This window comes from Kogia breviceps, chromosome 14 (genome assembly GCF_026419965.1).
Source record: "Kogia breviceps isolate mKogBre1 chromosome 14, mKogBre1 haplotype 1, whole genome shotgun sequence".
Taxonomy (NCBI): Eukaryota; Metazoa; Chordata; class Mammalia; order Artiodactyla; family Physeteridae; genus Kogia; species Kogia breviceps.
In genome coordinates, this window is record NC_081323.1 from 21,016,450 (window position 1) to 21,121,622 (window position 105,173).

At 47.4% G+C, this 105,173-nt stretch overlaps 1 protein-coding gene across 6 annotated transcripts; it reads left to right on the top strand.

The window, feature by feature from the left end:
• The first annotated feature begins 30,544 nt into the window (after positions 1-30,544).
• KIAA1755 (KIAA1755 ortholog) lies at positions 30,545-97,541 on the top strand. 6 transcript variants are annotated; one of them, XR_010836345.1, is made up of 15 exons: positions 30,558-30,806; positions 41,895-42,092; positions 45,980-47,318; positions 47,805-48,002; positions 55,677-55,800; positions 58,336-58,429; positions 59,344-59,430; positions 61,201-61,317; positions 63,038-63,136; positions 63,977-64,125; positions 66,836-66,974; positions 68,008-68,130; positions 68,781-68,999; positions 72,453-73,505; positions 97,510-97,541. XR_010836345.1 is itself a non-coding variant. In XM_067012252.1 (14 exons), the coding sequence occupies exons 1-14, from the start codon at positions 30,804-30,806 to the stop codon at positions 73,152-73,154; spliced, it is 3,576 nt and encodes a 1,191-aa protein (XP_066868353.1). In that variant the 5' UTR covers positions 30,545-30,803; the 3' UTR covers positions 73,155-75,455. The 6 variants fall into 6 exon arrangements, 5 of the variants coding, with proteins under 5 accessions (XP_066868353.1, XP_066868352.1, XP_066868355.1 ...); XM_067012252.1 differs by lacking the exon at positions 97,510-97,541 and having other exon boundaries at positions 30,545-30,806; positions 61,201-61,302; positions 72,453-75,455; XM_067012251.1 differs by lacking the exon at positions 97,510-97,541 and having other exon boundaries at positions 30,546-30,806; positions 72,453-75,455.
• The last annotated feature ends 7,632 nt before the right edge of the window (positions 97,542-105,173 follow it).

Consider the following 105,173-nt stretch of genomic DNA (forward strand, 5'->3'; position numbering starts at 1 on the left):
CCAAGCCTAAAAACAACCTGTGAGGGTGAGATGATTATTCTCCACTTTGGAGTTGAGGAAACTGAGTCACAGAGCAATTATGTCCCTATCAAGGTCACACTGCCTTTCATGGAGAGAAGAATTCTCCCCTCTACCTTTCCAAGAAGACTTGTCACCCCGGGTCCTCACCCTAGCTCTACCTTCCTGGGCCCCCAGACTCACATGTCTGTATCTGTACAAGGAAGATAGATGCCAAAACACATAGATCCATGACTTGTCAGAAAATTAGATGTTTGAAGAGTTACCTTACACAGTTTTGAACACCTGCAGCTCTAACTGCCCCCAATTCCTGAGTCCCCTGGGTCCAGGCAGATGTTGCATCTGTGAGGGTGTCAGACAGGAAAGAAGTATGTGAGAGGAAACTCACATGACGATGACTTACACTGCTACTACATCCGAATCTTAAAACGAACCGGCGAGTTTTTGAAGCAGCCAGCCCCACCAGCTTCCCTCTGATACTCATGTTCAGTCAAATCCAGATGAGTCCATCAGTGACCCTCTGGCCTCTTTTTCAGCTCTGCCACTGGCCACGGAGGTGTCCTACTGCTTCAGGCCTGACTCTCTACCCGGTATGAGTGACAAGGTCTTCAACCCAAGGAATGGAAATCCCCAGCTCACGTTGGCTTCAACAATAAACACATATAATATCTCAGAGACGAAGTCCAGAGAGAGGGCAGATTTGAGGTTCTGATTAATTCAACAGCTAACAGGACTTCCCAGAGGTCCAGTGGTTAAGACTCTGTGCTTCCACTGAAGGGGGTGTGGGTTTGATCCCTGGTTGGAGAACTAAGATCCCACATGCCGTGCAGCCAAGAAAAACAAAAACAAACAAATCTGCAATAAAAATGGGAATTAAAAAAAATTCAACAGCTAACAGACATTTACCATCTCTCCACACCTGTCTGCTCTGCCATCCTAGTGCCTCAGATTTACCCTCACACTGGCTTCTTTCATGGTTGTGTGAAATCAAATTCACATTTAATGGCAAGACAAGAAAATTTAAACGTAAAAAATTTTCTCTGCCCTTTGGCCTCCTCTCTCCCCTCTACTGCGCGTTGCATTAGGCATTGACCAAAAGTTCCCTGTTGGCAGAAATACCTGCTCAACCCTAAAGAGCAACATTCTCCTAGCATCACCAAGACAACTCCTTAAAGATAACATTCCTTCTTGATCTTGTAAGGGGATCACATGGCCCATCACCTTGTACTTGCATATCTGAATTGTGTAAAATGTCAATAATACGTCATCTAACGTACAGCCCTCTGTCTCAAAAAACTTATGTAACTGTGTTTTGACTTCTAATGGGTGGAACAGTTCTCAGAGCTTTCTGAGATGCTGTTCCTGGGGTTTATTTTTTCATTTCGTTTTGTTTTGTTTTAGATTGAAACAATACAAGCTTTATTCAGTGGCCAGGGAATGGAGAAGCAGTAACTAAGTTCACAGATTAACTTCTCCAGTTCCTGGGATATAATCCTCAACTTGGTGTGAATAAAATGTTTCATTTCTTTCTTAGATCTACTGATTAATTTTTCATTGACAGTTGCAAGATGGTTGCAGCTGCTCCAGCCATTGCATCTAAACAGGCTTCTTTCAATGTCTCCTCCTCCTTTTCCTCCTCTTCTTCTTCTTCCTCCTCTTTTTTGGTCTTTTTTACCATTATTGTAAAATACTTCAAACATATAGATAAGAATAGACTACTCAGGTTTATAAAATCTTAACATTATGCCATATTTACTTCTTATAGTTTCTTTTAGTTCTATGAATTGTAATGCATATACAGCTATGTGTATGTAATCAGGATCACAGTAAGAATATAGAAAAATTCTGTCATCCACTCAAATTCTCTCCTGCTATCCCAACTCAACATGGCTTAAATCATAGGAAAATATATTACCTCAGCAGGAGTTTAGAGGTGGGATGGGTCAAGAGTGGTTAATTCGGGGGCTGGTTCTGTCCATCTTTCTAATCCGTGCTCTTTAGGATGTCGAGTTTTTCCAGAGGAAAGTCCATTGGGCTTGGAGCCCTGGGTTCATAGTTCCAGCCAGGCTACCTGCTCTGGTCAAGTTATTTGACCCTTCTGAAATTTGGGTTCCTCACTTAAATATGGGGAAACAATGTCCATCATGGGGGTTGTTCTGAGGATTAAATGAGATAATAGGTGTGGATCAATTTGCATAGAGAAGGTGCTCAACGAATAGTCATGACTTAACCTTCATGGCTAGCTGGCTGGAGAGTCCTGGAGCCCCCAGGAAGACACACTAGGGGCACAACACACTGAGCGCTCGGTCCTCGGGTCTTTGGGTTTGGGCTGGACATGTGCAGAAGGAGAGGAATCCAGGGCTCCCATGGCCTCTGTGAGCCGCCACTCCTCAGCCAGGCGCTCTGGGGAGAAACCCCCACTCCCAGCACAGCAAGGCAGTTAGGAGCGGGAGCTGAAACCTCACTGATCTGGGTGCAAATTCCAGCTTGCCACTTACTCACTCTGTGAGTTTGACCTTGTCACTTAACCTTGCTGAACCTGTTTCTTCATTTGTCCCCACACTCCATCCTCAGGGGCAGCTCTTGGTCAGGCTTCGATGCTCAAGTGTTACCATGAGGTCATCCTTGCGGTCAGTGGAGGCCCCATAAACTTCTCCCTCCCCCTCAGCCCCTGATCCTCCAGCTCTTTTCCTCCTGGTCCCAACTTTGTGCGTCTGGCTTCTGATGTATGTTGTCAGTTATTTTCTGATCGTGGATTGGGGATGCGGGAACAGGAAGGGGCTCGTGGTGGGTCCGAGGGGTGGAGGGGAGGAGAAGAATAGGACCTCGTGGAGATCAGGCCTCAAGGTGTGTAGTATCTAAAAGGCAATCAGACTTTTTGTACCACGGAGAAAACCTCTTGAGAGGGTGTCTCCCCTACCTTGTTATGCTAAAAAAAATATGTCTCTTTCTGAGGCTTAAATCTCAGGAAAAGACCCCTTTGGGTACCCTGGTCTTGGACATGAGGGCAGGTCTTTCTCATGGTGCTGTTATTATTTTTTTAATTATTATTACTAGTGCAGTCCTGGAGTAGATCACAATGAATACAACAAACTAGTGAATATAATATAAAAGAAGCAGACTCATGAGAACAAACTAGTGGTTACCAGTGGGGGGTGGGGAGACAATATAGGGGTGGGGGAGTGGGAGGTACAAACTACTGGGTGTAATGTAGGCTCAAGGATGTACTGTACAGCACAGGGAATATAGCCAATATTTTATAATAATTGTAAATGGGAAGTAACCTTTACAATTTTATAAAAACTAAACATTTTAAAAAACCAATGAATAAATGAAAGAAGGGTCAGAACCCAGAGCATAAATTCCAGACAATAAATGTATGTAGACTGAGAAGGACAAGCTCAGCCTGACAATCCCCAGAGGCTTCCAGGAGGAGGTGAGAATTGACCTTGGCCCTGGGGTGGCAGCCTTGGGGTTGAGAGAAGGAGGGCCACTTCTGAGTCTGAAGGCATTAGCTTTGCAGGAAGGACTGTTTCTGAGGAGAGCTGAAGCCCGAGGGAAAGGGAAACAGAGAGCAATGTTGTTCTCCCAGGGAGCAGAGGGGAGAGAGAGTATCACTCTTGCTTCTCCATTCTCTCTGGAAGCTGAGTGTTGGCTCTAACGCCTAAAACTTCTACTGCCAGTTCCCCGCCACCTGGCCCCCACTACACCTGGGGAGCTGAACTCAGAGACTGTCAAGCTCAGAAACAAAGTACTGATTCATTGTCAGCTGGCCCAGTGGCCAGAGGCTTAGCCTGGCCAGGAGCACAGACGCCAGGGGGACAGGTCTCTTCCCATGGCTCATCCCGTCCCCTCCCAGCCTTTGACTGACAGCGTGGTGGAGAAATCCCAACAATGGCTAGGTTGCATGGAGAGAGAGGTGAGGGAGAAAGTCAGAGTGAGCTTGGGTTTGGCTTACTGGTCACAAGGCACAGAGCAAAAGAACAGACAAAGGGCACTTGGGTGTGTGGCCCTTTAGCCCCAGAGACTGCTGCCCACCAGCAAACAAGAACCCATCAGCGTCCTGGAATCCAGCCAATTGGAGTAGCAATTCCAAATTCCTAGGGGAGGGGGAAAGGTGTCGAGAGCAGGGAAGCAGGTGGGGTTAAGAGCATTTCTTACCCTCCTTGGGGATGTGAGCTGGCTTCCAGACAACGCTTCCTGACTATCTGGGTTCACAGATCCTTTGAAAGAATTCAGATCCTCCATCCCCACCTGCACCACAGCCGGAGGCCAGGACTACCTTGGTGACAGCAGGAGCCATTAAAGGATTTTGAGCAGAGGTGTAACATAAGATTAATCTTATCTTAGATAACAGTTATGGAGCACTAACTCTGTGAAAGGCACAATGATATGTGTGCCTCTCAATTCATTTTAATGACGTTCACTCTGCCTTCAGAGTAAAGGCCTGGAGATTCCTGTGATTCTGTGAAGCAAATTTTTATCCTTTCCATACATTGCTTTTCCTGCTCAAATCAGCCACAGTTGCCTTCTGTTGCTTGCAGTTAGGATCCCTGGTTAGAACAACATCCATAATTGCCTCGTGGGCAGACAAACATTAACAAAATGCTTCTGTGTACCACCTTTCATTGAATCCTCTCCACCCAAGAAGGGGTTAACATTTGTTTTTTTTGTTGTTTTTTGGTTTTTTTGCGGTACGCGAGCCTCTCACTGATGTGGCCCCTCCCGTTGTGGAGCGCAGGCTCCGGACGCGCAGGCTCAGCGGCCATGGCCCCACCGGCCCAGCCGCTCCGCGGCACGTGAGATCTTCCTGGACCGGGGCACGAACCCGCGTCCCCTGCATTGGCAGGCGGACTCTCAACCACTGCGCCACCAGGGAAGCCCAACATTTGTATTTTTTATAAAAGACACTGAGGGTCAGGAAGGTTGTCAAGGCTTCAGCACTACTAAGGGTGGAGCTGAGGACAAGTCCAAACCCTGGCCTCCTCCCACCGTACCCACTGTCTGTCGCCTGGAGCTCACAGGTGTATCTTGAGGACTAAACGTGTGGCAGACTGGCCAGGTGAGGTCTTCAAAAGGGGCAGAGTGCTCTGCCAGCGTGGGACGCTGTGATTTCTGTAAGTGCACAGAAAACCCTGGCTGGGCTGGTGAGTCCCACCCCCTGCCCCACACACCTCCCCAGCATATCAGTGGATTCTGACGAGGGCCATCCATGGCCTCTGAAAGAGATCTGTCCATGGGGTGCCCTATGGGGCCCAGTTGGCCACCAAGAGCCTACTGCGCGCCTTGCCTGCGGTGTACCTTCCCCGAGGAGTGAAGAACTGTGGGCTCTGTCCTGGAAGTCGCTGCCAGTCCAACTGGGGTTGAGATGACCGCTGTAAAATGAGGCCACCATGGCTAAGCCTTTCCTGTGTGCCCGGCCAGAGCTGGAAATCTCCGCCTGTAATGGACATGGCTGTTGATGACTGGAGGTGCCCAGGCTCTGCTGGAGCCCTGCCTGCTAAAGAGAGGCTGGCTCAGCTTCCTCCTGTCCTCCGCCCTCTGAAGAGGGAGCTGCAGGGATCTGGGGGTTCTGAGTGGCAAAATGATGAAGCAGGGGTGGGGGAAGAAAGAGGTGAAAGACCAGGTTCCAGGGCTAGCTCTGGGGGATGGCTCTGTAATCTACATATGGATAGAAGGATTCTTATCTCTTTTGCTCCTAAGTACCTCGACTGGCTTCTGGCACACAGTAGGTGCCTGTTGGCTGAATTAAGGGAGTTTGGAGAAGGGAGACCTCCAAAGAGATGATAGTGATGGTGGTGAGGGATGTGAACCGTTGAGGAGAGGGAAATATTAAGAAGTATCTCAGGAGATCGTGCCTATTCCTTTCTGGGTGCTCTAAATCTCAATGAGTGGTTTAAAAATTATTTGGGGGATATCAGGACAGTGACCCTGTGAGCACCACTTGCCCTGAGATGGGACCAGTAGGCTCATACATCTATCAGCGGGATTTTCACAGCAATCCTCCTAATCATTTGCCGAGCACTTAAATGGTGCCAGGCATCGTTCAAAACCCTTTGCACATGTGTGCGTGCTCATATACACATATGACATATGATGAAGGAGGCACCATCTTTATCCTCATGCTACAGAGGAGGACAGAGAAGTTGAGTTCCTGGCCCAGGGACACACAGTTGATAAGTGATTAATTGTGAGTCGATCCAGGGGGCACCAGAGCCCGCCCTCTTGACCTTATCCTCATGTACTAGAGCCCAGGGTGTAGGGCCCCTGCCTGGGAGACGGCCAGGCTGCCTCGTGGCAACTGAAGGGGGCTTCTGGGTCTGAAGTTCTGCCCCCCTGTCCCAGTCTCCTGCCTTGTCTGCTCAGGGAGGAAAAATAAACATTGACAGGACGGGGCTCAGGGTTCATGTGAGGGCTGCTGTTTTCCCAGCTGTGGAATGGCCGCATCCTCCCAGCCTCCTGGAGCCAGCCCTGGACTCCAGCGGTTCCAAGGAGCCAGGACAAAGCGTGGTCATCGTGGGAAAATCAGCAAAAAGAGGAGCCAAAGAGAATAAAGATCAGCTGTGACCCCTCCACTCGGAGAGACGTGGACACCATTTCTGGTGTTGAGCCAGCAGTGTGTCTTCCTACCAGTGTGTGCGTGTATGTGTGCATTTGTAAGTAATAGACTTTCATCTGCTTGTGTGTATACACATTTGTGTATACACACAAGCAGATGAAAGTCTATTACTTAGCCGTGTGCCATGGATATTCATTTGACAATGTTGCGAATGTTTTTCCATATCATTAAATGTTCTTACACAGCGTATTTTTTCTAGCTTTCACGTGGTTGGCTTGTTTTAATTTATAAAGGTATTATACGCATCACATTATACACATCACCTTTTATACTTAGCGTTTTTTAAATTGAGGTGTAATTTGCATACAGTAAGTCACCCTTTTTAGTGTTTATGTCTGAGTTTTGACAAACCTATCGTTGTCTAATCACCACATAATCAACATACAGAACAGTTCCTTCACCCCCAAAAGTTTCTTTGTACCTTTTTGCAGTCAGCCCCTCCCACCAGCCCTACCCTGGCAACCCCTGATATTTTCTTTTTCTATACATTTGCCTTTTCCCAAATGTCATAAATGGAGCGTATAACCTTTTGAGCCTCACTTCTTTTACAGAACGGCGCATGGAGGTATATCCATCCAATAGCAGTGTTTCGTTTTGTGTTTTAATTTCTGAGTAATATTCCATTGTATGGATGTATTATAGTTTGTCCATTCACCAGATGAAGGAACCTGTTTGTAGTTTTTCGTGATTATGAGTGGATCTGCTATAAACATTCACATACAGGCTTTTGTGTTTAAGTTTTTATTTCTCTTGGATAAGAACCTAGGAGTAGGATTTCTGGGTCCTACTAACATAGGGAACATTATTTTTTAACATAGGAAAAGCTAATTGTGTTATTTATGTTTGTCTGATAGAACTGTGAAAAACTCGAACAATACACATAAACTGCTGGTATTTTAACAGAAATTCTTCCCCTTCTTTGAAATGTATCTATGAACAGATTATGTAAAGAGAATTATACTATATATGTGGTTCTACAGTCTGCTTTTCTCAGTATTTCTTTCCATGTGTGAACGAAAAATGTCACCTGCAGTATCAGTGAACAAAGGAGGTTGTGGCCAGCAAGCCATCAGCCACTGCAGCGTCCCCAGCTTCGTATCCTGAGGGGCTTTAGGATGGAGAAAAACAGGATACTGGCCCTAGATAGTTAAGGTGCTATCAAAGGAATGATTTCAATGAACCCAGACTCTTGCATCTTCCCATACATTCAAAAGCACTAAATTCATTAAGTTGAGATGTTTGTTTTTTCTTTAATTAACAGTAATCTTTTGATGTTCTGACTACCTGTTTTTTGTTGCAAAATCTCCTACATATCCTGGCTTCTCCCTTACCTCTTCAGAGCAGTCCCTCAGAATTATCTGAGAGGCTGCCTCCCGGCCTTTAAGTCCTCAGCAAGTCTGCCAAATAAAACATAATTCTCAACTTTTAGGTGGTGCATTTTTTTTCAGTCAACATATGTCACCACATTAAAACCTACCACACCTTTTTAGATTACTATACAGTGTTCCAATGCACGGGTGTACCATAATATATTTAAACAATCCCCTCTTGTTGGATATGCAAGTAGATAGTTTTCTTTCTTTCTTTTCTTAGGTCTTATGAACAACATTCTTGAGCTAAGTGTTCTTTTGCATTTGTAGTTATTCCTTTAGGATAAATTCCTAGACATGGACTTGCTGGGACAAAGACTTGCATGCCACTTTATTTCATTCTACTTTTTCCTTAACACTTTTTTTCCCTCATGCATATATGAAAAGTTGGTATACAACACAACCTGCATTGCAAATGCAGAAGGAAATATTGGTCTTTCCAATAAAGTGCCAGAATAATTGGCTATTCGTAAGGAAGAAAATGAAAACGATTCCCTACCTCATGCCATATATTAAAAACCCATTCCAGATGAATTAAGAATTTAAATGTAAGTGGTAAAGCTTACAACTTTAGAATAAGATGTAGGAGGGCAACTTTATGGAAGATCCTTTAACGAAAGCTTTTTTAAAAAAAGATACAAAATGTTTAAACCGTAAAGGAAATATATGATAAGTTTGACTACATGAAAATTGGGAACCTCCATTCATCAAGAGACCCCATTAAGAGAATGAAAAGACAAGTCACAATCTGCTATATTTGCAACACACATAACTAACCAAAGAGTAGCAATTATAATATGTAAAAACACCTATGAATCAATAAGAAAGAGACTAATAAATAACACAATAGAAAATGAGCAAAAATATGAACAGAAATTTCAAAAAAGAAGCAGAAATTATTCATAAACATGAGAAAAGACACTCCACCTGTTTTGTGCTCATCTCAGTCTATCAATAAGCAATGTGGTTGGACTGGCCTTTGTGGTTCTTATTATGATTACAAGATATCCTTCACAAATACCATCAGGAAACTTTGAGAAAATAAAGGTTTATTACTTACCGGATCTGAAAGTACACAGCCACCTGGGGCCACACAGCAAGGCTGCAAGTAGCAAGAGAGAGGACACATGTGAGGGCCTGGGGTTCTGTTTTTATTGGGGTAGAGGGTGGGGGCTTCAGGTTTCCTGGGCGCTGTCTCTATTGGTGAATTTAAAACATAAGAGAGGGAATGTAAAGTGAAGGAAGAGAAAAAACAAGTGGCCCATATGATCAATTATTGAAATTAACAAGGATCTCTAAAACAAAGGAGCCTCAGTGGGGGATGTGGGCCTTGCTCTTTACCTAGTTGTTTATTCAAGATAGCCCCCTTTGAAGTGGATGCTTGGGCAATCACAGCTTAAGTCAGGCACTTCCATTACAAAAAGAAAAGCCATCTGTCAAGGTTTACACTACAATCAACCCTGTGATGTGGAGGCAACAGAGTCAACAGTGAGTCAACTAGGTGCCTGGATAGCTGGATGCCAAAAGTCAGGGGTAGGGCATGTTTCAACCCAGAAATTACACACCTAAATAGGATGATAGTAGCAAATTCTACAATAATTATACAGCCAATGGTCTGAAATCCAGTTCGTGGCCATTGTCTCGAACTTGAAGGGCCTCATGATGGAACTAAGTCAGTGATCTGGGAGTCCTAGCAATCTGTTCAAAGATTTGAGTAGTAGTATGAAATAGTTTAACATCTTGGGCCGTTTGGTATAAGCAGGTTTGAACCTGTCCTGATTTGGTCGATCGCTCCCTATCTAATTGAATCAGTCTCTTAGTCCTGACAATAGGTTGCTTCAGTTAAAGGGTTGTGTCTTCAGTTGGCTGTGATGCAGGTGAGTTCTCCAGGCTAGGCCAACATGGTGCAAGTACTTGCATAAGAGGAATTGCTATGGAAACAGAAGATTCTGAGTGTTGAAGGCAACCAGTTGAGACGATTTCTAGATGCTGAGCTTGAAGCATCTTCAGATGGAGTGAGGGCAGGCGGTGATGATATGACAGATTTTCCTGGTTTGCAGTTTAATGCCTCTGGTGATCTTTCTGAGGGGCCCACATAGCAACAGGCATAAAGATCATCCATATATGAGCTGGTGTGGTGATTTCTCTGAAGTTTATTTCAAGTTGTTCTACTTCAGCTTTTGCGACTTTGGGAAAGGGCAGTTTTAGTTCTCAGTGGTTCCAAGTCAGAAAGGGGGAGAAAAATTGGAAATATTAGTTTAGAGAGTTGGAGCCAGATATCAGAGGAAATGAAAAGGGTTCAGTATCCATTCCAGTTTACGGGTAGAAAGCAAAACCACAAAGACCACTAACAGAACTAGAATCTAGTATCCACAAGTGTGTATTATAGTTTCTACTGAAACATAATCTTTTTCTCCACGGTCACCCCTCTTTCTATCAGAGACAATCAAAGTGAGACAATTTGTTCACAAAAGAAATCTAGTCTCATTAAACTTGGCCTTATTATTCACATAAGTGCAGCAAGAATAGTGATTGACCATACAGACTCTTTTATGTCTGATTTGCTGGAACTTTTCATAAGGAATCTCAGATGGAACTTTTAAAGGCTAGGAAGCCAAGCCAAACATTTACCATCAGACTTTGCCTGCAACACCTATAGACTTAGATGAATTTCTCGCTTCTCGAGGTCTCCCAAATATCCTGAGGTTCCTGGGCCTGCCAGGAAGTGACCTTTCTTACCCACTTGGTAAGGCTGCCAGAAATCCTATAAGAAAGGTGCCAGGCTGGTTTTCCAATGGGCTGTTACTGGGCAAGGGCTCATGTGCCCCTGGTGCAGAAAGCCAAACTCTAACAGTGTTTTGAGTGTTTGCAACAAAATAAGGGTTTATTTGTCAGGCACCAAGCAAGGGAGTGGGAGACAAGTCTCAGATCCACTCCAACTTGGTCTTTGAGTTAGGGATGCATTAAAGGGGACGAACAAAGAAACTGGGATTAAACATCATGTTGGGACATTTCTGTGACATTTCTTAATCATAGTTTTGGAAGTCAGGATGTCTTTGGTTTACAATTCTCAGGTCAGGTGGTCCATGGCTTGGGGGTCTGTTAGTTCATCTTGCCCTGGAGAAACAAACTGAATTTGTATATTAATGATGATACTATAATGGCAATTTTAGTACATTAACGATGTTATTGACCACAGCAATCTTAGTCATCTGACTCTTGTTGATTAGTGTTTGGTTAGCACAGGATTGAAGTCAGAGGGCAGGAGAAAGGGATTGAGGTCAAAGGAGACAAGGAAGGGAATAAAATTTTGTATAGAGAGATTAATCAATACACTCAGTAAGGGCACTCAATTTTAGGGAGACTTGGTGTCAGGCTTTACAGGCTCAGTCTTAGTTCCTTAAACCTGGTCATGTGTATTTTTATGCACATTCTCAAATACGATGTTCCAGCCAAAGCCTTGGTAATATAACCAATGATTCAAATTGTATCCTGTCACAAGGAGAACAGATTCTTATTGAACTTATGCAAATAATTATACTGCTATGAATGTAAGAATACTCAATGAGAGTTTCTAAATTCTGGAGGGATCAGGTAGTGAGAAAAAAAAGCACGGTTGACCCTTGAACAAAACGGGTATGAATCCACTTATAATCTTAAATGACCTCTTAGGGTTTTAAATTTCAAAGACATGGGGAGATTTATATCTTCAAGAGACAGAGAAAGAATGTAAGTTTTCTTCTAGAAGTTTTAGTGTCCTTTGGGTGGTTTTGACAGTCCCAATAAAATGTAGTAGCATTGCCCTGCAATTAGGGAAAACCCCTGTAAAAATAATTCCCTGGATTTAAGGTCAAATGGGGCCTCTTCAGGGTTGGAAGCGAAGAGGGGGTCTTTGGGCCACAGTGGTCATGGAAATGATAAACCCATTGGACCAGGTCAACTTTGTGCACCAGGAGATAGGTCTCATCTTAATGTTTTTCATGCACTGTGAGCCTTAGCAGTGATCCTCACTGGAGGCCTCAATAACCCTGCCAGCTTTTCCCTTGGTGGCAGGGACTCCTAGTGAGGTGTGTTTTTTAGTTTTGCCCCATTCAAGGGAAAGCCGAGGGGACTTAGGATCTGTGGTATCTTGAAGACAATGAGCATGTAGCCCGGATGGATCTTTAAGAAAATTATGGAATTTAGCGTCCTCAGAGATTCAAACCAGTTGATGCATTTTGGCAGCCATGAATAATAATCCGGAGCCCGTTTCGGACAAACAAACAAATAAAAACCTACAATAGCCAATTAGTTCCTCTCTCTACTTTCTGCTGCATAAAATTTTTAGAAAGGTTTGAACTAGCCAATTAGTTCCCCTCTCTCCTTCTTGTTACATAAAATCTTTAAGAAAGGTTTGAATTTTGATTAAGGTACAGTTTCTGATCTCAGTTTCTACCTCTTGATTTCTCCTGTTACCTTAATCTTTTGTGTTGTTACTGGCAAATTTTGGATGACATCACTGTGAGCCCTCTTTCACTTCTTTTTCCCCCTAGGGTATCCCAAGAGACCTCTTAGGGATTAGCTTTTGCCAGCAACATCACACCAGGGATTGAATCCACAGTAAACTGAAGAGCAACAAAGAGCAACAGTTGTGAGTGAAGTGGTGACACAGAGGACCATAGGCCTCTGTTGTCTTTTCCCTCCGGGTTACCATTGGTTTCCGGTTGCAAGGCTATTTGACTCCTGGGGTAGGACATGTAGTCCAGGCACAACCCACTGACTCTGGTTGCAGGCTGAGGTCTCCCACCCTCTTTGTCCTCCTTACTTTTTCTTGGTGCCTTTAGCCCAGAGCCTCTTCCTGGGCAGTGACAATAGCCTTGTGATCCAATCCACGCTCCTTAGCTCCCCTTAGTCTTGAGACGTGGAGGACCCTTATGCACATTTATAGTCAATTAAAGCCTTTATAATTAGTTGTCTAATTGTCTCTTTAAACCATATGTCTTTGATCACGCTGCTCTGGGGAGATCTTTGGATTATTATGGCGGCCGTTACCTTTTGGGTTGGATACTGCAGGCAACACACCTCAGAGGCAATATGCAAAAGCACATAGCAGTGCAACAAGCCCAGCAAGCGGTGCCCTTTCCAGATGGAGTAAGCTCTATTCCTTAAATGGACTGGTGGGTTCAAGGGCATTATCATTATTCTCCAAACTGCACATATATGCCTTTGTATTTGTGGTATATTCCACAATAAAAATGAAAATATCCATAAGCATTTTTATTTATTATAAAAGTAACGCATCGTTGCACCAACATTAATTTCTTAGTGTTGATAAATGTACTATAGTGAGGTAGGATGGCAACCTTAGGGGAACCTAGAAAAAGGGTATGTTGGAATTCTTTATATTGTCTTTGCAAGTCTTCTGCAAACCTGAAATTACTTCAAAATGAAAAAGTTTTTAAAAAGTACTACAGAGGGACTTTCCTGGTGGTCCAGTGGTTAAGACTCTGCACTTTAGGGACTTCCCTGGTGGCGCAGTGGTTAAGAATCTGCCTGCCAATGCAGGGGACACAGGTTCGAGCCCTGGTCCGCAAAGATCCCACATGCTGCGGAGCAACTAAGCCCGTGCACCACAACTACTGAGCCTGCACTCTAGAGCCCACGTACCACAACTACTGAAGCCCCCGCACCACAACTACTGAAGCCTGCCCACCTAGAGCCTGTGCTCCATAACAAAAGAAGCCATCGCAATGAGTACCCCGCGCACCGCAATGAAGAGTAGCCCCTGCTCACCGCAAGTAGAGAAAGCCTGCGCGCAGCAATGAAAACCCAACACAGCCAAAAATAAATAAATAAAATAAATAAATTTTTTTTAAAAAGACTGGACTTCCGTTTCAGGGGACCCGGGTTCGATCCCTGGTCGTGGAATTAAGATCTTGCATGAGCGATGTGGAAAAAAAAAAAAAGTACTGAAGAAGCCAAACCATGCAGGGCCTTCCTTGGAGGCCACTCTGAAGTGTTGCTCAGAGGATCCTGTCCTCTGAGCAACAGGGCATCACTGGAGGGTTTTCAAAAGGTGGGGCAGAGTCCAATGGATGTGAAAAGACAAAACACAGCTTCTCATAAAAATTGAAGACAAAAAAAAAACCCAAAACAAACCACTGCACAGCTTCTTTTTTTTTAATAAGCAGATATGCATTTTTAATTATTATTTATTTATTTATGGCTGCATTGGGTCTTTGTTTCTGTGCGAGTACTTTCTCTAGTTGCGGCAAGCGGGGGCCACTCTTCACTGTGGTGCGCGAGCCTCTCACCGTCGCGGCCTCTCTTGTTGTGGAGCACGGGCTCCAGACATGCAGGCTCAGTCGTTGTGGCTCACGGGCCCAGTTGCTCCGCGGCATGTGGGATCTTACCAGACCAGGGCTCGAACCCGTGTCCCCTGCATTGGCAGGCAGATTCTCAGCCACTGCGCCACCAGGGGAGCCCCGCACAGCTTCTTAAGAATTTCTGAATTGTCATAATGTGGAAGCAGAGCTTCCCTGCCGCCAGATGGAGATGGCCTTGACTGACCCCGGGCCATGGGGTCCCTGTGACGGTGGACACATGGTGGGGGGAACGCCAGAGAGAACACAGCATCCATTGATGGAGTGGCCAGCGGTGGGGAGGGAGTGTCCCACAGCCGTGTCATCGGAGGGTCCTGGGGGAGATGGGGAAGAAATGGGAAGGACAGAGGCTGCCGGGGCTGGTGGGGGGTTGGGAGGGAAGCCTGTGGGCAGAGAGGGCTGGGGAGCCACCACCATCAAGCTTTCTGTGTACCTCAGCCAAGCCCTCGGCTTTTTCCTCATACCCACCCTGCAGCTCCATCGGCAAGTCTCCTGCTTCAGCTCCCTTCCTCCCCTCCCCGACACTCATGCTGATACACCCGCCTCTTCACTCCCTCCCTCCCTTCCTCATAGCTCCCAGAAGAGGCCCAGCTCTCCACCTGGGGTCTTGCCCCCCTTTCCTGAAGTTTTTTGAGTCTTCTCAGCTCATGAAATTCTTCCTTGTAAATTTAGATGAAACTTCCCTTTGATCCCAGGCCTCCCTCCAGCTATCCTCCTCCACCCCCTCCTCAGCCAAACCTCCACAAAGCCCCATTTGTCTCCTTGGCCCAGACTCCCACTTCCTGCCCTCAGCCACCCCTCCCCACTCAGCCCCAGGAACCTTCCATCCCACAGATAAGAGCCACACCTTTCCTTTGGCCTACTCATCCCCTAGTACTGCTGTCTCTCTCCCCATTACACCCCTCACCTCCTGAGGAATCATATGCTTATTGGCTCATCATCTGTTTCTCTCACTAGATCATAAGGTGGTGTTATGAGCTGAATAGTGTCCCCTCCAAATTCATACGTTGGAGTCCTGACTCCCAATACCTCACAATGTGGCCTTATTTGGAGATACAGTCTTTAGAGAGGTAATCACGTTAAAATAAGGTCATGAGAGGGGGCCCTAATCCAATATGATGGGTGTCCTTATAAAAAGGGGGAAATCTGGACCCACAGATACACAGGGAGAAGGCTTTGGAACATGAAGATGGCCATTCATAAACCAAGGAGAGAGGCCTGGAATGGATTCTTCTCTCAGAGCCCTTGGGAGGAACCAACCTTGCTGACACCTTGATTTTGGATGTCTAGCTTCCAGAGCTGTGAGAAAATAAATTTCTGTTTTTTTAGCTCTGCAGTCTGTATTATTTTGTTATGGTGGCCCTAGCAAATGAATCAGCTGACGACAGCAAGAACTTTGTTTTGCTCACTTCACTGTTTCTGGTGCCAAGAACAATGCCTGGCACACAATAGGAACTCAATACAAGTGTCTGTTGTTTGAAGGAATGAAAGAACTCCTTTCCAAAATCAATGGACACTTCTTCCAGTCACCTGATAATTATTGTTTAAAATATATTTATTAGAATAGGGGGAACATGTAAAAGATACAAAGGGATTAAACAGTGAAAAGCATATCTGCCCAGAGATGTTCTATGAAATAAGCATCACATGCTTATGTAGATGGGTGGCCTTTGAAAGACTTCCACAAATCATTGTGTACCAAACTTGCTGCTGGGCACTTGATGGTCTTACTGTCTTCACCTTGTGAAGCCAGCCTCCAAGACGACCTCCAGTGACCCCTGCCTTTATGTGGAGTCCCCTCCCACACTGAATAGGACTGACTATGATAGGAGAGTGTGGAAATAACAGTGTGTGACTTCTGAGGTGAGGTCATAAGATATTGTGGCTTCCACATGCTCTCTTGGATCACTTGCTAGGGGAGGAAGCCAGTCAACACGTTGTGAGGCTGCTCAAGCAGCCCTGTGGAGAGGCCTACTGGGTGAGGAACTGAGGCCTCCTGACAGTAGCCAGCACCAAATCATCAGCCATGTAAGTGCGCCATCTTGGAAGCAGGTCTGTCAGCCCCAGTCAAGCCTTCAGATAACTGTAGCCCTGGCCACCATCTTGACTGCAACCTCATGAGAGACTCTGAGCCAGAACAGGGCAGCTAAACCTTCCCAAATTCCTGATCCACAGCAACCGTGAGACACAATAAATGTTCACTGTTGCTTTAAGCTGCTGAGTTGTCAGTCATTTGTTACCCAGCAGTAGATAATGAATACAGTCTTGAAGACAGCTCCACATCAGCCCACTGAGAGCAGTGTCATTCTGTTGAATGCCTGACAAAGATCCCATGGGCATATTTTAGTCCCTGATTGAATGTGTCTCTGAGTGCCCTTAACACAGCCTGTCTTTCTCCCGTTGAAGCATCCCCTGGCTTCACCCAAAAGACTCTCTCCTCACTTCCTTGGGTCCCAGCTCCCTGGTTCTTATTCCCTTGTGGGTGTCTATTCCACCCCTTAAACGCTGGGGCTTCCTGGGGTTCTGTTCTGGGCCCCCTTTCCTTCCCATTCAACATTCATGAACCATCCCAAATTACCAATCTGCCCAGCCTCTCCCCAGCCCCTCATTATGCTGCCAACTCCCCAACCCCCCTCTCTGCATCAGTTCCCTCTAGAGCCCTAGATCATCCTCCCTCTGGACAGGGGCATCCCACAGGAACCCCAGGCTCAGGAGTTAAAACTTAAATGTATCTTTATCCGCAGTCCTGCTCATCCAGGTCCAAGTATGCCTCCAACTAAGAGATGGTCATGCTTCCCACCTATAACTTGATGCCATCCTGGACACCTCCTTCTCTCCCAACAATAGCAACCAATCCAGCCTTGTGGATTTTGCTTCTTGGAGAGTTAGTTTAGCATTTCTTTTCTCTTCCTCATCAACCCCCTCAGTCCAGGCCACCATCTCCTCCCACTTGGACAGCCATAGCAGCCTCCTCACCGGTCTTCCTGCTGCCATCTGCTCCATTCTCTAAATGACAGTCAGAAGGACCTTTAAAGTCTACATTTGACTTTATCCCCTCCTCTGCTTAAATCTTTTGCTGACTTATACTTTCCATAACAAAGAAAAACAAAATTCTTAACATGTTGCATAAGTTCCTCCTTGAATTGGCCCCCACCAACATTTCTCCATCTCACTCCTGCCTCAGGACATTTGCACTTGCTACTCCCCCTTCCTAGAACACATTCTACTCAGATACTTTATGACTCACTGCCTTGTTTCCTTTAAGTCTCCACTAATGGCCATTTTCTCCAGGAGGCCTTCCTGTCTGCCCCTCATGAAATAGGAACCCCCAGGCTCTTACCCTACTTTATATTCCTCCTCAGCACTTATCACCTCATGCATGTTATTTTCTTGTTTGCTTACCAGTTTGTGTTTTTCTCTCCTTCCCACTAGAATGTTAAGTCCCATGAGTGCAAAGATTTCGTCCACTTTGTTCACTGTGCCCAAACCCAGTGCCTGAAAAAGGTCCAGCATACAGCAAGCACTCAATAGATAAAATCAATGAGTGAAATTCCTACTTCTTCCTCCCTCAGATTTTGGGCTTCAGCAACACTGGACTGCTTTTGGCTGCCCAAGCACACCATGCTGTTTATCACCTCCAAGCCTTTACTCATGCTGATCCACCTTCCTGGAGGGCCCTTCCTCCGCTACATAGATATTTCATAGGATTCCTTGAAGAGTCTGCTTGGATTATCACCTCCCCCAGGCAGCCTTCCCTGATTACTGCTCCTTTGCCTGGTTAAGTACCCTTTCCTGGGCTACTGCAGTATCTTGGACATCTCAATGGTCAGACTTATCATTGTACTTTTGAAGGACCCATTTCTTGCTTGTTTGCTTATTGTGAGCATCTTGTTAGCAAACCTTCTTTCTGGTAAATCCTTAACATACAGTCTGGTAGAGTCAGCACTGAGTGAATGCTTTTATGACTGACTGAATGAGTTGGCTTGGGTCTAGCCATAAAAATCACTCTGTGACTGTGAGCAAGTCCACAGCTCTCTGTGGATCTCAGTTTTTCTCAGTCTGTGAAACCAGGTGTCTCACCAACCAGCTGTGTTTATGAAAATATACAATTTCCAGTCCCAGCCCTGGAAGTCCTGATTCTGGAGAAGAAAGGGACTTCTGCGTGTAATATACCCCATGGGTCATTCTGATGTGGCGACAGCTGGACACCATGGCTTCTGAGACCCCCTTCTCACTCTGCAGACCTGAGATTCTGCTTTGACAAGAAACCAGAAAGGGAAAGTGGCACTTGATAGCCCCTGTAGAATAGTCCTGGGGGATTGCCTGGGGGTGGGGGGTAGAACACAGGCAGGAAGAAAGCGACCTTCCCCCCTCCCCTAGCAGCGCTGCAGATGGAAAGAGGAGGAAAAAAACAAGCACAGCTGCACAGGACAATTTAGCCCTTTCATTAGGAGCTAAGTTCTTGGCTGGCTGGTGGGAAGAGGCAACTGTACGACCCTGGCCCTCTCCCTGTCGCCAGTGCCATAGCACCACCTGCCCAGTTTTTTCGCACTGCCCAGGCCTTTTCACCCCAGCAAGAGGCCTGGGGTGTCCTTGCGTGGCCCTAGAGCCTTGAAGTGGGGCCACAAGGGGAAGAGGCGTTCTCATGAGAAAGAGGGAGAAAGAGCTAGAGATTTGGGGAAGGAGACATTTTAGGGCTGAGAATTCCAGGGATGAAGGTAAATCAGGCTAAGCTGTGGCTGTTGGGGGCATACATAACTTGGGAAGCCCCACATCCTATGTGTTTGCAGCTCTGCCACTCCAAGGTGATGCGGGAGAAATTCTACCAGCCCCTCGAGCCCCACTTACCTTCTCTGTGAAATGGGTGTCCCCACAGTGGCAACTTGGCTAATATTGTAAATAGGCCTGTTGTGTGCCTCCCATTTCCAGCACTCTGGAATTTGGGGGTAGATTCCTGGGCTAGAGGTCAGGATAGAGGGTTTGAATCTTGATCTGCCATGGACACTCTGTGTGTCCTTGGAGAAGACTATTGCCCTCTCTGGGTATTTTTGCAGGGGTAGGTGGGAACAGAATCAAGGCTGTCTAAGGCAGTTTGTACCTCAATTACCTTATCCTTGCCCACGTATCAAGAGTATTTACTACCAATAGGATTTATCACTGTTGTTGTTGACCTTGATCACCTGGCTGAGGTAGTGTTTGTCAGGTTTCTCCATGTAAAGTTACTCTTTTTTTTTCCTTTCCATACTGTGCTCTTTGGAAGGAAGTCACTATGTGCAGCCCATACTTTAGGAGTGACAAGTTATGCTCCATTTCCTTGAAGGTGATGTATCTACATAAATTATTTTGAATTCTTCTGCAAGGAGATTTATCTGTTTTCTCCCACTTATTTATCCACTCATTTATTGATATCAGTATAATGCTTTATTTTCTTGCTCAAATTGTCCCAGCTTTGGTCATTAGAAGCTCTTTCAGTTGCTTCCTGTGTCCCTTTGACATGCTGCCATCATTGTGAGTTTTGTTTGTTTTTTAGCACTTCCTTACTTTCTGGCACTGCAAGATGATCCAGGCTCACCGTGTGTATTCCTATCCCAGTCCTAGAATAAGCCACTTCTCCAAGGAGCCCTGGTTCTTTTATTGGAGAATGGTATTAGAAACCAAGATGTGGATGCTAGGTGGGCTCATTGCTACTGGGGTGTTGTTGTTTCTAAGCCCTCTCAGCTCTGATGGAGCAAGGAAATAAGTGTGTATAGGCTAACTTCTGTGTGCACACATATCCATACATATTTTTATATGTATATCAATCTACCAATCTATCTACATCTGTATCTATGTTAAGCTAAGCATGGTGAGTTCATACTGTCTCCAGCTCTAATCCATTACCACATGGATCAATCTAGTCCCTTTCTTGTCTGTAACTTCTCACTCCAATAGTGAGAAACCTGCACCATTCTTCTTCAGATGATCAAATTGTCTGAACTTTAGCTGATGGAAGTCCTTTTAGGCTGGCTCCTTTCACTTGGCTTCACCATTCTTTGAAGGCTTTCTTGCTTCCTGACACAAGACATTTCAGGTTCACCTCGCACCTTCCCTGCACAATCCTGGAATCAGCCTTTTCTCTAAGAATGTGGGTCTCCTTTAGTGGGGAATGGTATTTAGGAGCCAAGATCTGAGCACTGGGTATGCTAATTGCTATGGGAGTGTTCCCTAGCCCTCTCAGTGGGCAGAGCTAGAGAATATGTGTGTGGGTGTAAAGCATGAGCTCACACCGATGTCTCCAAATAAAACTCATTGCCACAGACCCTTCCTCTGTTCCCTATTTTAAACTTTCATTTCCCATAGTGAGAACCCAGGTTCCCAAATCATCGATATATTTACTCATTTCTTCTATCAGACAACAGATAGTAGTTTCAGAATTATAACACCAATACCTTTGCCAAGTACTGCCAATTAAAGTTTCTTTGTAGTTCTCTTTGTTCTTAGAATATATCCCACTTAAGAGTCTAGGAATAAGAATTCTGTGGCCAAACTTACTTAAATTAATTGTTTTCGTTGTGTGGTTATATTATGAATTTGACATACAATTAAGCTCATTTTTTTTCTCTTTGTTTTCAAGCTTAGGGTCTAGGTTTTCATCTTCTCATTTAAGTTTATCTTTGAAAATGTAAAATGTTTACATGGTTAAAAAATCAAAACTGTATACAAATATATTCAGAGAAGTCTCACTCCCATCTCTTTATTCTCTACTGCATTGCCACAAACTCCTTACGAGTAACCGTTTGGGGTTGGCCAAAAAGTTCGTTTGGGTTTTTCCAAAAAACCCAAACGAACTTTTAGGCCAACTCAATAAGTTTCTGATTTATCCTTCCTGGGTTTCTTTTGCATGATCAAATAAATAAATACATGTGGAAATATATAATAAAAAATTTTTTTCTTACATGAAATGTAGCATACTGTACGTAATCCCTTACACTTGTTTTTATTTTATCTTTTGGTTTAACAAAGTATGTTTTAAATCACTCCATATAGGTTCATAGAGATCTTCCTCCCAGCTTTTATGGCTGCATGACATTCGTTGTATGGTACCAAAATTCATTTTGCTATTACAAGTAATACCTCAGTGAATAATCTTGTATGTAAGTTTAAAAATATTTGTGTAATTATAGCTTTAGAATAAATCCTAGAAGTAGGAATCCTGGGTCAGAGGGTACAGCATGTCATTCGCTGATATTACCAAATTCCCACCAATGATGTATGAGAGTGCTTATTTGATCAAAGGCTCATCAACACGTGTTGTCAGCCTTTTGAACGTCTGCCAATTTGATGGATGAGAAATGGCATCTCAGTGCAGTCTGATTTGCATTGAAACTTCTCATATGGGTCAGTCCCATTCATATATACATTTCCCCAGAAGTGCTGGGCCATTTCAAACAACCCCAGTAGACTGGATTTCAGGGTTGACCTAACCCCATGTTTGGTTGGTGGCCATGGCCCCCATCATGCCCAGGGCCAGTGGGGTCTCCACAGAGGATCGCAGCTCCTCACTCCTCCTCTCTGGTTCCTGAAGGCCACTGACCCTACCCTCAGCCCCCACCAGGCAAGGGAGAAACTGCTTCCTCCACACAAAGAAGACTCTGAGTGAGGAGGATGACTAGGCCTCTGAGAAATGCTGAAGTCTTGACCTCCTCCACAACTCAGAGGGCCAGCTGGGGCCGAGGAAAGATGAAGCCAGGACCTCAGGGTGCAAAAGCCTGGGGTGGGACTGCTTTTCGAGGAAGTTGGATTTGGAGACACAGGGCACCCTGTCTCCCCAGGATGATTGACACAGCCTCTTGCTCACCTCTCAGACTTAAGGCTCTTCCAACTCCATCCTCCCCTACCTGGCTGCCTGTGTGACACGCCTAAAACTTAGAGATGACGACGGCACTCCTGTATTACAAACTTCTTTTGGCTTTCTAGTTCGGATCTGACCTCTACTCACTTTCTGAATAGATTCTCCCTCCCTCCCTACATACCCAATATCCATCCACCCTCTCATCCATCCATCCATACATTTATCCCTTCATTCATTCATCCATCCATCCACCTATATTAGTTAGATGCACAACAAATTACCTCCAGCTCAGACTTTGAAACAAAAATAAATACTTATTTTTTTACACAGTTTCTGTGGATCAGGTGTTTGGAAGCAGCTTAGATGGGTAGTTCTAGCTCAGGGTCTCTCAGGAGGTTGCAATCAAGTTGTCAGCTGGGGCTGCAGCCACCCAAAGGCTTGTCGGGCTGGAAGGTCCACTTCCAAGATGGCTTGCTTGCATGGCTGCTAAGTCGAGCAACATGGTTATTGACAGAAGTCCTCAGTCTCGACACATGGGCATTTCTGTAGAGCCTCTTGAGTGTCCCAACAACATGGTGGCTGGCTTGCCCCACAGCAAATGATCCAAGAGACAGCAAGATGGAAGCCACAATGTCTTTTATGACCTAGTCTCAGAAGTCACACACCGTCACTTCCTCCACATTTGATTCTTTCAAGGTAAGTCTCTAGATCCAGCACTGAAGGGGGCTCCACTTTGGGAAAGGAGGAGTGTTAAGAAATTTGTGGAGACTTCCCTGGTGGCTCAGTGGTTAAGAATCTGCCTGCCAATGCAGGGGACACGGGCTCGAGCCCTGGTCCAGGAAGTTCCCACATGCCGCGGAGCAACTAAGCCCGGGCGCCACAGCTCCTGTGCCTGCGCCCTAGAGTCCGCGAGCCACAACTACTGAGCCCACATGCCACAACTACTGAAGCCTGCACGCCTAGAGCCCCTGCTCCGCGACAAAAGAAGCCACCGCGATGAGAAGCCCACGCACGACAACGAAGAGTAGCCCCCGCTCGCCGCAACTAGAGAAAGCCCGGGCATAGCAATGAAGAGCCAATGCAGCCAAAAATAAATAAATAAATACATAAATTTTTAAAAAAGAAAGAAATTCGTGGGCATGTTTTAGAATCTGCATGCTATCCATCCACCTAGCTAACAAACATTAATTGAGCACCTGTTGTGTGCCTGGCCTTGTGAGCAACTAATAGTCCAGAACCTTGAAAGAAGCATATTATCTGGATCAGGGGTGCAAACTCAGAAGTCCACAGGGTCCAGGAAGTAGCATGAACAAGTAAAGTGAACCAGGTGGGGACTCTGGTGAGCTGACTACCAAGTGTCTCAGCGAAGGGAGAGTTTGCTGCCCAGTTTCAGAAGTTTATGTAAAGCCTCCTTATTTTTAGACATTGACAACTGATTTGCTTTGGTTTTTTTTAAACCTTCTGTTTGCCTGGTTTGGCTCATATGCCACCAGTTTGCAGCCACATTGAATTTTCTCAGTGTTCTTCCCAAACATTCATTTATTCATCACAAACATTTGAATGCACAGGGCCCCTTTCACACATTACAAATATTACCTGCCATCAGCCCTTGCACACCACGTTTCTTTCTCCCCACAGTGAACTCCTATTCTTCCTTCACAGCCCCGGTGCCAGTGTCCCTCCTCTGGGAAAACTCCTTGGACCTCACCTCTAGGGGGTGTTACTGGTTCCCTCCTCTAGCCTCCTAGCATATTTGTGTCCACAGCTCCATTCCAGCACTTTCCTGCTTCCTTCACCAGAAAGTAAGCTCCTGAGGGATGAGTGAGAAGAAAGGTGCTGCTGAGCCAAGTGGGGAAGATCGCCTGGGGCCACCAGGCAGGGCTTCCCAGAGGAGGTGTTCCTGGGAGGACGAACAGGACTTGCAAAAAGGGGATCCCCTGGTGAGGGGGAGAGGATGAGCAAAACCACAGAGGCAGGAAGGTGTAGGTCATGGCTGAGGCTGACAGAGGCCCAGCTCCTTCCTCCTTGGACCTCCCCTCAGCTGGGGGGCTCTTGGCCGCCTCCCCAGATGGTGAGGGGCGAGGTCTGCATGTCCTGCGGAGCTCCAAGTGGCCAGGGACGGGGACATGGCTGGAACGAGAAAGCCAACTCCTGGGTGAGTCATCCATGGAGTCAATCCTACAATAATAAGAAAGGGCTGGACTGAGAGGAAAAGAGATGGGGGGTGGGGAGCTAATGGATGGACTGAGAGAAGCAGGATGGCCCTCAGTGCCCCCTGCCTTGGGGTCTCCAGCCCCAAGTTCCCCTGGGGCCTTGGCTCCTGGTTTCCACTGCCCTTGGAGCTAGACACTTCTCCAGCCCTCCAAAGCCCCCTTGCTGGTAGGTCTCCCTTCAGCCCCTGCCTTCCTTCTACTGTGTTCTCTACCCAGCAGCTAGAGGAATCTTGAAAAACAAAAGCTGATCACATTACTCCCTGCTTAATTCCCTCCATGGCTTTTCAGGGCTCTAAGGAGACAATTCAAACGCTCTGTGATCTGCAGAACCCTGCCCACCTCTCCCACTTCTCGTGTCCCTGTCCCTCTCACTCTGCCTCTTTTGTGCCTTCAACCCACTCTCCTGCCACAGGATTTCTGCATGTGCTGTTCCCTCTGACAGTAATGCTCTTCCCTGCCTTCTTTCACTACTTAATGCTTCCTCTCTTGTCAGATCTCAGCTTATGCCTTCAGGGCACCTCTCCCAGATCCCTAGGATCTACTGGGTTCCTCTGATATGTACTCTTTTTTCCCTTTAACAACCATACCCACATTTGTATGAAGTGTTCATTATTAAGATTTGATCCCTTACCACACTGTGTGCTACACGAGGGCAGGGACTCTCTGTTATGTTCACCCTGCTACTCCAGCTCCCAGTACACACGCTGTCCCTGGAATAGAGAGGGCAATCAATCAGTGCATCTCAGGAACCACTATCCCATGCAGGACATGAAAAGTGCTTGTGGCTATTGCCTCACAACAGGCAAGGGACGGAGCCAAAGCAGAGGCTACTGGTTCCATTGTACAGCTGAGAAAACCGAGGTTCAGAGAATTTAGGCAAACCCCCATGATCCCCCAGGGAGGTAGTGGGCAGCCAGGGACTTGAACTCAGGGCCCTTACGTATATTTCATGGGCTCCTCTACCATGAAGCAGTCTTAAGAGCTGACCAAGTGAGAAAGATAGTAGTCCTGGCTGGGCAGTGTGACACTGTGTGAGTCACCCTTCTCTGGGTGGATCTCCCTGCTGTAAATTAGGACAGTTAAACAGGTTAAGTTTTAAGTTTCATGGGCCCTGAGAGGTTTTGTTCTCATGGATTTCCTTCTCTGTCCCTGCTATCAGATTGTGGGCATCCTAGGAGAAGTTGGGACAGTGTCTAAGGTACCTGTGTGTCCACAGGCGTCCTCCACTCCCAACGCAAGACCTGGTATCAAGGAGCTCACTTAAACATCATGTTTTCCCCTGCAAGAAGAGAAGTTCACTGAGGGACAAAACCATGTCTTTTCTGTCTTTTTTCTTCCTACTATTTATGAAGTGGGCAATGATCATCAAAGCTTTTGTTGGCTTAATCTGCATTTCCATCTCCCTCCTTCTGGTTTCTTTGAGAAGTTCTCCCCACTCCATGCAGTCCTGGTAGAGCTACCACCATGTGTTCCCACCTGAGGGGTGGGCACAAAATCTATTCTGGCCAATCAGATTATCCTTGTTACCCTGACCATAGTGATTGGTTCAGGAATAGACATGTGACCCAAGCAAGGCCAATCAGGATCTTCCTTAGAATTAGTATATAGATGTAGGGGAAAAAACTTGTTGTCATTGTACTAGGACCTGAATAAACCTGGAGTTCTTGGAGGTGTTTTTCCTTGGCCACAGGGAAGAAACCACCAGAAGAATGATGACAGAGCTCTGGCACCAGTTCTCACTTTTAAGACCCTAAATCCCTTTTTTATTTAAGCTAGGTTGAGTTGAACTTCTGTCATTTATAATCAAGAGTCCTTGATGGGTAAGGCCAATTTCATCCAGGCGAGGCCATGGGTTATATTACTGTGCCCTTCAGCCTCCCTGTTCTGAGTTGCTCTTGGCCCCCAGCCCTCACAATCATCTCTGCGCCACCCCCTACCGTCACCATCAGAGAAGAGGAGCAAACCACTCCTTTCCAACCCAGACTTATGCAGCTCAGTGTTGTGTTAGTTGCAGCCTCTGAGAAACAGAAGCCAGAGACAGAGTTAGAAATGCAAGAGATTCATTGGGGGTGATGCTTGTGAGGAGGATAAAGGGGGAAGGGAGCAGGGAGAGTCAAGAAAGAGCCTTCAAACCATGCCACAGGTTCGACATCTGTGAAAGGAAAGGGGGAGGAAAGAAGGATTGGGTAGAAAGAAATTCAGCCTGTGCTAGAGCACTGAGGAAGTCTCAGCCAGCCCAATGGGGAGCTCTGGCACAGAGGTTGTTTATAGAAGAGTCCCATATCAGGCAGAAGGGGCAAACCCTTGTACACAGCGTGCTCAACCAGGGGCTGCCCAGGAAGCATGTGGCCTCGGCCACAAGCTGTATCCTGAGTCATCCACAGCTCACCAAACTTCCTGCAGCAGGCTTTCTGTTGAAGGGACACGTGAGTGACACACACCATGGCTGATACAATACCTTGGAACCTACTCATTTTTTTTTTTTTACTTTTTTTTGTGGGGGGGTTGGTACTCGGGCCTCTCACTGCTGTGGCCTCTCCCGTTGCAGAGCACAGGCTCTGGACGCGCAGGCTCAGCGGCCGTGTCTCAAAAGCCCAGCCGCTCCGCAGCATGTGGGATCCTCCCGGACTGGGACATGAACCCGTGTCCCCTGCATTGGCAGGCGGACTCTCAACCACTGCGCCACCAGGGAAGCTCCCCTACTCATTTTAATAAGGGTGTGTAGGGGGCAAGATTCAAACTCAAGCCTTCTGTCTGAAGAGCCTGTGTCTTCTTCAGTGTCAATCTTCCTTGTACATTAGGGACCACAGATGGTAAATAAGCCTTGTCTGTAATGCCAGCTCATATTGATTGGTAGCAGCTGCCTGGGCTCTGTGTTGAGGAGGATTCTGAGGCTGCTTTTAGGTTCAGCAGGAAGTTCCATGATTGATTAATGATGTCTACTGTGGGTAGGAGAGGGGTGAATGTACACACGTGTGCCAAGTATTTGCTATCCTGATAGTAGGAACAAATAAGTATTTATTGAGTGAATAAATTCTGAACCCCGTGACATTTAAAAAAAATTAGGCAACTGTCTGCCCCTAAGTAATACTGCCCCCTGATGAGATGTCCTGGCATCTGGCCCTGGGAATCTCAGAATCATAGGTAGAGCTGAAACTTGCCAGGGACCAATTATACATCAGGCACTGTGTGAAGCCCTTTCAATGCATTATCTCATTGGATTCTCACTAAAATCTCATGAGGAGAGGATTATAACCTCCATTTTATGCTGAGGATACTGTGGCCTCAATCTGTGCAAGGCTACTCAGCACATCAGTAGCAAAGCCCATTTCCACATCCCTTCCTGGTTTTCTCCACTCTACCATACATAAGACCGGTGATGGATTTTGTTATTTCTCCAAATTCAGTGTAGCAATTGGAGCAAGATTCAGTTATTCATTTACCAAAGAGAGAGGAAATGAATACTTGAATAGTCCTTGGAAAATCCTTTGGCAATTTCCTGAGAGATGAAACAAATCCAATCCAGCAGTTAAGCCCCTGTATTTAGAGGCTGATTTCACAACCATTGGTCCCTGACACAAACACCACCATTTTATGTGTTGCATATTAATTCTGCTGTGTACCAGACACAGTGCAAAGCACTTTACACCCATTAATTTACTTAATCCCCACCTTGAGGAAGTAAATATTATTCTCTCTGGCTTACAAAGGATGAAGCTGAGGCTCAGGAAGGTGAACTTATTTGAGGTCACACACAATATGAGGCCAAGGGTGTATGGATATGTATGTGGGTGTACATTTTAGGTTGGTTGTGGAATTGAACCATCTAAGTAGAAAGTATTTTTGGAAGAACATGTGATAGTAATAAAGTTGCAAAGAATGTCAAGAGACCCAAGAAATGGACTTTGTAATGAGAACTTGTGGTTTATATGCAGTTTCAGATCCATTCCCACCCTTCATATGCAACAGAATTTCCTTTTGGATGACCAGCTGTTCCTGATATGTTCAGGGTTGGTGGAACCTTGGGCACGTGGCCCAATGAGCATCTCTCTTTTAAGTCTTTGAACCTGTCAAGGAGAGACGCATCGCTTGGGGTTCATCGTGGTAGCACAGGAAGGTGGTTCATACCATCATTTCTAGAAATGGATATAGCCTTGTTCAATTTTGGACTCCACAGTTAACTCCTATCCAACTTTAGGCAAGCTACATAACCTCTCTGTGCCTCAGTCTTTTTTCTTCATCTGCAAAATGAGGACAATAATGGAATCTTCATCATAACTCTGTATTACACACTTAGAGAAGTACCTGGCACAAGGAAAGTTCTACTTTGGTGTGTTTGTCTGTCTTGATGTAATTCCATCGGTCATCAAGGGTTTACAACTCATTCCTGCCAGTGAGACTCCTGGAGCATCTCACTTATCTTGTGCTTTTCAGAGGACGGACCCGAGCCTTCTCACTGATTCTGTGAGCACCCGATACTCCAGCAGTCCTTCATTTGTCTGCCTGACTAACTCACAGTCAGTCCTGATGCCTGCAAACCCAGAACACTAGATGTCAGGTCAATTCTGTCTCACTGCAAAGCTGGAACTCTAGAACCTCCAAGTTAGATCCCCCCAACTCCCAGCGGAATTCTGCACCTGACATCAACAAGTCTGTTCTCTCGAAAACTCGGGTCTGAAGTAGTGATACCAAAACCATCCAGACCGGCTCTTGCAGGTTGGAGAGGGTTTATTTGATTGCTGAATACATACCATCGAGGGATTCCCGCAGGCTGAACGGCACAGTGGAGCTAGTGGGGATTCTTAGTCCCGAATTAACAACAAACAAATGGAGGTCCAGGGATGTGAAGGGACTTGTTAAAAGTTACATAGCAAGATGGAATGGCTCCTAGCTCGGGTTCTATCTGCTAAAAGACTGGTTAACCTGTGTGGGTTGGGAGATGTGCTGTGAATGTTGCTTGGACCTTGAACTTAAACGCTTACTACTATACTGTTTTCCGTTCTTCACTTACTCCCAATATTTTTAAGCTTAGTACCACCTCAGGGCCTTTGTACATGCTTTTTTTTTTTTTTTTGGCCTGGAACTCTGATTCTCCCCCCCCCCACCCCATCCCCCACTCTTCACCTAATTCCTTCCCCCTTTAGATTTAGGCTTCTCTTCTTCTTCCTACATCACCAGCTCTAAGCTGATCCGCCTACTGTGCCCAAGGCTAACATTTGTCTGTTTCCTTATTAGCAGTTCCCACACTGAGGTATTACTTTTTTCTGTTTTTCTTTTTCTTGCCAATCTTCCCCACTAGGTTGTACATTACCTGAGGGCAGGGGCTCTGTCTTGCCCTGGCTCAGTGCTTGGTACGATGTTTGATAAAGTAATGGGTGAATCCGAGAGTCATCCAAGGAGAAATAACTTTAGTTATCGTCTAGTTTCCCAGTCTCCCTCCAAAGCTGAGGCCTAGCAGGGAACAACGGCTTGGCCACAGTCACACAGCCAGTCACTATTTGAAAGAAACAAGACCAGAACTCACAAACAGCCGCCATCATCTCTAAGCCGCGAGTTGGGTGGTCATGGTGGGGTGTAGGTGGGCTTCACAGGGGAAGGGCGTTGGGACATATGCTTACTCCTCGCCACCAAATCTAAGAGTAAGGTACTATCATCATCATCACCATCACCATCAGCATTCCCATCTTACAGATGAGGAAACTGAGACTTATGAGAGTTCGTGACTTGCTGGAATGCCCCAACAGGAAAGTGCATGAGGAAGAGATTCGAACCCTGTTCTGAATCCGAAGTCAGTACGCGCTTCACCCAGTGTCTGGACTGCGCTGGAGCCTCGCTCTGCAAAATGGGCGCTTCCCGGGGATGGGCGGGCTGCGAGACAAGGGAGGCGGGAGCGCGGGGAAGGAGAGAGGAGCAGCGCCGGCTCGAGTTCCCCTTGGCAGCCGCGCGGCCCTGGGCCGGGAGGGGGGCGTCTGGTTCTCATCACACGCCGCGGCGGGCCGGGTGGGGGAAAGGCGCCGGCTCCGAGGGGCGGCCATTGGCCGCCGCCGGGTCCCACGCCGGGAGCAGCCCCCGCGCCGCCCGCCCCGCCCCTGCGGCCGCCCTCGGTGATGGCCCGGCCGGCGCCGCCCTCGGCTCTTGCAGTCTCTCGCTGTCAGCAGTCTCTGTCTCCGCGCGTCTCTCCCGCACCCCTTCTCTCTGTCTCTCTCACCGTCTCCCCAGCTCCCTTCGGAGATGAGGCAGGGGTCGGCGCCCAGGGCCAGCCCGCTCCGCCCGCTCCAGGGCTAGGCGGAGGGCCGGGGGCTGCACCGGACAGACCGACGCGCGGACCGGACCCAGTGAGCCGTCGCCCGGGAGAGGAGCAGCCGCCGCCACCGCTTGTACCCCGTCACCATGGTAACGCCTGCCAAGGCCTGGACCACCTTGCTCTGTCCCCTTTTGATGGGGCACAGCCCTCGAGGGGGTGTCCAGGGCAGACCCCCTACCTTTGATACTGAGACAACCCTCAATTCCTGGCTAGGGGTCTGTGCTTAACTGCCTCCACCAGCAGGGGAAGGGTGGAGGGTGCAGGAATCCATCTCTGGCAACGATGTCCTCACCATCTGTCCAAGTGTGAAGTGGATGGAATAAGATTGGATGTCTGGTAAACTTTGATACTGCCCCATCCCATAGCACAGATCAGAGCTGGAAACCTACCTCTGGACCTTGGACAAACTTGGGGTGGTGTTGCATTTCAGACTTGGGGCTGATATGCCCGCTGTTGCCACACGAGTTTCGCTGGGGATGGGGGTTGAAGTCCCCTCTCAGCCCAGTCAGGCAGCACAGGGCAAGGAGGGTTAGGGTACAGAGTGGAGAGGAGGGAATTGCTCACCAAAACTTGGGGTGGTGTTGCTCCTTTAGACTCAGGGCAGCAGTGTCAGATCTGCACATTGGCCTGACATGAGGTGCTCCCATGGGAATTGGGTGGGGAGGTAGGCCTAGGGGAGGGAGAGGATAGAGGGCAATACCCCACACCGTGTCTTCCTGGGCTGGCACCTCAAGAAGGTTGTCGTGTTGTGTGTTTGTGTTTGTGTCACTATCTGGTAACAGAAAATGAAAGAGAAGCCTGTTAGCAGGGAATCTCAGCCCAGCTCCAGCCAGGCCGAGGAGCCCCAGGCCGGTTCACAGGAGCAGTAGGGATTTGGAAAAGGGCTGTGGGGACAGATCATGGCTTTAGCCCCTTGACTGTGATCGACCAGGTTGAATTTGAGTCGGTTGAATTTGTGCACACGCAGAAGTCTCTACAGACATGTTCACACATACACAAAGAGAGCATCCAAACATGCTCCCACTGACTCACACGGCTGAATACACGTGCCCTCTCACACACGAGCCGTGTCCACCTGCTCTCCCAGATTGCTGGAGTATGAGCATACACCTGCATACATACTACAGACATACTGCAAAACCAGGCTCCTAAATCCATGTACCGCAGGGCAGGTGTCCACACACGTCACTCTTGGAGCCGTTTGGCAGTAATCATCATAAGCTAATGGTTATTCACCTCTCACCACAGGCAAGGCTCTGAGCTGGGCAATTTACATGCAGGAGATCACATAACTCACACCTACTCTAACAGTAAACCTGCTGGTGTCTCCACCCCACAGATGGAGACCCAAGGCTCTGGGAACTTAACTGGCTGCCCAAGGTCACTCTACCAGGAAGTGGCAGTTAGGACAGCCTGAATTCTGAACCTGATTCGGTTGTCATGGCCACCCCATGACACCAAGTGGTGTTTGCCAGACTTTGCCTGGCTTCAGACTTAACCCAATTATTAGTTTTCGAATCCAGAATTTCCTCGCTGAACCCCAGACCCCTCAGATCAAGGGTCAGGCACTGGGTGGCTCCTCTCAAAGGGTGAACAACTCTTTTCTGAATGGGAGTGAGGGACAAGTTTTCCTCCCACCTTTGTCTTTAAATATTAAAGGTTGTCACCTGCCCATCTCTCTGGCATCACCTCTATATTCCAGCCACTCTGACTTTGGTTCAGAGCCTCTTGTGTTTCGTGCTCCCTCCTGCCACAGGGCCTTTGCACATCCTGTTCCTGCTAAGTGGAACACCTTCCCCTAATGAATTCCTATTCATCCTGTGAATCTCCACCCAAATGTCACCTCCTCAGGAAAGCCTTTCCCGATTCCCCTGACTTTCACTCTAGCATGCTGTATATCTCTCCTTCATGGTACCCAGCACAGATGCAATGTTTGTGGGGCAATTTGATTAATGGCTATTTAGTGTTCTGGGACAGCCCAAGGCCAGAACATCTTATGACAGGTATGTAGGGTTTATCCCATCCCACATTTCTGAAATTTCAGTATCGTCATAACAAATTTTGCATATCCACTTACTGGGTAAGGTATTATTAAAAAAATTATAAAATTTACTACTTATTATTTGCTTAATATTTTTCTTTAAATCAACTTACTTTATAAACTGAAAAATATATTTAAATAGGAAATTTTATATCATGACTATGAAAAATCAGTATTCACTGTCATAAATAGAAAGTAACTAAAAATACATACAATGAAGACAAATATATGTTAGAAAATTCTGGCTCGATCAAGTTGGCTATGGATGATTCTAAGCCTGAGGACGTTTTCTTTCTCTTAAAAGGAGTAATAACTAAGTGTGTGAGAGGTGTTCAAGATATACTGGCACTGAACTTTCTCTTTGGTGTCATCAAGAGGACTGGGAGAGAATTGGAGTAACTTTCTTACTGGGATTTCACATCAAGTTCGTGTCCTCCCCACATCATCTTGTGGGCCACCTGTGATCCCACCGCTTGCTTTGAGACAAACTGATTGAGTCCAATTCAGTTCATTCAACATTGCCAAAGTACTTACCTCATGGTGGTCCCCCAAAGTACCTACTGTGTGCCAGGCCCTGTGTAAGGCTCAGGGCCTGGAGATGAGTCAGCCCTGCTCCCTGCTTGGGGGGCTTGCAGTCCCTGGTGAAGGCAGACCATTCACTGAGAATTCTGTGCTGTATGGTGGGTCGTGGGAGTCCGTCCCTTTGCCTAGAAGCACATGTATCATGAAGAAGAGATGTGGGTCGAGCAGGGCTCTGAAGGGTGGGAAAGAGCTCACGCAGTCTGGAGAGGGGTGAGTGGGAGTTCAGGCAGTGCTTCCCAAAGTGAGGAACCCACCATGGGTCCTAGGAGGGGAGACTTTTGATGGCACTTAGATGAACATTTTTTATATAGCTTTTCATCTTAATGGGTGTTAGGAAGTGATTTAAACAGCACAATCACATGATAAATACAAATAAATTTAAGTTGAAAATGAAGTGACAAAAAGACTAACATGAAGTAAATAATTAATATTAAGGAAACAATAAATTAGGTTAGGTGAACAGCAAGAAAAACTCATGAATGTGACGCATGGGTCTTTGGGAAGCCCCGAGCTACAGAGTTGCGTGTATTAGACATAGGAAGGGTATGCTGGGTGTAGATTGATGGGCCACTAATGCCAGGCTGAGTTGCTCAGGCAATGGGGTGCCACTCAAGATCGTTGAGACCCACAGTAGAGGGTCTCAGTTGGATCTGTGTGTTAGAAAGGCTATTGTCGTGGCCAAAGGGGAGCCTGGCCTGGCGGCAGGGAGCCTGGGGAAGAGGCAGAGGAACTGGGAGTTATGTGGGCAGGTTCATACCCCAGCTCTATCATTTACTTGGGCTCAGTTTCTTAATCTGTAAAATGGGAATAAATATACCCATCCCATAGAGCTGTTGGGAAGATGAAATAAAAGAATGTACAAAAAGTTCTTCGGATAAGGCATGCCACAGAAGCCTTGTTCAGTAAGAAGAAGCTCTAGTAAAATTGTTATTATCCTTATGTGGTTTAGGTGGGGGATGGTGAACCCCAGGGCAGAGGCAAAAGGGATAAGAGGGAAAGGAACAAACACAAAACTAAGGCCCAGAGAGGTGAACTGACTTGCTCAGGGTCACACAGATGATACATAACAAAGCTGGACTTGAATGTGGGTCTTCTAACGCCCACTTGCTTCTCAGTTCACTGTATCTGGGTTGTTTTTCCAGTTTCTGAAAGGTTTTATTTAAAGAGCCAATTCTCACTCATACTTCCACCCACACAAAAAAAGGATTTAACGCAGGAGAAGCTTCAGTTGGATGTGAGCAATAACTTCCTGGCAGCCAGAGCAACAGAACGCTGGGTTTAGACTCTCCAGCCTGGAGAAGTTCAGGAGGAGGGCCCCCAGTAGTTGAGCCTGGTGGTCTCAGCTTGACACCCACTGGGGTGCATCTGGCTCACAGATGTGTTTGGTTTGGCCAACCTTTAAAATTTGGGGAGGTTTTACTAAAATTTCAATAGACCTGGCAATGCTGGGCAAAGGCACCTCTTGGCTGGAGCTGATGAGATGCATTGTGCGCCCCAGGCCCCACCACTCCCTATTGTTTCCCTGACACTGAGGCCGACTGTCAGGGGCCACTTACCAAGGGGCTAGAGGGGTTATTTTCTCACACTTGGACCAATTCCGTCTACCATGTCAAGTCTCAGGCCCCCGTAGGCATTTGTATTTGTGGCTGCTGGTTTAGACCCTCCTTGGACCTGAGTAGGGAGATGGATGAGACAGACCTTTGTAAACTTTCTCACCAACTGTGGGTTAACTGATCCCATTTGGGAACCATCCCAGCTCCAAACCTTCCTGAACCTGATTGTACCTTGAATTCTAGAAAGGCCCCGCTTGGAAAGGCCCTTAGAGAGAGAGATAAGCCCAATGGTCCCATTTTACAGATGGGGAAACTGAGGCTAAGATAACCCAGTGAGTCAAGGGTGGAATCTCACCTTTCTTAGGCGTTTCTGCCACGGAGGAGAGCAGGGGTTGAAGGTAGTAGCCCTAAGGCACTGCCTACCTCAGCTTTCCTCAGTTCTCTCTTCCCAAGCTAGGAGGTGTCGATGCTAAGTGATGCTAAAATCTTTGCCTGTTGGAGTAAATGGATAAATCTGGACCTTTAAGAAGAGTTCAGCCCACCTCTCAGAATGCCCAACTAACAACATCTGGTGAGACCATTTAAAAAGGGAACCAGACTTAAACACACACACACACAATCACACTTTTATATCCCCACCCCCAATTATAAGAGCTCTACAGTCTGGTAACAGAATGTTTGGAAAATCTAGCAACTATGAGGAAAATTAAAACTGTGACTTACAAGGCCCCTGTCCCTCACAGCCCTCATGGGTAACTGCAGTTAACACTTTATTTCATGGCCTCTCGGCTTACACACATTTTTACACAGTGGAGATCACACTGCATGGGAATTTTTTTTTTTAATTCCAATGGTCAGAAGAGTAGTTACTGCTGGACTGGGGGCTTGGCCTGGGAGGGGACTTCTTTCTGGGGTGGCGGAAATCTTGTCTGTTCATCTGGGTAGTGGTTCCAAGGGTACATACAGAGGTAAAAATGCATCAACCTATGCACTTTATACTTGTTTATTTTACTTGATAAGACCTAAGATCACAATAATAGGGGCTTCCCTGGTGGCGCAGTGGTTGAGAATCCTCCTGCCGATGCAGGGGACACAGATTCGTGCCCCGGTCCGGGAAGATCCCACGTGCCGCGGAGTGGCTGGGCCCGTGAGCCATGGCCGCTGAGCCTGCGCGTCCGGAGCCTGTGCTTCGCAACGGGAGAGGCCACAACAGTGAGAGGCCCGCATATCACAAAAAAAAAAAAAAAAAAAAAAAAAGATCACAATAATAATAGAGGCTCGTTGCAAAGACATTGATCAGAAATTTACAAACACCTGTACTCCCACTCCTCCCCTGCCCAGACAGGACTGCTGGGAACAGACACTCTTCTGTGTCCTTTGGCACCATACAAGGTTCCTTGGGTCAGTCCAGAAGGTCTGTGAGCATCATACAGACGCCAGCCCCCTTGGTGGGCTCCATCTCTGGCCCTGAGTCGCAGGGGAGGGGGCTGAAGGGCTTCAGACTATGACACCCTCTTCTTTCTCAGCTTCACACCATCTCCTGCCTCAGCTCCTGTCGAGGAACAGTTAAAGGCCTGGCTGGGCTGCACTCATGGGGGAGGAATGGAAACATGTAGATTAAGTTTCACGGAAATCATTTTGAGGGGCCCACGTCTGGCCAATGGTGTCTGGGTTCCTGTGGTCCCAGGCTGGGCTGCCCGTTTGATTTTGAGTGGAGAGTAGCCAGCTTTCCTCCCTGCAGCCACCTGGGCCTCATCACTGTTTGCTTCCCCCAATACTTGGACAGCTTATGAGCCCCTGAGGCTCAGGCCTGTAGCAGGTAATGCTCTGGCCAAGAGCTCGGAGTCCCGTTGACTTGGAACTTTCTTCCTTTTTACTGGCTGCCCCTTATATGGTTACAGTGTGCGGCCAGCTGAGCCAGTGTGCGAAAGCCAAGGCGTTCCAGGCTGCAAGCCTTTGTCTATGAGAGGTAAACATCATTATTGGGCCCCACTTGAAACAGTGCAGGATAGACAGCTGGGAAGCCCGCCTCCGTGGCTGGTGGTGGCCCCAAGGCAGACAGACACCTAGGGACAGAGGCAGAGGGTAGACTTGACCTGTCCAGACCTGCATTGGATCCTGGCTCTGTCTTTCTCCCCTTCTCTGTGATCTTGGGCCAAATAAAGAGTCTTAGTTTCTTTATCTGCAGAGTGAGATGTTCCTACTTTGCCCCTAGGATGGTTGTATGGCCAAGAAAGAGAATGTGAGTAGAGGGCCTGGTGAATAGCAGACACCTAGAAACTGCATTATTATGGGGGTGACCCCTGTGGATTCAGGAAGGGACCAGGAGGGGAAAGATGTCTTCAAACAGAGGCTGAGACTTGAGCTTTGTCCGACAGGATGAGTAAAAATAAATAACAACAGCAAAAACAACAGCAGCAATAACTTTACTTTTCTTAAGACTCCTATATCTGTTATCCCCTTGTATCTCCAGAATAGTCATCTGAGCAAGGCAGGATGGGAACTAGAATCCCCACTTACAGATGGGGAAACTGAGGCAAGTCACTGTTTTCCAGAAGTTGGAATGCAGACCAAAGTTGAGACACCGGTGGTCACAGACCAAAACTAAATAACATGGAATTGTGGGGTAAGAATCGGTCTCTTTTGAACTCTCCTCTGATCTTCTGAGGACCCAGGGAGAAAGTCTCCCTCTGGTGAAAAGATGTCTTTAACACCTTTCTAGGGTGTGGCAATCTCCTTTTGGAAGAAAGAGAGATGTCCTCACTTTCAGGAGATCACCAGATGTTCCCTAGAATTTAATGGCAGTATTTCTTTTCATTGTTTACTTTTTCTTGTCAATATTTTTTTTACTGAAGTACAGTTGATTTACAGTGTTGTGTTAATTTCTGCTGTACAGCAGAGTGGTTCAGTTATACATATGTACACATCTTTTGATATTCTTTTCCATTATGGTTTACCATAGGATATTGAATATAGTTCTCTGTGCTATACAGCAGGACCTTGTTATTTATCCATTACTTTTTCTTTTAAAAATAGTTTGTCTAGGGCTTCCCTGGTGGTGCAGTGGTTGAGAGTCTGCCTGCCGAGGCAGGGGACACGGGTTCGTGCCCCGATCCGGGAGAGGCCACACAGTGAGAGGCCCGCGTACCTCAAAAAAAAAAAAAAGAAAGAAAAAAAAACTAGTTTGTCTAGAAATTGAATGGTAGAAATAGATTTTATATAATAAATGTGTAATTATTTTATAGTTCTATATTAAATTATTTATATAAATATATACTTACATAAGATATATACATAGCTATTATAGTCATACATATAAATATACTTATGAATAAATATAAAAATATATATTTAAATAAAATTTTAAAATATTAATATATATATTTAAATAAAATAATATAAAACCCACCCAATGCATCACTGATTTATTTTTAGAGTTACATTCTATTTATGCCAATTGATACTGATTTTTCCATTTAAAGTCATGCTATCCATATAATAGTAACTATAATCTGACTTCAAAAATAGAAATGATGGCTGTTGTTTAAAGAGCACCTACTAAGTGCTAGTCCTGTGCAGAGAATCTACATGTATTCTCTCACCCAACCTCACTCAACTCTTTAATACAGGTACAATGACAGTCTCCATGTTTTTCTTTGTTTGTTTTATTTATTTATTTGGCTGTGCCGGGTCTTAGTTGCAGCGTGCAGGATCTAGTTCCCTGACCAGGGATCAAACCTGGGCCCCCTGCATTGGGGGTGTGGAGTCTTAACCGCTGGACCACCAGGGAAGTCCCAATCTCCAGGTATAAAGATAAGGAAACTGAAGCAGAGAGGAGCAAGTAACTTGCCAGGTCACATGACCAGTAAGTGGCAGAGCCAGAATTTGAACTCGGGCAGTCTGGCCACATTCTCATAACCAGTATGGTGACATAGAGTCTCCATTTAAAATGCAATTATGTACATTTTTTAAAGTAAGTGGATTTGGGGAAAAACAGTAAGTGATAATAGTACAAAAGGTATTCAGCTATGCTAACATTCATGAAGGCGAGAGTGAATGATTAAATTTCCAAAAACAAAACAAAATACAGCTAGCCCAGCTCCATGTGCACACAAGGAAAGAGGCCCAGAGAGGGAAAGCGCTTACTCAAGGCAGCACAGTGAAGTAGAACCTAGGAGAGGGGAGGGATGTGGCAGGGGAGGGGAATTAGCCTAACTGACTTAGTGAGTCTATGTATTCATGGATGTCAGAGATGTCAGGTAGGGTCTCCCAACTTCCTGTCCTCACTGCTGTCCTCAGTATTACATGGTTGGGGAGGGGAGGTGGTATTGGGCATGCTTGGGGTTTGGCCTTGCTTGGAGGGAGGTGAGGCATTGGAAGAGGTCACAAGGCCACATGAGCCTTTCCCTGTTCTGCCAAATTGAACCTGTACCCTGACTTCAATGTGAAAGTAGCCCCTCCTGGGCTTGTACACTTGTGTGTGTGTGTTTGTGTGTGTGTGTGTCCCCTCTGGGCTTACCAATGACAGTGCCAGGACCCTCTTTCCTTCAGAATGGAGGCTGTAGACATTTGTTCATTCCTTCATTCATATATTCATTCTACAGATAGTGATAGAGGGCCTACCTTGTGCTCAGCTCTGTGTGGGTGCTGGGGACACAGCAGTGACACCAACATTTGTCTAAATGCCCTGGGCTAGCGTCTCCTATTTTACAGCCTCCTGGCATTAGAATCTTTCTGGGATGGAGACATGCTCTCTTCCTCTCCCTCAAAGTCTTTATTTTATTTCCCTGTCTCCAGGGGCCTCATTTGTAAAAGTGATTTTTCTGTTCTAAATAAGCTCCCTTTATGCTGGATTCTTGTTTATGCTCATCTTCCTTTACATCCTTCAGCGATAGATAGACTCAGAACTTGCAGCCAGTCTGGGGCAACCAGAATGGCTTTCATCAGGCTTTTTTAAGAGTCGAAAATCACAACCCTTGGATCCTAGTACCATACCTGGTTGGGACCCTCTAGCCTTGTCCCACTTGCCTATTTTACAGATGGAAAAGGTGTGATTCAGAGAGGGACTCTATATTTATCCCTCCACATTTACTGAGCACCTATATTGTGCCAGGCACTGAAAACCCTAGAAGAATAGGAGTCAGTGCCGGCTGTGTTAGTTTCCATTGCTGCTGAAATTAATGACCACAAATTTAGTGGTTTACAGCAGCATAAATGTGTCATCTTGCAGCTCTATAGATCAGCTGTCCAACGTGGGCCTCGCTGGGCTCAAATCAAGGTGTTGATGGGCTGCATTCTTTTCTGGAGACTCTCAGTGAGAATCTGTTTGCCTTTCCCAGCTTCCAGGAGTCGCCCACATTCCTTGGCTTTACCTCCGTTTTCAAAGCCAGCAGCATTGCCTCTCTCTGATGCTTCCTCCACAGTCACCTTTCCTTCTGACTCTCGCCCCTTCTGCATTCTCTTCTACTTTTGAGGACCCTTGTGATTGGATTGGACTCACTTGGATAATCCAGAATAATCTCCCTACTTTAAGGCCAGCTGACTAGCAATTTTTATTCCATCGGCAACCTTAATTCCTCTTTGCCATGTAAGGTTCCAGAGATTAGGATGTGGGCATTGGGCGGTGGGGAGCATTATTCTGCTTACCACTCCTGTCCTAAGGGAGCCCGGGGTCCACTGAGGGAGACAAAAATCAGCATGGGATTTGCCATGGGAGCCCAGAAATGGAGACACCTGACCCAGCTAGGGTGGGAGTGGGAGATCAGAGAAAGTGTCCTAGAAGAGACGAGGGCTGACCTGGATCTTGCAGAACGAGGTGTTAGCTTGGTGGGAATGGAAGTAGAAGGCATCCCTGGAGGAAGGAACAGCATGTGCAAAGTCCTGGAGGCAAGGGAGGGAAAGTGTGTGTCTTAGTGGCAGAAGCCTAGGGAGAGCAATGAGGCTGGAAGTGAGGCCAGGTGCTTTCTGAAGGCAGTGGCGAACATTTGAGCAGGAGACTGACAAGGCCAGATTTGCATTTGAGAAAGATCACCCTGGCATCCTGGTGGAGAAATGCTGGAGAGGAGGGAGACTAGAGATGGGAAACCAGTGAGGAGGTGATTCAGTGGAAGAGGTGATGGGGGCCTGGATCTGGGCGGGGCAGGTGAACAGAGCAGAGAGAGTGGGTTGGTGAGCTGATGGAGGCGAGAAGACTGTATAGGATGTGGCTGAGGGTTGTCTGTGGGCAGGGGAGGCAGGAGGAAAGGGCGGGATGATGAGCAGATTTCTGGTTTAGGAGTCTGACTGGATGGGGAGGCAATCACTAAGGTAGGGATGTGGGGGGAGGAGTAGGCTTAGGAGGGTATTGAGTTAGATTTATGTATTGATGGTCTGTGCCCCATAAACATCTAGAGGAGGCATCCTGGATAGATGAAGACGGAGCTCGCATCAATCATATCAACTTGAATCAGTTAGTTACTGCTGTGTAACAAACCACCCCAACTTAGTGGTGTAAAACAGCAATCACTCATTATCACTCATGCATCTGCATGTGGACTGGGGCTTGTCTCATCTAGGCTGGGCTTCGCTGGTGGCTCAGCTTCAAACTGCAGGTCTGCAGGTCAGCCAGGTGGCAAGATTTGGGGATGCTGACCTCTCCTTTCCCTCTGGCCCTGACCTGGATGCCTTCCCCTGTTCCCCTACTCCACCTTGGATCAGCAGATGACATTTGAGCAAAGATCTGCAGGAGGAGAGGGAATGAGGATGTCTTAAGGGGGAGTATTCTAGGCAGAGGGGACAGCCAGTGCAAAGGCCCTGAGATGGGATTGTGCCTGGTATGTTTGAAGAACAGGAAAGAAGGCCAATGTGGCTGAAGGGTGTGTGTGAGTGGGAGGGTGTAGCCGAGGAGTTCAGAGTTAGCAGGAGCCTTAGTTATCTGAGGCCAGGAGGGTCAGGGGAAGTGGACCCTACCCTTATTATTATTGCTACTATCACTTTTCATCCTCTCCTCCTGTTCCCCACAGGACCCCCTATCCTTGGATGCAGCCATCCAGCATGCCCTGGCGGGCCTCTATCCCCCTTTTGAGGCCACAGCACCCACCATCCTGGGTCAGGTGTTCCGTCTCCTGGATTCTGACTTCCAGGGCGATGGACTGAACTTCCTCCTGGATTTCCTGATCCCTGCCAAGCGCCTGTGTGAACAAGTGCGCGAAGCAGCCTGTGTAAGTCAGAAGGGATGTGGGACCGGGGGACAAGCTCTCCCAGAAGGCCAGGGGCTGGAGGTGAGCAGAGAAGGAGGTGGGCTGGTGAGTGTGTTGTTGAAGAGCATGAACTGGGGACGTGGGATGGCTTTCAGGTATCATCGCTTGCTCCAAAAAAGACTTCAGCCCCACAAATGGGCAGGAAGGTCACTTGGCCCTTTACCCTCTGACATCTAGGAGTCAACCACGTTTGCACTTTGACTAACAGGGAGGGAAGCCAGGCTTGTGGGTTCTCTGGCCCCCCAGGAACTGGCACTGTGGGATCATCTGGCTGTCTTGGCTGAAGTGGTGCAGCTTCAATGGAAATAGTGGAGAATGTCCCAGACCTTCCCTGGAGCCCTCGTGGCATCAGGATTCTCACTTTCTTCCCTGGAGACTCCTTCAACCCAGATCTCAGGGAGGCCTCTCCTGAGGCAAAGGGGAAAGAAAAGTGTTTTAGGCAGGACTCACTGGCTGCAAATGACAGATCCTTACTCAGACCAGGACAGGGTGATTCGGACCAAGGCCCGAGATGTTCCACTGATCAAACTCCTCGAGGACTCTTTCTGTCTCTTGTCTCTGCTTCTACTGCTTGCCAGAATCATTCTTACAGGCTAGGTGTTTCTCAAGGCTGGAGCCCAGGGCAGCAGTAGGATCAAAATCCTACTCTGGAGAGGAAAATGAACTCCTCCCCATCAGTTGCAGATAGAAAAAATCACAAGGAAGGATCCTGATTGGCCAGGCTCAGGTCCTGTGTCCCTGCTTGGACCAATCACTGTGGCAAGAGGAATGGGGTACCAGGATTGGCCAGGTTTGGATCCTGTGTCCATGCTTGGACCAATTATTGCAGCCAGAGGAATGGGATACCAGGATTGGCCAGGCTTGAGTCATATGCCTACCTCTAAGCTCAGAGGGTGGAGACTTTTAAGAAAGGGCGGGGAGAGACCTTTGGAGACCAAAGCCTCAGATGCCCACTGCTAGAACTTACCCACACCCTTCACAGAGTTGCTGACTCTACCCTACTCTTCTGTTATTCAGTGCCCACCCCTACTGCCCCAGCGTCAAGAATCGCTAACAGCATCTTAGGTCCTACTAGCCTTTCCTGAGTTGCTCATGCCTGTCGGGGACCTGGCACATCAGGAGGACAAATAAGCAGAGGGACCATGTGTCATTTCAGTGATAGAAAGAAATTGAATGTAGCAGCTAAAAGTTCAGGCTTAGGAGCCAGAATTAGAGATGGTTGGAACTGGAAGGAAATAGATCGTTCATTTAAGCTACTTAGCACAGTGCCTGACACACAGAAATAGCTCCATACACATTTGCTGTTCTTTTAGGAGAAGGAGTCTCACTGAAACATTGCAGCCAATTTCCACATATCCATGTTGACATTATTTAAGCCGTATCCTCCCCATCCTTATTTCTTCTCCCTGACAAACTATACAACTGCCTGCTTCCTTTATCTGGCCATTAAAACTGCATTTGCACTGTCTATTTCCCCATTTCTTCCAGGGACAAGGGTCACAACATTTAGATTTCTTTATTTCCAATGATCTTTAATTTTAATCATAATTATAGGTGAATTCGTGTCACCTCAGAGCAGGGAGTAGTAGCATGGGATTAATGTATGCCCTCAGGAGTCAGGTGTCCCAGGTTCAAATCCAGGCTCCATCACTATGTAGCTGGGGGATCTATGTCACCTCTCTGAGCTTCAGTTTTCTTATGTAGGAAGTGGGAATGTTAAAAACACAGGATGTATGTACCTCACCGAGATGACACACACAGCTTAGCCCAGAGCCTGGGATGAAGTAATTGCTCAGTAGCTGCTGGCTGTTACTTTCCCACTGTCTCCTTTCCCCCTCTGAAATAAGAATGTGCCAGCCTCAAAGTCTGCCTTTGTAACCACCAGCACCTAGAAAGACAGCCACCATCAATGAAGTCTAGAGGGACTAAGGACAGATACAGCCGACTCCAAATGTGAAAGTCTAGGCACAAGTCCTGCTTTTGCTACTTTTCAGCTGTGTGACTATGAGGCAATTCTTTAGCCTCGGTTTCCTCATCTGTAAAGTTGAGGAACTTTCCTGAACTGCCTGCACCACTGAGTTATTGAGAGTCAAATAAGATGATCGTAACAGTCATTTCTATGGTGCTTTGCTATTTGCAAAATACCTCTGGGCTGTTTCGTCTCGTTCACTGAGAAGGTGACGGAAAGAATGTTGTAAAGAGCAGAAGGCTATGTGAAAAGGCTGGAGTAACAGAGACTCGTGGGGTTTATGGATATGAAGCTTCTTGGAGACAGCCGAATCTGCAGTGTAACTGAAATGAACTGGTTTATCAACACGGTAGGTACAAGTATGGTCAGATCACATTATTTCCCCAATTAATAATTCCAGGAAACACCTGCTTAATTAACAGGAAGTTTAGTGTCACCCTCTGGAGGTCTCCTATATACACATCCAAATTATATGAGATTATCCAGGGCTTATTCAATCTGTAGGAATCAGGTCAGACTTTTCCAAAAGTCAGGTAGAGAAAGACCTGTTGTCAGTCTGGTGGAGCTGTTGTTTCTGTTGTTGCTACATGGTGTCACTGTGGAACACTGGGTCTGCACAGCCCCGACAGCCCCCTGGAGAGGCCCCAGGATGACTTGCTGTGTCTACCTATATAGAGAATTGCTGACACCTTCTGTTTAAATTTTTTTTTTTAATTGTTTAGCCTCACCTGCCATGTTGTTAGCTGCTAATGGGAAAAAAATAAATAATAAACAAACAGATAAATATTCTGGGTCTGACTTTCAGATCCAGAAGAGTGGAATGATTTTTCAGGGCCATCCAGCAAGTTCGTGGCAGGGTCAGATTTCCTAACTTCTCACTTAGTAGTGTTTCTACTTCACTCTGTAATCTCTCTACTTTACAAATTAGAGAATGGAATAAAGGCAGTAAGTAACCTATTTTAAAGATTGAAAATCCTACAATTTTTCAAAAGGTAGATATTGTCAAAGGGAGAGGGAAATACTATTTATTGTACATCTACTTATTATATGTTATGCATTGTGCTGGTTTTTAAAAAAGCATAAATGTAGGGCTTCCCTGGTGGCACAGTGGTTGAGAGTCCGCCTGCCGATGCAGGGGACGCGGGTCCGTGCCCCGGTCCGGGAAGATCCCACATGCCACGGAGCGGCTGGGCCCATATGAGCCATGGCCGCTGAGCCTGCGCGTCCAGAGCCTGTGCTCCGCAAGGGAAGAGGCCACAGCAGTGAGAGGACCGCGTACCGCAAAAACAAAACAAAACAAAAACAAAAACATAAATGTATTTATAATCTAACTTAATCCTCATACCAACCCAATAATACCACTATCTATCATTATTCCTATTTGCAAATAGGGAAATTGAGACTCAAAGAAGCTAAGTCATTTGCACAAATTAGTGATACAGACCTTGGAAGCCACGTCTCCCTGGCCCTAAAGGGGAGGGTTTAGCTTAAGCTGGGTTGAGAGAAGTTTTGATGGAGAGGAGAAGGGCGCCAGCAGGACGATCCTCGTGGGACAGGTGCTTGCTAACTGGTGCCTGGCACTCAGAGCTTCCCTCCTTTGGCCCAGTAGGCTAGCAAGTATTTTCAAGGTCAGGGCCAGGACTGGGGAGAGCAAGAGGCGTGGGAGGCACAACATTTAAGGAGGTGCTCCCTCTTGGGGCTGTGTGTCTTGCAGGATGCTGAGAGTGGGGCCTCCTTGGATGCTGTGTCCTAGGCACCTTTCTTGCCTCACCTGAGTCCCCGACCTGTTCAGGGTTCCTTCTGGGAGAGGGGAGGAAGCCAACCCGGAGGCGGGGTTTTCAGGGCCAGATTCTCTGATGCCATCCCCTTCTCTTTGCAGACCCCCTACTCACACCACCTCTTCCTGCATGAAGGCTGGCCGCTGTGCCTGCGGGATGAGGTTGTGGTCCACCTGGCATCCCTCAATCCCCTCTTATTGCGCCAAGGTGACTTCTACCTCCAAGTTGAGCCCCGGGAGGAGCAGTCCGTCTGCATTATGATCAAGTGCCTTTCTGTGGACCTCCACACAGTGGACGCGAAGCCTGTTCCTGAGTCATCCTACCCTATACTTTTCACCCAAGCCTGGCTGGAAGCCATCAACAGTGACTTTGAGGGCAGTCCCCTACACAACTGCCTGGTAGCTTCAGAAGACGGGATTGCCTCTGTGCCCTGGACCAAAATAACCAGCCCAGAGTTTGTGGATGACAGACCCCAAGCAGTAAATGTCCTCTCCCCAGCCTGGAGATCCCTTCAATTAGAGGCACTGGATTTGAGCAGCCCCCAAGAGCTGCACCAGGCCAGGTCCCCAGGCAGCCAGGTGCTACTTGCCCAGAGTTTGGCCAAGGGCAAGGGCAGGACACATGGGAACAAGTATCCAGGACTCATCAAAGTGGAGCAAGCTGGGCCTGGGGAGGTGGGCTTCAGGATGGACGAAGTGGCCAGCCAGGACTTGGAAGGAGATTATGTGGCTCTCCTGGACTTTTCCCAAGAGAACCGAGGAGGGTCTCCCAGTAAGGAGGTGGAGACATCCAGTGGGTATCCTTCTGGGGCACAGGAGGAGCTCTCTGGAACTAAGGAAATCCCTTTCTCTCAAAGGATACTGCCTCTCTCAGGGACCAAGGGGGGGCCTTCTTTGGAAAAATGGACTTGTGAGAAGCCAGCAAGTTCGGGGGAGAAACCCTGTGTTTGGGACTTGAGGAGAAAGGTTAATCATAAAGTTCCCACCCAAGACTCAGAACACCAGCCCCAAGAGCCCTATCTCAGCGTCCTTGTAAACCCACTGCATTGTGCCTCTGGCCCCGGGCCAGGTGTCTCAGAAGAGCCAGCTCCCTCCAAGACACAGGGACCCCTGGGAGACTCAGAGAATATAGTCCAGTTCGACCTGGGACCAAAACAAGCATCCTCTGCCCAGCTGCGCCCACCTTCCCCTACTGCTCCTCTAGCCCCTGCAACCAAGATGGAAGAGAGGACCCAACAGGAAAATGGGAGACTTCCCAAGCCTGTGACCAGGCCCTGTCAAAACACTTCCCTCACTCCTGGGCTCAAATTCTCTTTCTTAAAGTGGCAGAGGCAAGGCCCTGTGACTCAGGAGAAAGCCTCGTTCCAGCATGACGGGCCCTGGAAAGTCCTGTGTTCACTCTACTCTCCCAAACCCAACCGAGACAAGTGCTTGGGAAAAGGTAAGTTGCCCGCTCGCTCAGCTGGACAGGGGAACTGTTCTCCGCTTGTGATCAGGTGACAAGGTGGCACAGGCTGTCAGGGGCAAAGACCCACCTGGGCTGGCTCAGTCTCAGGGATTTAGAGCGTAGGGTGGCATGTCAAAAGGCTCGAGGTCTCATGGGCCTGGAATTGAGCAAGGTTCTGTGATTGTGTTGAGGTGGCCTGAGTCTACACCCCAGCTTGGCCACGCACTGACTGGGTGACCTTGATCAAGGACGTAACCTCTCTAAGTCCAGGTCTCCCTGTCTCTACGATGGGGATCTCACCTGCCTCCTCAAGTTGTTTTGAGGGTCAAAGACACACCAGAAGTAAGGAGCTTAGCACAATGCCTGCCCCATAGAAGGAGATCAATACTGTAAGCTGTTACTATTAGAATGTGAAAGAGAAAACATTTTCCCTGGGAAAATCCATCTTCTGCTTAACACTCTTTGTTGTTTTTTCCCCAGCTGGAACAACTCAGACCAAAACATCTGGCCCGGACGCTGACTCAGACCCACTGACCAAGGAAAAGGCTGGCTTCCCAGAAGCTTCTTCAGGCCCTCCAGAAAAAGGCCCCACTCTGAACGAGGAGCCCCCAGGGCCTGAGCCCAGGTTTGGGGCTCTGAGCATGGAGATCTTCCATTCCAGGATAGCATGCCTGCCAGGTCCTCAGGGATTGTAGGGGCAAGTGGAGGTGGAGGGGAGAGAGCTGTGGGGATGGGGAATGGGGCTGGGGTCCCTCAGTACCCTCAGATGCGGGTGGGTATAGGGGAGGCAGGGAAGGTCCTAGAGGCCTGTGTTCTGGATCAAGCCTCCCTGGGACTCAGATTCCATAGGTTTCCAATGAAAGAGGTTAAAGCAATTTCTAGCAATCCATCCATCCATCCATCCTTCCATCTTACTTTCAGTGAGGCCATCAAGTTGGATGTCTTAGGTAAGGTTCCCTAGAAGCAGAGCCTAAGACAGGGATCCTTGAAAAAGTGATTTATTTTACTGAGGGTTGCTCTCAGGGGAAGGGGAGTAAGGGAAGCAGGGCAGGGCAAGGGAGGAGCTAAGCCTGGATGTGGCCTGATTCCCCAGGGCGGGGGATGGGGGATGGGGGGCGGTTCCAGAGCATGAATTCCATCACAGAGATGGTTCCATCTTAAGGTTCAGGGGCTGACTTTTGTACCCCTGGATCTGTCAGTCATCAACTGCAGCCTGATCCTGGGATGGGGATGCAGGTGAGCCCATGATCCAGTTAAGCCGAGGGCGATTCTTCAGACAAGGGGACGTCTCTAAGCCAATTTACAGCCAATAATTACAGTCTCTGGGGGATGGGGGCTCTGGCCTGATGAAGGGGTCTGGTTGGGCATTAACATCATCCAATACTGAGAGCATTATCACTCCTGTTTAATATTTGTTCATCTTTGCAATTAACATTTATTGAGCACCGCTGTGTGCCACGCCCTGGGCTTAGCACTGAGGCTTCAGCAGGGAACCAAGCCTGCCCTCGGGAAGCCTATATTCTAGTGGTGGAGAAAATTCAACAGGTTATTACAATACAGTGTAAAAAAAATTGTGACTGTGGGGCGGTACAGGGGGCTGTGGGAGGACAGATGAGGCCCCTGGCCCAGGCTTGGGGTGGAGGAAGTAATGTGAAGCTCAGTCCTGTAGTATGAGTAGGTGTTGTCCATGTAGAGTGGTGGGAATGGTGTTCCAAGCTGAGGGAACAGCATGTGCAAAGTTCTGGCAGCAAGAGAAGCCACTGTGCTTTCTGGGAACTGACTGTTCTTCAATTCTGTTTTACTTCATAGACTTCTAAATCTCTGCAGGACACGTCTGTGGGGACATTGCTCTGTCATTTTGAAGCTCCTGGGGAGCATTGTCTGTCATCTTCTTGGTCATCATCATTGAAGCTCATGCTGTTTATTCCCATATTAATGTACACAGAATCTCATGATCCTTTTAGGGCTGTCGTGTTACAAGAGCTCAGATTTTATACATCAAAGTCCCTGTTCTTAGAGGCTGGAGACCTTCATTCTAGTTCCAGCTCTACCCCTAGCTCCCTGTGTGACCTTGGAAGAGTCACTTGCCCTCCCTGAGCCTCATGCTCCTCCTTGTGGAAGAGGAGGAGAGGAAGCAGATTGGACTTGACTTGCTGTCACTCTTTCCACAATTACTCTCTTGTAATTTGTTTGGCTTGCAACATATACTGATGGGTCCCAAGTGCCCGAACAGTGCCTGGCACATAGTCGGTGCTCAAAAATATTGGAGTGAATGAACATTCTCCACATGGACGTTCTTTCCATTCCCTTCCTTGACCTTCTCTTCATCAGCGATCTTGTCCTCATTACCCCAGCTACTCCTCCCATGACCGTCCCCCATAACTCACTACTCCCTCCCTCATTACAATGTCTCTCTTCCCAGATCACACATTACCTCAATTTTAATAGTCCTTTTGTCCCCCAGAACTCTGAACCCATTGATCCAACCACCTTTTCACTGTCCCTCCCCACCCTCCATCGTGTCCCCACTTCCTCCTTCCCAGCCTCCATTCCATGGCTCATCAATGTGATCACTTCCTTTTAAACACTCTCATCTCCCTTGCCTTTCTCTTCTGTCTTCACACTTTCCTGGAGAAATCCTAACCTCAGTTAAATCCAGCTCTCTGCCTGCTTTCCCCCCTTGCAGCCTTACAGCTGAACAAAGCCATAAAGTCCACATAACCACACCGACTGGTTGCCCATTTGATTCCTGATCACTGGCCTCCAGTGGGTACCACTGGTGCCCATGGATCCTGTTACTCTTCCAGAGTCTCGAAAGGTGCCCCCACTGCCCTTCCTGAATGATGATTTCACACCTGCTCCCTCCTCTGACCTTCACCACCATCTCCCTCAGCCTTGCTCTCAGCTGATGACCTTCCTTCTTGTTTCACTGAGCAAGTAGAAGCAATCAAAAGGAAAGTCCACAAACTCCTGCCACCCCATTTAGCTACCTACCTACGTCGGTACCCACCCCCTCAGCATTCTATTCCAGATACAGGGAACAATCCTTCCACTGGTGCACTGCAACTCCCCACCTACTCAAAGACATCCCTCTGGCAAGATTCTCCTCTCTTCTCTACATAATCACCTTTCCTCCTCTCCATTGGACCATTTCCATCAGCATAAGAGCATGCCCAGCTTGGAGTGACCCATTCTAGGCTCCTATTCTCATCTTTCTTTTACATCAAAACCCCACATAGGAGTTGTCTGTGCTCCGTATCTCAGTACCTCCTCTCCTCTTATTCTCTCTTCAACTCACTCTAATCAGAGTATTTCCTCCACCTTGACATTGGAGCAGGTCTTTTCAAGGTCACCAATGACTTCCATGTTTCTAGATCCAATCGTCAATTCTCAGCATCCTTGACCCATCAGCAGCACTTGACACAGATGACTGCTCCCTCCTTACTGAAAGGCCTTCTCAACTTGTCTTTCAGCCTTTACTCTCACCTGGGTTTCTTCCTATTTCACCAGCCACACCTTCTCAGCCTCCTTTGCTGCCTCCTCCTCATCTCTTAACCTGGAAACCTTGGAGGCTCCCCAAAGCTCAGTCCTTGGACCCCTTCTCCTCTCCCCCTAGATTCACTTCCTTGGCGATCTCATCCCATCTCACTAGTGAATATTTGTTTTAAATATTGTCTCTACACTGATAACCCCCACATTTATTTTTCCAGCCTGGACTCTGCCCATGAACTCCATACTCGTCCATCCATCCGTGTACTTGATGTTTCTACTTAGATGTCTAACAGGCATCTCTAACTTAACATGACCAAAGATGGACTCCTGATTTCACACCCCCCTGCACCCTTCCCAGCCTTCTAGTCTTTCCTAGAACACTAGATCCTGGAGGACTTTCTCTTACACCCTACATCCAATTTGTTAGCAAGTCCTGTCAACTCTTCCATCAAATTATATACAGAATTTGATGACTTCACACCAGCCAGGGCCAAACCAGCATAGTTGCTTGCCAATTACAGTAGTATCCTTACTGGTCTCTTTGCTTCCATTGGAGTTTCCTTGTAGCGGAAACAGTCCCCAAAGTCTGTGCTCCAAGATCAAGATCTGCTCCAGGCCAGCCCGTGTGAGGCAGGCATCCCAGGCTCCCCATTAGGATCTTTCCCTCACCTCGTTGCCTCCTTTCTTCTCCTCGGGTCCCTTCAGCTCCAAACTTTCCACAAAGATCTGTTCTCAGGAAAGAGACTAATCAACACTAAGGTGTGAATGCCTGCTCCCATTCTGAGGGTGGGAGTTACATATTCCTTTCCAATTGTGGTCATAGCAAATTACCAGAAACTCAGTGGCTTTGAAAAACATAAGTGTAATATCTTACGGTTCTATAGGTTAGAAAGCCCAGATCTCGCTGGGCTGAGATCAAGGTGTCAGTGGACTGTGTTCTTTTCTGGACACTCTAGGGGAGAATCCATACCTTGTCTTTTCCAGCTTTTAGAAGCTGCCTACCTTCCTTGGCTTGTGGTCCTTTCCTTCACCTTCACATCCAGCAACAGCACATCCCTCTAACCCTTCATCTATCTTGGTATCTTTCTCGGACTGACTGAAGCCAGGAAAGGGTCTCTACTTTTAAGGGTCATGTGATTAGATTGGGCCCACTTAGATAATCTAGGTCTAGATTATCTCCCCATCTCAAGGTCCTACGCTGGTGACATCAGCAAAGTCCCTTTGCCAGGTAAGCTAGCACATCCACAGGCTCCGGGGATTCCAGAATGGACATCTTTGGAGCCATGAGTCTTTCAACCACAGGCACAGAGCCTCTGGAGAGGGCTTTTCTCAAAAAGCCCCTGATGCAGAAGAGAGGGAACAGGGTCTCAGGGGTTGAGACCTCACCCTGAGCTTTCGGTGGCTCTGTACATATCTTTAAAATCTTTGTCTTTAAAATTTCTATACATTATGATAATTCTTATAATTAAGAATTATATTTACACTTTCATATAAAAATATATATTTCAATATTTTAAAAATGCTTTAACTTGCTTGCCAGTTAAATTACTAGCATTCCCCCGACCCCAAGACTTGGAGTGAGTGCTTCAGAAGGTACAACGAGTTGTTCAGTGCCTTTGGGTAACACCACCCACCACCTCCCAACCTGCTGTCTCCATTTCTTCCTGAGATCAAAACCCAATGTGAACAGCGCAGCTTCCAGCCAGGCTCTGAGATGCTAAGGATGGTATTCCTGGCACCAGCTGTCAGACAGGGCAGCATCTGGGGCAAAGGGGCCTTCCAGGTGAAAGCAGATCAGGTGGACAGCTGTCCATCACTCCAGTGCACTCAGCCAGCATCTGTGTGCTCAGCCGGCCCTGGCTGTGTGCAGAGCCCTGTGCCAGGCAGAGCTTGGCGGGGGGACCAGACACTTGAACTGGTCACTGTGTCCCAGTATGGAATGTCCTGAGTGCTTGAACCCTTTGCTACTCAGAGTGTGGTCTGGGGACCAGATACATCAGCATCACGTGGAGCTAGAGAGAGATGGAGAATCTCAGGCTTGCTGGACCACAGTCTGCATTGTAGCAAGATCCCTAGCACACCAAAGTTTGAGAGGCCCTACTCTGACCATTTATTCATTGGTCAATTCCTGACATTGATTATTGGCTCCCGTCCTGTGCTGAGCACTGGGATATACAGAATTTGAGCCAGTGAAAACCCTTAAGGAGCCCTCAGTCTTGCAGGATCTAAAAGAGGCCTAGGTTTGCTGGGGGAACCTGGGGTGGGAGAAAGGTCTCTCTAGAGGGCAGGGAGGATGTCTTCCTGGAGGAGGTGGCATCTCAGCTGGACTTTGAAAGCTGAAGAGAGTTTCACCAGATGGAGAGAGGACAGGGAAGGGAACCTCTGGCAGAAGGAACAGTGTGAACAAAGGTGGGGAGGTGGGAAAGGGTCAGGCTAATTTACGCAATGACAGATGACCCATTCCAGCCAGGCCACTGGTGACAAGGAGAGACATAGTGTATTAGTCTGCTAGAGCCACCCTAACAGTGTCATAGACTGGGGGGCTTAAAGAGCAGGAATTTATTTTCTCACAGTTCTGGAGGCTAGAGGTCCAAGATCAAGGTGTTGGCAGGGCTGGTTTCTTCTGAGCCTCTCTCCTTGGCTTGTACGTGGCCATCTTCTCCCTGTGTCCTCACATGGTCTTCCCAATGTGTGTCTGTGTCCAAATTTCCTCTTCTTATAAGGACACCAGTCATATTAGATTAGGGCCCACCCTAATGGCCTCATTTTAATGTAATCACCTCTTTAAAGACCTTATCTCCAAATGCAGTCACATTTTGAGGTATTAGGGGGTTAAGACTTTGACATATGAATTTGGGGGGAGAGGACACAATTCAGCTCATAACCCAAAGTATATGAAATGAGGCTGGAAGAGTGTGCAGATCCTGGGGAGACTTAAGTGCCAGGTTGAGAAATTTGTGCTTTCTGCATGAGGCCATGAGGAGCCACGGAAGGTTCTAGAGCAGGGGAGTAGCACCACTGGAGCTGTGATTGAGCTCCAATACAGCAGACAAAAGCTCATCTCTCGGTGTGGTCCAGGGTCAAGGGCTGAATCAGGCATGACCCCCACCTTAACTGGCAAGTTGGGTACTGTGGCAGACGGGGAAGCTGCTTCCTCTCTCCAGGCCTCAGTCTCCTCATCAATAAAATGGGCCCGGGGACGTAATGTAGCATTTCCTGACCTGAGGGACCCAATGGCTCTGAGAGGATTTCAGAGGGGTATGTACAAACATCTCTAACTTTGCAAGTTATGTAATTTTTTTCATGGTTTAATTATCTCACTTTTAAAAAACTTCCTTTTATGAATAATTTCAAATATAGAGAAAAGTAGAGACGATAGAATAATGAAAACCCACATACCCATTACTCAGATTTAATAAATCTTAACATTTTGGCATGTTTCATCTTTCTTTTTCTCCTGATGTATTTTAAAGTAAATTACAGATCTTCATACTTTACCTGTAAATATTTTAATGCGCATCTCTTAAAAGGACATTTTCCCTAATAACCACAGTGTCATTAAGCACACCTAAAAAAATTAAAAATAATTCCTAATACTACTCAATACCCAGCTCATATTCAAATTTCCCATATTGTCCCCAACAAAATGTTTTCCTTTTGGAATTTAGTATAAATGAATATTAGGAAAAATCAAACCCATGATATCAAGAGGATATAAAAAAATATATATACATATATATGCACATATATGTACAAATATATATATTTGTGTGTATATACAAATGTATACATTAATGTATATATTTTTGCAGAAAATGTATATACAAATGTAGATTTAAAATTTTTTAAATTTTAAAATTTTCAAACATATGTGAAAGAAAGAATGCTCTAGATGGTTGCACCCCTGTGTAAGACAGCACTTGTTAAGGTGGTTAAATTTGTCCAAGGCTTCATGAGCTACATAGGGTCTCACACACTTATACACTGTGGAGGGTTGTACCCGCATGATCTTGCTCATTGCAGGGTGGCCTTGAATTAGGTGACTCTGGGGGGCAGGGCTCCGAGCCCAGGGTGCAGGACAGGCTCAGCTTCCAGAGGCCTGGGACTCTTTCCCCCTGTACTTGCCCTTCCCCACAGCATAGACAGGCTGTGCTGACCCCCTGGGACTCAGACTCTTGACCCCTGTGGGGAGCATGGAGCACCCTGTCCTGATTCCTGGAACAGGAAATAGTGGGTGGAGAACTCATGGCTGGAAGTCAGCAAGAATAAATAGTGAGCTGGCAGCCATGGGCTGCACACTCACCACACGGGGGCTGAGATGAGGACAGAAATGATGATTGTTATAACGACTGCTGTTTATTAGGCCCTTGCCCTGTGTCATGTGCTTCTCAGGAACTGTTTCATTTAGTCTTCAAAATACCTTCATAAGTTCAGTATTATATTCTCCCCCACTTAACAGATGACGAAACTGAGACTCAGAGACACACTGACTTGCCTAAGGACACACAGCAAGTCAGTGTGTCCCTTAAACACGGGTTTAAGCTGGGACTTAAACCCATGTCTGCGTGACCCCAAAGCTCATTCCGTGAGCTTCATTTCCCAGGTTGCCCAGTACAGAGAGTGACCAGAGGAGGGTGAGGCTGCCTCTGCATGGAGGAGTGTTTCAGGGATGACTTTTCTGAGGAAGTGGCTTTTGAGCTGGGTCTTGAGGGATGAATAAGAGTTCAGAGTTCACAGGGGGAGGAGAGAAAGGGTATCCAGGCAGGGGGACCGGTACAGGCAAAGGCTTGGAGGCCACAGAGCAGGTTCCTGTAGAGGGGGCTCCACCAAAATTCTCAATGTGTGTGCTTTCTCCTGTAGGAGGTCGGGACAGGGCAGGGAGGCCCCTGCTTCTGGTCTCAACAACCAAGGGGCCCTGGGAGGCACCATGGTGCACGGCCTCAGAGGTCACCAAGCTGTTCTCCTACCTGTGTACCATCCCCAGGTAAGGGGCTGGGCTAGCCTGATCACCCCATCCCCCGTCGACCTCTCAGCCCAGAGCCCAGCACCAGGTAGCAGATGGAGAGATCCTTCCATCCAGTCATCTGTTTCCAGAGCTGGTCCTGAGCCAGATGCTGGGGGGAAAGCAGGACAGACTTGGTCCCTGCCATCAGGGCGTTCACAGGCTGGCGGGGGAGGTGGATGGTGTGCAAGAAACAGACACGGACAAGCAGCTCTCACGGGTGTTAATGTGGTGAAGAAAACAGGGATGTTGTAGATCAGTGGTTCTCAAACTCAACAGGCATCGGGATCATCCAGAGGTTTGTAAAAACAGATGGCTGGGCCCTACCCCCAGAGTTTCTGATTCACTAAGTCTGGATAAGGACTGAGAACATGTATTTCTAACAAGTTTCCTGGTGATGCTGATGCTGCTGGGCTGAGGACACATTTTGAGAGCCACTGTTGTAGTGTGAGAAGAGGGTGGGGGGCAGCTAATTTCAATTGAGAAATCAGGGAAGGCTTCTCTGAGGAGGTGATAATTGAGCTGGCATATGAATTATAAATATTTGTTGAGCAAATGAAGGAACAGGTGAATGGGTGAATGAATGAATAAGTGAGAGAGTAAAAGAATGAATGAGTGATGAGTGACCAGGCTGATTTCTAACACCTCCCCTTCCCTCCACCCCCCCTCCCCATTCAGACTTCATGTTGAACTGGCTGGGGAAGAGGCACCATCTTTCCTCTGAGTCCCAGCCCCCAGCCAGAGCGGTCTCAGAGGTGGTGTTTGCTTGGGACTGTGGCTATAGATCCCAACTTAGAGGTTCTGCTGCTGGGGTAGGGGGTGGAGGGACTGATGGAACCCTTTGGAACCTTCTCCACCCCACAGGAGCCATCACCACCACCTGCTGGCCACTGAGATTTTTCTTCTTATCCAAAGTGGAGTGGCTTTTCTGGTCTGAGGAGGAGATGGAAACCCCCATTCTGTGCTAAGTGGCATGGTAGACAGAATACTGGAATCCCACCAACTCGCTGTGTTACCTGTAGGTGGTAACCTCCCCTCTCTGAGGCTTCCCTGAAAAGGAGGGATGACTAAGTGGGCCCTAAGGACCAAGCATGGTCACAAGAGGTGGGGGTGAGGTGCAGTGTGAACTATGCATGGGGTTCTCATATGCTGGGCTGGCTTCTCCACTCCATTGCTGGGCACCTGCCCTGGGCCAGGCTTCATGCTGGGCCATGCTAGGGACCCAGATACTCCTATATTGGGCCTTGACCTCTAGGGGCATCCAGGCTGGTAGTGGAGGCAGGTGGAGAAATAAACCTCTCTCCCAGCATGGGCATAGCGAGAGGCAGGTGAGGTGTGGGGCACGAAGTCAGAGCCCTGGCCTCACCTCCGAGAGCCTCCTCTCACTGTCTGCTATGGCACCGCCATGTACCTCAGTTTCCCCCCTAGGATAGTGATGACAGCAGACATTGACATGCTTGTTTCTCTGCACAGTCCCTGAGTACTTTACAGTAATGAATCCATCAGTCCTCAGCACAGCCCCCTGAAGCCCGCACGATTATTATCCTCCCAGAGAGGTGAAACAGCGTGCCTGGGTGACTGCCATAGCCCCACGCCCCCACTGGCCACCTCTGGTTTCATCTATGAACTGGGTGGTTGTAAGGCTTGAAGGTGGTTGGGGGTTATTTCCCCAATTTGGGTGAATGGTCAGGGCACTTGGAAGCATAGACTCCCTGGCTCCACCCCCAGCCTGCTGGACAGATTTCTTGGGGGGTGGAGCGGGGGTGGGGGTGAGGAATTGCTATTTTAACAAGTCCTGCAATTGGACCACTTTGGAAAATCCTAAGGTAATCACTGAAAAAGTGCACTGTGAACCCATGAGGGTGTTTTGGGTGCAAGTAACAAATTCCAATTCAAAATGTCTTACCTGCTAAGGAAATGTATCAGTCTATGTCTCTGCCTTATATCTCTTTGTAGGAACTTTTTAAAGGAGAGAATATCTTTCCCCAAAACCCCCAGCAAACATCCCCTCACATCTCATTGTCCAGAAAATGTCACATGTTCCATATCTAAACCAATCATTGGCCAGCGGAATTGGGTCTACTATGGGCCTCAACCAATCAGAAACCAGCCCTTGGTGGAGGGAGGACATGATTATAGGGAGGGAATTAGATTCTTGAACAAAGTGAACCTCCTGCCCACACAAAAGGGGTGGATGAAGGTTAGGTGACTCCTACTGCAACTGGGATAGTAGCTTATAGTTATGATTATTAGGGTGTAAGAGAGAGCTGTGTGAGGTACTGTGGGAGCACCGAAGAGGGAATAACAGACTGCCTGGAGAAGAATCATGGAGGGCTTCCTGGAAGTGGTGTGTGTCAGGGGCACAGGGAGGCACTGGAACTTTGTCCCATGAGATGAAGAGTTCACCAGTAAATCCAGGCTTCTAGCAGCTAGTTTCCCTCACCTTCCACTGGGTCCTTCCCCCTAGAGGGCCCTAGTTCATCCAGCAAGACTGCCAATTCTGTTTACCACCCACAGGCCTGAAGATAAAACCAAGGGGCTGGCGGTCGTGATTGATGCCCGGAAACAGCCCCCACATCCTGGTCTGGTCAGTGCCTTGCAGGCCACCCAGGTGAGTGGGAGGTGGACAGCCTCAGCCTCAAGTCTTGGGAGCACCGGGGGCCTTAGGATATTCACAGATCCTGAGCGGCTCAGAGTTGGGGCCAGGAGCCCAGGTAGGGAGTCTTAGCTGCACATAACAGAAACCCCAGCCCAGCCACGCTTAAAGACAAAGGTCATTCATTGGTTTATCTGACTCGGCTGTCCGGGAGTTAAATCCAACTTCAAGTATGGCTTGATTCAGGGGTCAAATATTGCCACCAAGATCGGGTTTCTATCTCCCTATTTCTGGCCCCATTCTCCTGGGAGAGTGCCATTCTCAGCCAGGTCCCCCTCTTGGTGGCAGTGTGGTTCCCTGCAGCTCTAACTTCATATGGGCTTTCATTTAAGTCCAGTAGGAAAGAGTGATTCTTTTCCCAGAAGTCTTAGCAAAAGTTTCTTTGTGTCTCCTTAGGCCAGGTTCGCTCAGCTGTCCATGCATCAGCCAATCTCTGTGTCAGGGGAATGTGACATACTGACTGGCTCAGGCTTAGCTCATGAACTGAGAATGGGGGAGGGAAGAGATTTGCTAACTCACCAGTATGGGCAGCAGCATAAATGGAAGTTTGGCATATGCTCAGCTCATGACCTCTACCCCCTCTTCCTCTTTCTTCTCCCTTTACAGATGGGGAAACTGAGACCCAGAGGGGGTGGGGCACCTGGGAAGTTTGCAGTCCAGCTTGGACCTGCTGTTCTCTTGACTTCCAGTGACTCCCAATAAGTCATTTGACTCACCCTCCAAATAAGGATCCGAGCCCTCCATACCACATAAGGGTCCCAGCCATGGGGAACCCTCACCCCATCCCTGTGGCCCATTTGCCTACATCTTAGCCGGGAGGCTCAGTGAAAGCCTAGGCAGATCAGCTCTGAAATGATTCTCTCTGACAGGCTCTGGTCCCGACCTCCATCCGTGCTATGCTCTTCCTGGGGGAGCAGGAGGCCGCTCTCCAGCTGGAGGCATTATCTGACTTCCAGGTGAGGGGGAGGCAGCATCGGCTGAGGCGGAGGGGAGGTGGGCTGGAGCTGAGCTGGGGTGAAGAATGGTAGAATTCACAAGCTAGGAGAGGCCCTGAAATAATCAAGTGTAGGTCCATTAGATACGAGTCCAGGATGCTACAACTCTTCTGCCCAGCCCCCATGGCAAGCATTGCCAAATCAGCCCCAGAATGATTTCTCCCTGGCAACCCTAGCAGCTCCGGGTGGGCACGACCATGTGATTGAGAGCTGCGCGCAGCGTGAAACCCACTTGAAAGCTTCATCTTGTCAACCCCTCCCCCCCTTCTTCTCAGATGGGGAAACTGAGGTCCAAGGCCACGCAGCAAGCTAAAGGGGCCGTTTCCACACCTCACCTGGCTCTTCCTGTATCCCTCTCCCTAGTTTCTCTCAGCATCTCCAACTTAGTTGCTAAGTTGATTCGGGACTTCACAGGAAAGAGCACTGCAGCTCCCTTTAATCAGTGCCATGTACCATAGTCACGAACGTGGGCACCCTGCCCTCTGCCCTGTTTCCGGAAATGATTTTTTTTTTTTCCCCGGTATGCGGGCCTCACACTGTTGTGGCCTCTCCCGTTGCGGAGCGCAGGCTCCGGAAGCACAGGCTCAGCGGCCATGGCTCACGGGCCCAGCCGCTCCGCGGCACGTGGGATCTTCCCGGACCGGGGCACGAACCCGCGTCCCCTGCATCGGCAGGCGGACTCTCAACCACTGCGCCACCAGGGAAGCCCCCGGAAATGATTTTAAAGGTCTCCTTCTACCTCCTGGTTAGCAAAGAGGCACATTGTAAACTAGAGATGTACTTTTCAAGCTTTTAGGTGCCTATGAATTTCTTGGGGATTGTCAAAGGGCAGGTTCTGATTAAGTAGTTTTGGATGGGATTCTGCATTCTAACGTGCTCCTGAGTCATGCTGGTACTGCTGGTCCGTGGACCACACTTTAAATACCAGGCATGAAAAATGGGCTCCAGGGCTTCCCTGGTGGCACAGTGGTTGCAAGTCTGCCTGCCGATGCAGGGGACATGGGTTCGTGCCCCGGTCCGGGAAGATCCCACATGCCGCGGAGCAGCTGGGCCCATGAGCCATGGCCGCTGGGCCTGCGCGTCCAGAGCCTGTGCTCCGCAACGGGAGGGGCCACAGTGGTGAGAGGCCCGTGTACCGCAAAAAAATTGGGCTCCAAAACGCCACAGAATTCTCCCCATGCCAAGCTTAGGTATCTGGAGCCATTCAGAGCATAAGCCTCAAGCATCACTGCCTGGGAGATGCGGTCACCGAGTCCGTGCTCCATATCTTAGGGGATACTGTTAGGATTTGGTGACCTTTCTCAACCACCCCAAGAAGATAGTACCTTGATGGGTCTCCAGAGAACAGTACAATGATTACGAAGAAGTTACACGGCATGGGCCAGCTTCAGTCGGTTTGTTTGATGGCCTGGACAGCTGTGCTGGGAAAGAGCCCAGCTCAGAAGGAAGGAGTTCCGTGATTGACTAATGTCTGCCTCGGGCACAGGCTAGGAGAGTGGCAGTATGAATGCTGTTTATTTTCCTTTCCTTACCCAGGGTCTGGTTCTCAATTTTGATTTGTCAGAGCTTCCAGGGAAGATCCCTTGCCCAGAAAGCAGCTCTTAAAGCCAGGGCCAGCCTTACCCATGGGAAGTGGAGTGGTGCTGGGGCGTGGGTCTAGGCAGGACCTTCTCAAGCATCTGTCTCTACACTGAGTCCCCTGGTCCTTCTGACTTGCTTCTTTGTCTGCAGGTGGAGGTGCTGACCTCACTGAAGGCCCTCAGCCACCACGTGGACCCCAGCCAGCTGCCCACGGCCCTGGAGGGCCCCTTCCCCTACTGCCACGGTGAATGGGTACAGTTCTTCCAGGTGTCTACCATCACAGCCGTCACCCCACACCCTCACCCCTTCTGTTTCTCCCTTCACCGTCCTGCCCCATGGATCCACTGAACTTATCAGGTTCCAAGACAGTCATTCAACAAGTGTTTATAGTGAGGGTGCAGAGTGGAGTGACTAAGAGCTCAAGCTCTGGGGCCAGAAGGCCTGGGTTTCAATCCCAGCTCTGCTGTGTGACCTTGGGTAAGTTATACACCTTCTCAGAGCCCTCTTCCTCAATGACAAAATGGGGCTGATGTGAGGCTTGAGTTAATGTGTGTAAAGAGCTTAGAAGAGTGTCTGGCACATGCTAAGAGTGATGTTAGTGTTAACTGCAAATAAATTTACAGACATCTGCTTTGTGGACACACAAAACTCGGGGAGCTTGGGGTCTGGTGAGGGAGGCAGATGTGCTCCCTCCTGTAAGAGGAAAGAAGTAAGGAAACTTCCAGGGCTGGGCTCCTTTCCTGTGTGACCTCAATCCTTCCTCACCACAACCCTGCAAGGGAGCACCTCATGCCCAATTTAACACATGAGGACGCATAGGATGGACACAACTTGCACAGCCACACACAGGAGCTTTTGGGCTTAAACCGCACCGGGACCAGTGCCCATAGTTGCCCTCCCAGGGCTTTCTCTAGACCAGGGCAGCTCGAATTCAGCCCTATTCACATTTGGGGTCAGATCATTCTTTTCTGGGGGAGCTGTTTGTGCACTGTCATGTGATTAGCACCATCCTTGGCCCCTACCCACTCTGACAATAGCATCCTTCAAATTATGACAACCAAAAGTGTCTCCAGACGTTGTCAAATGTCCCCTGGGGTACGAAACCATCACCCACGGAGAACCACTGGTCTATAGTCTAACGTGGCTCTTTGCTTATTTGCTTTCGGCCTGGTGCTCTTCTTTTTAAGATTGGGTCTATTTTTGAAGAGACCCTGTGTTCAAAATTCAAACGGTACAAAAGGGCATATACTGAAAAAATCTCTTTTCCTATTTGTCCCACAGGCCCCCAGTTCCCCTCTCCAGAGGCCTCCAATTAATCCAGGGGCTTTTGAACTATACTTTTGCTTTAAAACCTTCCCTTTAAATGAAATCTTACCTATAGAGCCAGCATATAAAACTGATAATGAGGATGAATATTGGTGCTATTCTAAGTGCCTGGCACAAATAAACCCATTTAGTCCTCCCACAAGCCTCTAAGGCAGGGAAGAGGGAAATGATCCCATTTTGCAGAAGAGGAAGTAGAGGCACAGAGAGGTTAAGAAACTTGCCCAAGGCCTCAGAGCTAGTAAGTGGTGGAGCTGCGCTGAAGTGGGACCCGGAGAGGATGTCCTCTACCCCTGCCCCCTCTCACGCCCTCTTACCATTTCCTCTCCCACAGGCCTGGGAGTAGGTCAGGCCTGTCTTCTCTCTTTTTCTCTCTCATTCCCAGCATGAGTGGTTCTCAAACTGTAGTCCCTGGACCAGCAGCATCAGTGTCACCTGGGAACCTGTTAGAAATGCATACTCTCTGGACCCACCCCAGAGAAACTAAACCAGAAACTCAGGAGGAAGGCTCAGCAGCCTGCTTTTTAACTGACTTTCCAGGTGATTCTGATGCAGCTAAAGTTTGAGAACCACCACCCCGCGTGTCCTCCTGGTGGGAGGAGGGGAGAGGCACCCCCTTCACTGGCCCAGGCTAACATCCCCACTCTGGCCTCCTTTCCTGCAGAAGCTGGACCCTTTCCTCGCTGACCTCCGCCAGGCCTCCTCACTGCTAAAGGCTTCCATCAAGGAGTTTGAGAAGGGTGACCCCCCTGGAGGGGTGCAGGTGAGACAAGAGCCTGAGGTGGGGAAACCATACCCCATCCCACATTTTATGGACCAAGGGCTAAGTGAAGGGGCTCTGTTTTCATTCATTCATTCAACCGATATTTACTGGACAGTCACCACGTGTCACGGCCTGGAGACCCAGCCTGGGGCAAATCGACTTGTCCCTGCCCTCATGGGGCCCATGACAGTGCGAGAGGTCATAATTTAAAAAATAAACAGAAATGGACATGTCATTACAAGTGATGCTGAATGCTGTGAAAGTAAGATTGAGAAAAATGGGAAAGGAGGGTGTAGAAGGTGAGCCTTGAAGGATGAGACGGAGCCATGGGACTTGGTCTGTGCTTGGTCTGTTCAGGAAGAGCAAGGAGGCCAGTGTGGAACAGAGTGGGGGAGGGGAGGATAGAATGAGAGGATCTTCTGGATCCACGGGACTGTATCAGGGAGCAGTTGGGTTGGGATTTGATTCTGAATGGGCAGAGAAGCCGCTGGAGAGTTCTAAGCAGCGGCACTGGGATGATCAGATTGGCACTTTGAGATCCATACGGTTGTCATTCAGAGAACAGACTGCAGGGGGAGCCAGAGTGCCGCAGAGACATCAGTGAAGAGGCTGAGATGGGCATCCCAGCAAGAGATGATGGTGCTTGGACCAGTGAGGTTGCCACGGTGATGAGAGGAAGCTAGGCTTGAGGAGATGTTTTAGAGATAGAAAGGAGAGACTTTCTGTAGAACCTTGAACGCCAAACTGGGGGAGTCAGGCGTGATTGGGGTGTGGGGAGCCCTGGAAGGTTATAGAAGGAAAGTGGGGATTGAGCCTCAGGCTACCTCCCTACCCTGGCAGGAGGCCTCCAGGTGTCTGAGTAAGTCCAAGGAGCTGATGGAGGCTGTGCTGAGGGACCCAGGCCTGTTGAGCCTCCAGCGAGAAGGCGGAGCCACCCTGGCCAGGCTGCGACAGGAAGGCAGCAGGCTGAACTTCAACCCGGACGTCAGGTACGGACACCAGGCTTTTCCTTCTCCACCCCCTCCTGTTCCCCAGGCTGGGACTCGGAGCTGGGGTCACTTCACTGAGGGGACACATAGGGTGGGCTCTGAAGATGCCCAGGATGGGGTGTTTGCCGGGCCCATATCCTGGGCTGAGGCCTGATCACGGGCCCCCAGCCTCTACCTTGGCAAGTCCCTTCTCTGCTGCCCCTCCTCAGCCCAGGCATCAGAGGACAGCACCCCCATTTATGGTCACTGTCATGGACCAAGGATGCTCTCTGACCCAGACACTGGGCTAAGCCCCTTTAAGAGCCCACCTCTCGTTCCTCAAAAGACCACGTGAAGCTCACATCCTCCTATTTGGCTGATGGGACACCTGAGGCTAAGCGAAGGGAAGTAACAGCCAGACCAGCTGAGCACTAACCCCTGCACTGCCCTACCCTTCGTGGCAGGGGCCAGGGGAATCTCGTGGTGTGCCAGGGTCACAGAACCACAGAACAAGAAATATGCATTCCTAGAAAGAACCAATTTTCTTAAATTTAGGAGTGGGGTGGAGGTGCAAATCAGTAATTAAATCAGCCGGTAGTTGTATATATTTTATCTCTGTTAGAATGAACACAATTACAAAGTTTGCATAAGCTTCCAAAAACATTTTATTTATTTAATCTCCTCCTCCCAATAGCACTTAGTATGAACACAGCATTGTTCAGAGGGCTTTAAGAATATTAATGTGGTTAATTCCCACCCACGAAGGGGATTATTATCCTCATTTTACAGTGGAGGAGCCTGAAGTTTAGAGAGAGGTTAAGTGACTTGCCCAGGGCCACACAGCTGGGATGTGGTGGGGCTGAGACTCGAAGCCAGGCAGCCTAGCCCAGAATCTTGAACACACCACCCTGAGCTCTGCCCACAGAGATTCATGCTGATGTGAGCGCTGGGCAGCAGTGGACCCTGCTGCTCGGTGTGGAGTCGTCCTCACTGCCTCTCACACAGCCTGGTGGGGCTGGCACTGCTTTTCCCAGCATGCCCCTGCCTCACTGACTGGGCCCCCAAGCCCCTTTGGTCCAACATAGGCCCCTCCAGACCGTTGGCCACCAGCAGCTCCACCAGGGAGCGCTGTGGTCCCGCGTGAGCTGCTGCGTGTTTCTTAGGCAGCTCCTGCCTGCCCGCCGTTTCTCCCTCCCTTTGCCAGACAGACTGGCATTTTCCATCCCGTTCACGCACCCTGGGTGCTCACTCCTTCCATGGAAGGGCAGTGACCTGTGGGAAGCTACAGTCAGATAAGGAGGCTTAGGGCAAGAACGGGCTCTCCTTCCATCTCCTCTTTTTCCTTTTCCTTCTAAAGGACCCCAAGGGCAGAGGAGGGTGGGGTGGGATTTGAGGGGTGTTGGGAAAGCCCTGAGATTCCTCCCTTCACCCAAGTTTCTCCTGAAATCCCATCTGTACCCCTTCATTTATGTCTTGCTGGCTTTGATCATTTGCTTAAATCATGTGCAGAAAAGGCCGTAGACTGAGTTCCAATTCAGACTGCCACGCGTGTGAGTCAGAACCTCTCTCTGGAGGATCAGTTTTCCTATGTGTAAATGTTTTCCTATCTGTAAAGTAGAGGCCAGAGTGGAGAGGTGTGTTACAGCCACTTGTCATCATTACAATAGAAATAACAAGCGCTTTGTAAATAAGTTCATTTGTACCATTTTTTTTAGATTCCACATATAAGCAAAGGAACTTATTTACAAAACAGAAATAGAGTCACAGAAGTAGAAAATAAACCTGTGGTTACCAGGGGGAAGGGGGAGGGAGGGATAAATTGGGAGATCGAGGTTGACATATACACACTACTGCATATAAAATAGATAACTAATAAGGACCTACTGTATAGCACAGGAAACTCTACTCAGTACTCTGTAATGGCCTATATGGGAAAAGAATCTAAAAAAGAGTGGATACATGTACATGTATAACTGATTCACTTTGCTTACTCAGCAGGGCTAGGGTAGATGACCCATCTCGGAAGAAACTAATGCAACATTTTAAATCAACTATACTCCAATAAAAATTAATTTTAAAAAAGAAAGAAAGAACAAGCGCTAACAGCACGGTGGGCCAGGCACTGTGTTAAGTGTTTTGAGTGCGTGAGGGCGGGTTTGCCTGAGGCGCTTTGGAAAGTGCTGAGGCCCAGGCCACACTCTGAACAGGACTCGGGTGGGTTGGGGAGGGGCCTGGGCATCGAGATTTTTAAAGCTCCCAGAGCAGGTTCTAATTGTGTTGCCAGGATTGAGAGCCAAGGGGTTAGATCATTTCATTCTCACAACACCCCTGTGAAAGGGGTTCTGTTATCCCCATTTTTTTATAGCTGAAGAAACGGAGACAGAAAGGTTGAGAAATTTGCACAAGGTTCTGTTACTAGAAGGTAGCAGGGCTGGGATTTGAACCCAGATCTCTCCAGCGTGGTTCATACCCTCCTGGGGAAAGGGAGGGTCATTTGGTTTCTCGCTGCGTCCTCTGGTCCTCCCAGTCCCACGGAAGGCCAAGGCTGAGGCCCAGAGAGGTGTAGGGACCTGCCCAAGCTCACACAGCAAGTCAGCAGCTGAAATACCCAGGCCAGGGCCACAGAGCTGGTGGGAGCCGGGGAGGCATACCTATGCTGGGCAGGAGTGCTGGGGCTCCAGGGCAGGCGATCAGCATCTTGGGTTTTCTCTCACACTCCTCGGCCTCCCAGGAGCCGTCTGGCCGAAGCTGCTGCCCTGTACAGCCTCGTGGATGAACAGCTGCATGTCCTCGTCACTGTGTCCAACCACCTCCTGAGGAGGCTGGAGCTCCGCGTCCGCCTGGGCCACCTGGAAGCTGCCATCCACCAGGTGAGAGAGGAGGAGGAGGCTGGCCCGGGGATGGGACGGGAGGGGGGATGGGCGGCTCCTGCCTCTCCAGGCCCCACCCCAGCCAGACACTTTGCTCTGCTAAAAGGACACCAGGCAGGCCTTCTTGGAGCACATGAAATGCACTCCATAGTGCTTGATAGGTGAAGACATAACTCCAGAAGCTGCATTTCTTGAACACCAACTTAGCGCCAAGCCCTGGGCCAGAGCCTTTGTGTCCATCACCGCTTTCCAACCTCATCCCTTACCAGTGATGTGGGGAAGATGCTAGGATTTCTCCTACTCATCGAAAAGGAAACAGACTGGGAGACCATTATGTCATCTGCCCGTGGTCGCACACCTGGGGGTCTGATCCTGGAGCCCACACCTGGCACCACTCTGTCCAGCTGTTGATGCCTAGAACCAACACATCCCTTCATGCTCTGGGCCATGGAGCACAGTCTGCCTGGAACCAGACGGCCTGGTTCCAATGCTGGCTCTAGCACTTACTAGCGGTGTGACCCTAGACAAGGTATTTAACTCTTCAGTGCCTCGGTTTCCTCACCTGTTAAACGGGGGATAATATTAGTGCCTGCTGCATGGGGCTTTGTGAGGATAAAGTGGGTGATGCTCTTTTAAGACACCCCAGAATACGAAGAAGACTTCTGCTTATGGGATCAAGAGCCATTTTACCCCCTCTGTCCTTCCTTGAATCCTCACGTCTACCCCATTTTACCACTGAATAAACTGAAGCCCAGAAAGGGGAAGTGACTTGTGCAGTTCACACAGGGAGTTCATGGCAGGTCCATGCACCTTCCTCTGGCGCCGTTTGGATGGTGTGAACTATGGCCCACCCCCACCCCAAGCTGTCTCTTCTCCTCCCCAGAATTGGGAGGGTTTCAGTCCAGGCCAGTGGCATAGGCCCAGCCCCCAGATGACTGAGGACAAGACTTCAGCTTCCCAGGAAGGTGGCGAACTGGCCTAAGGATGTCTCCTCAGCAGCCCCTCATGTCCAAACCTCCCTCCCCTGCCCCAGGTCAGCAACTGGATGGAGCAGGAAGGAAGCCAGTGCCTGCAAGTGCTGACCCCCAAGGACGGAAGCTTGGAGACGGTGGAGAAAGCCCACACAGAGTTTGAGGACTTCTTCCTTCAGGCTGCGGTGTGTTTCTAAAACTGAACGGGGCGGTGGGAGCAGATAGAGAGGGCAGGAGACAGGGGTGGCACGGCTGGGGAAAAGTTGCGGAGGTGGGAAAGTGGAAGAAAGCTTCCCAAGACAGTGAGGAGAGCAACTTGGAACACAAAGCATTCAGCTTAGATACTGTCTCCTCCGGGAAGCCTTCCCTGACTACCAAGTGCAAAGATGACCCATCACAGAATGCCTGGAGGGTTTCTTAAAATACACATTCCAGGGTCCTACCCTAGCCCTACTGAGTCAGCCTCAGAGAGCTGGGGTCAGGGGAGAGAATCTGCATCCTTGATGTGCTGGGCCCTGGGGCACAGGGTGATTCAGCCTCTGTTTCAGCCCTCAGGGAACTTCCAGGCCAGTGGAAGGTGGAGACAAGATGGGGGGCTGGGGGCAACAGGGAAATAGCCAGAAAGGGAGAACTGTGGGGACACAGATGAGGAGCCTGTAACCCAGACTCTGGGGTTGGAGAATTTTGCCAGAAGAGGGTGATGCTAAGCAGAATCCCAGCAGGCAAAGTAAACCCTGGGTTCCCATTTTATAGATGAGGAAACTGAGGCTCAAGAAGTCTCATAACCCGGTAGTAAGGCTGGAGCTGAGTAGACACCCCTCCCCTCCCTGCTCAGGCCCAGTACCGCCGTGGCCTGGAGCTGTGCAAGCAGGCGGCCCGGCTGGGAGCTGCAGCCAGGGCCAGGGAGGCGGGAGGAACAGAGCTCCCGGAGCTGGCAGGCTTCACCTTCACCCAGCGGGCCTTCCAGGCTAAGCTGACCCACTTCTACATGGCAGCCGAGCGGCAACGCACAGACCTGGAGACGCTGCTCCACCTCCACCACTTCTGCAAGAAGGTGAGCCTGGCGGCCCACCTGCATAGACTCCCCGCCCGCCCCCCCGCCCCAACACCTAGGACGTAGGGTGGGGGCAGGGTGCAGCCTAGACACAGCACTAGGCTTTTTTCATTCCATAGTCCCGTGAGGGGGAAAACGCATTACCTGCATTTTCCAGAAGGGAAACGAGGTTTGCAAGGTTAAGTTACCCTCCTTAAACCAGGTTCAGTTAATCCCTGACCCCAGCTTGTCCCACTACACAGGCAGTCTCCCAGTGACCCGGATATCACCTCTCAAAGGAAATCACCTGCTTCTTAAATGAAGGATCCTAGGGATTTCTGAGAACCTGATCAAAGCCATAGACTTTCCCTCCACACAGAGACCTCTGCAGGCAACTTCACAGGGTCAGGACCAGGCTCAGAACCTTGATCTCATCCCACCCCTCTATTGCAGTGTTAGGGAAACAGGATCAGAGAAGTGCCATCACTTAGCCAAGGTCACACAGCAAGCCGTGGCACCATTCTTGTGCTCTTTCTCATGCCCCACCTTGCCCTGCACAGATGGGTTGGAGGGGACAGCTGGGGAAGGAAGGAAGGGACAGCTGGCTGAGGGTGGGCCCAGAGGCTGCTCTGAGCATCCTCAGAACAGAGGCCTCAGTCCTCACCAGGAACCCAGCGTTTGGCCAGGAGGGAGGAGGAGGGGGTAGGGCTACTAAGGCAAGGGTCGGGGGCATGGGCAGAGGTGAGTTAGGAAGAAAGAATAGCTCCATTACTTTGCATCTGTCATCTCTTGGAACCCAGCGTGGCAAGGCTGACCAGCTCCATTGTACAGATGAGGAAACTGAGGGCCCAGATGGGGGCAGCACCTTGCCCAAGGCCACACAGCTAGAGAAAAGAAGAGCTGGAATTTGAACGCAGATGTGTCCATGTGCTATGTTCTTCTCCAAAGGGGAGGGAAATGACAAGCAGTTCTTGTGTCCAAGCAGACGTGATGACGATGGTGATGAGGGTTAGATGACTATTATGGGGTAGCCCACCTTATTGACTGTGTTCACCATGCCAGACCCTCCTAAAAGCACTTTGCATACCTTGCCCGATTTAATTCTCATCATATCTGTGTGAGGGAGGGGCACCAACATTGTTTCCATTTTACAGATGAGGAAACTAAGGTCCAAAGAGGAAAGTGGCTTTCTCAACATCCCCTAGCCCGGTTGGTCAAGCAGGATTTGACTTCAGAGCCCCCGCCCCTCCTAAATCCATTTAGCCAAATCCCTCGTTTTTCTGATGGGGGAAACTGAGGCCTAGGGGGAGCAAGGGAGCAGCCTGAGAGAGCTGTAACCCAGATGAGACAAGAACCCACACCTCTGGCCTGGGCCCAGTGCCCTCAGCTGCCCCTCACACTGGCCACTGACGATGGAGCATGGGGAGAGCCTGACCCCAGCCTCCCGGCTGTCAGGCCAGCCCAGCACACAGGGCACCAAGAATGCAGATGCTTCGGGGGCAGCGGGAGGGACTCAGTCAGCTCACACCTGGGGCACTGGGAGGACAGGCCACCCTCTGTCTCCCTCAGGCAAGGGAGGTAGATGTGGGCAGAGGCAGCGAAGGGATCCCCCGCGCCCAGCTGTTCAGAAGATAGGGAGCGAGACAGCGGCAGGGTCCTAGGGCTATGCCTGCATGGGCTCTGTGACCTCAGCAGTGGCCTTCACTGCCCCGGGCCTCAGCTCCTTGTCAAGAATAGTGATGATAATAATAATAACCAGTGCTTACGTACGGAGTTCTTATTGTCTGCAGGCCCTGTTCTAATCGTTTCACGTATGGTTTTATGGTCACACCAACTCTGTGAGGCAGGAAACACAGAGAAATCAAGTCACTTACCCAGGGTCACACAGCTAGGAAGTGGCATAGTTGAGATTCGAACCCAGGTCATCTGGCTCTAGTGCAGAGAGGTGAGAATTAAATTAAATGTAAGTAACCCCTCCCCCCAGCCCCTACACCCGACTTTGCTCAAATCTGGAATTGTTATTTTTAACACTGATATTATTATTGTCATTAGTAGTAGTGGTAGGAGGAGTAATGCCTCATGGATTAAGGGGATCTGGAAGCTTTTCTCCCTTGTTTACTAATTTTAGCTGATTTCAGCCCCATCGGCCTTCCCTGGAGAAAGCAAACTGGCTCCAGCACTGAGGCCTTTGCACTGGCTGTTCCCTCAGCCTGGAAAGCTCTTCCGCTCGACAGCCCCTTCTCTCTGGCCCTGAATTTTAATCCGCACAGCAAGGGGTGGGGCAAGATGATTTCTGAGGTGTTCTCTACCTCTGTCCAGCTTGGCCTGGAATATCTGGTCCCAGACAAACAGACGGACAGACAGGATGGTTCAGTGCTGGGCTCAGCCCCAGGTGGAGAGCAGGCATGTGGCAGCTTTGGCACTAAATAACAATAACGTGATAGTGTCGCTAATGGAGAGTTATGGAGCCCTTTCCCAGCCATGAGCTCCGTGTGCTTCTGCAAATATGAAGCCATTTATCTAAAGCCAAGTTCCCTTAATCCGCGGAAAGATGGTTTCCTCGGAGAAAATCGTTCTCCAATCCCCACTGCCTAACAGCTTGCTGTTGGCTTCTAAATTAATGGAGAGAAAGATGATGTTTTTCACGAGCTGCTGGGAACATGTTGGCTCCTTTGCAGCCTGCAGACATTTTGTGGGTGAAGTGGGGACAGGCAGGATCCTAAAATGCGGCAGAGGCCCGGCCAGAGTGAGGGGGCCTCCGGGCCTGGGCTGGCTGACAGTCTCACTGTGTGACTGCAAGGGCAGGGCCCTGCCTGGGCCAGTTTCCTCCTGTGCAAGGAGGTGCTTGGAAGATACCCTCTTGAGGGCTGGACAGAGCTGAGCTTGAATCCCAGCTCCTCCCTGACTTGCAGCGTGACCTGGGACAAGTGATTTCACGTGTGTGAGCCTCAGTTTCCTCCTCTGTAAAATGGGCTGCTGGTTCAGTGTGATCCTACATGAGGTGCACAGAGCCTGGCAAATAGTCAGTGTTCAATAAATATTAGCCAGACTCCTCCCTCAGCACCACTTATGAAGGGTTCATACAATCTGAGAATCCAAATTTTCAGCACTCAAATTTTCATGATTATGTATCACAACCTCTACTTTACTGAGGGGGAAACAGCCCCAGAGAGGGGTGGCCCCAGTCCTTGCTGGCCCCTAAGTCTGTAAGACTGTGCCTGAAGATCCCAAGGGTGCTGGGGACTGTTTCCTGGTGGGTAACGGAGGGTGGTGTTCCCTGGGGAAGAAGGGGAAATATTGTCGTCATCAGCAGTGGAGAAAATCACAGCTGCGCTAAGAGAGGCCCTAACACTGATTGGACATTTTTGTATTAATTCAGTCTAGCTATATTTATTCTTTAAGCCTCCTCTTGGCTCAGAGAGGCACATCCCTGTCCTCACAGAACCCCCATCTCCCTCTCTTCTTGTCTCCCAGATGACCTGGTTCCACGTGGACTGCCAGGACCTGATGGCCCAGCTCAGGCTGGGCCAGGCCCAAAGGGCCAGCCCTGGGGACCAGCGCCGCCTCCACCGCTACCTGCAGCGCCTGGCGTCCGAGTTCCCAGCTGAGAAGCTCACGGCCATGCGGCTGCAGGTGGCCTCTCTGAGCTGGGAGGGCCTGGGCCAGGACCTGTGGGAGGAGGCCCAGGAGAGGCACGAGGAGATCCAGACCCTCCTGAAGAAGGCACTGACCCACTGTCCACTCCCAGCAGGTCTCCCTTCCCACCCGGCGGGCCGGGAACTCAGAGGGGCGGCCGCCAAGGGCCAGGGCCTGAATGGAGAAGTCACTTACAAGGGAAGATGGGACCTGCCCCTCCAGGACTCACTGGGTCTGGATCGTTCGCCAAAATCCTGTTGGCCTCCTTGGGCCCCCAGACGTGTACAGAACAGAAATTTCCAAGCAGCCCCTCCACCCCAGGAAACTGGCCAGGCTTTTGAAGCTGATGGAGGCAGAAGCCCGCGTGGGCCCCTGGATCCTGCCCCTGAGCGTTTTCTCACCACCCTTCTCTCCTGGCAGAGGCTCCCCAGGCAGAGTCAGTTGCCCCGGCCCACTGGGGGCAGCTTCTCCTCGGAGGGGACAGACTCACAGACGTCTCTGGAGGACTCACCCCACACAAGTCCTGCTGCATCCCTCTAACTGGGAGTTCCCGTCAATCACACCAGGCTCCGGCAGGGATTGGATATGGTTCGGGTGGGGCCCAGCTAAAGACAGAGCTGGGGAGCCCTGGACCATCCGCCAGGACATGGCTACTGAGTTTGGCCCGTGCTCGGTGGACAAGAACTCATGCCTGCTCCTGGCCCCAGGAAGCTCTGGGAAGACGCGACTCTCACGCATTCAAAATAGTGAGAGTGGAGGGCAGGGCAGGACGTGGAAGAGCGTGAGATTGGCTCCAAAACCCTGGAGTCTCATCGTGGAAAGAGCTGCTGGTACAGATCCTTCCAGAGATCTCCGACTTAGGCAGGCCAGATGCCCACCTGGGGTTCAGGGGTATGTAAGCTTCCCCTTGGGGCACAAGGGGCAAAGTTGCTCTCATAATAGAAGCCAGGGTGGGGAGATTGGGGGAGTGGCTTCTTGCCTTAGGGTACTACAAAACAGACCACACGAGGATTCGAATGCGCATTTATTTGGTGGTGATCCTAGGAAACACTGGCGGAGGAGCAGGGGAGCGAGCCTGGGAAGGGAATAAAGGGGGTGCTGTCAAGTGAATTACCACATGTAATTTAACCACGGATGCCACTGGCCTCGGGTAAAGAGAATCACCTGCTGGAGGCCAGTTAGTGCACAGGAAGGGGTAAGGGAGGGGGACTGTCTGCTGCACCTCTACTCTGTCACTTGGCTTCTCCAACAGACATGAGCATCAGTCTCAAGTTAAGGAACCCAGAGAGGACCACCTCCCTCTCCCATGATCTCTGCCTTCTTCCCCTCCCCACCACAGCTCCTCAGAGCCACCCCCAAGCCCGACCTCTCTTTAGGCACAGCCTCTGGTGCCTGGAGTCATCGGGTTCTGCTGCGGTTGGAGCTGGAGGGTAGGGAGCCTTGTCCCCAGCCAGCAGGTGGTGCGGGAGGACAGCGGGAAGAGGCTTGAGATGCTCTGATCTCATATAGAGCATCTAGAAGACAGCCCAGAGTGACCATGGCTAGCGCCTCCCCTGAATGTCATTATCCTGAGAATGTGCACCCATCTATGCCCTAGGATGCGTCACCAAGATGGCCTGTGGTAGCCCAGCCCTGGAATTTTCCTAGCTCCAGGAAGAGGGTGGGGTGCACATCCTCCCACAAGATGAGGCTGTGGAAGGAGAGGGAGGCAGGACCGGAGCGGGCCTGGGAGGACAAACAGGGTTTCTCGAGGGTAATCTCGGGCTTCCCTGGTGGTGCAGTGGTTAAGCATCCGCCTGTCAATGTAGGGGACACAGGTTTGAGTCCTGGTCTGGGAAGATCCCACCCGCCACGGAGCAACTAAGCCTGTGCGCCACAACTACTGAGCCTGCGCTCTAGAGCCCGCGAGCCACAACCGCTGAGCCCACGTGCCACAACTATTGAAGCCCATGTGCCTAGAGCCCATGCTCTGCCACAAGAGAGGCCACTGCAATGAGAAGCCCATGCACTGCAACGAAGAGTAGCCCCCGCTCGCCGCAACTAGAGGAAAGCCTGCGCACAGCAACAAAGACCCAACACAGCCAAAAATAAATAAATAAGTAAATTTAAAAAAAATTATTTATAAAAAGAGTAATCTCAGCAGAGAGAGCCACACAAACCTCAATGCCCAAAATGCCTTCGGGAATCTTCCAGGACTCAAGATTTTGTCAAGAGTGGTCTGGGGCCTGTCTGCCTCAGAACCATGAGCAGAGCTGATCAAAGGCAGCGTCTTAGGGGATCCCACCCCAGATAGTTAAAACCAGACCCTTGGGGCAGGGGTGGCTGGAGTCCGCATGTGTAACCAAGTGCTCTTGCAACACAGTGAGGTGGGGTGCTGTTGGGAAACTCTTGGGGCTGAGGCCTGAGCCATCCCCAACCCCCACCCCAAACCAGCTCAGATTCTTGCATTCCAGTCTCCTGCCTTCTGTCCAGACAGGCCTGAGGATGCAGGAGGCATTTGATCAATCCATCTCCATCCAGGCCTGTTGCCTCAGAGGGGGGCTAAAGGCTCTTAAAATGCTGTTGCCATAGCAACAGCATGCAGCCAGTAGGGAGCCAGGGTACCCGGGGTGCAAAGATGAAAACTGACTTCTGAGAGACTACAGCTACGGCTAGTGCTCAGGGGGGCTGAGGAGGGGTATGGATAATCCAAGAATCCTTGGGAGGGAGGGGCCCCCAAAGCCATCTTGGACATCCCTCTGTCTCCAGGAAGAGCTGAATGCCCACAACTTGTCTACTCACAGTAGCCCAAAGGGGAGAAGGGGATGCAGAAATGAAATATAATAATGAATAATAATATTACTAGCCAACATTTATTCTGCATTTTCTTTGTGCCTGACTTGGTGCTAAGCCCTTTAAAAGCTTTGCGGGGCTTGTTGAAATATTCACAACAATCCAATGAAGTCAATACTAGTTTCACCCCATTTTACTGAGGAGGAAACTGCTTTTCAAGCTCCAGGGGTTGGTGGGGAGGAGCTGATAGGAGGACCATGGCCTGGGAGTCAGGGACCTCACGTGACACTCTGCCCTGCTGCCAGCTGCCTGTGTGACCCTGGGCAGGTTGCTTCCCCTTTCTGGCCCTTGGTTTACCCTATCTGTACAATCAGGTCATTGAATGGATAAGGATCTTTCTTGTCTTTGGAATCGGAGAGCCCAGCCTTTGAATCCAGGCTTAATAGCCTGGTGACTGAGCAGATGGCCGCCTCCGAGTTTTCCCATCTGTCCAATGGGTTTGTCAAGCCTGCTGGGCCAGGATAATAAGATCCTGGGATCTCTGAGCTCCACACCAGGCCTCTTCCTCTCCAGAGGGGTGGCCATCTTGTAAAGTCTGAGAAACCCACTGGGGCAGTGGTAGGACTGAACCCAAATTGTAGTTTAGGCACTTTATAGTTTACGGTGTATTTTTTGTCCATCCATTTCTTCATCCAATATTCCCTACAACCCTGAGGGCACAAAAGCCACACTGTAGGATGTCTCCATTTTACAGATGAGAAGACTGAGGACTGGAGAGGGGAGGTGACTGGCCCAAGGTCACACAGCAAGGAAAGGAAGGACTAGAGAGGGGGAAACCTCAGAATCTGAACCTAGGTCTTGTCCATGCCTAATCCAGGACAGCAGATGTCAGCCACTCGCAGGTGGGCACCCCACACCCTCATGCCTTCAAGTTACCCACATCAGACCCTGACAGGGCAGCAGGCAGCATAGGCTGCCCTCCTGAAACAGTGATGTTCTGTTCTCTGCGAGCTGTGAACTGGCTTCCAGCCCAGAACAAACCCATCAGGCCCGAAACCCCACCCACTCCCAGCTGCAAAATAGCTGTCTTGAGGCCAGAGCCAGTGGGCCTCCTGGAGAATAAACAAGCCCTCTGGCTGGGTGGCAGGATCCTTGGATCCCATCCCCTTCAGTCTGGGGCATGACGGGGACCTGGGTGAACCACCGCACTTCCTCAGGCTTCATTTTCTCCATCTGTGAAGTGGCGGTATTGGGCAAGACCAGGGATGGCAAACGGGTGTCGTCTGGCCTGTGGAACTACTACTGATCTGCCCTTCCAATCCTGCCTCCCTCTCTGTACTGACCATGCATCCAGGCACCCAGGCTGAAAACCTGCAAGGTATCCTTGAACTTCCCCAGAGCCCCCAGATCCACCCCCCTCATCTCTCTAATCTTCTTTCTCCCTCCACCTTCCCATCCTCATCCTAGTCTCCATCCTTTCCTCCCCTGGACAGTTGTAACAGTATCCTCAGTGGTCTTCCTGCAGCCACTTGGACCCTTTTATCCATCCTCCACAGAGAGGCTAGAGGGACCTTTGCAAAATGTAAATAATGCCAGTCCCTGCTTAACAGAGCCAGTGGCATCCCATGGCTCTCCAGATAACCCCCATCCTGCCCATCGCTGTAATCTACAAAGCTCTGTGGGGTCAGGCCTCTGCACACCACTCTAGCCTCACCTTACTGCCCAGTCTCCATGTTCTCTGAGTTCCAACAACACTGACTTCCTTTCAGTTCCTCAGCCATTCCAAGCTCTTTCAAGTTCCCCTAGAAGCACACCTGGCAACAAGGATTCAGGTACAGGTGATTTGCTGAAGAAGAGATCATGAGAGAAACCACAGGAAGGGGAAACAGGACAGAGAAGGGAAGGAAACCAATGTACAAATTCAGATCAAGGCTCAGCCTCTGCCTGATCACATGGGGAATGCTGAAGGGTATTTTTACACCTCCCGAGGCACTGCAGGCCTCTGCAAAAGCCTGCCACACAAAGCAGGGTCCAGGAACCCTAGGGCAGTGCTTGCTTGGAGGAGGGTTGCTGGTGTGGGCCCATAGAAGATAATATTGTGTATTACAAATATATAGAATGCTCTCACCACTAAAGTATAAATTTTTAAAACTCCAACTTAAAAATAGGTAAAGGATCTGAATGAGCATTTCTCCAAAATAAGATGCACAAAATTCTAATAAGTACATGAAAAAATGCTCAACCTCATTAGCCATCAAGGAAATACAAATCAAAGCTACAATGAGATATCACTACACATTTACTAGGATGGCTAAAATTTAAAAGCCCAATAATAAACGTTGGCAGGATGTGGAGAAATTGGAACCCTCATACACTACTGGGGGAATGCAAAATAATACAGCTGCTTTGGGAAACAGTTGGGCAGGCCTTCAAATGGTTAAACATCCAGTTACAATATGACCCAGCAATTCCACTCCTAGGTATACACCCCAAAGAAACCAAACCATATGTCCACACAAGAATTTCTACATAAAGGTTTATAGCAGAATTATTCATCATAGTTAAAAGGAAGAAGCAATCCAAATATTGGTCAATCACTGAATGAATAAACAAAATGTAGTATATCCATACAAAAGGATGTTATTCAGCCATAAAAAGGAATGAAGTCACTTCCTAACTTACTCTGTGAAGCAAGCATTATCTTGACACCAAAGCCAGTTAAATATATCACAAGAAAAGAAAATTACAGGTCAATATACCTTGTGAATATAGATGTAAAAATCCTCAACAAGACACTAGCAAACCAAAGACAATAGTACATTAAAAGAATTATGCAGTGTGACCAAGTGGGATTTATCCCAGTTATGCAAGGGTAGTTAAAGATAAGAAAATCAATCAATGTAATATACCACATTAATAGCATGAAGTGAGAAAAACATGATCATCTCATTTGTCTCAGAAAAGACATTTGACAAAATCCAACAGCTTTCATGATTAAAAACAAAACAAAACAAAACAAAAACAAGAACAACAAGAAAAAATACTACTCTGAAAACAAGGAATAAAAGGGAACTTATTCAACATGATAAATGGCATTCATGAAAAACCCACAACTAAGATCAAACTCAATGCTGAAATACTGAAAGCTTTCTCCCTAAGGTCAGGAGCGAAACAGTATGCCTATTTTCACCACTGCTATTCAACATTGTACTGGAAGTTCTAGACAAGAAAATTAGATAAGAAAAACAAATAAAAGGAATCCAATTAGACAAGAAAAAGAGCAGTTACCCTGCAAAAGAAAGAAAAGGCATCCAAACTGGAAAGGAAGGAATAAAGTTGTTTCTATTCCCAGATGGCACGATTTTGTGTATAGAAAATACGAAATAATTCACAAGAAAGATACTAGAGCTAATAAACAAATTCAGCAAAGTTGTGGGTTACAAGATCAACACACAAAAATCTGTGTTTTTACACACCAGCAATGAACAATCTGCAAAGGAAATTAAGAAAGCAATTTCATTTCCAAAAGCATCTGAAAGAATAAAATACTTAGTAATAAATTTAGCCAAGGAGGTAAAAGACATTGTATTCATAGGTAGGAAGACTTAACATTGTTAAAATGTCAATACTATCCAAAGGGATCCTCAGATTCAACATAATCCCTATCAAAATTCCAACAGCCTTTTTTGGGGCAGAAATAGAAAAGCCGATCCTCAAATTCTTATAGAATTTCAAGAGGCCCCCCAAGTAGCCAAAACAACTTGAAAAAGAAGAACAAACTTGGAGGACTCTCAGTTTCCAATTTCAAAACTTACTGCAAACCTACAGTAATCAAAAGAGTGTGGTACTGCCATGAGAATGGACATCTAGACACATGGAATCAAAATAAACCCATAGGTCTACAGTCAATTGATTTTCAACAAGGCTGCCAAGTCCATTCAATGGGGAAAGAGTAAGTTCTTAAACAAATGGTGCTGGAACAACTGGATTTCTTCATGTAAAAGAATGAAGTTGGACCTCTGCTTCACCCCCACATACAAAAATTAACTCAAAACGGATCAACAACCTAGATTTAAGAGATAAAACTATAAAACTCTTAGAAGAAAACATAAGGGTAGATCTTCATGAGTTTAGATTTGGCAGTGGGTTCTTAGATATGATACCAAAAGCATGAGCAACAAAAGTAAAAGTTGATAAATAGGACTTCATCAAAATTAAAAACTGTACATCAAAGGACATTATCAAGAAAATGGAAAGGCAACCTACAGAATGGGAGAAAATATTTACAGATCTTATATTTGATGAGGGTTTAATATCCAGAATATATAAAGCACTGCTACAACTCAGCAAAAAAAGACAAGCAACCCAATTTTAAAATGGGTAAAGAACTTGAATAGACATTGCCCCAAAGAAGATATACAAATGGCTAACAAGCACATAAAAAGATGCTCAACATAATTAGTCATTAGGGAAATGCAAGTCAAAACCACAATGAGACACCACCTCACACCTACTAGGATGGGTATAATCAAAAAAGCAGAAAATAACAAATATTGGTGAGGATGTAGAGATTTGGAACCCTTGTACATTGCTGGTGGGAATGTAAAATGGTGCAGCCCCTGTGGAAACCATTTTGGTGGTTCCTCAAAAAGGTAAACATAGAATGACTCAGCAATTCCTCTCCTAGGTATATATCCAAAAGAATTGAAAACTGAGACTCAGATACTTGTACACCAATGTTCACAGCAGCATTATTCATAATAGCCAAAAGGTGGAAATAATCCAAATGCCTATCAAAATGTGGTATGGGGGCTTCCCTGGTGGCGCAGTGGTTGAGAGTCCACCTGCCGATTCAGGGGACACGGGTTCGTGCCCCGGTCCGGGAAGATCCCACATGCCGCGGAGCGGCTGGGCCCGTGAGCCATGGCCACTTTGCCTGCGCATCCGGAGCCTGTGCTCCGCAGTGGGAGAGGCCACAGCAGTGAGAGGCCCGCGTACCGCAAAAAAAAAAAAAAAAAAAAAAAAAAAAAAAAAAAGTGGTATATACATACAGTGGAATATTATCCAGCTGTAAAAAGAATGATGTTCTGGTACATGCTACAGTATGGATGATCCTTGAAAACATTCGCTAAATGAAATAAATCAGACAAAAAGGACCAATATTGTATGATTCCATGAAATATCTAGAATAGGCAAATTCATAGAGACATAAAATAGGTTAGAGTATATCAGGGGCTGGGAGGAGGGAGGAATAAAGAATTAGTATTTAATGGGTCCAGAACAGGCAAATCTATAGAAACAGAAATTAGATTAGTGGTTGCTTAGGGCTGGGAGTATGGGGTGGGAGGAGATGAATCCCTAAAGAGCAAAGTGTTTCTTTTTGAGGTCATGAAAATGTTCCCAAATTGACTATGGTAAAGGTTGCACGTATCTGTGAATATAGTAAAAGCTATTGATTTGTATACTTTAAATGGATGAATTGTATGGTATGTGAACTATATCTCAAAAAAGCTTTTTCTTTTCTTTAAACAAACAAACAAAAACAGATAGAAGCCAGAGGAGAGATGCACAGAAACAAAAAATGATCGTAGGGCATCTAGTGTAGCGCTGACAATTTCTGCTTACAAGCTCTTTCTTGTCTCAATACCTGGAATGTCCTTCCCCTATCTTTTCAATTAGTTAAGCCCTCTTTATCCTTCAGATATCAGCAACAGGGTCAGGCTTTCCTGGTCACTCTGAAGGAGTCAAAATCCCCCTTTACAAAGACCATGTGGTTCTCTTTCATTGCACTTATCTCAATTGCCATTTTGCAATATTTTATTAATGCTCATATCCCCCAGTAATCTGTGAGTTTCACAAGAGCAAGAACTGAACCTGCCTGTTCAATGTATCCTTGGCACAGGGAAGAAAATCAACAAAATTTGTTAGACGAATTGATGAATGAATGCCAACTTTGATTGATTAGTAGGGTCTGCCTAGAGCACCTGGTTGGCTCAGTAAGAAGGAATTCTATGACTGATTAATGATGCTGCCATGGAGGAGGGCCGCTAAAGAGATACTAGCCTTGTCCCAAATTTGCCATCCCTGAATTACAGAGGGCCATCCCTCAGGGTCCCCCATGAGAGGGCACTCTAGAAACAGTCTCATCTCTGCCAGCTCCCAGGAGGGGAGTGCAGTTGTCATCCCAGCTGGCCTTGATAATCAATCACACGGCCATGCGGTGCCATTAAGATTTGTCACTGAGCCACATCCAGGTGCACCAGGCAGGAGCAAGCAAGCTCATCTGCATTTCATCTGCATGGAAATTTGCATACGCCTCCGCAGCTCTGTCTCCTTGCAATTTTCAAGTTAAAATGTCATTATCACTCCTGTGAAGCCTGTTATTTCTTGATTTCATTCTCCCTGCTCCTCTAACCTGACTCCCTCCTAAGCCTCAGACACTCAAGCCTGGGCTGGGAGAAGGAAATGGTTTCAGCTTTGGTTCTGCTGCTGATTCACTTGTGATTTCCCTCTCTGGGCCATGTAGTGGCACAGAGACAGGGATGGTCCTATGGGAGCTGCCCTTTAAGCAGTCACAGGAGGGCTGCAACAAACTTAGCTACTCAGGATTGTCCCCATGAAGCCTCCAATTCCGCACCTCTAAGCCTTTGACCTTGCTGTGCCCTCCTGGAAAAGCCTTCTCCCTTTCCTACAGGGTGAATGTCCAACATCCGCACCTTTCGTTCTCTGCTTATACTGTGCCACAGCCCCTCAGTCGTAAACCGGTTGGATGAAAAGATAGACATGTGACCCAAGCTCACCAATAAGATTCATTTTCCAGGATTTGGATTTGGGAATCAGAGACACTAGGCAGTTTCTGAACTGAGCATGTGTAAACTTGAGTTCAGAGGGCCACTGTGTCCAGCTGTGTACATAGAAAGCAGAAAAGTAGTCCTGGGGGTGGAGGACCAAAGCGGATGCACCCAGAGCCAGCCTCAAGAGACTGCGAGGTAGCAAAGGCCCTGGCTCTCAGTCTAGCCCCCATCCCCAAGCCCCTGAGGTCTGGCTGCCCTGCTCAGTACTGCTTCCAGAACTCACCATCTCTGCTCCCTGTCTCTTTTCATGCTTCAGCAAGCCCTAGGGCCTTGTGTTCCTTGCAACTGGGATGAAACAATAGAAGATGAAATGTGAGCTCAAGGATCCCAAAGGAAAGTTTTTTTAAAAATATTTATTTATTTATTTATTTAGCCTGCGCCAGGTCTTAGTTGTGGCATGCGGACTCTTAGTTGCCGCATGTGGGATCTAGTTTCCTGACCAGGGATTGAACCTGGGCCCCCTGCATTGAGACCGCAGAGTCTTACCCACTGGACAACCAGAGAAGTCCCCCAAAAGGAACGTTTGACGGAAAAGAATTTGATAATTGATGTCTCAAAAAGAGCATGGAAGTTGTTGTGAAGATAGAAAGCGGAACTTAAATGAACTTTCTTTTTTGCTGTTTATACCGAGAAAAGGGGTCATCATTAAGTGCTTTAGAAACAGGAGCTATGACTGTTTCTTTCTTTTTAAAAAATTTTTATTGAGGTATCATTGATTTACAATATTATATGTTTCAGGTGTATAACATAGCTGTTCACAATTTTTAAAGATTGTACTCCATTTATAGTTATTATAAAATATTGGCTATATACCCTGTGCTATACAATATATCCCTGTAGCTTATTTATTTATACATAGTAGTTTGTACCTCTTAATCCTCTATGCTTATCTTGCCCCTCACCCCTTCCCTCTCCCCACTGGTAACTGCTTGTTCTCTATATCTGTGAGCCTGTTTCTTTTTTGTTATATCACTAGTTCGTTACATCTTTTAGATTCCACTTAAGTAATATCATACAGTATTTGTCCTCTGTCTGACTTATTTCACTTGCATAATACCCTCCAAGTCCATCCATGTTGTTGCAAATGGCAAAATTTCATTTTATTTATGGCTGAGTAGTATTCCAGAGATGCATGTAAGGCTCAGCATCGAAGGGCTATAAATGGGAGGTGGCATCATTATTGATGATCCATTTGCAAGGGACTCTGAACCCAAAGAGACCTCTGCTGGACCACCTCAGTGGAAGGAGATGGGGCCCCAGGTTCAAGTCCCAGCTTGGCCACTGGTTTACCGTGAGACCCCAGGCAAGTCCCTCCCCTTCTCCAGGCCCCAGATTCTCCTCTGGTTACTGGGGAAAGTATCAGATGGTAGAGGAGGTGGAAGTCTGGAATCATCTGGATCAGAGAGCTGTTGCTAATTACCTAGGGGCTGGCCTGGTTCTCACATCTTGCCCCTGAATCTCAGCAACCTTGATCTCAATGATTCTTTCTCTGAAATCTGTTCTTGACCATGTAACCCAGGGGTGCCCTTGGCCTCTTAAAGGGGCCCTATTTCTACCATCTGCTCTCCAAGGGTCTCTGCTCTGTGGGTCCAGCCCAGGATCCCAGCTCCACCCTCCAGCCCTCAACACATAACCACGTCCTGTGGCTCAAGGAAGCATTTCCCAGCTGGTTTTGTCTCAACATTTCCCTACCTGCTTGGCCAACCATCCTGCAAAGCTGGGGTCACCAGGGCAGTTGTGTGCATGGAGGTGGCTGCTCTTGTTTCCTTTGTTGTTTGTAAGAAAAAGGCTTAGCAGCTCTGGCTGTTAATATGTTCCCACTGAGGAAGAGACCCAGGATTAGCTCTGGAAGAAGATATGACTGAGCATGAGCTGGGTTTGACCAGAAAAGGCATGATGTGGTCTGAGGGAGGGGTCTGAGCCATATGGGCTCCCAGTGACAGTGCCAATGCTGCCTTGAACCAGGAGATCTTGGGCCCAGACCCCACTCAGAGGCCCTCACACCGTGTGTATGGGGCGGATTGCATTGCCCAAAGGTGGCTGCGAGAGCCTCTATCATCTGATATGCTTTTCTTTTCTTTCTTTTTTTTTAAATATGGAAATTTTTTTAAAAACAAATTTACTTATTTTTGGCTGCATTGGGTCGTTGTTGCTGCGTGCGGGCTTTCTCTAGTTGCGGCAAACGGGGACTACTCTTCGTTGCGGTGCACGGACTTCTCATTGCGGTGGCTTCTCTTTTTGCGGAGCACGGGCTCTAGGCAGGCAGGCTTCAGTAGTTGTGGCTCGTGGGCTCTAGAGCGCAGGCTCAGTAGCTGTGGCGCACGGGCTTCGTTGTCCCACGGCATGTGGGATCTTCCCGGACCAGGGCTCGAACCTGTGTCCCCTGCATTGGCAGATGGATTCTTAACCACTGCACCACCAGTGATGCAAGGTTTACTCTAGGTTGACAAAATCCAGGCACTTAGTTGAGTGAAATCACGAGGGTCAGCAAAGGTCAGTATCTTCATTCCTTAGGCTCCAGTTAGTCTGGTGGCTGAGTGCTCGAGGGGGGTTGGATCCTGCAAAACAACTCAAAAATGTGCTTCAAGCTGATCTCTACCTTTGAAACAGAACTGGGAGTCTTCACGATTGACTTATTACCTTTGCTATAGTTACTTCTCTTGCCTGATCACTGTTGCTTGTTCCTGCATTCTTTGTTCTTTTTAAAATCATCAATTACTGAGACCTATTCTTTGTTTCCACGTGAAGACCTATAGGAGGCCACAGTTCACATTTCTCCCAATCATCAGTAAAGAGAACACAGAGGGGTTCTGAAATTCACACTCTGGTTCTTAATTTAAGCTTGTCCAGAACATGTTACACTTTCTCTTATTGCCTTGTATTCTACTTCGGCAAAATACAATGTAGTCTGGTTTAACCCCATCCTTTCCTTATAACTGTCTTGCTAACATCTTGGAACTCAGCCACCAGACTCTAATGCAGTCCAAAATTGTCCACATAGAAGGGACCACCAGGAGGGCCCTGTGTAGGTGTTTTGGTGACAGCCCCACTGAGCCCCTAGCTGACAGCCAGCATCAATCTCGAGTCGTGCAAGTGAGGATGCTTCCGTGTGATTTCAGCCTCCAGCCACTGAATCACTCTTCGAGTGTTCCCAGCTGATAACATGGATCAGGACAAACTGTCCCCAATTATGCCATGTGTAAATTCCTGGCCCACAGAAGCAGGGAGCATCATAAAATGCTTGTCTTAGACCATGAAGTTTCGGGTGGTTTGTAATGCTGAGAGTGTACGAGAGCAGTGGCCTTGCTAGAGGGTGCCCACCCAAAGTCCTGAGCCCTCCCCCACCGTGTGGGTCTCATCTCCTTCTCCTAACTGAACCTCACCCAGAATACTCCCTCTTATTCAAGTGAAGAAAAAGGTTCAGGGGGTCCAGGGACTTGCCTAGGGTACCACAGACTTCAGTGGCTAGCTGCCCTGCTGCGGGGAAGCTCTGATTAAACAAGATCTCTTAGAGCAATTGCAAATGACAGCCATGGGGTTGGCCCACTGCCTGTTTTTATAAATAAAGTTTTATTGTAACACAGCCACGTCCATTTATTTACATATCTCCTGTGGCTGCTTTAACACTACAAGGGCATAATCAAGTATGGGCCACAAAGCCTGAAATATTGACTGAGCTCTGCCCACCAAAGCAACAGCCAGCTGAACCCACCACCAGTCCCTCCCATCAGTAAACTTACACAAGTCACACAATTAAGAAAATGGTCATAGGAACATATATATCGATAATTACCTTAAATGTGAATGGATTAAATGCTCCAACCAAAAAACACAGGCTTGCTGAATGGATACAAAAACAAGACCCATATATATGCTGGCTACAAGAGACCCACTTCAGACCTAGGGACACATTCAGACTGAAAATGAAGGGATGGAAAAAGATATTCCATGCAAATGGAAATCAAAAGAAAGCTGGAGTAGCAATAAAATACTCTCAGATAAAACAGACTTTAAAATAAAGAATGTTACAAGAGACAAGGAAGGACACTACATAATGATCAAGGGATCAATCCAAGAAGAAGATATAACAATTATAAATATATATGCACCCAACATAGGAGCACCTCAATAAGTAAGGCAACTGCTAAAAGCTATAAAACAGGAAATCGACAGTAACACAATAATAGTGGGGAACTTTAACACCTCACTTACACCAATGGACAGATATCCAAACAGAAAAGTAATAAGGAAACACAAGCTTTAAATGACACAATAGGCCAGATAGATTTAACTGATATTTATAGGACATTCCATCCAAAAACAGCAGATTACACTTTCTTCTCAAGTGCACATGGAACATTCTCCAGGATAGATCACATCTTGGTTCACAAATCAAGCCTCAGTAAATTTAAGAAAATTGAAATCATATCAAGCATCTTTTCTGACCACAACACTATGAGATTTCTTTTCCCTGTAATTGATTTCTAAATCAATTACAGGGGAAAAAATGAAAAAAAACACAAACACATGGAGGCTAAACAATACGTTACTAAATAACCAAGAGTTCTCTAAAGAAATCAAAGAGGAAATCAAAACATACCTAGAGACAAATTACAATGAAAACACGATGATCCAAAATCTTTGGGAGGGATGCAGCAAAAGCAGCTGTAATAGGGAAGATTTTAGCAATACAAGCCTACCTCAAGGAACAAGAATAATCTCAAATAAACAATCTAACTTTACACCTAAAGGAACTAGAGAAAGCAGGAGGAAAGAAATCATAAAGATCAGAGCAGAAATAAATGAAATAGAAACAAAGAAAACAATAGCAAAGATCAATAAAACTAAAAGCTGGTTCTTTGAGAAGATGAACAAAATTGATAAACCAGTAGCCAGACTCATCAAGAAAAAGAGGGAGAGGACTCAAATCAAGAAAATTAGAAATGAAAAAGGAGAAGTTACAACAGACACCACAGAAATACAAAGCATCCTAAGAGATTACTACAAGCAACTCTATGCCAATAAAATGGACAACCTGGAAGAAATGGACACATTCTTAGAAAGGTATAACCTTCCAAGAGTGAACCAGGAAGAAATAGAAAATATGAACAGACCAATCACAAGTAATGCAATTGAAACTCTGATGAAAAATCTTCCAGCAAACAAAAGTCCAGGACCAGATGGCTTCACAGGTAAATTCTATCAAACATCTAGAGAAGAGCTAACACCCATCCTTCTCAAACTCTTCCCAAAAATTGCAGAGGAAGGAACACTCTCAAACTCATTCTATGAGGTCACCATCACCCTGACACCGAAACCAGACAAAGATACTACAAAAAACAAAATTACAGACCAATATCACTGATGAATAGAGATGCAAAAATCCTCAACAAGATACTAACAAACAGAATCCAACAACACATTAAAAGGATCATACACCATGATCAAGTGGGATTTATCCCAAGGATGCAAGCATTCTTCAATATATGCAAATCAATCAATGTGATACACCATATTAACAACCTGAAGAAGAAAAACGATATGATCATCTCAATAGACGCAGAAAAAGCTTTTGTCAAAATTCAACACCCATTTTTGCTAAAAACTCTCCAGAAAGTGGGCATAGAGGGAACCTACCTCAACATAATAAAGGCCATATATGACAAACCCACAGCAAACATCAACTCAATGGCGAAAAACTGAAAGCATTTCATCTGAGATCAGGAACAAGACAAGATGTCCACTCTCACCACTCTTATTTAACGTAGTTTTGGAAGTCCTCGCCACGGCAATCAGAGAAGAAAAAGAAATAAAAGGAATACAAATTGGAAAAGAAGAAGTAAAACTGTCACTGTTTGCAGTTGACATGATACTCTACATAGAGAAACCTAAAGATGCCACCAGAAAACTACTAGAGCTCATCAAGGAATTTGGTAAAGTTGCAGGATACAAAATTAATGCACAGAAATCTCTTGCATTCCTATACACTTATGATGAAAGGTTTTAGGTTTTTAAGGTTCCTTAAAAACCTAAAAACAGGGCTTCCCTGTGTCACAGTGGTTGAGAGTTCGCCTGCTGATGCAGGGGACATGGGTTCGTGCCCCAGTCCGGGAAGATCCCACATGCTGCGGAGCAGCTAGGCCCGTGAGCCATGGCCACTGAGCCTGTGCGTCTGGAGCCTGTGTTCCACGATGGGAGAGGTCACAACAGTGAGAGCTCTGCGTAACCCCCCCCCAAAAAAAACCCAAAAAACTAAAAACAGAATTACCATATAACCCAGCAATCCCACTACTGGGCATATACCGAGAGAAAACCATAATTCAAAAAGACACATGCACCCCAATGTTCATTGCAGCACTATTTACAATAGCCAGGTCATGGAAGCAACCTAAATGTCCATTGACAGGCGAATGGATGAAGATGTGGTACATATATTACAATGGAATATTACTCAGCCATAAAAAGGAATGAAATTGGGTCATTTGTAGAGACATGGATGAATCTAGAGACTGTCATACATAGTGAAGTAAGTCAGAAAGTGAAAAACAAATATTGCATATTAACGCATATATGTGGAACCTAGGAAAATGGTACAGATGAACCAGTTTGCAGGGCAGAAATTGAGACACAGATATAGAGAACAAACGTATGGTCACCAAGGGGGGAAAGCGGCGGGGGGTGGGTTGTGTGTGTGATGAATTGGGAGATTGGGATTGACATGTATACACTGATGTGTATAAAATGGATAACAAATAAGAACCTGCTGTACAAAAAAATAAATAAAATAAGATTCAAAAATTCAAAAAAAACCCCAAAACCTGAAATATTTACTAAGTGGTCCTTTACTGAACGTTTGCCTTCCTTAAAGGTCTGAGGAAACAGCAGCCCCTCCCAGAAGCTCAAACCTCCCCAAGGGATGAAACGGAAAATTTTCATCAAAAAGCTCTAAGTTTAACCCCAGGAGACCTGAGTTCTATTCTCCTCCTTCTCTGCAGACCTCACTTTTTTCTTTTACAACATAGAGCAATAACTGTTCCTGCTCCTGACAGGTGCAGGGAGGATGGAGGAAAAAGGAGGGTAAAGACCCTTTGCCTACAAGCCCAGCACATGGCGCACGGCAGGCCCTCAGTCCTGTGAGCGGCTGCGCATCTTCTTCCCTTCCATCCTGAGAAGTTTCTGGCTTGCAGGGAGGGGCAAGAATGGAGTTGGAGCTCCCAGAGAAATTAGTTCCTTGGCCCCCGTGGCTTCACCTCATTTGTGGTGTTAATTGCATAGATTTGCATAATGTGCTCACTGAGGTGTTATTTTACTTGCACATTTAAATCATTTAATCATCTGTCTTTTCCCCCCTCTTAATCTTGAGATGCCAAGATGAGGAGGGCGAGGTGAAAGAAAGACAGGAGACTGTGAGTCTCTAGGTTTCTCTTTCTCTGACTGCATCTCTGTCTCTGTCTCTCTCTGTCTCTCTCTGTCTCTCTCACACACACAAACACACACACACAGACAAAGTGAACTCCCAGATGCAGCCCTGATGTTTAACACTCTCTATCTCCATCACTGGACTCCAGCCACACTGCCTCTTGCCCTTCCTCATACACTAAGTACATTCCAGCCTCAGGACCTTTGCACTTGCCTTCTCCTCTGCTTGGAGGAGATATCCTTTCTCCAGATATCCACACAGTTCCTTCTCTCACTTTATTCACATCTTGCCGCTTCAGATAATACTTCCTTGACCTCCTTGTCTTATTTAGTAGCTTCTATCCTTTTTGCATTTTTCTGCAAAGCACTTGTCATGACTCAACATTGTGGTCCATTTTTTGTCAACTCCTTTAACAGAATGTGAGCTTCACAAGGGCAAGGGTTTTATCTGTTTGTTTGTTTTGGCCCTACAGTGAGGTATGTGGGATCCTAGTTCCCCAACCAGAGATCAAACCCATGCCCCCTGCAGTGGAAGAGTGGAATCTTAACCACTGGACTGCCAGGGAAGTCCCAGGGCAAGGGTTTGTTTTTGTTTTTCTGCTTGGTTTTTGTTTACTGCTGTCTCTCCAAGTGCCTAGAACAGTGCCTGGCACATAGTATGTACGCAGTATATGTTTGTCAAATTGAGAAACATACACTGAAGGTTTAAAAGCCCTAAAAGGATAAGATGTGATGACTGTAGAGTCACAGGCTTCCAGGCCGTTGTCGGCTCTGAGTCCAGGACCCAGGTTTGCTAGCACTGAGGCCAGGCTTTCTCCAGAAATGGAGCTGTTTCTGGAAGGTCCCTTAAAGCAATGACCCCAGGTCAGCCTCCCCTGGGGGCTGACATTTCCTGGGCAGTAAGAACAGCTGTCTGGGGTCTGGGTAGAGTGAGTCTGCACTGGAAGCCTTCCAGAGAACTGAGCAGTTGTTTCACAACTCCAGACATCATATGCGGCGAAGCTCAGCGGTCAGACTAAGTCCAGAGGTCATAGTCTAACCATAGAGGGCACAGGGAGGAAGGCTGAGGGTCACAAGGAGAGAGGCCACTGCGAGTCCTGAGAAGGCTGCTGTTCCCATTTCCCAGGGGATGTTTTGGGCCAAGGATCAGAGCTGGATAGCCAAGCCTCCTCTGCACCATTGTACAGATGAGGAAACTGAGGCTCAGCCTAGGAAAAGTGGCTTGTCCAAGTGTCCTGAGCAGGGCCCATCTCCCACAGGAGCTCCTGGGTGGAAAGGCCCTGATCTGGGAAGTGCCAGGCACGGTTCCCACTCCCTGTATTGTGACCCTTCCTCCTCCAGATCCTCCTCAGATGTCACTTCCTCCAGAAAGCCCTCAAGGATACCCTCAGTTTAGGTCAAGTTCTTCTGTTCTCAGAGAGTCACACACTCTCCCTTCAGAGACCACATCTATTTGCAGTGACAGGCTGGTGTCTGTGCCCCCGGCCAGGCTCTAGCCTCCATCAGGCAGGGACCATGAGGTGCTATTCCAGTCACCTCCGTTTTCAGAGCCTAGCACATGGTGGGTATGTTACAGGGACTCGACACCCATTGGTTGACTGAACACACACAACACGTGCAGATGCTTAGACAGTGCAGGAGCATATTATAGACGACAAGGCGACCACAGGGGCTGGCCCAGGGACTGGGACCGTGGCTCTGCTCCCTCAGAAGCTCTCGGGCTGTGCTCTGCCCACATCCTTGGATCTCTTTCCTGTTTCCTGCACACCAGCTTCTGATGTGCGCTCATTTCCGCAGCCTGCACCTGGGTCTCTGCCCTGGGCTGCCTCAGGCTGCCAGAAGCCCCATTGCCTATGCCGGGGCGGGGAGGGGGAGCTGGGAGTACCTGAGAACCGAGGACCCCTGCCCACTCCTGTGGTGTGCCTCCTGCGTACAGGGTAATAAAGACTCCAGCTCTCTGTCCCATCTGCCCGGCAGGGCACTTACCTGGCTGGTGCACCTTTGCTTGACCTCCTACCCTGCCCTGTCCCACTTCCCCACTCAGCCTCTGGTGTTTCCTGGAGACACTCCCTAATAAACCACCTGCACGCAATCCTGTCCCGGGCTCTGCTTCATCTCACTCAGGACCCCGTTCACACCTGGCAGAAACTCGAGTCAGACACTCATGGGTCCAGCCCCAACTCTGCTTCTGACCAACTGTGCAGCCCTGGGCCCCTTCATCCGCCTCCCCAGCCTCCTCTGTAATACGCAGCAGCAAGAATTAGAAACGGTGTTTGTGGGGTGCCTGATCCAGGCCAAGTCCATCTTGGGTCTCAGTGACAGTAAGTGTCCATCTCTTTCACCAGCAAGTTCTAACTCTAAACATCCTGGATCCCACCACCTGTTGAAGCCTCAAATGGGATATACAAGTTCAGAAAAGCAGCCACCCTGGCCCTGAGCTGTGCATGTGTCAGGAGCTCAGGGGTCTGTTATATAAATTTCCAAAGAAACTGCCTGGCCTGCAGCTTCCTGTCTCTGCTGAGTGTCGTTGGTCCAGTCTCCGGCATACCCACAGCATCCTCCTGCCCCTTGTCTGGGTCAGAGCAGGTCTTGAAGTACTCAGAGACCTAAGCATCAGGGATCTGTATGGGTTCCCCAAGCCTCACTTCAGGATGCCTGGCCTCCTACCTGTTCTTTAAAAAGCTGCACTCTCCTGCTCCTCCAGGTCTTTGAACCTACCGTTATCATTTGCCTGTCCAGTGAACTCCTACACATCCTTTAAAGCCCAGTTCCGACGTCACCTCCTGCTGGAAGTCTTCCCTGACCGTGCTGTTCCCCAGGTGGGGTTTAACGCCTTCTCTGGGCACCCACATCTCCCATTCCTTACCCAACACAGAGCTGGCCACATATGTGCCTTTTTGTAATTGTCTCTTGACTTATCTGCCTCCAGGAGAATTGGGACTGGTTTGCTCATTACTGAATCCCAAACGCCCAGCACAGGGCCTGGAATACAGTAGGTGGTCAAACAAATGTTTGGTGAATGAATGAAGACATCAAGCCACCCCCAGATTTATCATTTAAGTTTGTAGCTCAAATGTCAGGGCTGGGGGTGGTCATTATGGGTTTGTCTGGTTTTGGATTTCATTTCATTTCACTTTTGGTTTTTCCTTGTCTAAGGAAACGGTTTCAGTCCCGAGGGGGCCCTGTCTTAACTCTCTCATTTCCAGGAAATCGTGGGCCCTGGCATCACGGGAGCATCTGGCAAGTCCAGGGGTAGCTACTGACACCTTCCCCTTTGGGGGTTCCCACACACACTGTACCCACCCAGCCTCTTCCCACCTCCTCTGGGAGGCCCTGCGGTGTGCGGAGAGCTGGACTGGAGGGTCAGGCAGACAGATGTCTGGCTCCTTTGCCAGCTAACTGACCTTGGGGAAGTCACTTCCACACTCACTGCCTCAATCTCCCCAGTTGTAGAAGTCCTTGTGGGCGTTCTGGGGCTCCTCTCCCTGTCTCTTGGCCCTGGGGAAAATGAAGGTCCAAAACATGTGCTCAGGGAGAGAACAGGAGTCTGTTTTCAGAAGAGGAAGCCAGAGCTCAGGGCAGGGCTGGGAGCCTCAAACCCTTGGGGCTGAAGGTCCCGCCAAGCACAGCCTCAGCCCAGGGGAAGGCAGCTTTGCCACCAGGCCCCCAGCAGGGCTGGGCAGGCTGAGCTGGCAGAGGGAGGAGGCTTGGTTTTCAGGGCCTGGCCTTCCCTGGGAGCGGCTTGTCCTTAGCCTCAGGGCTCAGCCCAGCCCCTGGCACAGCCAGGCCTCAGCTGGGGCGGGAGGTACCAGGGGACAACGCTGGCCTGGCCCCATGTCGGCATTTCCTGCTTTTCAGCCTGGGCATATCTCCCCTGGAAGCCACCCTCAGGGGCCTGGCTCTCCCACACCAGCGACCAGCAGCGGTGAGGGCCAAGGGGGCTGCCTGTAGCAGTGACCACAGGGCTCGACCGCGGTGAGATTTCTGGACAAGCATAGCATGGTGGTTAAGGGCCTGATGGCTGCTTTTTAAAATCCCAGCCCTGCCTTCTAACTTTGCTAGGCCTCAGTTTACTCATCTGTAAAATGGGACTAAGAATAGTTTCCATCTCTTGGTGTTGCTAAGAAGATTGGATAAGCGATATTATATTCGCTCGGCACACACCATAATAAGTTTGTACTTAGATTCAGGGACCTGTGGGAGACCTGAAGTTCAGACCCTTCCCTGAAAGTCTAGTTCCTGGAGACCTGAGCATTGCCAAACAAATGGGCAGCAGGACAAGACAGGGAGAGTGTCCAGGGAGGGGGGGAGGAGAAGAGAGGGAGGCTCCAGGGCAAGGTAGAATGTGTGGCAGGCGGAGCCCATCTTTCTTTGACTGGGAGGATAGACTGCTTTACTTTAGGTTAAGAGACCCTGAGGGTGTGTGTATGTGGAGGGCGGGGGGTAGGCTGGGGTAAGGGCAATGCCCTGGACTGGGGTCAGGAGAGCCGGGGCCCCAGCTCCAGTTCAGGCCCGTGCTGCTGGGTGACATAAGAAAGCCACTGCCCATTTGTAGGTCCTAGATTTCTTAGAGGCTGGGAGCTAGAACCGTATGGTCCTGAGGGGCTGCTTCCAGTGCAATTGATGGTTGGGGCTGAATCCCAGAATCCTAACTCAGGAGGCTGTCTAACTCTGAGCTAGTGACAGGACGACACGGTTCTGAACCTCACTGTGATTATTTCTTCCCTTCCACCCAGGAGAGGACGTTATGGCCATTTTACAGATGAGGAAACAGGCTCAGAGACTCAGCAGCCAGCTCACTAATAATTCCTCACCTTTCAGCAGCAGGAATGGGTTCCAGAGCCCTTCTGCATTCACTACAGCCCACTTAAATAAACTGTCTGTTACCATATCACACGAAAACAGCTGAGTGGATTTTCACACACCCGGGGGGGTATGTTTGGGACAATCTGATGTTAAATATAGGCCGTGCTAGAGTATTCAGAACTCACGTTGGGGTTTCCAGGTCTACTTGGGGCATCTCAGAAAGCAGCTACCATCTAGCGGGGCTGGACGTGAGGCACAAAAAAAGACTTGTGGGAACGGAGGCAAGTGTATCCAGGTGCCAGGCAAAGAGAGCAAACTAGCAGGGGTGGAGGGGTGGATGCTCCAGATACAGACACCGATTTTTGACCAAGCTACCCTCACAAAATCAAGTGCACACTGTCAGAGTCAAGTGCCTCTCTGGGAGAAGCATCAGGTCTTACTTATATAATGGTGACCAACTTGATATTCCCACTCGAAGCAACTCAAACTTCCCACGTCCTAAATCAAACTTCTGGCCAGATCCTCCCACAGCCGTCCCATCGCAAACAGTGAAACCACTTCCTCCTTCCTTAGGTCAGAACACTTGGAATCATCTTTTCTTTTTTTTTTTTTTTTTGGCTGCACCACGCGGCACATAGGATTTTATCTCCCTCTGACCAGCGATCGAACCCGTGCCCCCTGCAGTGGAAGCGTCTTAACCACTGGACCACCAGGGAAGTCCCCCTTGGAATCATCTTTGATGCCTGTCTGTCACAATCTGTTAGCAAATCCTACTGGCACTACTTCAAGTTATAACCAGATAGGGACTTCCCTGGTGGTCCAGTGGTTAGGCCGCTACACTTCCATTGCAGGGGTCACAGGTTCGATCCTGGGTCGGGGAAATAAGATCCCGTAAGCCGCGTGGTGAGGCCAAAAAAAAAAAAAAAAAAAAAAAAAAAGATATATCCGAATACGTCCAAGATATATCCAGATATATCACCACCTCCCGGACTACCACCATCATTTCTCGCCCAGATGTTGCGGTATCCCCCTCACGCATCTATTGACTTCAAACTTTCACCCCGCAGAGTCCAGAACACCTGTTAAAACCTAAGTCAGCTCACTCATCTCCTCTGCTCGAATTCCTTCAATGGCTCCCAACAAACCCAGAGTAAAAGATAATGTCTTTGGAATGTTCTAAAAGGCCTAAACAGTCTGGTCCTCCTTCTTGGCTCTTTATAATACCCCTGGGAGGTAAGCAAGGGAGGAGGGATTGCTCTCACTTTACAAATAGGGGAATTGAGGACTGGAGGATGGAGACTCTGCTTGGGTCACCTGTCCTGGGACTCTGTCCACCACACTGGTCCGGATGCCTGAGCAGGCGGCTGCTGGTGTCTGTAATCTGATGAGTGCTCACCCCACACTCTCCATGGAGCACTGGCTCCCTGCCCGTTCTCTAGAGACAAGCCAGATGCCAAAATAGACTTGTGGACACGGTGCCCTTGGCTGGGAGAGGGCCCTGGATTCCACCCCTTTTTAGGCCAGATCAGAGCAGTGCATGGTCCACCCTGGGCTGCTTAGTAGCCATTAGAGGAATGTAAATCTTCTGGAGCCTGGAGTGGGTCAGCCCTGGGGCAGCCAGCTGTACCCCGGCTCTGACCCTCACTTGCCAAGTGACCTTGGGCAAGTCAGTTCTCTGTTCTGAGTAGCGCTCTTTCCACTCCTAGGAAGCTGTAAAATTTAACCATTCTAAGAAGAAACGGATGCAATGTGTGTTGCATCCTGTGAGACCACAAATAACCAGCAGCCAGAAGATGTCAAATATCAGCTCACCACTGGCCCGAGGAGAGGTCTAGAGTAGATTGTCACAGGGTTCTGTCCCAGCCCCATCCCGTTCAACTATCTATCCATCATTTTAAGATGGAAAGATGGCCCTTTACAGTGTGGCTGGGAAGGGCAATAGGACATTGAGTATCAGAACCAGAGAGTCCAAAGACCTTGACAAGCAGGACCAATGGGTTGAATATAAGAAGATAAAATATAATAAGGGTGAATGTTAAACCCTGTACTTGAACCCAAATACCAACAAATGAGTTTGGGATGAAGGGGACAGGATTGAGATGAAGCAGATTTAAGCCAGTAGTTCTCTAGGGGGCATTTTACAAATTCATGGGGTCATTTGGGGCTGTCACTAACATTTGGGGGGCCCTTGTGACATTTAGGGGCAAGGGCCAGGGATCCTGGGCATCTCACAACACACAGAACAATCTCACCCTGTTGATAACTGCCCTGCATCTTTCACAACTTTCAAATGTCCACCCGATGAAAACTCAAGACAAATATAAATAAGTCAGGCTTTAGTGCATCACAGTACTGAAAGGTTTTCATGAGACATCATGTGAAAAACTCAGTAACTTAGGAGAAGGCTGTTATTGACAGGGAAGCATAAATGGAATAAGGACAGTAACTCAATTATTGAATAGTTTTCTCTTTCTGCAGTCTGTCTAGTCAATGTATTAGACTATCACCAATTGCATATTGAGAGGAAAAGTTTCCAGGGCATGGATGCAATTACAGCAAAGACAGTGAAACCAACTGTAAATATTGAATAGAGGAGATATGCAGCTCTTTTTTTTTTTGCAGGTTTAGAGCTAAATATTAATAAATTAGAGATGCAAGAAATCTGGGTTTCTTTAGGGATGGTTGCTTTGAATCTATGTTGTGAAAATTACACATTGAGATGATTTATTTGGGGGTTACCTGTTGTTTTTCAGTCTTACTCAGAAACTGTCCCCATGGATGCACCACATGGTTTCTCGATAACATTGAATGGAAAGCTTCCTCTTGTGATCCATCTGTTAACCCTTAATGAGGGATGTGGTAGTAAAAGGCTTTCTTGTTTTTAAAGTTCTGAAAGCAGAATGCACCCCTCTGTTGAGGAGTGAGATTCTAAGGAAGATGTGTTTTCTGCGTGGTCACACCACTCACCTGTCGTGTGCCATAAAATGGGAATTATTTATCACTACACTCAGATGCTCACCCTCCTTTTTCTCTCCACCTGACAGGTTGCGATGTGTCTTGGTGTGTTCTCCCTACTTCAATTAAGGTTATTTCTCTCTTTCTCTTATCGTATACAAATGAGTTGGGTCTGTTGTGTCTTGCCCTAACAACCGTTTTTATTTTAATTTTCACCTGCACCTCCTGCCCTGTCATTTTCCTGCACTTCTTGCGTTTATGGGTGTCTGATCTGCTTACATCTTTGGAATCCAAACTTACTCATTATGAATAGATATGGGTTATTATGTCTTTTTGGGTAGTTGTGCCCAAGAACATATGGAAATACACATGATTTTATTATAAATGACTTCCCTTTTATACCTCCTTTATATTACAGACTGGGCAGCGTATTGATATATATGTTTCAGTAGATTATCTCTTGTGAATTTCATTGCAGAAAACTAAAATGAAAGGAAGCATAAAATATTTGCTGTGAAAAAGAGGCTTTGGCAATTATACTTTTAGGTTTACATCAGGCTAGAATATTACAAGTTTTCACCAAAAGACATGTGCAAGAATGCTGGCAACAGCACATTCTTAATAATCCCTAACTGGAAACAATGGAATATCCATCAAAGCTGGATGGATACATAAACTGAGGTGAACCACACAATGGAATCCTCCAGAGCAAAAAGAATGAGCTACTTACAAGTACACGCAACACTGCAGATGAATCTTACCTGAACATGCAGCTTGGTGAGAGAAACCAGACATAAAAGAGGTTGTCCTGAGCAATGCCATTTCCATAAAGTCCTCAAACCAGCACTAATTGATGCTATTAGACTTCAACATACTATATATATAATATAGACTAATCTATGCTATTAAAAGTCAGGATAGTGGTTACCTCTGGGGGGTTAGTGACTGGATAAAAGACAGGGAGGAAGATGGTCATGTCCTACTTCTTGATCTGTCATGTTCAGTTTCTGAAATTTCATCAAGCTGTACCTTTATGTCTACTCTCTGTATATATGCTTGTATTAGAGTTTTCCAGAGAAAGAGAACCAATAGGATATATATATATAGAGAGAGAGACAGAGACAGAGAGACAGAGACAGACAGAGACAGACAGAGACAGAGAGAGACAGAGAGATCTATACATCTATATTGTCTACATATATTGGGGGGGGTATTTTAAGGCATTGACTCATACAATTGTGGAGGCTGGCAAGTCCTCCAGCTGCAGAGGAGGCTGGCAGGCTGCAGACTCAGAGATGAGCTGATGTTGCAGTTCTTGTTCAAAGGCCATCTGCTGGTAGAGTTCTCTCTTCCTCAGGGAAGGGCAGTTGTTTTCTATTAAAGCCTTCAACTGATTAAATGAGACTCACCCACATTATGGAGAATAATCTGTTTTACTCAAGGTCTACTGATTTAACTGTTAATCCCGTCTAAAAATATCCTCACAGAAATGTCTAGAATAATGTTTGACCAAATATCTGGGTACTGTGGCCCAGTCAAATTGACACATAACAATGTTTTACTTCAATAAAAAGCTATTGGGGGTAGTGTCTTTGGACTGACAGGGTTGAGAGCCACTAATTTAGCTGAAGCTCATAAAGAAATCCACAGTCTACAGTCATCAATCATAAAGCCAGTTCTACATTAAGTTCCATCAATAGGAGTATTGTAACTAGATCAAGGGATGTGATTCATTCAGTCTCTCTCTCTCTCTCTCTCTCTCTCTCTATCTATCTATCTATCTCTCTGTCTCTCTCTGTCTGTCTCTCTCTCTCTCTGCTGATTAGTCATCACCTCATGAGTTCTGGTCATTTCTAGAGGTTACACCTTGATAGTGACTCAGGTTTTCACTGGAATGATGTGGCCAAGAGAGTAGCCAAAGGAAATGATTGTCATGTCAATGGAGAACGATTCATATAACAAAGCAGAAGTCATAAAAAATGCGTGAGTCCTCAATCTGATAAAGGGAATCTATGAAAAACCCACAGCTAACATGATATTTACTGGCAAAAGACTAGATGTTTTCATTGTAAGATCAGGAACAAGACAATGATGTCTTCTCTTGCCATTTCTATTTAATATTGTACTGGAGGTTCCAACCAGAGCAATCAGTTAAGAAAATAAAATAAAAGGCATACAGATTGGAAAGAAGTCAAACTATGTTTACTTGTAGATGACATAATCTTATATAGAGAAAATCCTAAGGAACAAACTGGAAGATTATTAGAATTAATAAATGATTTTAGCAAGGTTCCAGTATACAAGATCGATATACAAAAATCTATTGTATTTTTATACATTAGCAATGAACAAATGAAATGCAATTAGGAAAACAATTCCACTTACAATAGTATCAGAAAGAATCAAATATTTTGGAGTATATTTAACAGAAGATGTGCAAGACTTGTATACTGAAAACTACAAACATTGTTGAAAGAAATGAAAGATCTAAATAAATGGAGAGACATTCCACGTTTATGAACCAGGAGACTTAATATTGTTAAAATGATGATACTCTCCAAATTGATCTAAAGATTCAGTGCAATCTCTATCTAAATTCTAGCTGGCTTTTTTTTTTAGCAGAAATTGACAAAATTATCCTAAAATTAATGTGGTATTGCAAGGGACACCAAATATTAGAAACAATCTTGAGAAAGAAGAACTAAGTTGGAGGATTTACTCTTCCCAATTTCAAAACTAACTACAAATCTACAGCAATCAAGACAGTGTTTGCTGGCATTAAAGACAGACATATAGATCAAGAGAATAGAATTGAGAGTCTAGAAATAAACCCTTACATTTGTGGTAAATTGATTTTCAACAAGGATGCCAAGACTACTCAATAGGTGAAAGAAATCTTTCAGCAAATGATGCTGGGACAACTGGATATCCACATGCACACCATACAAAAAAAAATCAACTCAAAATGGATCATAGAGCTGAATGTAAGAGTTAAAACTATAGGAACTTCCCTGATGGCACAGTGGTTAAGAATCTGCCTGCCAATGCAGGGGACACAGGTTCGAGCCCTGGTCCAGAAGGATCCCACATGCCACAGAACAACTAAGTCCGTGAGCCACAACTACTGAGCCTGCGTGCCACAACTACTGAGACTGCATGCCACAACTACTGAAGCCCGTGCGCCTAGAGTCCATGCTCTGCAACAAGAGAAGCCACTGCAATGAGAAGCCAACGCACTGCAGCAAAGAGTAGCCCCCACTCCCCACAGCTAGAGAAAGCCTGCACACAACAAAGACCCAACGCAGCCAAAAATATAAATATATAAATATAAATAAATAAATACATTTAGTTTTAAAAACCAAAGAGTTAAAACTATAAAACTGTTAGAAGAAAATACAGGAGTAAACTTTCATGACCTTAGGTTAGGCAAAGCCTTCTTAGATATAATACCAAAAACACAAATGGCAGAAAAAAAAAGATAGGACTTCATCACATTTAAAAACTTCTGTGCTGCAAAGAATATCATCAAGAAAGTGAAAAGACAACCCAAGAATGGGAACAAATATTTGCAAATCACATGTATTATAGGGGATTTGTATCTAGAATCTATAAATAACCCTAAGAACTATTTAAATAATGAAAAGATAACAATTTAAAAATGGGCTAAGGATCTGAATGGACATTTCTCCAAAGAAAATATACAAGTGACCGATAAGCACATGAAAAGATGTTTAACATAGTTAGTCACTAGGGAAATGTAAATCAAAACCATGATAGTCTCTAATGGCTATAATAAACAAAGAGACAACATTAAGTGCCAGGGAGAGTGTGGAGAAAATAGATATTCAACCATTGCTAGTAGGAATGTACAATAGTGAAACAACTTTGGAAAGAAGTTTGGCAGTCTCTCAAAAAACAAAGAGTTACCATGTAATTCAACAATTCCACTTCTAAGTATATACTCAAGAGAAATTAAAATATATATCCACACAAAAACATGTACATGAATGTTCACAGATGCATTATTCACAATAGCTTAAAATTAGAAACAACCCAACTGTCCATCAACTGATGAATGATATATCCACTGATGGAATATGATCTGGCAATAGAAGCAATGAAATTCTGATATATGCTACAACATGGACAAACTTTGAAATCATTATGCCAAGTGAAAGAAGCCCATCAAAAAGACCACATACTGTATGATTCTATTCATATGAAATGTCCAGAATAGGAAAATCTATACAGACAGAAAGTAGATTAGTAGTTGCCTAGGATGAGAAGGAGTGTAGAGAATGACTGCTAATGAGTATGGAGTTTCTTTTGGGAGGTGAAGAAAATGTTCTAATATTAGATTGTGGTGATGAATCCACAACTTTGAATATATTAAAAGCCATGAAACTGTGCATTTTAAATGGATGAATTTTATGGTACATTATTTATGTCTCCATAAAACTGTTTAAACAAAGATTGAATCCTTGACTCCATGATTAGAAATTTATCCTGAGACAATCATTGTCAACAGGCTCAAAAGCATAGTTTGTATCATTCAGAGTTCAGTTGCAGGAAGCAGAAACCACATTTTCTGCTTTAACCAGAAAGAGACTTAATACTGAAAGTTGGGTTCTTGAAAAATTATTGAAAGACCTGGTGAGTGGGCTGTGTCTCTGGGAATTACTCTCATAAGTCACCACCGTACTGTCTACCTATGGGAGCTGCTGCCTCTACCACATCCTGGAAGCTTGGTAACTGCTGTCTTCAGAAATTTGTCACTTCAGAGAATTCTCTGGAAGTCTAGTGGTTAGGACTCTTCCACTGCACTTCCACTGCAGGGGACATGGCTTTGATCCTTGGCTGGGGAACGAAGAACCTGCAAGCCATGTAGCATGGCCAAAAATTCTTTAAAAATTAAAAAAAAGGAATTTGTCACTTCAGCTTTTATCTAGGGATCAGATGTTGCTCTTGCCCCCATCACCATCTCTGGACACCCATGAGCTGGTGACGACACTGAGACCACAGTTGCAGAAAATCTTAATGCCTTCACAACCAGCAGGAAACAGCCAAAGCAGAAAGAGAGTCTCCACCTTGCTTTGCCTTTAAAATCTCACACATGTGCATTTAATGGGTATGACTGAATTGGTCTCCAAACCTTATCTGTAAGGGAGTCTGGGAGATGCAATCTTCACCCTTCCAGCCCCTGCAATACAGGAAGGTATATCAAAAGAAGTTGAAATGGATGTAAAATGAGCCAACTCACCATAACCAATGGCTGCAGGGATGACCACTGTTTGCAGTAGTCAAAACATGGGAAAAAAAACTAAATGTGCAACAATAGGGGTTTGATAAATTAGGCTTCATCTATTTGATGAAATTCTAGACAACCGAAGAATGTGTTGTAAAAATATATGTTGTGATCTGAAACATGTTAGACAAAAATGAAAAAAGGCAGGTGAGTAGTACTTCATAGGCAACTTTTATGACATTAGGAACCATATCTGTCTTGTCCTCCTGGGCATCTCACTGACTGGCACATAGATGGCACAGAGTAGGTGCTCAATAAACCTTTGTTGGATGATTAAAAATAATTCCATTTTTAGAAGTTAAATACATATTTATATGCATTCATATATACACACATACTTAAATATGGTATAGTAAGCCTGAAAGAAATACAGCAAAATGTTAACAGTTGTTCTCTCTGGTGATAATATTTGAAGTGACCTTTACTTTCTTCTTTTGGCTTTTCTGTATTTTACAGGTTTTGAACAGTGAACATGCATTAATATCAATTAAGGAAAAAAATGCAGATGTTCTGTTAAAGCCACAGAAGAAAACATGCCTGCTTCATTTTTCTGTCTCCTAAAGGACCTGGCACAGGGGTGGGCCCAAATCTATGGGCAGTGACCAAGTGACTGCACCTCCATTTGCTGCCTGAGTGATTTCTGGGTATTTCTCAAGCAGCCTGAGGGAAGAATTGGGCTTTTAGGAAAATCCTGACTGTAACACAGTATGCTTCCTTAAGCTAAAACTGGACAAGTGCCAAAGCCATGGCACTCTCCCCAAGTGCCAGTCTTGAGTGTTGCAGAGGCTGTGCCAGAGTGAGGTCATGTTCAAGAGTCTTAAAGGGCTAGATCAATGACTCATTCCTGCCCTTCACATGCACCCATCAGACCCTGGAGCCACTGATGCTTTGGGTTGCCAAGCCAGCATCACTGTTACCAGCTGGGCTCAGGCAGGAAAGCTCTGGGGGAAATGGAAGAGGGGTGTCTGTTCCTCAATTTTGTGAGGAGTCCATCAGAGAATGTTTTTTACCACTTTCACTTACACAACTATTGAGGTCTCAGGTCAGGTCACATTAAGAGGAGCATAGGAACCAGAATGAGAAAACTGAGAATTCAGTTGGCTCTGTGCAACTCAGAGCCACACTTGGGCTAATCATATAAATTATCAACCTTGTTTTCCCCACCTCACTAACAGCAACCTTCTGCCTCACACTTTTTGCCAGTGGTCAGGAAACCTGGTCATGGCTGGCCTTCTTCCTCCTTGGGGACTTAGTGAGGGTTGGCTTGGGGAGACCCCACAATGTGTGATAGTTAGCACCAGCCATCACTCCATTTATTATACCTGTCAGCCAGATGGAAAAACTGAAGCTTCTGAGGGGAAAGGACATGGTCAGGGTCACACAAACAGAAAAGGAACATGTAAGAAGAGGCTCCCATATCCACCATGGTCTTTGGAGAATCCAGGGCAGGACCAAAGAAGAGAAAGAAGGATATCACAGGAGAATGGGAACTGGTCCTGTTTGGGAACAGCTTATCTCATAGGACATGCAAACATATCCCAGCCTCAGGCTCAGCTCACCTACAGACCAGGTGGGAGAAAATGCTTCTGCCACCGACCAGCTGTGGGTACCATATTTTGGCTTCAATTTACTCATCTTTAAAATAGGGCCCAGGGGAGAGGGCAGACAGCAGAAGAAAGAAGAACTACAATTCTGCAACCTGTGGAAGGAAAATCACATTCACAAAAAGACAGACAAACTGAAAAAGCAGAGGACTTTGTACCAGATGAAGGAACAAGATAAAACTGCAGAAAAACAACTAAATGAAGTGGAGATAGGCAACCTTCCAGAAAAAGAATTCAGAATAATGATAGTGAAGATGATCCAGGACCTCAGAAAAAGAAAGGAGGCAAAGAAAAAGAAGATGCAAGAAATGTAGGGCTTCCCTGGTGGCGCAGTGGTTGAGAGTCCGCCTGCCGATGCAGGAGACGCGGGTTCGTGCCCCTGTCCGGGAAGATCCCACATGCCCTGGAGTGGCTGGGCCTGTGAGCCACACAACAGTGAGAGGCCCGTGTACCGCAAAAAAAAAAAAATAATAATAAAAAAAAAAGAAATGTATAACACAGACCTAGAAGAATTAAAGAACAAACACCTAGAAGAACTAAAGAACAAACAGAGATGAACAATACAATAACTGAAATGAAAAATACACTAGAAGGAATCAAGAGCAGAATAACTGAGGCAGAAGAATGGATAAGAGACCTAGAAGACAGAATGGTGGAATTCACTGCTACAGAACAGAATAAAGAAAGAATGAAAAAAAAATGAAGACAACCTAAGAGACCTCTGGGACAACATTAACGGCCACGACTTTTGCATTATAGGGGTCCCAGAAGGAGAAGAGAGAGAGAAAGGACCCGAGAAAATATTTGAAGAGATTATAGTTGATAAACTTCCCTAGCATGGGAA

Coding starts and splice junctions, on each gene's coding strand:
- KIAA1755 (XM_067012251.1), top strand. Junction 42,093..45,979: donor AAGTGCGCGAAGCAGCCTGT/GTAAGTCAGAAG, acceptor TTCTCTTTGCAG/ACCCCCTACTCACACCACCT. Junction 47,319..47,804: donor AGACAAGTGCTTGGGAAAAG/GTAAGTTGCCCG, acceptor TTTTTTCCCCAG/CTGGAACAACTCAGACCAAA.